At 42.5% G+C, this 127136-nt stretch overlaps 1 protein-coding gene across 3 annotated transcripts; it reads right to left on the reverse strand.

Moving 5' to 3' along the window:
- Positions 1-243: 243 nt before the first annotated feature.
- NUP93 (nucleoporin 93) lies at positions 244-104945 on the reverse strand. 3 transcript variants are annotated; one of them, XM_020903789.2, is made up of 22 exons: positions 104858-104945; positions 89089-89281; positions 76033-76150; positions 38365-38427; positions 31982-32110; positions 21008-21082; positions 18806-18895; positions 17133-17272; positions 13238-13370; positions 11784-11941; positions 10584-10749; positions 10224-10317; positions 9260-9451; positions 8499-8625; positions 8307-8379; positions 8031-8075; positions 6320-6436; positions 5218-5336; positions 4384-4501; positions 3858-3941; positions 2117-2245; positions 244-514 (listed from the first exon to the last, which is right to left on the reverse strand). In XM_020903789.2, exons 2-22 carry the CDS (start codon positions 89265-89267, stop codon positions 404-406), a joined length of 2460 nt encoding a protein of 819 aa, XP_020759448.1. In that variant the 5' UTR covers positions 89268-89281; positions 104858-104945; the 3' UTR covers positions 244-403. The 3 variants fall into 3 exon arrangements, with proteins under 3 accessions (XP_020759448.1, XP_070307371.1, XP_020759450.1); XM_070451270.1 differs by lacking the exon at positions 104858-104945 and adding an exon at positions 90779-90799; XM_020903791.2 differs by lacking the exons at positions 76033-76150; positions 89089-89281; positions 104858-104945 and adding an exon at positions 52351-52727.
- Between the last annotated feature and the right edge of the window lie 22191 nt (positions 104946-127136).

Raw genomic sequence — 127136 nt, forward strand, 5'->3', positions numbered from 1 at the left:
CCTGTTACAGGGAACATTATATCTAAATAAAAGCAACTCCCAAAGGCTTCATTTCCTCGCTCATTTTGGGTGAATTTTTAATCATATCAGGTCAACTTTAACCAACTCCTGGATGCCTATACACAAGTCTGTCATTTTCTGGCCCAAGGACTAGTGAAGACAATTCCTCCCACACAAATAAAAATTTCAACAAAATTCCAAAGGTGGGGGGGAACAGTGAAAATAAAAGAATGTGAAAAAAAATACAAATCAAAGAAATTTATTGATGTTGACAAAAAATACATAATACAGAAAAATGAAACAAAACAAACACAACAGAAACAAAACCAGAAACCAGCCCCCACCCTGGAGGGCCCCGAGGTACTGACAGCAAGCAGCCCCGAGAGCCCCTCAGAACATCAACTTAATTCATGAGGACCTCCATCTGCACCAGCCTCGCGTTGGTATCCCCAGATGTCCTGTAGGGTATCATCCCAGCAAAGGTGATCAGGGCTCGGGCTTGGCTGCGGAGTTGCTGAGAGAAAGGGGAAGAAGAGAAGGAACCCAGTTAAGTTTTGGGTCAGGGCTCTGTCCTGGGAACCAGCACTCCATCCTTCCGTCTTCTCCCCTCGGTGGTGTCATGACAGACTCCCAATGGGTAGAGGACCGTCTTGCTCTCCACTTTCACATTCCTCCAGGGTGGTGCAGAGATGGGCTGCTGGGCCCCCAGTTGCAAAGCCCGTTTACTTAGCAGAAGATGGATGGGTCTGCCAGGCAAGCCGCCCCATCTGAGCAGCCACTGACCTGGCTCTGTGCTTCAGACTGTCTGCTCCACTTTTCGGAACCTCTCCCTCCCCTGACTGGTGAGGACCTGAATTTCTAGGACCCCCAGGAAGCACCTACACTGCCTAAGTGCAGCCCATTCCAGATCTTTCCTCTCCTGTGTCTTCCCCTTTCCTTCCTTTCACTCCTTTCATTTCTCTCTTCCTAATTGAAGTGAGTAGCCCTCTTTTCTCAGGCAACAGTATTTATGAAATTCCTGGATTGCTCCAGGAGGGAAAAAGATTTTAACTCAGGTGTTTCCAATATTAGAAACAATAACCTTCACTCTGATTTCCAAGTGATAAATCACTGAATAAAGAAAAATGAAATCTCAGAGAATAGCTTCAGGTTGCCCATACTGAGGTGTGCTGGATGCTTACAGAAGGAAGGAAACCAAAGCTGGGATAGAAAGGGTGGTGGGGGTGGGTGAGTGGTCTACACATTTTCTGGACTAGTAACGAGACTTTATAGGAAAAGTCAAGGGTCACTTACTAGGTCTCTTAAGGACCATTCAAAAAGAAAGCTGAGAGGCAGGTGCCTTTCCCCTGATATGTGAGGTAACCTGGCAAGTCTAAGGCAGAGGTTCTGACAATGGTGGACCTGTGGGAGTCATAGCTGAGAGAGCCCACAGACAACCTTGGAGGCAGAAGACAGACTTTCAAGGCCCTAGTTTCTTGATTGCCGAAAGCAGGTATGGCTATTACACACCATACTGAGAGCCTCATCAAACATTAAGTGGAAATGTTAAAGGAAAGGTAATTCTAAAATACCACCAGTTTTAATGTTTCAAAGGGTCAAACACGTTTCCCTTTTTGTCAAATCAACTGTACAGCACATGCTGTTTGGGTCCAAGGGTTCTATCTGCCTGGACTCTGTGTGACCCAGGTAATGCTGGAGGCCCCACCGGCAGTGGAAGGGGTACTGGCCCCAGTGTCAGACAGACCTGGCTTCCAGACACAGCAACTGTTAACCAAAAGTACAGTTTTCATGGAAGTGCTGAACTGAGACTCATAAGATGACTGCATATTTTAAAGTGGGCAAGAATTCTTATGGAATCAATATAAATTAGTATTTTGATTGATTTTTTTAAGACTGGATATTCACTGACTTGGCACATCATTATTTTTTAGCTTGAGAAGAGGAGCAACCCCATTAATGTTCAGTTTCTTCTGGAAGCCCTCAACATAAACTTTACCCAGATGCCAGGTAGTAAAAAACAAGCACTTTAGGTCATGAGCGGGGGTCTCATGAGGAGCAAAAGGCAAACCAGAAAGGTGGTTCTCAGCGATGGCTGTGGCCAACGCTGGGATCTTACAGAGTCACGGTCCTCGATGACTCGCTGAGGCCTGGATGCCGAGGATGGACTTGTCCCCTTGAGCCTCTTAAACTGTGTGAACAAGATGTTCATGGTGGCGAGAAGCACTTCTGAGAGGTTGTGCCTGATCTGCAGAAAGAGACACAATGAAGTAAGAAGAAAGCGCCCGGCCCTGGGATCAAAGACCAGCTGGGGGAGCGGGGACCCGTGCTCCGGGAAGACCGGGCCACGCCATATCCCCACAGTTGCCAGCTGGTGTACTACACAGCCACCAAGAAGGAGCGGATGGCACTGGATTGTCAAACGTCAAAGCAAAGCCCAGGCAACGCTGTTCAGAAGGTCAGATTGGTCATTCCTCTGCTTTTTTAAAAAATATTTATTTGGCTGCACTGGATCTTGGTTGCAGCACTTGAGGTCTTTTAGTTGCAGCATGAGCACTCTTAATTGCAGCATGTGGGATCTAGTTCCCCAGCCAGGGATAGAACTCTGGATCCCCTGCATTGGGAGCATGGAGTCTCAGCAACTGGACCACCAAAGAAGCCTCCTCTGCTCCCTTCTTTATGCAGGGAAGTGAGCAGAGAGCACGCCAACTACGTTTGGCTAGCAAAGGAATTAGCAAAAGTCCGCATCTGAACATCAGGAGGTAGGGATGCACACGCTGGCCCTTCAGTCCCCATCACTGCCCACCGTCTCAGACCCACCAGACTGTCTCCCTGGGACCTGCACAGCCTGAGCAGTCCGTGGGAGTGTCTATGAGGACAGGCCCTGGTACCCCATTTCAGTCTACAAAACAACGGATGATGTAACCAGGGGTCGGCAAGAAACAACAAAAGGAGGAATAGCTAGGGGCAGAATTTTAGTAGGTGTGAAGGGAAAGTTGGCAAGAGGCAAGACCTCTTAGCTATCTATACCATAGGAGGCAGCCACCCCACGTGTAGAAGCTGGCCTTCTTTCTTCCTCTAGAACAGACACATGCTTCCATAAAAGGAATGTGCTCACTGAGTAATGCTTTTAAGTCGAAACACTATTAGGAACATCCGGGGACCAGGCAGCTGGTTCTAGAGAAGAGTCTTACTCTAGCCACACACAGGAATAACCAGGGGAGTTCTGGGCTGCAGGCTTAGATCAGAGAAACCAGAATTTCTGGGCCTTGGCATGAGGATTTTTTTTAAAGGTCTCCTAGCAATTCCAGCGTGCAGCCGAGTTGAGCAGCCTTGGGCTAGGCAGTGGCAACATGCTAGAAACCCTGCAGAGAGAGGAGCTCTTGAGTTCTAAGGCTGATAACTGAGACCATGGTCACTGCACCTGCTTCTTGAGACAAAACTTCTCTGCTTCTTCAGAGAAGGGAAAGAAGGAAGTGAATCACAATGCATGTTTCATGCACCCGAAGGAATTACTTAATATGAGAGTTAAGCACTGATACCCCCTCTAGAACAAGTAGATAATAAACAATTAAGCCAGATTTCACAGAATCAGTAATAAACCCGTTTCTCCCAAGAATATGTCTGATTACTAGAGTGAGTGTATTTTCCGAGTCAGGAATTCAGACAATAATCTGATGGGTATACGTGTACTCACAGGAAAACCAGCCCAGGATTCCTGAAACTGGACTCGTCTTAGAAAATTCAGTCTGGATGGTGACTGTACTAGACTCTTAAGAATTACTGGTTACATTAAAACAAAAGCTTTCAGTAGAAGTGGGGAAAAAAGAATTTTGTAATTCAGGAATAGAAGGACTCACCTCATCACTGAAATTTCTGAAGGCAGCCACTCTCTCTTCCACACTTTCCTGATTCAGGGGCACGAGCTTCAAGCGATCAATTATCTGTTTAAAACAAAGGCCATCAGCCCCATATGATACAATCATCACAGTGATTCCATCTCTTCAAACACATGTCAGCATCTAACATGTTCATAGGTGGCTTCTTAGTAGGAAATTCTACTCCCCTTGTTCAAAGGCTTTGATTCCAACTTGCTGACTGACTCAATTCCTATCCTTGTTTTCCAAGGCAGTTTTTACAATTCAAAGACTTCAAATTATTTTGAGAAATCCCTGTTTTTAGATTAAAGAAGAAAGGAAAGGAAAAAAGGGGAAAAAAAGAACAACACAGAAATCCCTTTTAAAATTGCCAGGATCTTACTTGTCCTTCTTCACTTAACAGGCATACTGGTGACATTTCCTTTGTTTTAAATGAATTCCGCAAAATGTTTTGATTTTTCAAGGGCATAAATTAACCAGTACTTCAAACACCCCTCCTGAAACTTACATCAAAGGCTCTGTCAATATGCCCACTGTGATACTCGTCAAAAAAGGTGATCAAGTCCAACAGAAGATAGAATGTGGAGTCCACAAATTTATTTGCACTGATTCCCTGGGCCCTATACCTGAAGGACAAAAAAAGAGGGAAGGGAGGCAGGGGTGTATTAGGAATTTCTGTGCAATCTGGAACTCGAGGACAACATCTAAAAAATGTTAAAACCTCCTAGGGTCTCTAGAGGAGGTGAACTAAGGAGTGGAAAACAGTGTCTCTTTTGTAATGGCCAAGCATTTGATGGTGGATTTGACAGAGATCCACCTATAAATGTTCTGTATGAAGCCCAGTTCTCCAGCTTTGGATGCCATCTCAGCAAGCACCCTGACCCAGTTCTCAGGTGGATCTGGAGAGGGCACAAAAAGTAATGACTGCTCCCCAGCCAGGGCGTCACAATGGTTGGAGTACAACTCCACTCACTCATGGGGAGGAGGGGAGATTCTGAAACACTGGCCACCACACCTTGAAGAACCCCCCATCTACCCATCCATCCTCACTAGCTCTGTTACCAAATCCCTTTGAGATGGCTGCTAATGGCGCAGAGATGAGTATAATGCCTAGAATTAAACTGCAGGATTAGAATGCTGAGATATTCTTACATCCCCTTCTTTTTGAAAAAAATGTTTACCAAGTGACAGCTGGTTATGATGGGAATAAAACTCTCAAAACTGTCAGCGCTGGTGGGATGGTGGAGCCCCTCTTGGGGACTGTGTGAAGTTACAGTGAAGCTAAAGACACACCTGGGTGGGTGCTGAGAGCCTGGGGCCCCGGGAGCTGCTTCGGCCTTACCGTTCTGCGATGGAGAGGGCCATGTTCTTCAGCCGCTCCTTGTTGGACTGCGGTGCGCTGATCTGGGGCACAACGGGGCTAAGCAGTTTGTTCATCAGCTCCAGCACCTTGTCAGCGTTCTGTCCAGTTTTTTAAAATTAAAGAAGGAATTCATTAAAAATAATCAATAAGAAGAAAAAAGCTAAATCACCAACACAAAAGAGTGAACTTTTTGTTCTGGATCTTGACCTGGGTGGTGATGACACAGACATATACCTGTGGAAAATCCATCAAGCTATTATGTATGCTGAGTATCTACACCTTTTTCTATTTTCTCATAAGACCTCAGTCTCAAAGAGGGCTGTCCTGATGGCTCAGTGGTAAAGAATCTGCCTGCAATGCAAGAGACCTGGGTTCGATCTCTGGGTGGGAAAGATCCCCTGGAGAAGGAAATGGCAAGCCAGTCCAGTATTCTGGCCTAGAGAACTTCATGGACAGAGGAGCCTGGTGGGCTACAGTCCATGGGGTCACAAAGAGTCAGAATGATTGAGCAACTAACACTTTACTTTCAGTCTCAAAATATTTTTAAATTAAAAAAATGGAATTATAATCCTTTTTTTGCCCACTTCTCTCAGGTGATAAAAGGAGAGAATGCAGTCTTCTCCAGGCTATGCAGTTACTAGTATCCCCCAAATGTTCTAATGCAGAACTAACTTCAGGGCTCTCAGCACGCCTTGGCTGTGGTTTTGTTCCCAAACATCCATCCATCCCCAGTGGGTCTGCGGCTGCTTGGAGGGTGAGCACCAGACAATTTCACAAGCAGCTTCACCGTCCAAGCATGATGGAGGTTTACTCTGCTGCCAAGTGAGACTACAGCTCAATGCCCGCAGGACAGCCTCTCAATACATCATGCTCTCGTCTGGCCAGAAGCACCTTATGGGCAGAAATAATTCTGTAAAATGGGAATTTCACCCTGACCGGATCATTAACTGCCTAAGCATTAGGAGACAAAGCCTCAGCAGACAGAGGGGTACAATAACAGCACCGCTGAAATGGTTGTACTTTTAACGCAGCAAGGCTGACAGATCTATTAGGTGCAGAGGCAAGAAAAGGACACATTTACCTTGGCAAGGTCGTAAAGCTTTGCTGCTTCTTCAAATAGTCCTTTATTTTCTGCCACGGAAGCAACTTTGTTGATAATAGGCTTTGTGTCACTGGTAAACTTATCTATGACTCCAGGCTGACAAGACAAATTATGGAAGGGAGGAAGAGAGAAACAGGGGGACAAAGCTGTCATTTTAAACACAGAGAAGCAATCAGGGATCTGAAAACTAACTGAAAATGCTTGCTCTGGGCAATGCATATATTTTCATCAGGCAGACTCTGGCTTTCCTGAAGATATAAGGGCCTATTAAACATATGAAAAGGACCAAGATGAGTACCCATGAAGAGGCAGATTCACAGGCAGCCCAGAGGAGTCAGCAGCAAGACTCCATGCTTTCTCATTTTCCAAAATGATCTAGCGAGTATGTGAAATCATCAATGATTTTAATTTTGCAGATGACCTTAGTGGGGGCAAAAAAATCAGGAGGCTCAGAGAAAATATCTGAAAGATTTTGGATCTGCTTTATAAGACAGACAGCAAAAGAAACCCAGTCCTGAAAAAAATACACAGCAAGTGGTGCCAGGATACTAAAAACAACAACAAAAAAATCTGCATCATCACTCAACAGCAACCAAATGGTCAAGAGAGTATGAGACAGGCCTTAGGTAACACACAGAAAGAGGACAGACTCTGCGACATCTGACTGGCTGCCTGATTCTTCACCAGCCTTGGACCAAGTCAGGCAACCAACCTTCTCTGCCACTCTGGCAGCACAGGAGGTGAGTGAAGAGCATGGGCTCTGTGATCAAGAAGGACTGGGTTCCAATTCCAGCTCACTTTCTTACTAGTTGTGTGACCTTGAAGACAAAAATTAACCTCTCTTGTCTCCACTTCCTCCCTTGAAAAACAGGTAACCGTTCTGACTCTGTTGGGTTCTTGTGACCATTAGGTGAGAACACATGCATCGAGCATTCAGCACAGGACCTGGCAGTTGTCACTGCTCCATAAGCATGGCCATCATCACATCGTCACCAGCACTGCCACTGGTCTTCCTGAGCTAGATGGTGTAAGCAAGTGTGAGCTCATTTCAAGATTTCCGGGTCTAAACCACCCATTTTTGTAAGCAGGGAAAGTGAGTCCCTGAGAGAGGCACAAGGAGCCCTGAGTGGGGTCAGGAGGAGCTTCCACGCCAGGGCCTCTGCCCCATCCACACGGCCCCGAATGGGGTCAGGAGGGACACGGCCCAGTAGCCATGATGGGTCTCAGGCAATCACTGAGGCTCATGGGAGCAGCTGCATCTCTGGGGTCAGTGCAGAGTTCTGAGCCCTTGAAAACTATCTTTGGAGAGAGGTCAAGTGCATCTCTAATTTCCCATCTGGGGAGAGTAGGCGTAGTAATGAATTTCTTTCTTGCATATTTTCTGAGCCAAGAATGGCAGAAATGTAGCCTTCTCAGATGAAAAAATGGCAGGTGTAAACAGATGAGTATTCTGAACATAATTTAAAAAGTTATCTCACCACAGATTTACATATTTCAAGGAGAAATGTAAATGTGTCTAACATCAAGGTCATCACTTGGGACCTGTAATTTTCATTTTTTGTTTTTTAAGCAACTTCATTCAGATCTGCATCTTTAGTACCTTGCATCCTAAAACCTAACTGTATTTTTTTTGACAATTGTAAATCCCCACCTGCAAACTAACACATCTCCAGGGGTGTCTTTAACCCACCTTTCTGCTTCCATCATTCTCCAGTTTCCCAAGAATCATATCGAACTGCAGAGACAAAAAATGTTTACCCAGTTTACTGGAAGAGGATATACACATAATCCACAATTCCTTGCAGATCAGAGAGGGCTAGGGGAAGTGGAGGAAGTCTCGAGGACACTGAGATTGAACCAACATTTTTAGAAACCAAAGAATACTCTAAAGCTCCCCGCCTCCCCACAACCCACACTGAGGTGATCAGCATGAGAACCTGTATACTGGAAAGGTTAGGAGATATACCTCTCGACTTTCTATCACCAGCTCGCTCACACAGCGCAGAAACATGTTTTCTCCTTGACTATCCTTCTCATCCCTAGGAGGAGACAAAAACACACTGGTTTCTGAAGGTGCGACTTTAAGGCCCCTAATCATCATTCTCATAATGGCAGAAACCAAAATCAGCTGAAGTAAACGGTCAAAAGCCAGTCTCACCTGAGGAAGTAAAAGTACTGGAGGGCCTCTCTCGGGTCCGTGGACTCAAACTTTCGGGTGTAGAGCATGAGCAGCCGCACAAAGTTCAGCCTCCGCATGCAGGGAGGGTCACCAGGCTCATGGCTAACTGCATGGGGAAGCGGGAACAGAACTGGTCACAACCACACAACCAGGAACTACGGGAACCAAGCCCAAAGATCCAGTGGCACCTACTCCTGCAGCCCAGCCAACATCTGGCAGTGTGAGCTCAGCCTAGGCCCTTCACCACCGCCCTCAAGTTCGGCCCAAGCACAGAGCGGAAAAAATGGCATTCTGTAGTGAATCACTAGTATGTTGGTCTCTGAATGGAAAGGGGGCAACAACCGACCATTACAGCATGTGCTCCGGGAGGGGCGGGGGATCGGCTGTGCTACTCAGGAAACTGCAGCCACTCGGGCACATGTCTTCTCTCCCTCCTGACTGCCACCCCATGCCGGCAGGCATACCTGATGGCTGGTTGGGCCTTCCAGTGTCTCCAATTAGAGCCCCAATGGGAACCAGTCTCACTAGGTTTGTATATTGAACTCCCCAGGGAATCTGAATGGAGGATAGAGAGGCAAGACCCCCTCACACTGATCATCCCAGAAGCCCAACTGTCTACAACACTCCAAAAACGATTGGCTCTGTCTGCCTGGATCCTTGTTGGTCCCAGTTCTGCGTCCACTGCCACCCAATGGGGAATGTGTTATGTTGTGGAGGTGTGAGGGCCAACAAATACTCACGGAGCTGAGCACTCTGTCCTGAGGATTTTAAAAGCAGCTTCAGCTCAAAGAGCACCAGCGCCACGTGGACGGCATGGCAGCGCAGCCGCTCCATGCGGAAGAGAAAGGCAATGGCGGCTTCAAACTGCGCCGTCAGGAACAGCACTTGGAAGTAGAGGAAGGGCTGCTGGTTCACCGTGAAGTGGGACTCGCCTGAGGGAGAGGAGGGATAGCTGACTCAGAAGAAGTGAGTCCAAAGGAGCAGCCGACCGGCAGCTCCGAGTGCTTAAAGGGCGGGATGAAAGCACCAGCCTGAGCAGGAATGGACTTGGGGGCTCTGGACACAGTGGACGCCAGCCACTCCAGCTTCGCCCTGCTTCCACAGCCTCCTGACCTCCCAACACAACTGGAGCCTGGGGGGCCCATGTTGTAAAACCTGGACTTCTTGCATTAGGTGGGAGAGAAACAGAGAGTAGGACCTTAGAACAGAATGCAAAAGGGTCTGTTTATCTCCTGTGTCCTGATGAATCACTCAGTAAGGAGAGGAATGATTCCCAAGCTGCAGTTCCCTCAGATTCACGGCATTTAACATTGCTGACCACCAGTGGGAACTTCTTTTCTTCCCAGAGTTTTTAAACAGTGAGAGAAAGAAAAAAAGAAAAACTATTTCTCTCTGTATCCAGATGTAGTCATTTTGAGATCTCTGAGGGAGCAGCAGCCAAGTCCTCTTATGTCCCTCTCTGAGCCAGTGTCTACCAGAGCTGTTCAAAGAACTGTCAGTGACTATGTAAGCCACATCCACTACTCAAGGCCATGGGTGCGGCCGCTACTCGAATCTGAAATAATTGCTTTGTTGTGCTGTGTTCTGAAGGTTCACGGGGTTTTGAAGGAGAGACAGAGTTGAAGGATTTTCCCAGAAAGAAGCTAACCAGTGACCTTAGGTGGAAGAGAGAGAGAGAAGGCATTTATGCTCAGGGGATCTTACCATAGTCTTCCAACAGCTGTTTCTGGAACTGAGAGAGAGTGAGCCTGTCCTGTGGGGAGCTGGTGCCATCATCATCGAAACACACCTGGTTCAACTAAACCCCCAAGAGAAACACAGGCATTGGTACCAATTACCTTCTGGGCCAGGAGTGAACTTAGAGCTGTTTGAGCTCAAGGCTCAAGGCTGTGCTAATGGCCGTGTTACTGGCTGGGAATGCCGCACAGTGCAAGCTGGGCCAGGAGGCAGAAATACCACCGGTGCAGCCACCTTCCTGGCATCCTACACTAAGCAGTGCAACCTGCGCGCAGCGTGAGCAGGGAGAGGGGCAGATGCCCTGCTGGGCAAGGGGCGCACGCCTGCCTTCAGCCACAGGTAGTCCTCGGTTTTGTCGGCCACCTCGCTCTGGTTGTCCGTGACGTCGCATCTGCCAATGATACAGTACACGGCCCGTTTGTAGGGGTCCGTGTTGTTTCTGAGGGCCCTGCGGTAATGCAGTCGGAGCTTGTTTTCCGTAGCTGGGGACAATCTGAAGAGACAAGGGAACAGACACAGGCTGAAGATCCTCAAGGGCACCTGAAAGCACCCAGGGTCCAACCACACGACAAAGTTATGAAGCTTCCCTCCATGGAGGGGAACAGACACTGTCCCACCCACATCCCCGGGGACCATCACTTTAACCTGATTTGCAGCTCCCAGGACCTGTGTCTCTGCCTGCTGGCTTCCTCCAGTAGTGGCCTTCAGGGTAGAAAGTCTGGGGAACTGACCCCCCAGCCCCCCACCCCTAGTAGCCTCCAAACAGTGATGAACGAGACTGAGTCAGTCCTTTAACTGCCTCAGCCCCCTCTGGCCTCTCCACTCCCTTAACCCTGTGATATCACCTCCCAAATAAACTCCCTGCACTCAAATCCTTGCCTCAGGGTCCCCTTCTGGGGAACCTAGGACACGGTCCCTACTTTACAGTCTGATATGAGCAAGACAGGACTTATGGTTTAACACACTCTCTGGACATGGACACTGCCAAAAAAGTAACCCTGGTTTTCCACATGCATAACTGGGGTAACTACCACTATTTCTTCTACATACATTTAAACTAGGTTTGAATATGAATTTAAGTCCAACTACATTAACAAAAACCAAAGAAAAACTAATGCTTTGCAGTTCCTTAATGTAAGAGGAAAAGAACCAAAAAACAAAAAACAACTTAGTGAAGTAATTCAATGGTTATTCCTCAAGTTTGCTAATGTCTAATTCTGGCCTTTGAGCTATGAAGTGCATGACAACATATTTTCATCTGGATCAACGAGAAAAGCACTAAGAGTGAACAAGTGAAGCGCAATACAACAGTTTCATTTTATAAAGCATTTCTTATGTGCCTAGGACTTTGTAAGTCTAGACATTAGTGTCAGAGTGGGGCTCTTGTGTTCTTCGTGCTTTCCAAAGTTCATTTTCTTCCCAAGCAGAAACTTATTTCTTACAAGCCATGCACAAGGAAAAGAGAGCAACGCCACGCTGTTGATCCCCACGTGGCTTCTTCTGGACTCGGCACCTCATTCACCGTACCTCCTGTCCTTGCTGTTCATGTACTCCTGGAACCAAGTTTTGAACTCTCCCAGCTGGTGCTGGGCTCGGTTCACCACCTGTGAAGCAGCAAGCAGGTCTCCACAGCGCATGCAGTAATAAATTAACGCCCACACAGGATGGCCTTCCACCTCTCCATCCTAAAAAAGGAAAGGTGCTCAAGTAGACAGGCAAACAAAAGCTAACTGATGGCTTTCAATGTGCTGGTCCCCAGCTAAGCCTCTTCTTGTATTAAGTCACTTGATCTCGCAACTCCACTAGACAGGGACCCCGAATGGCTTCCTCCTCTGTTTTACAAACCAGGAAACTGAGGCATGGGGTTGTTAAACATTTTTCCATGGCAAGCTGGTAAGCGCCAGTCTAGCCCAGAGCCTTTCCTCTACAGCACCATGTGTCCCACATGACTCAAAGCCAGCTGGTGTGTTCTCCATGGACCCCAGCATTCACAGCGAAGGGGTGACATGTTCTTCTGTGATGATTTACAGATATGCACTCTTGCCACCCCAACAAGTAAGGGCTAAAAACATTCACTTACCAATAAGAGACTATCATCATATTAAGAGTGTCACTGTGCTCGGCACTGGGGATCTAGGAAAGCAGATCTGATCCTACCCTCTGGGCAACAGAGCATGTCTCCTAAAAGTGGCTGTGTCCTCAGACTGTGCAGCAGCCCTGTGGTTACTCCTCCCTCTGCTCCTCCCAGACTCCTCCAGAAATGTGGACTGCAGACTTTCCTTCTTGGCCCCTCCACCCTCCCCTCAGCAGGACTCTTTCTAAAACTCGGACCTGATTGTGTCACTTCCCCACTTAAAGCCCTATGAGCTGTTTGCATCTTAAGTGCGTAGCCTGGTGCTCCCCAAGCTGGCCCCACCCTGACACACACCCAATAGGCCAAGTGCTCTATCCTGCCTGGCCGTGTTTGTTCTCACTGTTCCCTCCTCCTGAACGCTGGCTGGCGAGCTCCTACTCTTCAAGCACTTGTGTGGGACTCACTTCCTGCAGGAAGCCAGCCTCCTGTGTATTCCACCACCCTCGGTACAAAGATCTGGTTCAACACTCTGCACACAGCATGTCTCTGACTGTTAACTGGACTGTGAGCTGAGAAGAAAGACACTTTCTAGGAACCACATCTAACTCTGTTCTGCCAGCTATTTGAGCCAACAATCTCAGAAGTCATCCCTGACTCTGTGGCTCACACCATAGCCAAATTCTTCCAGTCCTAATGGGTCTACCTTCATGACATGTCCAGAAATCAATGACATCATCCCCCTGCACCCTCCTCCTCCACCACCATCAGCCCCTGGACTCCTGAGCCACCAGCCTTCCCAGGTCTCTTCTTCATAAAGCAGTTTCCACACATAACCTCATTTCAGCTGAAAATGCCTACCTGAGAGACTGATCTGGAGGAGTTACTTATCACATAAAGGTGCTACTACCTGAAGTCCAGGCAAGGGAGCTGGAAGTTTAATGTTCAGGAAACTTCGAACCAACTGGTAAGTCCCTGGCACTCCGCCCAGCTGGGCCTGATGCAAGTTTCCAAAGACAGTCACAAGGGTGTAATTCTTATAACTGGAAAAAATTTGAAGGCACAAAAAAGAGAGAGGGGTTTGAAAACACATATTACACGTATCTGTGTCCATACCCACAACATTAGACCGTGAACTCCACACGGCAGGGCCTGGACTTCAACTGAACACAGAAGAGGAAACAGAAGTGCATACTTAATGAAGCAAGCTACATTATTGATTCGGTGGGTGGTGGATCTCCGTGAAGATTTCTTATTACTGTGGATACTCAAAAGAACCCCTGGAACCACGTAATTGTGTATTTCAAATGCAGAAAGGGCTGCTGTGCAGAAAAATAAGTGCTCTGCCTCACAGCCTAATGCTCTAGTGGGATCTTCTGAAACTTTTTATTTTGAAAAATTTTAAACCTACAAAAAATTAAAGAATAGTCTGACGAGTGCTCATACGCCCTTTACTTATATTCATCAATTGTTAATATTTACATGCATGCTCTTCTCTCTCTCTCATACATACATTTTATCTGAACCATTTGAAAGTGTTATACAGAAATCAGGGGCCACCTCATCTGTAAATATTTTACCATGTACCTCCTAATTAGGACATTCTCCTACCTAACCTCAATATTATCATGATATCAAGAAATTTAACATTAATGTACTGTTATTGTCTAAAATATAACACATATTCACATTTCTTAATAATGTCATTTATAGTTTTTCTCTTTTTTTAATCCAGGAGCCAATCCAGGGAATGAATGAAATTTAGTTGTCATGCCACTTCTATTTCCCTTAATCTAGGATAATTCTACTACTTTTTTTTCATGACACTGACCTTTTGAGAAGAATCTAGGCTAGCTACCTGGTATAATGTCCCACAAGCTGAATAGTTTCAGATGACTTGGTCCAGGTTCAGTTTTTTTGCTGATGCTGCTACTGCCACAATGAGGCAGATAATACCATTTTGCCCCATTCTTGGTAACATTTAATTTGATCACTTGGTTAAAGATGTGGTCTACCAGATTTCACTGCTGAAGCACCTCCTTTCCCCCTCTGAAATTAGTAAGTACTCTGTGGGGTACCACTTGGAGGTCATGTGAATATTCTGTTCACCAATAATCTTTCATCCCATAGTTTCCACTGATGGTCTTTGCTGAATGCACTGTCACACTGGTGGCTGCAAATGATATTCTATCATTCCCTGTTTATTTTCTAGCATGCTTCTTTAAATCCTTTACAGCATTTTTAATTGTTTCGTATTAAGTGGTTTGAGTTACAGATACTCAAAAATGGGGTCAGTATAGTGAAAAGCGTTCAGGTTCTTTCATACGCACTAAAATGTTCAACATCGGATTAAGTAAAAGAGCAGATGAGAGACAGACACACACATACACACCTCTCAGAGGAAAACACCTAAACGTCAGTTACAGAAGACAGACTCATCAGAAAATGACGTAGTTTCAAAAAAATGATACTGACAAAAAATTTTACAAGAAAACTATATATACAACCATATATTGTACACACTGGGATCATGAGCTGTGTAAAAGATAAATATCAAACAAAATATTCACATATCCCAAAAAGGCGGTGGGGGGTGGGTGTAGAGGTGGCAGTAAGGAAATACAACAAGGCACCAGGAGCCCCTGCATGCTCCTTTTTTCAGGTCCTCTTTCTGGCACATTTCAAAATTTCTATAATAATCATGTAGTATTTTTATGATGAAAAATAAACACAATTTAACAAATACGAGTTCTCTATCACTAGAAGTATTTAAAAGCAGATGTTGGAAGCGATTAGAGAAGAGCCCCTGAGCAACCGGGACAAACAACTCTTCCAACCTGAATGAAGACAACCTATGTGCTGGAAAGGGCCTCAGTTGAGGAAACAGCCTCAATTCCTTGAGAGCTAAGAAATGCTATCTTGCTTCAAATTTGAAATACTCAAACAATAATTTGGGACCAGACCTGCTTTGCCATCTGGTGTATTACATCACTTGAAATACTGTATGTTGGGACTTCCCTGGTGGTCCAGTGGTTAAGACTTTGCCTTCTAATGCAGTGGGTGCAGGATCAATCCCTGCTTGGGAAGCTAAGACCCCACATGCTTCAAGGCCAAAAAACCAAAACATAAAATAGAGGCAATGCTGTAACAAATTCAATAAAGACATTTAAAATGGTCCACATCAAAAAAACTTAAAAAAAAGAAAAAAGAAATACTGTATGTTATACTCTCAGTGGATTAGGACCAGAAAAAATATTTTTTAAAGTGAGTATAGTTATCTGAAATATTCCCTTTATCAAAAGGGACAGCAAATACTTAAAAAGATGCCGAGAGAGATGCTGTTAGATTAAACAAGAAAATAAGCATACAATAGTTGAGCACAGGAAACTCCCAAATAGCTCCAAGTGCTGCTAAAGGAATTAATGGAACAAGACCATTCTAAAAAACCTAAATGAAAAGAATAATAAAAGAAATAGGACGGCTTACATATAAAAAACCCCAAACTGCAACCTGGTACCTCTGATGAAGTCAAGCACCAACACTCAGGATTAGCTTTACTGAAGAAAAAGCAGTCATATACTTATATCCATTAAAAAAAAAACCACCCTAATATTTTTTATACACTGTGAGAAATTTTTTGACTCATATTTTGCTAACTTGTAGCAAATAAACACCACAATATATATTAGGTTTTTCATGGCTGAAGACTTACAAAACTTACATTATAAAAATTGAGTGAAAGCCTGACACAATACTTTATGAACTCTTTGCACCTGTGCCAGAAGAAATGAAAGACCATTTGGAGTTTCAGATTTTTCTTAACAAAAGAATGGAGGCTAGTGAGTTTAATACATCTGATGGCGTTATCTTGTGTAGCTATTCATAATTAATTTAGTGTTTGGTATAAAACTTGTTCTCTCTCCGTCGTACCAAGTCTTGAATTACCTTGACTTCCTAATGATAAGGGTTACTTTGTTGACAGAGGGTGACCATACAACAAGGCCACTGGCAGCTGCATGGGTGCAGAGGCAAAGAGCTGCAATTGAGCAAGTGTATTTAGCTTGGCTTTCTCTTCTCCAGCCAACAGAGAGAGGCCCAGCACCCTGTCTCTGAGATAAAGAGGGTCTGCTGCACACTCATGACAACACCTGCTGGTCACTTCAGAGCTAGGAGTGTCCACAGGGCGTGGATGAGTGGCACGGGCCCTACCGACTAGGGGACAACAGTCAAGGCACAAGGGCACAGTCGCAAACCCCTCCGTGACCAACTCCAATTAGCGAGGAGGTGGCAAAAACCCAGGCACAAATCAGAGGCACTAGCAACTGGGAAGGATCGGAACTCACAGGATCAACCAAGCAAAGCCAGAAGGAAAACAAAGGCTCAAGGGGCCTCCCTAGGGTTTGGAGGTGGTAAAGTGCTCGGTGGGAAAATTAAAATGTTGAGAGAAAACCAAGAGCCTGAGGAGTAATGGCTGAACCCTGCTGAGGGCCCAGAAGGGCCCAGGATCCTGACCTAAGGCATTGTGCCCTAATAACCGTGTCTCTGTACTAAGGGACGCAGGGTGGAGAAAGACAGAGAGAAAAGCCTAACAGGGCTCAGGGCTCCCACTCACGTGGTTTTACATCTGTGCAGAGACAGTTCCGGTAGAGAAGTGCTCCTAAAAACAGCACAACACCTCTCAGACTTGCTCAACCTTGTTTAAATCACACCAGTTCCAGAGCACTTAGCTTGAGGACCACTTCAAACAGGGGAATGGCTGCCTTCAGGGGATTTTAAAGGCCGCCTCTGTGCTGCCGCCGCCTCACCTCTGCTCCAGGTACCCCAAGGCCTGCCTGACAAACTCCATGCGCACTTCCACGCTGTTGCGGCTCTTCAGGGCGTCAGTCGCTGGCACCAACAACACATCCGTCATTTGTTTCACCATGGCCCACATGTCGGAGGTGTTCTGCACAGAAACAACACTGCATGTTGCAATGCTGTGGGGCTGGGCAAGCAGCCTGGTTCTTCATGGTGCTTTGACGTGGAGGGGGCTGAGGGTAACGTCCTGTCTGCAGCCCTCAGGCTCAAGCCCAGCACAGAAGATGCGCCTCAGCCTGGCCAGTGGCCAGGCTCTCATCTTCCTGTGAGCAGCCCCCGTCCCGAGTTGGTTTTCAGATCAATTACTATTCCAGGTCTGACATAACCACCTACATAATTGAGACCACATAAAAGTAACAAGAACACTGAATCTCAGTGGGTTATCCCTTAAGAGAGAGTGAACACATTTATAATCGTGCAGAGCTCTAGGAGTTTAAACTCAAATAGTTACATGTCAGCCCTTATAAGGTCATTTGAGTTTTTTAAGACTTAAAATAAGAGTTTAACCTAAATAATACAGGTTTTGTCCTCCCGGAGCCTCTCCAGGGGTCCCTGCTCTTACCCAATTTTGTCAGCGGCATGGCCTCTCATTTTCCTGCCTACTCATTCCCCTCAAAAGGCACCCCCAGTGCAGCCTCCTAGAAGAGGCACAGTTGTGCTTGCCTGTGTGTAACCACCACACAGCTGACTCTCACGTCCCAGAACCCTCCTGGTTGTAAACTTCACCTTAAAAGTGTGTTCCCTGAACCCTTTGCAATGTTATAAAGTTAAGAATCTCTGGAAGACAGTAGTAATTGGAGAAAAAGCAGGTATACACTTTTTCCAAAGGAAAAGAGAAAATCCCGTTTTCACTGTCTCTTGCAAAAGTTAAAAAACTGTAGAAAATCCATCTAAATGGGACTCTTTCTAGGTGGTGAGACAGTGGATAAGTTCTTTCTTCTTTATATTGGTTTTATAATCTTACACTTTATTATTGGGGGAAAAAAAAAGTTGGCTGCCCTGTGAAGGAAAAATGTGTTCAAGTGCTTGCTTCCATTACAGACTTCCTTCTCCTTTCCTGTTCTTCCTGGCCACCTACCAATCTATCCATTCCCCACCTCCCCCCCCCCCCCCTTTTTTTTAAATTTTTCCCTGCTGTGGGAGAAACTGGGCCAAGGATAAGAACTGAGGGGCAGGAATGAAGAGGGGGAGTCAGAGAGAAACAAAACCAGAGGCATATGAAAAATGCTTGTAAAGACCCCACCTGAGTCGAGTTCAAGGGGCTCATGGTATGAAAACCACATCCCCTTTACAATTCACATCTCATGAAAGAGCCCTGTCTGTCTTAGCAGGGAAACTGACAGGGTGGAGCTGGAACCTGACAGGACTTCAAAGCAAACACAGCTTGGCTGGGCCTTTTGAAGATGCATTAAAGATACATATATTTTTATATACATATAGCATCACCATAAAAAAAAAAAAAAAACCTCAAAGTTACTTAAAATAAAACTCTGAAGAACAGTTAACTTCATCTTCCAAGGCACAGAATTTCTCTTTAGCACACTTCTGCCAAATCAGCAAGCTGCTAATCCCATCACACACCCGACCCCGCATGTCTCCCCGGGCCGGCTCTGGGCACTACCTTATCATCCAGCTCTGCGACGGATGCACAGAGGTCCAAGAGGTTAGGCTGCAGGTGTCCGTTTACGATCTTCTCGTTATAGATATAAATCTGAAAGGAAGAGCAGAGTAAATGGCACAAATGCCATTTTCACCTCTCCTTTTCAGAACCCCTTGAAGCAGTTTTGAAACCAACTTCTGCCCAGTGGTCAGAAGCTTCGGCCAACCTTTCCTTCCTCACAGTGGCTGAACTGTCCACACTGCCTGGAAGGCAAGGCCTCTGGCTAGCTGCTCAGTCCTGTGTCCGAGCTTCGGGCAGCGGCATGAACACACACCAGGGCTAACTGCTGCCCCAGCCTTCCTAACCTGGGGAGTGGGAGCAGGGTGGCCCTGGGGGAGCAGCGCCACGTGTGGTTCTGCGCCGCTCTGCCCAGCAGACCCTCGGCCCCGGAGAGCAAGGACCAAAGTGGGAGACGGGACAGTGGAAGGTCTCTAGCTGCTGTTTCCTAGGAGTCTGAGTGGAGTCTGGTCACACTTCTGACTAAAGGACTGAATGGCCCCAGCCCAGGACTGTGCGTCAGGCTGCAGCCCTCCACACGTGTCAGAAGAGCACTTCTGCCCACTTGCAGTACCCATTTCTCTTATCAAGAATCCCGGCTCCTTAGTAAAATTTCTCAAGGAAAAGGAACTATGTGATGTTCAAAGAATGGAAAGGCCAATATTACTCTGAACTTTGTTTTTAAAGAACCAACACAGTGATGGTGAAAATGAGTAAGTTCTACTCGTTGCATTCTGAAATCCTTGCTCTGCTGAGGACTGAACTAGGTAGTGATTTTAGACAAAACAGGAGCCTGTCAAACATTACTGCCCTCTGCTCTCAATGGGGGAGAGCAGCATGTGGCCTCCAGGAGCATTATAAAGACAAGGTGGTGTTTATTCACTCAACGAGCATTTCTGAGGGGCCTTCCCTTGGGGACTGTGTTCAGCATGGGATATAAAGGTTCTCTCTCCACTGGAGGGGACTGCCACATAAACAGACATGACATTACGGTGTCCTGAGTGCTGGAAAACTGTAGTCTTATAAAGCTTTAGTCTTCACAGACACAGAAGATCCATGGTTTCTCTCCTCAGAAGCTTGTAATTTCATTAGGCCTGAATTCTGGAGATGTCTGTGACAATGGTAGTCAGTCATATAATCAAAGTGAAATTTAAAAAAATGTAGATGGAGTGTGGGAGATCTAATAAATATCAGTAAAACATGAGGGAGTTGAAAGAAGGTGGACTTGTGTCCCAACCTGACACAACTGGCACCGTGCTTTGAGGGGAAAATATGCTGGTGCCACTGTGGCCCTCAGCATTGCCCACTTCCTTCCTTCCACTGAGTCTGGCGTGGGGTGGGTGGAGGGCCACACTGGCACCAACATATTCTCCCCCCATAGCACTGTGGAAGTTGGTCACATTCGAACACATGTTCCTTGGTGACTTCTGGTGCAGGACGATTTAGAGAGTGGAAGCCCACCACCCGCAATTCAAGAAATAAGACTGTCTTCCTTCTTGATACTTTGTGCAGGAAAGCAGCAAATTAGAATAAAGTACACAAGGCTGGCACAGCTTTACTCAAAAAGTCAATTCCAGGTATGTACTGTCCTAAGGGCAGCTTCGTGTAGTTTTCACACCCTATGCTTTAACACAGAGTGTCTCAATCTATCTTTACACTATCACATGGTCACGATACACAACCAGAGCCACAACACCTCAAATACTGTGAGCTTCTCCAGGACAGAAATATCCAGTAATGGTGAGTACACTATGCTTACCCAGGCAGAAAAACATTTAGAAAATTTTTTTCTATAACAAGGCAGGGAGCAGGGTTTCTGATAATATCATTTGCCAACCAGGTGATCAGTTAATATAGAACTCCATTTGCTCAGCAGTGCAATTACTCAGAGCTTTACTGTACATGAACTGTTGCCAAATGCAAAATGAAATGCCTTGGTCAGTGTGTGAGGCAGATTTCAATTTCCCTAAATCAAACCTGAGTCATTCTATTACCCAATTTGATAGACTTCTCCAGGGACCTAGATGGTAAAATATTAACAAGTCCTCTGAATGAAAACCCAACTTGCTTTTAGGGTCTTTCACATGAAGTCTGTGTTCCTTTTAACTCTCTAGAGGGCTCACAGAAGATTTTCCTGGATTTGATCTTCCTTGAGAACATGCTTACCTGCCGGGCATAGGCCATTTCAATGCTGTCTAGAGAGCTTCGACCAGGGGGTCCTGCATCACTGATGTAACTTGGCTGTAGATAAATATATGTTCAGAACAGCATTCAGTCATGTAAAGGAAAAAAAAAAATCATAAACATTTGTCTTTAACAGAGCTGTGAGAAGTCTGTTTCCTAGTCAGACTTCGTGAAAACAATGATTTTGGGGGTTTCAATAGAAGGTGACTCCCTTATCATGAACACATAAGGGAGTAGGCATGGGACCCAGTGAACTCAACAACAGGAAGCTGACGAATATCTCAATTCATCAGGGACATCTGATGAATATATCGTGCAGGGATATCTCAATAACTGTTTCTATCTTTGTAACATTTGGTTTCAATCCCAAGCTCCCACTCCACCTCATCTTCCTCGTCCATGTCTTTACACCAGTGAGGCTGTGGTGTGTGTGGGTCTCCTCTTTCCATCAATCATGTTAAACAGCTGAAGAAATGGAGATTATAGGGTCACAATATGAGGTTCAGACATTTCCTATCTAGAGACCACACTAAGGCAACAGCTACTGATGAACTTTCTGCATCCGAAGAAACAAAGTCAGTCTAAGTTGAGTCCTTTATTTATCTATTCATTCGTTCAGTAAACATCTGTTAAGTGTCCGCCTGTCACATGCACACCATGAATGCACCCATCCCCACAGGGATGACAGGAAGACAGCCCACAGAGGCTGCCCACAAAGAGCTTACCATCTGATGGGGAGAGTTAGACACCAATATATGGAAAGATTTACTAGTCTTTTTAGAGAAAGATTAAAGTTAATCTTTAGTGAAGTTTATTCCCTACTGTAAACAAAAATGGATCAAAAATAGGTATGTTCCAATTAGGGACATCAGGCATATTCTTAAACTTCCAAACTAGTTCGTACTGTACTGTAGCAGAGATCAAATTCTTAAGCTTCTCTCATTAAAAAAAAAAAAAAAATCAATGCTCTATTCTCTAAAATCTAAAACAAAGCAGTTTTAAAGTAGGCTTTGGGGGAGCAGATGGAAGATAGCAGCAAAACCTCCCAGCACCACCAAGGCTGGCAGAAGGCTGGCAGAAGGTTACCTGCATGAGCATGCGCTGGGGCAGGACAGGGAGGAAGGAGGGCCAGGAGGCAGAAAGGCGAGCTATAAACCCTCAGCTTCTGGAGTGAACGCTGGATTGTCTGGATACCTGGGTTCCAGGACGACCACTCCACTCCCTGGTTTTGGGGTCTGGGGCCAAGCACATTCCTTTCTCATCTGAGAAACTGAAGAAGGGGCTGTCCTAGACAACCTCAAGAAGTCCTCCCAGCTCTGATTTTCTGCAGTCACTGATATTAAAGGAGCTGTAAATAGTTTACTGTTCAAAATATTGAATTTGATCTCACTACAGTACAGTACAGTGTGTTGGAAATTTTAAGAATATAAATAATACCTAGTAGAACACACCTAATTTTGATCCATATTTATTTACAACAAGGATGAAACTTAGCTAAAGGTTAACTTTGCTCTTTCTAAAAAAAGACTAAGAAACTTTTCCATATGTTGGCCTCAAACTCTCCCTATCAGATGGTAAGCTTAGTAAATGCTGCCGCTTGGCTGACTCAATGAACATTTCACATCCCTACCTCTTACCTCTAGTCACTGCCACTTCCCCCTCTGGCATATGGAGTTAAACATATCTAATAGTGTGTTGATAAATGTTTAACAACTGGCTTGGGGAAGGGGACTTGATTTGTAGCATTTGCTGGTTTCTTTAGTGTAGATACTCCCATGCTGGCAGAATTCAAGCTATTCCAAGTGATATCAACTAGATAGCAAATTTTCTGAAAATCTGACAATAGGTCCTCATGAGCTAACCCCTACACACTACCCTTTCCACTGTCCACTGCAGCTGGGAATGGCCATGCACCACCCTGGATCTAGCCAGTGAGACGGAAGCACAAGCCTGGCAGTACATTCAGGCAAAGTGTAGCTTCTGCTTTTCCTGATAGAGGGGGAAAAAAGAGCCTGGCATGGCCTTTCAGCATTCCAAGCAGAATGCAAACAGCATGCCTAAAGCTGCGGCAATCATCTTGTGAGCCTGAAGGGGCTGGGCTAAAAAATGTTGGTGTACAGAGACAAAGACGTGTCTCTGATGGCACCACAGAGCAAGTGAATTAAGGCCCCACTCTTTCCACACCTGCAGACTTGTTAGCTGAGAATAATAAATTCCTCTTCAAGCTATAGAAACTCAAGTTTTCAGTTATTCACAGCAGAAGGCATTCCTATCTGAAATGACTGAAAACCATCAGGTTACAGTGACAATAGTCACACTTTCTGAGCAACTACTATACACCAAGCAGTCTTAATTTTTGTGTATTAACTCCACAACCCTATGAGACACACACTTTTATTATATCAGTTTTACAGAAAAAGATACCAAAGGGCACAGAAAGCAACTGCCCGAGGACACTCCAGTAAGAAGTAGCAGAGCCATGGTCTGCATCCACAGTCTGGGGCCATGCTGCCTGCCAGGGTAGCCCGGGGCAACTGTCCAAGGATGGCCACTGGAGAACAAGTGAGCAGTGGCTTAGAAAGCCTGGCTCCACTGCTCACGAGCTACGTGATCTTGACTGAGTACACTGCTTCTTTGGGGCCTGGGCTTCTTTAGCTGTTGCAATGATACAGGGGCAGCAATGATAGTTACCTTATAGATGAAAAGATTAAATGGGAAGAAAATACTACCCACTTCACAAGGAGTAAGTAGGAACAAGTAGAAAGAGCTCACTGTCCAGCATCTGACCAGTGAACGCTAATGCTGCCACATTAAATAAAAAATAGACCACAAGGAACATGGGAATAAACCCAGCGCTGAACAACGGATAGATATGGACACTACAGAAGCATAACCTACAATACTTTACTTTCTGCTGGCTGGAAATTCTCATCTCATTTTTCTACAATGAGCATGCGTTCCTTGTATGAACAGAACTCCCACCAGCTCATTTTCTACTTCTGAGTGTTCTCAGTAACACTGTGACAGTCAAGACTGTTCTATAACACAGCCATCTTTCTGGAACAGAGCTAACTCTCTGAAAGCTGATGATCCCCAAGTCTTTGAAAAAACAGAGCACTAAGGTTGTTAATTACAGTAACCTAACTGGGGGGAATAAACAGGGATGAAAGGGAGAAATGGCACAAAATACTTCTGCAAGGACACAATTGTTTCAGCTAAATATACATAAACAGCCTTGAGAAATATTTTCTGGTACTACTAGAAACCTAATTCTAAGAATTATCCACTTAAAAAGTAGTTGGTTTTCAGCCTGCAAATTTCCATTTAAATGAATTTTGCTTAATACGCTTGTTTTCAAACATAGCTTTTCTTCATTTGCCCTTGGCGGAGCCTCTATTTCACCACACACAAAGTCAATTACCACCAACAGGATGTGGATACACACATGCCTGAGGAGAGGAATCAGCAAACATTCATAGGACTCTCGAAGCCAGGGGCTGCTGGAGGGCTGGGAAAGTGGACGCCGGTGTACTGTGGGGATAACATTTCCAACTTTTCAGGTCTGCCTGACTGGATCACAGTGGGGATACCAGGAGCACGGAGTCAAGAGACCAGGAAGGCGGGGAAGATGGGAGGGCAGGGCCAGGAGGACAGCAAAGGGTTCACCAGGAGTCCGTAGATACTGTGGAGAAACTGCGGTCTCTCGGAGCACAGGCACGAGAAGGGTTTTCTCAGTGTACATGGTGTTCCCAAGAGAGTCATTTTCTTTTCTTTTTAAATCAGACCTTAAACTTTGGGGTATAGCTGATTAACAATGCTGTGGTAGTTTCATGTGAAGGGACTCAACTATACATATACACGTATCCATTCTCCCCCAAACCCCCCTCCCATCCATGTTGCCACATAACATGGAGGAGAGTTCCATACAGTAGGTCCTTGTTGGTTATCCATTCTAAATAAAGCAGTGTGTACATGTTGATCCCAAACTCCCTATCTCTTCCCTTCACTCTCCCTCCTCTGGCAACCATAAGTTTGTTTTCTAAGACTCTGAGTCTGATTTGTAAATGAGTTCATTTGTATCATTTCTTTTTAGATTTCACATATAAGGGATGTCATATGGTAAAAGAGCCCCTTTCTAAGAGAGCATTCCAGAACTGGGAGGATATGGTTGGAGTGGCAGGGGGTAACTGTAAGTTTTTATCAAGCAGCTATTTTTGTACATAACATATCCAGGGATAAATCTTTTTCCAAGGAGGGAACATTCTAGACAGGAAAAAAGGAATGTAACTAGCACTCACTTTTAGCAAAATAAGTACAGAGTAAAAAGAAAATGTGATGATACTATTGAAGGAAGAAAGTTTTTAACTTTCAAGTGGAAGGTTTTGGCTTTACGTAAACAAAACAGAACCAAAGTAACTAACGTACAGTAGTTGGCTATAAACTCTGTACACAGAAGCTCAGTACTACCAGGGAAAAAACACCAACTGGGGACCAGAAGACCCAGGTTCTAAATGCAACCCAACTGTGTGACTTTGGGTAATGATATCTAACTTCTCTGGGGCATAGCTCTTCATGGATAAAATGGGAGGAACACTTGGGTCATTTATACAATGGAATTTATTACAGCCACTAAAAAATGACAGGCACCTACACTAACCAAGAAAAAGCTCCAAAATAAGTTAAAAAAAACAAAACATAATGCTAAGCTGTAGCATCTATTATATAAAATGCTGCCACCTATGGAAAAGATAATAAGTTGACTGGATGGACATATATGTATAACTGTGCACATAAAGACATAAGAGGGAATTGAAAGGACAGGATGTCAGAGGTTATGTTGGGTTTGGGGTGGAGGATAGCGGCTGAATTTTTACAAGTACGTTCAACCATCAGAATGCTGTGCAAGAAGGTGTTCATGTGTGATATGGCTTGATATTAAAATGAGTTGGTTCTTTAAACTTCTTTTTGAAAGAGCAGTGGAGCATTTTCCATACTTGAAATTCTATTTAAATTCCAGTATGTGAAACAAAACCAGCCCTTTCAGAAACTACCAGGGAGCCATAACATACAGTTTGGAATCATCTAGTTTGGGGTTTTTAAATTCAAACTTTGTAAGTCAATATTTTTCCTGTATTCCACCGAATCTAACCATCTATTATAAGACATCATGCTTATGTACCATGAGAAAGAAAAATGCTGACAATTAAACTATACCATTGATTTAAGACGTATCTTGATTTCAGAGATGCTAAAATATAAAAAAGATGCGTAGCTGGGAGCTGATGAAATACGGTAGTAAGTCAGTTATCAAAATTAGAGAGTACATTCAACATATACCGTTCACTATCTGTAATGATTAAGCTACAACAGCTTCTTTATCAAGGCTCCTGCTTGAGAAGCTGAGTCATTTCCCACATAATACAATAAAGCACTAACCACTGACTATGTCCAACACCAATACAGCCATGGCACACGGAGGCTAGGTAAAAACTTACTTCTTTAGATACTGTTTTTTAAATGTTGGCTGAGATACACCACGGATTCTCAGCGCCGCTCCCAGCCTGCATGCTGTCACGCAAGCAGCACAGACTGGGCGTGTTCTTCCGCACAGGCCAGACGGAGGGTCTGGGGCATGGGGGTTCTTAGCCAGGAGGCTCTTTCTTGCTTTAAAGCCTATCATTTTTACTGAGACCAAAACTTGGAACATTATTAACAATCTTTCAATTCCTACTTCCTTTAAAAATTATATCTTTTTCTTCAATGATATCCTAAGGAAATTAATTTCCCAAATTGAATTTTGCTATTGAAGCATCATTTTCCTTATTAAAACTTGCCAGGAACAGATATTACTAATGTGTTGCTGCTCTTCTGTTATCAGAAGGCTTGAGGGTAAAATGTTTCAGGAATCACCAACTTCTAATTCTTTTTTGTTTAAAAAAATAAAAAAAGCCTCAAGCCTCTCTTCATATTAAATTAGCCAAATTTGGACGTTTTCCTTCAATGTAAGGTCAGCTCCAAATGACTGGAAGCCTCTTTCCTAGCTAATGACTCTCCGGATTCCAACAGTCTTATTCTTCACAATAAAGTACCCGGAAAAGAATGGTTTAGATGGCAAGTCATACTTTAATTATTTCCTCTACTTATGAGATATTTTTCATTCCCAGAAATACTTCATAAATCAAGGGACAGTTAAAAAGGAACAGATCCATCTTAAAATAATAAAAATAAACAATGTGTGCATGGATGTGTGCTAAGTTGCTTCAGTCATGTTCGACTCTTTGTAACCCCATGGACTATGGCCCACCAGGCTCCTCTGTCCATGGGATTCTCCAGGCAAGAATACTGGAGTGGGTTGCCATGCCCTTCTCCAGGGGATCTTCCCAACCCAGGGACTGAACCCACATCTCTTAGTCTCCTGCACTGGCAGGTGGGTTCTTTACCACTAGTCCCACCTGGGTAGCTTACCAAATACCAACTACCACCATAAACACTGCTGGGATGTGCTAAGTGTGTGCTCTATGCCAGCTCTGAGCCAGGTGCCTTACACACGTTCTACGTTCCTTTCAACCATTCTTCAAGAGAGGCCTTTTACAAGGAGGACGAGAACAATGTGGTTCCCAGGAGAGGCCCGGGAACTCGGGCCTGCTGAATTCCAAAGCCTATCTCTGTGGTTTCCTACAGACAGGAGAGAGAGAGTGTCTGCCCAAGCGGAGCTAATACTACCTTTCCATCTTTTGGAAGAAAATTATATGGGAGAAACACATGGTTCTTCCACACATCCACCAGAATGGTTGAACTGAAAAAGACAAAAAATACTAAGTGTGGCAAAGATAAGGAACCAAGAATTCTCACAGTGCTGGTGGGAGGGGACCGTGAGACACCATTTTGGAAAACTGCTGGGCGGCATCTGCTAAGGCTGAACACATGTGTACCCTCTTGTGCCCACAACTGCACTCTCACGTGTGCCCAACGGATGTGCAAATGTGCGTTCACCAAAAGACAGGTACAAGAATGCTCTCACTAGCACTCGTTATAAAAGCTAAGAATTGTAAACTATTCAAATGTGCATCCACATCAGAATGGAAAAATACTGCAGTCATACTATCTGGCCATGAGAATGAACAGCCTGCAACTACACATAATGATACAGAGAATGTTAAGCAAAAGAAGTCAGACACACGAGCACATACAGCATGACTCCATTTACACAGAGTTTAAAAACAGGCAAAATTAATCCATGGCATTAGAAGTCAAGACAGTGTTCTTCCTGGTGGTCATGGTGAGGGGCTGTGAATGAAAGAGCACGGGGGCAGGGATGCTAGGGGGAGGGCAGTGTGGTTTCTTCATCTGGGTGTGTTTCGTTTTTGGTAACTCACTGAGCTACATACTTATAATGTGTGCATTTTTTTCTCTATGTATGTCATACTTTAGGGGGAAAGTTCAAAACAGCAACAAACAATAAAACCTATGAGGGTTCCAGAAATGGCAATTCCCTGGATAACCTGAAGAGAGAACCACCTGCATTATTTGCCAGCTTTTTCAGCAAAGCTATCCATTCTGATAGGTGTCACCACAGAGAACAGCAGAAATATCAATAGGAAGGAGTCCTCCCTTTCAAGAGGGAGGACTCGAGGTCAAGGAAGAAATGTCTACTAAATAGACTAGTCTATTTTTAAGACAAGAGCAATCAAGAAAGAATATCTCATTAGCAGCTTATAATTACTTCCGAATCCCAATACAGACCACAACCTATTAACACAGTTTTAAAAAATGAAGTTTATAAAACCATGAGCTGTTCTACTTCTCTGCCTAGACTCATAAGCAGTTGAGAAACATCAGGCTGCCCAAGGATCTTCTACATTAGCTCTTTTTTTTTTTTCCCCAAGACTCGGCTCTTCTCTGAAGTCTTTGAGTCTAAGAAATGTGGAACAAGGTCCTTAATGAGTAATTTCCTGAGATAAATGACTTTAGCATCTATTTATTTGGGGGTTAATTTAATAGAAAAATTTGGTTTTAAACCAGGAGCAAATCTGTAGACACAGGATGTGTAACGTTATCATGCAGGCATGACACTGCCAAGCTACCCACCTTTGACCCAGACTTCAACAGAACGATGGTCCAAATGTCAACAGTCCCCAGTCTCACCTAGCATAGTACAAGTCTCACTGAGCCTTAGGTGCCCAATCTTTTATGAGAAAAGAACATCAGCTAGTCAAAACAACTTTGGAGGAAGCACTGGTAATATTACTTGAAATGTCTAATGCTATAATTTTTATAAATTTTAATAATTTTTTGACATAATTTTTTACTTGCACATCCAAATTGCCTGAAACTACTTTTTGAGATTGTTTTTTTTTTTTAATGTAGACCATTTTTAAAGTCTTTTAGTGAATTTCCTACAATATTGTTTGTTTTATATTATGACTTTTTTGGCCTTGAAACACATGGAATCTCAGCTCTGGGACCAGGGATTGAATCAGCACCCCTTGCATTGAAACGCGAAATCTTAGCTACTGGACCAACACAGAAGTGCCCTGAAATTACTTACTTTTAAACAATAATAAAGGACAATCATTACGGGAGAGGGGCTTTACATTATCACTAATCTTCCCAGTAATCCCATTTTACTAATGAAGACACTAAACGTCTGCAGGGCTAAATAACTTGAATATTTAATATATAAATAATAACGTGGATGTCGTATCAGAACTAGTCAGTGGTGAAGCTAGGATTAGAACCCTAAAGTCATTGTCTCCCCAACACTGGTGTGGTGAATGTATGGTCACAGTTCCCACTGGCCAAGGGCAGACATCACTAATCAAGGAAGACATACTTTCCTGCTGATCTCAAGTTGAAGCCTCAAAATCCCTCTCAGGAAAGATCTCCAGGATAAGTAAGAGATAAACCCTAACATACTCACTCTAAAATCACACATCCCTAATACTCTGGTTGGCACAAAGTTAGCTAAGGCCAAATGATTTATTCACCAAATATTTTTGGAGCATCGAATATGTTCCAGGCACTCATCTAGGCACTGGTGATATGAGTAAATACAGCAAACAAAAATCCTTACCTTCCTGGACCTTAAATTCTTCTGGGAGAAACAGACAATAAGCAATATAAAGACATAAAAACACACACAGTGATTTTAAGTGGTTTAAAGTGAAGAAGTGCTAAAAAGAAAAATATAGCAAGAAAAGGGGATATAGGGAGGGTTGAATGGGGAGAGTTTGGTTTGAATTTCAGATGTAAAGGTCCTGGAAGGCCTCATCAAGATGGCACTGGGTAATATCTGAAGGAAGTGAGGAGGACAGGCATGCAGTGATTTAGGTAAAGAGCCTTTTAGGCACAAGCAACAGGAAGCCCAGATGATCTAAGGCGGGAGCAGCAAGAGCAATGGGGAGAGCAGAATAATGTGAGCTGGGAGAAGCAACAAGACCAGGTCAGAGAAAGATTGGGAAGTCAGTGCGAAGACTCTGGCTTTCCCTCCAAACGAGACGGGTGTCACTGGAGGATCCTGAGAAGAGGTGTGACATGATCTAGTCTGTGTTTAATAGCATCACTCTGGCTATTGAGAAGACTGTACAAGGGCAGAAGCAGGGAGACCAGTGTGGTTGACAACCTCTAAGATGGCTCCCAATAATCCCCACGTCCTGGGATCCAAGCTCTCGTTTAACCCTCTCTCCTTGAGTATAGGCTGAATTTAGTAATTTACTTTGATCAGAGAGGTGACAGAATATAACTTTCAAGATTAAGTCATGGAAAGACTGTAGTTTCTGTCTCAGGGGCCTTTGAACTCTTCCTTGGATCCTTCACTCTTGCCGCAGGAGAGGCACACTACCATGCTGTGAGCAGTACGAAAGAGACCCACACAACAAGGAACTCACACCCCTAGCCAAGAGCCAGAGAGGGCCTGAGGCTTGTCAGGAAGCACATGAGCGAGCCTGGGACTAGATCCCCTTCGAGTTGAGCTCTGCAAGGAGTGTAGCCTCAGCCACCATCCTGACCACCAGGGCCAGGACATCCCAAACCAGAAACACTCAGCTAAGCTAAACGCTTGTTTTCAGCTACTATGGTTTGCAGTGATTGATTACACAGCAACAGATAATGGAAAAACCAGTTAGGAGATAGGTCCAATAATCTGAACAAGAGATGCTGGTTGACTTGACCCCAAGGCTAACAGCAGAGGTGGTGAGAAGTGGTTGGGGAGGGGGATTCAGGATGGGGGGGAGGGACACATATGTATACCCATGGCTGATTCATCTTAATGCATGGCAAAAACCTCCACAACATTGTAAAGTAATTAGCCTCCAATTAAAAAAAAAAGTGGTGGGACTCTGGGTATATTCTGAGAGAAGGGTTAAGTGGATTTGTCAGCATGTTTGAGAGTCTAGGTAAGAGAAGGGTAGGATAAAAATGAATCTGAGGTGTTGGATCTCAGCAAGTGAAAAACTGGAACTGCCCTTTATAAAGATGATAAACACTGTGAGAAAAGCTGGGAGGGAGTTGGAGGCAGTTGCTACCACAACTCAATTCTAAACATGTTAAGCTTGATGGCTCTGAGACACCTGAGTAGCCAAGAAGGCCACTAGAACAAATGAATCTGAGAGGATTTGGGGCAGTGATGTGAATTTGAGTCTTCAAGTACATAGAAGGTATTTAATACCATAAGCCCAGAAGAGATCAACAGGGCAGTGATTAATGAAGAATCAGGAACAGGTCAAGGACGGAGCCCTGGGACCGGAGTTTGAGGAAAATTCACAACAAGAGGTTGAGCAGAAGCAGCCAGCCATGCTGGAGGAAATCCAGGCAAATGTGGGCGTCTAGAAGGCAATGAAGAAAGGGCTTCAAGAGGAAAACAGGGATCAGCTGTGCCAGGTTGGCCAGCAGTCAAGCAGATAAGTATTTTCTGACCTGACATTTTTAATAATGGTTGATTTTCTGGACTCAACTCACCTCGCTTTCTTGAGTAAAGTCAAGGGCATCTTCTCCTGATGCCAGCAGGGTGTGGAGAATCCGCTGCTTCACTTGTTCCCACTCGACCAGCATTGACTCTCGATGGTACTCCTCAGCCATGCCAAAGGTCTGGAGGAGAGAAGAGAGACAGGACCCGAGTGAGAAAACAAAGAACACGGTTTCCCTTAATGTGCAACAGAAATTCAAAACCCTCTTGATCTGCCATCTTTCCATTATCAGAGCAAAGGCAAGCTATTTCAAATTATCCTTAAAGAACTTACTGAGAGTTGTTTGCAAACATGCCCTATTTCATCAAGTCTAACATATGAAAAGCAAATTTTTAATTGTGGTAAAATGTATTTAACCATAAAGCTTACCATTTTAACAACTTAACTGTGCAGTTCAGTGGCATTAAGTTCATTCATATGGCTGTGCAAACATCACCACCATGAATCTCCAGAATGCTCTTCATTGTGCAAAAATGAAACTCTGCACCCATTAAACAATACCTCCATTGCCACCATCCCCCAGACAAAGGCAACCACCATTCTACTTCTGTCTCTAGGATTCTGACATGTCTAGGTACCTCACAGAAGTGCAATCATACAGTATTTGTCTTTTTGTGTCTGGCTTATTCCACTTAGCATAATGTCCCCAGGTTCATCTGTGTTGCAGCATATGCAGTCTCCTTCCGTGTTAAGGCTGAATAATACTCCACTATACATATACACCACATTTTGTTTATCCATGCCTCTATCCATGGACATGTGAGTTGCTTCCAACTTTTGGTTAATATGAATCATGTTTCTGTGAACCTGTGTGTACACATATCTCTTCAAGTTCCTGCTTTCAATTCTTTGGGATACATATCCAGAAATGAAATTGCTGGATCACACGGTCATCCTATGTTTAATTTCTTGAGTGACTGCATAATGTTTTCAATGAGGCTACACTTTTTCATTCCCACCAACAGTGCACAATAGTTCCAATTTGTCTACATCCTCTCCAATATCACTTTCTGGGTTTTTTGACTGTAGCCATGCTAATGGGTGTGAGGTGATAACTCTGGTTTTGATGTGCATTTCTCTAATGAGTAGTAATGCTAAATTTTTTTCTTATGTGCTTATTAAGATAAATACCTTCTTAAAACTGTAACCCTCTGAACTGAGGCTACATATTATGATTGATAGCATGTCAAAGGTTTAAATTGAAGTACTATTCTTTAAAGTACTTTTTCTGTGCTGTACACAAAATAATGATGGATTTTAAGTCAATGGTATCTTAAGATTTAATGAGCATCTGAGACAGAATTTTCCCAGTGTCTTTTTTTAAGAAACAGTAATATTTTTATCAGTTCAGTTCAGTTCAGTCGCTCAGTCGTGTCCGACTCTTTGCAACCCCATGAATTGCAGCACTCCAGGCCTCCCTGTCCATCACCAACTCCTGGAGTTTACTCAAACTCACGTCCATCGAGTCGGTGATACCATCCAGCCATCTCACCCTCTGTCGTCCGCTTCTCCTCTTGCCCCCAATCCCTCCCAGCATCAGGGTCTTTTCCAATGAGTCAACTCTTCGCATGAGGTGGCCAAAGTATTGGAGTTTCAGCTTCAGCATCAGTCCTTCCAATGAACACCCAGGACAGATCTCCTTTAGGATGGACTGGTTGGATCTCCTTGCTGTCCAAGGGACTCTCAAGAGTCTGCTCCAACACCACAGTTCAAAAGCATCAATTTTTCGGTGCTCAGCTTTCTTCACAGTCCAACTCTCACATCCATACATGACCACTGGAAAAACCATAGCCTTGACCAGATGGACCTTTGTTGGCAAAGTAATGTCTCTGCTTTTTAATATGCTATCTAGGTTGGTCATCACTTTCCTTCCAAGGAGTAAGCGTCTTTTAATTTCATGGCTGCAATCACCATCTGCAGTGATTTTGGAGCCCCTAAAAATAAAGTCTGACATTGTTTCCACTGTCTCCCCATCTATTTCCCATGAGGTGATGGGACCAGATGCCATGATCTTAGTTTTCTGAATGTTAAGCTTTAAGCCAACTTTTTCATTCTCCTTTTTCACTTTCATCAAGAGGCTTTTTAGTTCCTCTTTACTCTCTGCCATAAGGGTGGTGTCATCTGCATATCTGAGGTTATTGATATTTCTCCTGGCAATCTTGATTCCAGCTTGTGCTTCATCCAGCCCAGCGTTTCTCATGATGTACTCTGCATATAAGTTAAATAAGCAGGGTGACAATATACAGGCTTGACGTACTCCTTTTCCTATTTGGAACCAGTCTGTTGTTCCATGTCCAGTTCTAACTGTTGCTTCCTGACCTGCATACAGATTTCTCAAGAGGCAGGTCAGGTGGTCAGGTATTCCCATCTCCTTCAGAATTTTCCACAGTTTATTGTGATCCATACAGTCTAAGGCTTTGGCATAGTCAATAAAGCAGAAATAGATGTTTTTCTTGAACTCTCTTGCTTTTTCGATGATCCAGCGGATATTGGCAATTTGATTTCTAGTTCCTCTGCCTTTTTTTTTATTTTCATAGGAGGAAGTAAATCAGTTTAAAAAAAAAAAAAGACAAAAAAACCTAGAGCCTTCTACAAGTTTCCTATCTCAGTCTACTCAAAGTCACTCTTGAAATCTCTGACAAACCTCACTCTTATTTGCTAGTGACACTGCAGGTTGCCAAAGCAAATGCACTCAGGAAAAAAAAAGGAAGGAAAACAGAAAAGAAGGGAGGGAGAAAGGAAGGGAAAAACAAACAGCAACAATAACCCCTCCTCCCAAAAAAAGACAAAAAAACACCCTTCAAAACTAAAACAAAACCCTCTGAGGGGGAGATTAAAGCAACTTATAGAGACATACTGAATCATAACCATTCTTAGCCTATGATTCTTTAATTGGCAAACCAGGTTTCCCATAAGCTTGAGCCCACTTTTCAAAATGCCATTTCATTTACAATCAGATTGGCATCCAGTTAAGCAGCACCAAGAGAATGAGTATTAGTAATGCCTGCTTTATTTCTGGCAACAAAGATAACTTATATACTGATAATATCCATATATGTGAGCTCTGGGAAACTCTAAGAAAAATCGTATACTCTTTTTACAAATGTGATGTTTGCATATGGACCAATATTTATTAAAATATGAAAAAGAAAGCAGACTGCCACAAAAATGATTAGGAAGAGGGTTGGCACATCCTGCAAATTTGATTTGGTCCATCTATCCGTGTATTCCTAACGTGTACTCTAAAGACAGAAGAAGAAATGATAATCAAAAACTTTAAAAATAGACTTTCACTTGGTTCTCTTCTGAGAGTCAGGCAGAAAAGACCATTCCAGTTATCCTGGATTGAAAAAAAAAAATACCTAGAGAAAAATCATTTTTTCTTGCTACATTAGGGACCTTAAACATGAAAGCTATGCTTCTTGAACAGAGAGAAGGATGTTGGACAGAAAGATGGGGGGGAAAGGAGAGGGGAAGGTTCTAGGGTACCTAGAAGCTACCCAGAAATGCTGCACGTGTTGAACCACATTTCTTCTAAACCTCTTCTTGTTTAGTGGTCAACCACCTCCTCAACATTGAACCTGTCTGAGTAAGGGAAAACAGAGAGCTATGTGGCAGGTGGACCAGGGTGGGCTGAAATAAAGAGGTGGAGAGCTGGCATCCCATACAGCTTTCCAAACTTGCAACAGGAAGTGAAGCAGTGACTAAGCTGTGGCACTGACCCAAGACACCAGGGCATCACATGAGTTTTTTTAAGGGTAAGTCCTCCGGCTGTTGAAGAATGGCAAACAGTAAAGGCAACTGAAGAGAACACAATCTGTCTCAGAGACACTGTTGATGAGGATGGCAGGGGCAGACTTCCAGCATCATGTAAGGGTCAGAACCACAACAGTGGGAATCAATCATCCCTTGTTAATCAAGCTGCCCACCTGTGTGCCAAGAACTGCTTCAGGAACACAGGAAGTACTCTGAAAACTGGCAGCTTTCTGGGCTCCAGTCCTCAGAATCTATCTGAGAAGTACGCCAGGCTACTCATTTAGAAACAGCCCCACAACCTGAACAAACAGCACTGTCATTCCATTCATCATTAGTGTGATAAGGAGCTTCAAATAAAAATAAATGGCCCAACATTAAAATTCTCTTCTCTTGACCATGCCACCCCTAGCTTATCTTAATTACATTAGAGATAATGGAACATCCAATTTGTGGGCTAATCAGGGATGATCAGCCGCCCATCTGCCCTCTTCCAGCCTATTCCCTTTAGACCCACATCTGAACCACCGGATTAGGTGCAAAGAAGAATGTCAACTAGAAGAGCTAATCAGAGAGAATCAACAGAGCTAAGAACTAAGAGGAGAGGAGGACAGGGAGGGTCTTAAGTGAGGTGAGAGAAAAGAAGGAAAGAAACCCAAGGGAAGAGAAGAGGGATAACCTGGAAGGGTGTGCAGAGGTCTACAAATTAAAAGGAAAGACAAACCACAGAAAATGACAAAGCAGGGAGAAACTGTTATAAACTAGATCTGAATCTTTCAAGTTATGTGGGGAAATAGATCTCTTAAAGACAATTAAGAAAGGCAGGCAGGGAAAGAACTGGGCAACTGAATTAAAAACAGGTGGGGAGCACTCGAACCCCATTTTCATAAAGGGAAGAGGGCAATATGCTTTGACTTCACACCCGCTTATTACTGAGCTGTTGCTGGCTTTTAGAAACTCTACATATGTTCTGATAATGTTGTTCTGTTTTTGCTGGGATGCACCAAATGGGAAAAGATAGGACACATTTGTGGTTCTGTAGCTTGTTTTCTTGGCATTTCAGCAGGACATTGGCAAGTTATTCAAACGTGAAATTACCACCAAAATGCCAGGAAGCTGCTCACCTTTTGTTTGAAAATGATTCTTGCTCAGTGGCAGCTTCCCGGTGTCCAGACAGGTGAAAGGTCCCACCTCAGGGCTAGCTCCCAACACCGGAACACCTCCCTCACAAACACATATGCACACATTTTGCACTGTGGTATGTCACTTAAATGTTTTGGCTGGCTGCACATTTAGTCTCAGTATGGCACAACGTTCAGAGACTGCCAATTTCAGAAGCACATTCCGCAGGGTAAATGGATTAATAAGGCTCGGTGGCATTCGACAATCCTAATTTAATTTCATTGGTCCTGTGCAGCAGGAGAATCAATGTTGGTGAGTAACTCATTCCAAGTGTGAACAAAAAGGAAAAAAAAACCTTAAAAATTTTTTTTTTCAATTCTGGATCAAGTGACTTTCTCTATTTCTAGGAATAAGTACTATTGCCAACAATATAATTAATTAAATTTTAGGGAATTTTACTCTGATAATTAAACATACCAGTCACTCAAATAATGTCTCTGAAACAGATTCTTATCAATTAGAGCTGGAAAGCCCCCCTGCTGCCCTGTCTCACTCACATCAGCCCTAATGAGACACTTTCACCTGTAGGGAGTATTTAATAAAGCACACCAAGAAGCAGTTACTTTTTTTCTCTCTCTTATTTTTTGAACCATATAAATAATATACAAGTGTATTTCACGTGATCTATGGGCTACATAAGTAAACAGCAGAAGAGAGGTCCCTTCACCCCTACTCGTCCTTGCAGATACAGGGACTGCTTTCAGACTAACATGAAGTCCCCAGCCTCCTTCCTGGGAAAAGTAGCATCTTTAGAACCAACTCCACATAATCACTAAGCTGCTTCTTCCTCCTTTCCCAAAAGACCCAGGGACCTGAAAATTTCTTACTCCATAATGGAAGGTTTTGGAAAGGTTTTGATCTTTTCATCCTTGTCAAACAACTGAAGATAACTCACATGATAGTAAAGTCAATGATCTTTGAGTATCCTGTGGGAATGCTTGCTGCAAAATATTGCTGCCCGTATCATGGCTGTTCTGGCTGACTTACGTACTATCCTCTTGAACATCAAGATGTTTTTGTTTGTTCGAAAGAGCTTGGAGAAATTGCTAATTTAAAAGGTGGTGTAGAAAGTCAAATCTTATGACAAAAGGAAAATAAATTAGGGAAAACTATCAAGGATCATAACTGCTCTTCTGAATTGCTGGTTCAGTAGAAACCAAAATGCCATTTATACTATAACAATGAAATCAAAGAATTGCCTTGCTCTCCCATTTCAAGATTAACTTAATGGTTAACTGCCCAGCCCAGGATTTCAGATGCAGTCACTGGATACACACAGAGTTACAAGCATAGTATTTTCCTCAAAAATGGTTACTGTAAAACTCCCCCTGGTGAACTACCAGAAGAGCTGGGCCTGGGACAGAGAATCCAGCTTCTAGAACCTGTACACTCCAGCATCTATGCTGCCCTCACAACAGCACACATCTATGCCTTTCTTACCCTCTTCCGGGACTCTTCGATGGCAGACAGCAGGGCATTGTCCTTTTCATTCTTTAGGAAGCCCTGGGAAGAAGGAGAGAAATGATAAAACTTAGGTCAAAATTAACAAAATTAACCTTTAAAGAATCAAAAGCACACTGTAGGAAGAAGAAGAAGAAGAAGAAGAAGAAGAAAAACCAACCATAAGGACATCTGTTACCCTGCTTACCTTCACCCTCAACAAATGCTCTCAACTTGAAAATATTACATACTACAGTTTTGGATATGCAGCCAGTCACAGTGCCTGTAACTGTTCTGGTCTACGATTTCTTCCTAATATTGAGGAAGCCATCAGCCATCCTTCTGTTTGGGTGTTTTTCACTTATTTCTCAATGGCTGGGATACCTGCAAAACCATTTATTTACATACTTCTTCTGGGGTTATGCCACATGTGCCCCCCTATTTCAGGCCAGATGACATATACTGTTTATTTAATACAGGTGGGGGGAAGAAGAACCGGCCCACAAGGCTGATTTAACATGCAAAGGGTGAAATGTGTGTAAATACAACTTCATGGTAACACAACAGACCTAGTTTTACACTGTGCTCCCCCTATTTACTACTCGCATAGGCGACTTGATTTTAGACCAGTCACCCAGATTCTCTAAGCTGTAGTTTACTCAGATGTAAAATGAAAATTAAAGGAGATAATGTAATCAAATGCTCGGCCCAAGGCTCAATACATGTAGTTCTAGCATTAGGACTGATTAGATCTAGATCTGCTGGTGACATTAAAGCAAGATGCCCAGGGTGACTTCCTTGCTGTTATTCATTGTCTTCATTGCTCAACCTGAGATCCTGGGGAAAAGGAGAAGGTATAGCTGCAGACAGAGTGGGCTTCCATGCCTGTCTCTAGGTTAGTACCTGGCCCTTCACAGAGGAGTGAAGCTAGGATGTGGGGGCCAAGTAGGAACAAGGAACACAATCCATTAACTAATAGTTGGAGATCAAAGCCTTAGTTGTAAATGAAAGAACTGGCATCATTCTATACATTAGATCCACCTGTACTATGGAATTCAAGGTACTTGCGCATCAAGAACACTGTGGGTATATTTATATGTGTTCAAAATCATGTTTCTTTTTTTTTCAGAATCATGTTTTTACTGTTCTTGTTTTAGGAACTCTTTGGGGAACTATAACACAAAGTAGAATTAAGCTAAAAGTTTCATGCTAAATTGTAAAACATTATCTGACAGTTTTCTTGAAAACTTATTGTCATGATTGATTTATCAATCACTTATTTATATCTCAACAACTGTAATGTTTTAGTATATTTTATTCAAACAGTCCCAGTTATAAGGCTATGATTCTTAAGACAAAACAAAACAAAACAGTGGTAGGGGGCTAGATAAGACTGGAGACATATATTTTAAAAAAATATGACTGATCTTTGCACAATTCTCCACATCTGTCATCACACCCCAACCTGGGCTGAGCATCAGAATGCACAATGGCCAGTAGTTCTGGGAGCAGTTATCTTGTTGGCTTTTCCAGGGCAGGCAGCCCCGAGGCAGCACTCAGGCTGCTCCAAACACCTACACTGACATTTGGGGGAGGTGGAGGGGTGGAGAGAAGGACTCATCGGCCACTTGCCAACTAATATAATAGCCTCAATAAACCAGAGTATGTAAACCTAACACTCCATGGAATCCACTCAGGAGAGGGCAGCTTGTTACCACATGCCTGTTTCTGATCATTGCAAGGGAGCCAGACATGACATGATGGGGAGGATTTTAATGGACCTTGTTCATACCCTTCACAGCAAATGATTCTATCAAATAAACAAACCTTTACTATGATTCCCTGTTCCTGAGCCGGTCTTCAATGGCTACAGCCAAAGGCTTTAGTGTCACAGTTTGTAAACAGAGCGACAGAACTATTATCTTCCACTGCCGCTCCTGAACAAAGAGCAGGCATAGTCTGTGCTTTGTTGCACTGCTTCACACCGCTGATGGTCAGGGTGGTGGTGATAACCACTGCCTGACAGGCCTGGTTTCAATTTTTTCTTTTTGGTTGGGGTGGGAGGGGCTGTGCCAACTGCCCCACCTCCTCTCTGAGCTTCTCTGCTCTTCCCAGTGACCAGCCGTCTCATTCTTTCAGCTGCATCCATGTCTGTCTATAACCCACATACACACAATTCAAACACAAATGCAAAGCAACAGACAGTTGTTTAAAAGCAACATAATATTCTGTAAGAAACACAATTTCAAAATTTCTAAGAAATGAAATTTCAAGTAGTGGTTAAGAAACAAAAATGAAGAAAAAAAAGGCATTGTTGGAGGGGGTATAGCTTACTCTCTTCTTATAACCCCACCTTCCCAAAATCTCACTAAATAAATTAAATGAAGCATTTGTGCATGAGAATCAAATTACAGATATCACCCACATATGAACAAAGACCATGAGCCATGATGAACCTCAACAATAGGGCTTTCTCTACAGCACAAGCCAAGTCTACAAAATACATGGATTGTGAATTTTAATTTTTCATCCTTTATTCACTCCTAAAATGAAATGTTAAAATATTTTAATATATTTTATTTTTAAAAACAACGTATCAGTGACCTATCTTTTGAAAAGAATCTTAAACATATTACCCAGTCAGAATAGTGCTGGGATCTGTGTGCCATCTAGTGGCAGTTAGATTCTTGTAAAGAACGTATGTCTTAAGGAAAAATAAAAATCAAAGAACTAATAAGTTGGGCAAGAAAACATCTGCCTCAGTCCAAGTTTCCCCTGGGTCTCTCCTTCCACCTCCCTTTTCCATGTGCGTGTTTTCTTCTCCCGTGAGGCACCTTTCAGGCCCTTCACCTCAAAGACATATTTTTAAAGCTTATCAGAATATGGCTTTTCTACAGAGGTGAGCTGGGGCATGAACAGTGTACTAGGAGATGCCTTCTCCCCGTGGGCGGGGCTCCCTGCTCCACTGAAGATTCCTGGTTAAAGAGAAGGCCCAACAGCTCACTTCCTACTTGAAGATGCCAGCTGTGTAACTGGGACCCTCTGATATCCTCATCATTAATTTCTCCTCTTTTTGTCAACAAGTGCTTTTTTAATCGCTCATAGTCCCCAACCCTTCTACTGCTGGCCCCCTCAATAAAGAACATTCCATAAACATCTGCAGGCCTTCTAAGTAAGATAACTACTCCTGACTTCCCATCTGTATATGCTCTTCTCTGCCAGAGTTCTGGAAACAGACCCTTTTCTAACTGGCTCCTTGAATGGGTTTTGGTTTCAAGCTTTCTGTAACATATAATAGCTTCTATTCAGGAAGCAATTAAGGGCCAGACACTGCTCCAAGCAATTCAAAGACATTATTGCTAATCTTTTAACAATATGAAAGAATAGACATCCATTCTCCTCCCTCCCCTCCCAATCACATTTTACAGGTAACAGATTTCAGCATTCAACTAACACTGACAAGGGTTCCCAACCAAGAAGTGGCAGGGGAAGAATTCAAGCACAGCTCAAACTCTCAAAAGACCAACTGCTTCTGAAATACTGAGGGAATAGTAAACTTAGTAATATTCGGAAAATAAAAATAAAATTTCCTTTTATCCCTAAAAGGATGGAGTCCATGATGGGAGCAAAATATCCTTAGATTTGTTTCCTTCATCAATTATCAATTCCCCTTCATAGATGATGAAATTAAAGGCTCAAAGAATACCAATTCTTATACCAGTACTAGTAAGAGTGAACACTTACATGGATATGATTATTACTTTGTCCTAAGTGTGTGCTGCACATATTTGGTTCTAGTCTTCACTTTTAACCCAATGCTCAACTGACTCTCAATAGTACTTAACTGGATAATCCCATAAAGTATCAATATGTTCTTAATATAGGTTTAAAAGTTGAAAGGACTTTCAAGATAGTTTTCAGAGCTTCCATCAACTCTAAAACATTACGGTTCCATATTAAGATGACCTGGTTCGTACTGAGTCAAGTTCAGACTTGGAATCCAAATTTTCTGACCCCTTTTCTACCTTTTTCCACTCTACCATGCAAATCAGGATGAGATAAACAGCTGTTTTATGCTTGCATATTTACCCCTCCTCCCCTACCTCACACAGGTGAGGAATGAAACAATAAATGTCAAGTTTGGGGCATTTATTTAGAATAGTGTTTTTCAAAATGTGCATCAAAACTCATAATTGGGTCATGAAATTAGCATATTTAAAATGAAATAAAATATAACAGAGATATATGGTATGGATAGATACTGTATTGTGAAACTTTCAATTACATATACACATTTGTATGTAGAAGTGGGTCATGGTGTTACATGTCTTTCTTACTATGGATCACAGACAAATAAAAGTGGAGAAATCACTGTTCTAGACTGTCCACTGTATACTGTCCCAAAATATCGCTATTACTTATTGCTGTGGAACAATAAACACTGTACATCTGCACAAGTAATATCTCCAGCCACGTGTTCCATCTTTAGAAGTGGGATGCCTTGCAACATATACTGGCTGAGAACAATCTAGAATGCAGCCGCAAGGTAAGCCACGTCTTAAGTGGTCCCTTAAGTGTAGGGACCCGGTAGGCCAAACTGGCTTTTAAATGGCTCAGGTTGAAAAAGACAAGCATGAAAAACTGTCTTAATCACCACGCACACTCTGGGTTTCAGACTATAAATGACCGCAGAAAAAGCGAGTGGGCAAGGATGTTTGTTTTTGTCAAATGGCCAAATTCTCTTCCTTTATTTGCTTTCCAAAAGTAAAAGTGTAAGAAATAAGGGTCTCTGTGAGAAAAATTTTAGTGTCCCCTTTAGCTAGGGAAGTGTGACAGCAAAAGAGAGCTTGCATTGATTCTTTCACAGTCCTTTGCTTCCCACCAACAAGTAAGTGGTTTGTCGAAGAGTTATGTAAATGGTTTGAAGTAAATAACACATAGATTTCCTGATCGTTAAAAAATAAAAAAATAAAATAAAATAATTAGTCTAAGTTGGCTCCATAAAACAAAAGCCAAAAGTTTACATGGAGCTCAAAACACGAAAGACCACTCTAAGTCTCTTTCCTTTCAACAGAACAACTGGCAATCTACCCTGTCAAAATTTAAAGTGAGGCAGACACAGCAGGCTTGACTTTTTATCAGAAGGTGTCTGACACGAGACAAAAACACATGGTGAGTGCTATAAAAAAATCTCTTCTCTCATGGAAAACATACAAATTTAAAGGAAGTCAATAACCAACATTCCAAATCCAAATAATATTAACACAATTAAGCAGTGACCATACTTAATGGTTACTGCGGTTGGAAAAAAAACATTGCCAAGATACAAGCAAGAGCTAGGAAGGCAATGAAGAAGGAGAGAAAAATAAGCAGGGCAACAAATAAACTTAAGAAACAGAATAATCAAGAGGGTCTATTCCAAGATGAAACAAGGATTTCAATAAGCACTGTAAGTATTCCTTAGAACTTTGGGTAGTGAAAACGGAAACATGTCCACTTTCTGTCAAGACAGGAATATGAGCTGCACCCATTATTTTGCTTCAGCTCATTCTGAATAAAATATCACTCCCTTAACCTCTCCCAAACCTTCTTGGCAATTTCTGAATGAATGACCTCTTCTGAAGTTTTCTCTTGGGTAAAATTTTTCACAAAGGCAAAACTGCTACTTAAGGAGAAAGTGAGGAAGGACAAAGCAAGATACTGTTTTCAGACAAGCAGCAGAAATCCTGCCAGCACTCTGCCGCTGGGCTTATCAGATGGTGTGGACACGCTTTTCATTAGCTCCCTTTGTGGTGCCTACAGAGAACGCCTGAAGGAATTTTTCAGGTGCAAAGAGATATTTACTACTGATAAAGTCCAAAGGACGAACAGAGAAATCTGAAATGGGGGGGCATTTCCCAAAATTTGGGGAACTTTCATTTGGTTTTATAGCATGGTTGGTTATTTTAGTAGATCAATACTTAATGCATTAAAACAAGAAGATATAAAAGCCTATGAGAGACCAAACTCCTTTTGTAAGAAATACAGACTAAACAGCAAATCCAAGCTTTATTCACCAACTCAGATATTTACAGTAGGTTTCACTGCTTGTTTTCTACAAAAAATTTAACATTTTAAATTGTTCACAGATTGTGTTAAATATATATTTTTCAGATCGCATTAAATTTAAAAGAAATATATGTATGTAATTATATTTGCTTTTCCAAGAAATACCCCTGCAGAAAGCAGCGCTAAGATCTGACACTGTCAACGGTAATACATTTTTAATGCTGCTGGATGACTGCTCTCTGTGCATTTATGCAACCCTAGCCGCCCCCATTCAGCAGGTGGCAGCAGATGCCGCAGGAGCGGCTCCGGTGTCTGTCCCCCATTCGCCAGACCAGCAGACCCACTGGCCCACAGGCAGCGCTGCAGCCACAGGTGGCAGACCCTGGTGCTGTGTGAGCGCCGGGCCATCTGTCACGCTTTAGGCTGCAGGGTCCCACTTTGTACACGGTTTCTGCTGCTGGGCTAAACAAAGGGTCACACAACTATGTGATGGATTTGGGTCCAAGAAGGCGAAGCAAATCACTTGCTCCCATATAATTGAAATTGGTTTACAAGATGGTCTACAAGTTCTCACAGGTTGAAGAGAACTCAACATGTGCAAAGAGACTGTAAACCCAAGCTGTATAAACAAAGCTCTGAGCATGCTTCCTCCCGGGCCCACTTAGGGCCTTGTGGCAGCACTCTGATGCAAGTGTACTGGCTGGCCTGGTCTCTTTCAGGCATGTCAGTATCGCCGTGACACAACGCCTCTTCCAGGCCTCTAGAAGAGTCACAGGCCTCTGAGAGAACCACTCATATAAGTGTCTAATAGCCTTTTGTGGCTCCTTCCCTATGACCCTCTCCACCCCACAAGAGAACAGAAAGAAGAGGGAGGAGGCAGAAAAGGAGAGAGAGAGGGAACAGGAAGGGAGTTGAGGGAGGAAAAGGAATGAGGACCTCAGGCCTACCGCTTCAAGAATTAGCCTTCCTGTCTCAGGAGAGGGAGGAGGGAAGATGGGCCAGGGGGAAAATGGAGGAGGAAGGGGAGGAAGGAGAGGTGGGGGTGGAAAGAAAACAGAAGGGGGAGGGGAGGAGGGGGAAGAAGGGGGAGTAGGGAAGGGCAGAGGAGGATGAGGAAAAAACTATCATAAAACAAACACCCAACTTCCGAGAGTCTCAGCACTGGGTGAGGAAAGCATGTGAGAGGCAGGACTCACTCTGATCCAGAAGGGAAGTCACCTCTGAGAAGGGGACACGTCACTCCTGCGGGGCATGGTTAGGGGTGCAAGGATGCACTGCACACTTCCCGTGCCAACACAATGTAGGCAGGTAACAACCATAGACGCCTCTTCTGGTTCTACACCAAGGCTTCAAGCTAGGGCTGCTTATTAGCACATCTGGTTGCTGCACTTGGAGGATAAGGCCAAGGTTAAGGTCTGCATTCCAGTGAGGGCCATGTAAGTCTCTTGCGCTCCTGCTTCAAAACCAGTTCTGTCCCTTTCAGGGGGCCCAAGCCATCCCCATTATCTACCTCTGGTCATCCAGGAAAGGGAAGTGTCCAGGTCAGGTACTGAGAGACTCTATGGGGTGGGGGCGAGCAGTGAGGGCATAATATGAATGAGTAAAATAAAACACGATGGCCATTTAGTCAGCTAGGGGGGAAACGGTTCTCAGCAGAAATCCCCCCTCCTCCCAAATGCAGCAGAGCCCTGCAATAACCTTTCAGGGCTGTGTAAGCAGCTCTCCCCTGCTGGTCACAGGAGGCCTGGAGAGAGGATGTGACTTGCTTGGCGCTGACACCCACACCTCACCGCTTCCAGAAAACAAGCCAGAGCCTGCACCTCAGCGATGCCGCAGGATGCGCCCTGCGGCAGTCCTGGGCCTCCGCTGGCCGCCCTCCCTCTCCCCACTCCTGGGAAGGGGGGCTGAAAAGTAGGAACACTAAAAACCGAGGGAGGGAGGGAGCGGGCAGGCCAGCCTGCCAAGTGCTCTCAGACGTGGAGGTGGCCCCATGGGAGAGAGTAAGGACAGTAACTCTGAGCAGGTACTGCCCTCCGCCTGCCCCTCAAACCTGGACCCTGGCCCCAAACCAGCATACCTGTTAGAGCTACCCTTTGAAGTCACAAAAACAGGGAGGATTCTAAAGAGAAAACTTTTCAATCTAGCTTTATGAGAGGAATAAACTGTGTGCCAAAGTATGCCCGGCTTCACAAATCAGCTGATGAACCCTCTCCTCACCCAAAGGTAAGACTAGATGTAAAAAATATAGCCTAATATAGCCTAAAAAGTATAGCCTAATATAGCCTAATATAGATATAAAAAAAAATAGCCACTCTTAGGTGATGAAAAGATAAGATAAGGAGGATACATTAAAGGATGATAAAAATGTTTTAATGCGTCTTTGCGGAACAGATTTCCATCTTGGAGATGGATTAGTCCACGTTCAAAGAACTTTGGGTACTAAAACCGCACTGCAGCATGAAATGGGAACCTATCAATCATGGCCTTTACCACGGCCAAAGTCCCCTCCCGCTGTCCCCCGCCAACCCAAACTTAAAAAAACTTATTAAAAGAACCCTGTATTATATATATAAAAAAATACAGGTTGCCTGCTTTGTCAGATCTAGTGTCTTTTGCCCTTGGCAACAGACAAAACCAAGACTGGGGGCTATGAGAAGGACAGACAGCAGAGGGTGTGTCTCTGAGGCAGTCAGGTGAGAACTGAGTAGTTTTTGCCAGATTGGTTTCCACTGCGCTCAGGATTAAGTTGCTGAGTTCTTAGCAAGCGCAAGGAGCGCCCTTAGCGAAGACAGTGTTTGGGAACCATGTGTCATATTAATTCCCTGCTGGTACACGGTGTCAGTCATTCACACTGCAGTCGAAAATCCCAGCTCCTCCTGCTATGCAGCACTGCTTATGCTGATGGGATTGGAGCACTGATCATCATGGCTGTCACAGAAAAGGGAGGTTCTGCTGCAGTTTCTTCTCATTCAGAAATTCTTTTTCAAAAATGTATTTGTTGGGAGACCACTAACAGACTCTCTCTTTTATAACTTCCCGTTGCCTTAGATGGAATCTGTCATGGTACCCCCTTTGCTACCAGTACTTGGGGTTTCACACTCTCTCTAAAACCTTAATTAAGTTTGGAAGTGTTTTGACTTTACCCTGTCAGAGCTGAGGGAATACTGCAGGATGCACTCACCATTGTCACTGTGGGTACAGAAAACACCAAAGACTGCTTCGCTAAAACGGCAAATGTGAGCAACAGGAGGGGAGAGGGCAAGACCATTCTTCAAACACAAATTGCCTGAAACAGACAGGGAGGTAAAACTTTTCACCTAGCCTATGCATACTAGGAGGAGAGGGGCAACCTTGCCCCATGGGACCCCTCACACCTGGAGAAGAAGGAGTGATCTGCTGGGAGGATGCATCAGAATGCCCATGTCCATGCCAGGAGACAAGTACTTCACCCTGCATGCCAAATCAACAGAGTGGACCTAAAAGCTCAACCTGTAGGATTTACCTTGTTTTAATTGTTTGTTTATAAATGCGTATCGTCTACATCAAAGGATCAGGAGGACTCCAAGCAGACTCCATAAAGCTATTTCCGACGAGACTGAGAAGGAACATCTCTGGGAGAAGGTTGCTAAAGCACAGACAGACTTTGTTGCAAGCTCAATCCATTAGATCCATCACCAATCAGTAAGCCCACTAGAGAAACAGTCAAATGCAGGCAGATGCATAGCACAGATTCCGAGTCTGATGGCCTGAATTCAGGCAAAATTGACTGCTTTCCAGACGTATGACCTTGAGAAAGTTGTTTAATGGCAGTCAACCTTGCTTTATTAAACTGTAAGATGAGCTGATTACAGTACATAAACTCTAAAGCCAGTTCCAGAAATTCTAACTCCGTGAAAGGTAGGAACAGGTAAGAAATTAGCATTGTCATGACTATAGCTCACTTCCAAAATAATCCATACCTTAAACCACAAAAGAAATACAGCAAACTTCATTTTTGAAGGCAGCTGACATATATTTCATACTTAAACTAATCAAAGCCCACAGAGAGCTAGAAAGAAAATCAGAATCAAAGACAAATAATGTTTCCCCCCCCCCCCACAGGAATGCCAGTTTCATCTTGCCATAAAGGAGAAGTATACCGTCTTGTTTTCTGAAAAACCATCATATATTGAAAGGAGTACGTTCTCACAATTAAAAAAAGAAGAAAATACAAAGCAAGGAAATTCAGAAGTCTTAACAAAATACTTATTTAAATTTTTGTTTTATCCATATTTGCTACCAATTTCTTAAAAGCAGCAATCGGAAGCTATCTAGATACAAGTGCTAATTCAGTCTTTACTTCAGGAAAATCTCAAATCTCTACTGTTTAACAGAATAAAAAGTAACTGTAAACTGGCAAGGTAGTGCTGCTAGAGTATCTTCAGACTTGACTGAAGGAAGATGACCCGTGCGGCCCACCTCTTCTCACAGGGCTCCTGGGGACGCCATTTTCCTCCTTCCTCACTGCCATCTTAGTGCCACGAACGTCTCCTAGCAGGCTGGCCGACAAGTTAGCTTATCTACATTATGGCACTGCCAGAGTATTCAAAGGTTTGATAGGAACCTATTTTTTGCAGCAGAAAGACCCAGTCTCTGACTCTCTACTACCAGACAGGCTAAAATTTCTACATTAAAGAGGTTTAGGAATCCCCTACAAGCGCCAGAAATGCGAGCCTCTCCCCAGTAGCCACTCTTGAGTAGACCATGGAGTAGACCATGGTGAAGGTAAAGAAAATGGAAAGCAGCTGGGTCTCTGCTATGTCCTCAGAGTACCTGGTACACAGCTTACATAAAGCCAGAGAAAGAAAATAAGACCAGCATCTTTAACCAAGTTTTACTTTCAAATGTCAAGGGAAGGCTTTGTGATAACCCTTTATGTCATCCAACCAAACATTTATGCAGGCAAAGATGCAGTTAAGAGGAGTTCTAATTTGCTGTCCTCCAAGTCTTTTATTTCAAAGTGCAAGCCTTGTAAAAACCAAAGGAAAAGAATCCCTTTGCATTCTACTATATACAGTAAACAATTAATATATTAAATGTCTCTTTCAGGATTAGTAAAACTATATTGAGATCTAGGCTCTTATGCGACAAGCATAAGATTAATGCAAGATTTACGGAATCTTTATGGGATTCTAAAGAGGGCTTAGGAAAACTGAGCCTTCCAATTTCAATGAAAAGACTGATGTGAAAACCCTCCTCTCTCCTAGTTTCAAAAACATCTCCTAATTAGAGAAAACAGCATTCAGTGAAGAAGATGAACAACAGCTACTGCAACAAGACTTGGAAGAGCAGTTGGCTTTATAAATTTGGTATCAAGTTAAAAGATAGCTAGTTCTGTGAAGATTCAACTCCTGAAACAGCTACTAAAGTATTCTGAGCAAATTCTTCATGGTACAGTTTACTGTAAAACACAACTTACTATAAATTCTTCAGGGTTAAGTGCCTTTGAAAACATAAACACACAAATCAAAGTTAAAATCCACTTGTTTCCTCTTAGTAACACCATAAAGGAACAAAGGAATAAGCCAAGTCAAATCCAATTAATTTTAAGAATCAAGATATCTAAGCTGACAATCACAAACAAGAGTTTTCTACAAGTAGCTTTGAAGTCAACTATTAATTAAACAGAGGCACTGAAAATTATCCCCTTTAATGAGAGTGAAAGCCCTCCATCTACTGATCTCTTAAGGACAAAATCTTCTTTTGTTAAAACATTTTCCCTATATACTTTAATCAGCCATTATAGATCATTAACATTGGAAGCGTTTTCTTAAAAAAAAAAAAAAAAAAAAAACACACACACACACAAAACCCAACAATAAAACCCCTAAAATACAGCAATTTCTTCATAAATGGAAAACAAATTGTAAAAGACAGTGAAAAGAAGCTGGAACTCTCTTAAATATACCATATTTAGATTTCTTTTCTCTCTCAAGTATCACTTTCATCTTTGACGACTGATAAATTCATACCTCTCATTAACTTAAATTACCAATGAATACTTAATTAAAAGCATGCATTAAAACAACTCACAAAACCCATACTTCAAGTACACATATATATCAATATATATCACACTTGGTTTCTAACACATACATAAAAAATATATCTCACAATCTCTGTTTTATACCTTTAATATTTGCAGTGTTCATTCTAAAGTCTATTTTGTCCATTCAACCAAAGACAGATTTTCAACTTCTCACCGCTATATGAGTATGAGAAATACTGTAGACAAAAGGATTCCATTTTCTTTCTGGGAATGCTCTCCACCCTCCTACAGAACTCTTCTATGTAGCGTGCAATTTCATTTTCTGACTTTTACAGTAACAAAGCTCTCGTGCCACAGAACCTAATGTAAATGAAATGGCCCTGCAGCTGCCTTCAGAACCCAGCTCACCTCAACCATGATACAGCTAATTGTTAAAAATGGTGGCTGAGACATTTTCCATACATTAAATTAAGGAGCTCTGATGAAGGCACTGGCATCCTCCCACTTCAGACAAAGGAAAATAATTTGCAACTGTACCAAGGCACGGATAATTGAGTCATCTCCTGTACTGGGTCAGTGTTAGAGGTTTCCTCCATCTTTACAAAATGCAAACCACAGCTCATTGTCTCATCCCAGAAATCAATTCATTGCAATGCTGCACTGGGTCAGAGTTTTAAAGCAATCTTAGTCCTGGGTAAATCTAGACCTCCAATACTGAGACAAGTGAAATTCTCACACTTCCTGTCTTCCCTGAGCTGTTCTCTTCTATTCCTCACTTGACAGCACCTCAAGTCTTCCTATTGTTAAGAGTACAGAAAGTCCCACACCTCTGAAGGGAGCTAAATCTCTTAACTAGGTGAGCAATTTCCAAGTCCAAGCTTCAGAAAGAAGTCCAGACCCTACAGGTCCCATGATACAAATACAATCCTTGGGATAAAAAGCTATGTATCACTGGCTTTTTTTTTTGGGGGGGGGGGGCGTTGTTTTTAAGGGAAGACAAGACAATCAAGCTGCTTTTTAATGCTGAATCAAAAGCATTTTATCTCTGATATTAGTCAAGGAATTAACAGTGGTACAGGCAACAAACATTTATCATTTTACCACCCTCCAGATAAGGCTTAGAGGACTCAGAAAGTTTTTCATTTCACTTATACAAATCATGATTTTGCACCAAAAATTGAAAATATACTTAAAGTGTTCATATCACACTCTTCTGAGGACAAATTTGGGATAGGAAAAGTCACTATCTCAATTCAAATCACCTACATTTGATAACACTTGAGAATCCACATCTTTGATGCTGTATTTAATTTTCATTTAAAGTCTTATGCCAAAGCACTACTTGTGAGATGATTCCAGATACCTTAAACAGTACTTCTTCCCATAACAAAATATAAATGACTGAATTACTTGGTAAAGCATCCCCCCCCCCCCACACTCTCTCTCATCTACAATTCCAAAGGATCTGATTTTAGCATAGAAAAATTCTATTTTAATATTTTACCTCATGTAAGAATTCTACACTTCACATGCATCTTTTAAAAAAAAAATCCTAAAGAAAGTCCACACTACTTACTACTTAAAGATGAAGTCTGCAAAAAGCCTAAATAATCGCACTATATAAATCTTTAAGAGAATGCTTATCTGCCCCACCCAAAAGATTTTTTTTTTTTTAAAGAAAAATGTTAGAATGACAAGGCACAAATCTGAATAATTCTCAGGAGAATCAAGTACTTTTTCTATCAAATGAGTTAAATGCTTCTGAATTCATCTCAAAATTTTAAACAAACCGAGATCTTATCTTTCAGAGGTATTGCAACAACATGCCATCAATGGGTTTACTAGAGTACATTAATCTTTTTTTAAGGTGCATTCATCTTAATTTCTCTATGAAACACAGGCAATCCTACCTGCAGCTCTCCAATTTAAGGAGTTTCTCCAATTTAAGGAGACCGGTCGACGTTGTTGGTCACTGCTGCTCTTCCATACCTTCTATGTGGGATGAGCTCTGTTGGAACCAGTGCTCAAGTTTTCCCCACTCCGAACAGCCAGAAATGAAAGGGGGGAGGAGAGGAGAGCGAGAGACAGGGAAGAGAGAAAGAAGAGAGAGTACGAAGAAAAAGGAAAAGATAGCACCCTGCAAATGCTGATACGACTGAAGCACTAGAGTCTAATTAGACAATGAGATTGCAGGGTCCCCTTAAAAAGGGTGCTCACAGCCCCCAGGACAGAGCATCGTCACCCGTGTTGCTCCACACAAATTCAGAGAAGTCAGCCATCAGTTTGAAAGCACAAACTGATGGGAGTAACAGTTTATAGGTTACAGAAGGGTATTTTATTGTTAACGGACTGTACCAAGTTAAGATTTAAGAGGGGGAGAGACAACATGTAGGCAAGGAATGCTATGATACTTTTTTTTTTTTTTTGACCCAAGCCACTGCAATTACTCTGATGTGAATTTTTGATGACTTCCGACATCTTGCACGGTTAATACTCGCTTCAGCTGTCATGTTTGGTTAATGTGGAAAATGCATTTGCTGCATTGTGATGCAGTGCTGTGGCCACAGATTGTAACACCAGTTGTGAAGCTGGTCCCTTAACTGAGCAGCAGGAATTTGCACATGCCATGATGCTAAAATAAATGGTAGTTAAAAGATTTTATACAGCAGCAGGCAGATTCTGCCATTTTAGCCTACAGAATGTGTAGATTCAACCTCCACAAGCATCTCAGCTCACTGTGCCCTCATCAATTGCACTGTCCTTCAAACAGAATGGTAAATTTACCATCTTATACGTTTGGCCTCTCAGTAGTTAAAAGATTTCAATACTGTTTAAATAACTATTCAGATTAATTATAGCTTTGAACAGAACCAAGGTTATTTGCATTTCAGGAATATAGAGCCAAAGAAACTGTCAGTGACACAGGAAAATGCAGACCTTTTATTAACATATGCTCAGCTCAACTGTCACTTCTCTGTACATTTAGGGGAAAATATATGATGTGTAAATAATGAATATTTCCATACTACCGTAATGGTTTTTTTAAAATGTTTCTCAGAAAGGGATTTTTTCCTCTTTAGGTTTTAATGTATTACCTGAGAATTAAAGATGACCTCAAAATACTAACATGTGTTTTTTATTGTCACTAAAAGAAATTTAATGCAGCAAACAACTGTGCAATCACAAGAAAGCCTGTGCAAAAGCAGAGACGAAACCGCACTGAGAATCAGGCACGAGATGATTAAAGTCAGGCCAGTAAGGTAGTGGACCGTCATTACAGTGCAGACTGGAAAAGAAAAATCCTTCTTTTCTGCAAAAGAGAAAGATCCTTCCACCTTCAAAAACAAAAACCACAAACCCTATAACTGCAACTGTGTTGGCTGCAAAACTAATACCTATACTGCAGAACCTGAAGGACACATGATTTGCCAATTTTACAACATTTTTATACAAATATTAACTTGGCTACTTAGTATCTAGAATTTGGCTACTTAAGGTTCTTATTCATCTGCAACAATCATTTCGGTATTTTAAAAAAGCAGAACCAAGTTACAGACTTTGCTGCTTTAAAAGAAAAACAACTAATATAATCAACTCATATTTCTTACATCAGAACTTTTGCCAATTAAATGCTCAGAGTTAAGATGTTTCAGACGTTTCTGCCTTGAAAAAAAAAAAACTAAACGGAAAAAGAATGAACATAAGAACACACTGGTGTCTACACAGTGAATAACAATGAAAGAACTTATGTTACTAACATAAAAATCAACCCATGATTTCCTTTGTTTTATTCATTGTGATAGCACCAAATGCATAATTTGGAGGTGCATGTGTTAACAAGAGCTGTAAAGCTGAAGAGCTTTCTAGTTTTGTTTCTTCTCCTAACTTAAAATTAACTGTACCAACAGTGCTATTTGGTGCCATAGCAGATGTCACAGTAGTTGTAGCTAACATTCAACAATTCAAGCTTGTTTCAGACCCAATACAAGGTATCACTCGCGGCTCAGAAACCGCACAAGCAAGGAGGGAGGAAGAGAGGGAAACTGTGTTGGGGGTAGCTTTGAAATTAACCAGGCTCAGCTTATGCTCCAATTACTGAACAAAAGACAATCCTGGGGGACCTCTCTCTGAACCAGTGCAAGAAGCAAACTCTTTTGTTTCTGATCAAATAAATACAGCATTGGAGCATAGTGGATATACAGCAAGAGGAGTCTCTGCCTGGGGATGGAAGGGGCAAGAGAAAAAAATAACTGAGACCCCAGTGTGGTTACAGTCAAACCATTTCACTGATGGTTAAAACCTATTCCTGAGGGAGACATCTAAAGTTCACTACAGGAGACACAGAAAACCCACTTCGTTACGTAAAAAACCCATGTCATTAGAGCTACGTTCTTCCATGCCACTATGGCCAAAGAGATAAATTAAGAGGATACGCCTTTATGCTGGAATAAACTGTAAGCCAGCTCAGCTTCCATCTATAAGCATCCCAAGGAGACCTGATGAGTTGCATGGTATCTTGAATGCAAAGGACCTCAGAGCAGAGACACTGAGGAATGTTAAGTGACCTGCCTCAGCCCTCAAGCCCAAGTAAGTCTGGGGAGGTTGCTAAAACACTGGAAAGAAGACACCTGACAAAGGAAGTACTTTTCCAACTGCTGTATCACTAGAAGAAGTAATCCATTCCTAAATGCCTATTTGGTAGTCCATTGTTTAATTCTGTGTTTTGGCTTTATACAGTCTTAAGCATAAAAAACTAAAAGAGCAAATGGTAGACAACTAGTGGACTCAGTATTTATTAATATAACAGACATAAATGTGCTTGCTTATTTCACAAATGCAGAGATTATGTCGGATTCCTTCTACCAAAGGGGATCGACATGATCTTTTCAAAATCCTCTGTACACTGCACCATTCTGAAATACAATGGCACCTAACTTGTACATCAGACACACATACACTCTGTGTGAAAAATGCAGACAACCCAAAGTGTAAAGACAGATGGATCTTACTACCACAATGACCAAAGTGCATTAAGGTCTTTGTGTATTTGAAAGATCTCCAAATTTCTGGTGAGGGCTCAAATTTTTAAACACTATTCCATACAAATTTCCAATGAAGTATGCCTTTAGATAGTTCCTTAGAATTCACTGTAATGAGAATCTTTAATAGAAAAGTTTCAAGTTCATTGTTTTTATTTCCATCTCTCTACAGATTCTCCCAGTTAGTCCATTAAGTAACTTCTTAGCAAAGTACAGGTACAGGACCAAAAAAGAGAAAAAAAATTTCCAGAAATAGTAGCAACGCTTCCTCCAACCTCAGATAGCCATATTCCAAAGTCTCTGACTTTCTCCCTCATGTAGTTACTGGTTTTAAAGATCTGAGTAGGAAAAAATAAAAAATAAAAAGGAGGGAAAAAGCAGCTTTAATTTCCTTAGGCCTGTGTTTGAAACACAACAAGGATGAGGAGACATTTTTTTAAGAGGTGGCATTAGTACGCCTTTTTTTTTTAAAAAACCTGTTACCATTAATAAAGTAGATCATAGAATAGAAAAAGGAAACCACTGAAATATTGTGGTTCAATTAGAATTATGATAATCACTCAGTGAAGTTACCATGTTCAAGCATACAACTCTGATGCTTTAAAGTACATTAACAACATGTAGGGTTTCACCCAGAAATCAAACTATTACAGAATCCTGATGAGCTCTGTTCTCCCTTCTACTGGGCTGCTGGGAAGATCAAGTAACATCATTGGAGGGCAAGTGCTGTTAAGAGTTAAAAATGAGAGAGCTCGTGAGGTCAGGCAAGCACTGTCCCCTATTCTAGGCTCCCAGTCCCCTTCCTGGCCGCCCCCACCAACCTCCTCCCGGCTCCCCTCTCCCTGCGGAGACCCTGGTTCCTGGCCCCCTGCTTTATGCTTCCCCTTCTGTACAGTCACTTGTACTGCCACAACTCCTACCTCTAGACCGATGACTCTAGAAAATTCTGGCTGGAGCAAGTTTCTGAGCAGTGTTTCTTATCCTATCTTCAAATGTTTCAGGGGCATTTCCATGAAGATGTCTTGCCAGAACATCAAAAACTGAAATAAAATCTCAACTCCCAATCTAGTTAGCCTTCCTAATTTCTCAGCCTTGACCAACAGCGCCCATCCTTCTCAAGCCCACCAGGCGCCAACTGACACAGATGTTTTATTCCAAATGTTTCTCACGCACCTTTTCCTCTCTGTTTTTTCGGCCACCAACCTGGTCCTGGCCACCATCACTGTGCCTGGATTGCTGCAACCACCTCTGAACAACACTGCAGCAGCTATCCTTCTCCTGGCCCAGCCAACTTCCATAAGTGTTTCCACACCCTCCCTCCTTTCTTGTTGACACTTACCTGCTCCAAAACTTTTAACAGCATGTACTGCCTACACTCTACTGCTGAGTAGTCACTCCTTTCACATCTGCTCCTCCTACACTGACAGATTTTATTTCTTAGCACATAGCTTTTACTCTCACCTCCCTGACCTTGTTCAGGTTATTACTCTCATTTCCTCTTTCACTTCCCACAAGCTAAGCCCATTTAATCTTTCAAGGCCTACTGAGATCGTGACTGTTCCAGGGGATCTTCTCCAATCACCCTAGAATTCATTCATCATTACCCCCTTTCTCTCCTCTGAACTCCCTATGGCATTTAGAATCTCATGTGATTCCTATTTAGTTTTGCCAGTCATTTCACACGGTCTTGGACAGTTTGATCCTGTAATAGGAATGTTAGTCTTGGCTCTCTAGGTAGAGAACAAGAGTTTCCAGAGGGAAGCATCCAGAATTTAGGTTTATTCTAATTGTCATCAGTGCCTAATATACTGCAGTTCTTAATGGGCACTCAACAAAACCACTTCATTGATTTTTATTAGTGTTCACTAGTCCCCACCCAGGGAGACGGAGGTATCTACTTAAAGGGAGCTAAATATTACTTTCACTTATTGTTTGTTCTTTTAAATCTCTTCAGCTCCCTAAGATAATTGCAGCCTTCAGTACTAAGACAGATGCTGAGGTGGTTCTTGGCCAATGGGCAGAGGCACCAAACTCATCTTTGTGACTAAGCAATATTATCAACGGTATTCAATTCCCAGAGTCGGCTTCCTTCTCAGTTGCTTCCAGAGCCAAGGAGGTTCCGGGAAAATGAGATGGACCTGGCCCAAAGTCAGTGGTGTGGCATTCACAGCTGATCTGTCCTGACAAATCAGCTGAGAATGAAAAAGCAATCTTCTAATTTTATCAATGACATTTCACCTTGGGTATTAAGTGAAGACTACTAGATTTAGGCAGTCATTAAAGAATCAGAGGATCTCTGCTCAACTTATTTAGCAGGAAAATAAATTAAGGTTCATTATCTGTTGTTCAAATGCAAACTTGTCTGCTTAGGGCTCAAGAAGCAACAGGAAAAAGAAAGCTCTCCTCTCTACTGCCCCACAGCAGGGTTCTGCCTCCATAAGCTTACCTACGGGACAGGGTCAGGAGTCGGCCAGAAACTCAAAGCAGGTGGGCGAAGGTAATTTCAGAAGCCAGGCTTCCACTTTAAGCACGTCTTAAGGAAGTAGTTTCTCAGTAAGTGTGGTTATTAATGGGAAGGGGTTGAAGCAGGAGGAGGCAGCATCTCTCCTCAAATATTCCTCCGGGAAAATTCACTGCAGTCCCAAGTTCCAGAAATTCAGAATGGGAGTTCTCTTGTCAGTTTGGGTCTGGGTCTCTGTCTCTCTCATTAACACACACACACACACACACACAAATACATTCCCAGCATCTAATCAAGTCTTAGTACTCAGACAAAGGGAACGATTCTGGCAAGAACTTGGAGATTATATGAAGAAGTTCTACCTCGGTTAACAACAAATGAAATAATAAAGTAATTAAAAACTCATCTTCATCATAGTCATATGAAATTTCAGGGGCAGTTCATTTCCCTTTGTGGCATAGATTAAGAAAACAAAGAAACCTAGAGTTTCACAGGTCCAGACCCCGGGTTCAGACCCGAGTTCCTCGCTCTCAGAGTTCTCCGCACAGCACTATGCACTGTATCAACACAACCTGGTGAGGGGTGTGCTTGATGAAATCTGACTTCAGGGAATCTGAAGTTCTTCCATGGAGGATGACGGTGGATACAAAAGAACAGCTTCTGGCTTGCTAGTTCTTGTTACCAATGTACTTTACACAACAGATGTATTTCTTACCAGGTTGATTGTAAATAGAAATCTTTTAAACAACTTCTATTTTAAATTCAGTAGGGAAGCTGTTATTTGAAGGAATATTAAAGCTAAATATCACCCCAAGAGTTCTTTAATAAATGCAGATATTCAGATTTTGAATTTGCTTACAAATCCAAAAAAGCAGGGCCCATCATATTATTACTATTATTTTAGAGAAAAGACATTAAAACCTCGATTTTTATGCAGTTTTTTTGCTGTATATATTTACTGTTTCTGTTATTAACTGGAAAGCACTGATGAGGCCAGAAATTGATTTAAAAAAAAAATTCCTCAATAGAAAGAAAAGGATTACTAAAATTACTTTGTCCTCAAGGATTCCAACAAGGAAACATTTAAGTATTTCATTATTCAGTCTGAGTTTCAAAATCTACTGACATATAAAATATTAGTCCTGAAATCTTTCTTAGAAAAATTTTATAAGAAAATAACCAGAGTTAAAAATTACATGCAAAATAACAACAAAATGAAGTGCTCCTGTGAAGCTACCTGTATATTATTAGAACTTAATCTAGTTAAGGTCTATTTAAGCCTTATGGGTTAAATGCCCTGTAGAGCTACCTACAGAGATTTCCAAAGGCAAGGGGGTAATTAAATCTAGTGGAAAGCATACTGAAGTTGGGAGTCAGAAGAACTGTGTTCTAGGTAACCCTACACAACTTATTCACATCATGCCTCAGTTTCCTCATCTGTAAAATGGGAAAACGCCACCACACCTATATGAAGAACACTATGTTTATCTTCACCAGCTAATACAAGAGGATTATTTTTAAAAGCAAAGAGAAGATGTTTCAAATGATTTCTAAGACACACAGGCTGCAAATTTTAATACATTTTTGAAATATGCAGACTGATTTAGACATTTCCAAGGAAATACTTATTCTGCCTCTCCGCTTTCTTTCATGGCATCTGTTGTTACTAGCAGTTAAGGAAAAGTAAAATCTAATGTCACTAACAGTGGACCGAAGATCTTCAGCACTCACTTAATGCAGGAGGGGCTTACAGAGAGAAACAATGAAAAGGTAAATAAAATGAGGATGCGAGAAACTGAGGAGAAAGGCAGAGAAAATCAGGTTAATGAGTAAAAACAAGTCCATCTTTCATCTCTCCTGGCTCCTACTGATGGCAGACAGTATATTTAATCTGCTGAGAGACCAGATTTAAGGCCTCCCTTTGGTATAGTCCATCCATGAATTATTAACGTTAGCAGAAGCAATAGCATATCCGCTCACAGGGATCACAGAGGAAAGTGATGATTAACCAAAACAGGATTATCGAATCCCTCCACTTCCTGTTCCTCCATCCCCCTCTCTTCTTCATCTCCCACTGCGCTCTCACTGCTTTTTAGGCAGTGTATATTAAGCTACAGCTTCAGAATCAGTCAATTCCTTCATGGTGAAAAAATAATCAGTGACTGATTACAAGTAACAGACTTTTAATATACATAAGTTTTAAAATATATTTTATTGACCACTGTGCCCTTCATAGAACAAGAATAAAAACAAGGGTGGTGGGGCTTCCAAGGGTGGAGGGCCAGTGGTTAAGAATCCACCTTGCAATGCAAGGAACATGGGTGTAACCCCTGGTCCAGGAAGACCCCACCCACAAGCCGAGAAGCAGCTCTGCCAGGCTCCACAACTCCTGAGCCTGTGCTCCACAGCCCGGGAGCCACAGCCGGAGCGCCCACATGCTGCCACCACTGAAGCCCGTGCACCGCACCGAAGGGCATTCCCTGCTCATCGCAACCAGAGAAAGCCCGCCACACAGCGAGAGACCCACCACAGTCATAAAGAAATAATAATTTTAAAAAAGCAAACAAAAACAAAGAAGCAAAAAACCCAACAGTGCTTTCTAATCCTTCATGGTCTCAAACACTTAGATGATAAATATACTGCTTTGCAGGCTGCAAGTTCAGGGTTGGTCCACAGGTGGACTAAGTGTAACAGTTGGCAGAGATGGCTAGAAAAGAAGAGGTCACTTACCCTAGGCTTCTGTAACAGCTTAACCCAGTGGATCTCAAACTGGAGGGCTTGTTAGAACAGATTCTGGGGCCCACTTCCAGAGATCTGGATTCCTTAGGTCTGCAGTGGGACCTAAGAGTGAACATTTCTAACAAGTTCCTAGGTGATGTTGAAGCTGTTGGTCTGGACACCACACTTTAGCATGACTGACCAAGAGCTTCTTTCCTGTTGCCAAATGCGTTAAGGGCATGAGAGGAATAGAGCAGGAGCTTAGAACCTGAGGGAGAAGATGAATACAAATACAAAGATGAGATATGCAGCTCCTTTCCCTTCCTGACCCCCAGTGAAAAACCTGAAGGTCTAAAGGGCTCTTCAATGTCTGCTGCTCCAAAATAAACCCCATTTCCACAAACTTCCCTCTCCCCAAAATATGAGATAGTACGATGAATAAGTTAACACATGGTGAGGAACATATATGAAGCTGAGAACTAGATTAATTTATAACTCCATTTCTAAAACATGCGAAACAAAATCAAATATGCCTTTTCCTTGGTCATTTTCTTCCCCATCCTTCCCTCTACTTAGGATTTGGCTTTAATGCATGATGAATCCTCAAAAAACAAGGAAGTTGTAACAGCCTTACCCAAAACAAATAATTACTGTAACAGAAAACTTGTATACACCTTCAATATCAAGCTGAGTTAGGCACCAAAAGGAAAAAAAAAAAAGAATGAAAGAAAAAGTAGAATATTAGTAGAGGCTTTAGCCAAGGGCCCAAAATAAGGAAATGCGTTTTAGAGCATCCATTAAGAGAGCAAAATAAGAACAGGTTAGACAGACAGATAAACTAAATTCCACCTCTTTGGGGTTTGCAAATGCAGAAAACCCAAGTAATGATAGCACCTGAGGAAGAGCAAGGCCTGGCTCCCACAGAACCAGCTTCTCCACACCAGCTCAACCCCACACCCAGACTCACTCTACAGAGCACACGGCGCGGGTGGGTGCACGCTGCCAGGCTGCAGGAACCATTCTAACAGCCATGATTTCACAGCTGCTACGTGACTGGAAAAAAGGAGGTACACTTCCATTAGCAATGGCTGCTCCGGATGCCAGCCAGTCTAAAAGGCCGGGGGTGGGGTGTAGACAGAGAAAGAGAGATGCAAAGTACAGAAGGCAAAAAGCAAGAATGAAAAGAAGAAAGGAGAAAAGACAAGAATGGAAGAAGAGACAATAGTCCAAGGAAGGAAAGAAACAGGGAGGGTGAACCAGAAAGCAAAAAACTGGCAAAAACTAAAAATCTCTCCCCCGACTTGCTTTGAACCCTGACAGTGTAGTCCAACTAAAGTTTCAAATACGACTTTTGCTCTGGTTTGCCACTTAGCATTTGCTTGGCACCAGTGACCTACTCAGACAGCACAAACCAGGCTGATAGGCTCGAGTGCAACAAATCTTAAGAAACTCTGGGCCACTTCACACAAAGGGCATCTGTAAACTATGTCAGCAGCAGTTACACTTTTGTTCAGTATCACTTTTTATTCCAAAGTATATCTCAACAGCAAGGTTTGTCACCAGTCTATAGCATTGCTCTTCTAAGTAGCATTTTCATCTCTACAACTGATTTAATTAACCAGCAAATCTTTCATGTGGAAAGGAATACATGGAAATGTCACTTCAAAGAAAACAAGTAAGAAAAGGTCCAGGGGGAACCAAAACATCAAGAAATCTGACCAGTGGCAAAAGAACTAGGTTACCATCTTTGTGGAAAAATAAATAAAATAATAATAATGATAATGTGGAATTTACCCAATTATCCATCCCTTGAGGCTTTCCTCACCAAGGCATGATATGAAGCATCTGGATTCAAGTTCCACCTTTGATAGTAACTAATCAATCTTGATCTCGCCCATTCACCTCACCTGAAACACTGCAGAAAGGAACAAGACAGTGATGGACAAAGCCCACTGCAAAGTATTATATAAATGAAAGGATTATCACAGTGTGTCCCTCAAAGCTCACATAAAATCACTAGTCTGCTACTTCCCCCTTGATCTTCCAAATTAGGACAAAGTCATAAGACTTCTCAATAATTATTTTTCCCAATGGTTTGAGGGGGACAGTGAAATGACATAATGATCATTCATGAAATCTATATCAGATCTCTATTCACACATTAGAAAACCTTTTCTGTTACAGAATAAAGGAAAAAGACTGTATATTACTTTAGAGGAACTGACCAATGGCCTTATGAGGGCTATTCTTATAGTCTGCCTCTAACACGTTTCATGAAACAATTCCTCACTGCCCTGTTAAAATAAGTTAATTTTCCTTGTCATTTTCAAAGATGTTTCACAGCTTCAAGTACCTGGTCCAAACAATTCAAAACTCCCAAAATGGTGGCAGTCAAGAAAGTGCACTATGGAGCCATTTCCCTAGTACTCTGAAGTACTCACATCTTGCTTTTGTAATTCGACAGAAAAGTGCATTTCCCCTTCTAATGCCACTGAATTCTCATTCACACCCTTAAAATCCCAAATTTAATAGTTTCTTGTCATCTAATTCCCTCAGCCCTCATTTACTCTCAATTGCAGTCAAGAGGTGTTCAGGTTATGAAAAGGAGGGTAAAAGTCTTTCACAGACCTTGACTACTTCTCTTCCAACCACTGTGAGCCCAGCTTCCTCCAGAAGCAAGACACTGTAACCGCCTCTCAGCCAGACTCTATTGTCAACTTCCCACAGGGAGCTCGGCACTGGGCTCATGCTGAGGACCAGTCACAAGGAAGGGCCTGCTTAGCTGGGACCCACTCTGGCACACCACCACGCCCGCCCAGTTCCCTGCTGGTCTTTTCGTCAAGATTCTGTCATGTCAGTCTGCGTTTATTTCTAAGAACCAGTTAGTCCGGAGGTATCAATTTGCATGACTTCAGGTGAATGTCAACTTCTCACTTTTGTGCTGGCTCCTAGAAAAACCTGATTTTGCTATGCAGAAATTCTTTCCTGTGTTCTGGAGCACATACACCAAGTCGAGGGCTTTGCCTGTGTCTTTAAAGACCAAACACACATAATACCCTTAGACAGCCAAATCATATTACGAGATGTAAGATTTCAACATTCCGGCACACTGCCAGAACTTAATGGCCAGTCAGACGCTAAGTAAGGAAATGGGTCTGCATTAAACCTACAAAGAAGTCAACAATCAATAGTTCAGGACTACAGTAAAAATCTGATGTGCCATTTAAATTGCTTCTAGCATCATCCTTCTAACTCGAGTTCAGCTTCAGAAGCAAAACAAAACAAAGATGATCAAGCAAGAAGCTGAACACAATCTATTTTCACAAGCACAAAGCCTTGGCATTTCAAAACTAAAAGCTGCTCCAGGATTTCACAGAAATCCTTTACAGTGTACCTGTAGGGCAGCAAACCTGAGAAATAACAGGCTGGGCTTTAGACAGTAAATTAAACTGACAGCTCAGCAAGCAGAAAACTACGGCAAAAAAGCCAGCACCTGCAGATAAATGGAGGAAGCAGGTTTGGCCTTCCTGCAAAACTCATCTCCCCCCAAAACCAGCAAGGGTTTGTATTACAGTTTAGAAAGCACAATCCAGTTTCTCCCTCAATCAACATTATTTTACTACTAAGCTTACTAAATAAGAGCGATGCCCACCATATCCATTCTCTATGAGCTTTATACTCTATTTTGCTCTAAATGAGCAATCAGTTATACTTCTATTTCCTATTTCTACCACCATAGTCTTCAAATATACCCTGAAAATTCACTCCTATGCTAAAAGAGCCTTAGTCTACAAATGAAATTTAAAACCTCATGGAATAAGGGCAAGGACTGAACTCAAATTGACAGAAGGGAGTTCAGGTCTGGCACACACAGCCTCTTAGGCCTCAGGCTCCTCCTTGGTGAAATGGGGTTAACGTAACCACCTCAGAGGGTTACTGGAAGGACTGAATGAGGAAACCTAGAAACTGCTTAGTACAGTATCTGGACACAATACATGTTTAGTTAATCTTCAGCTCTGCCTCCTTGATTTTAGCTGGGATAAAACAAGACAGAAGTTCAAACTTGTCTTTGGTGCCATGTTTCACCGTACAGCAAGGAACGCTTAAAACAAAAGAAAGGAAGGGAGGCAGGAAAGGAGAAAAGAAGAAAACACAGCTACTGAAACCAGAACCAGCAAGTACAGCTGAAGGAGCACCTGTCCACAGTTCCCGGTCTGTAGCAAATAACTACAAAAACTGAGAATTAGCATTTAGAAATTGTTATAGTAACCTGACAAGAGTAGTTTTATGTCTACTGACTTTAATTTAAAAAAAAACAAAAAACAAGGCTTCCAGGAATTCCCCGGTCTAGCAGTCCAGTAGTTAGGAAGCTGCGCTTTCACTGCCAAGAGCCTGGGTTCCATCCTCGGTCGGGGAACTAAGATTCCAGAAGCTGCATGGAGCGGCCAAAAACACAAAACAAACATAAAACCAAAACCTAAGGCTCATATTCTGTATGTCTTTTACTTCGTTTTTTCTAGTAATTCATTTAAGTTATTTTATCTCAGTCTGGGATAAGCTGGGGAAAAAGAAAAAAGAAAGTTGAGAAGCATGGATTCTATTAGCACCGTTTGAGTATAACACCCATCACTCGATTCCTTCAAAACAAACACATATGGGACCTCATCACAGAACCAAGTGCTAGTAGTGAAGGCCTTAAACCTTTAAGAACCCACTCAGCCCTGCTCATTTAGAGACTGGTTCTGCTGAGAAAGACTGATACGTACTGTGGATAACAGAGAATCTAATAAGAAACGAGAAAGTGCTCCCAGATAACATCATACAAGTATATTTTGGTACCTTGAGCAAATCAAGCATAACGTTCCACGGTTGTTTCCTCCTGTCCCTAAGAGAGCAACAGCTTTTTTAAATAGACAATTTTTTTTTTCATTAGAAAGAGGAGGAATGGAGAAAACTGTGCCCCATATCCTTGCACTTGTGCCATTCAAAGAAATAAATCAAATCAGGTAGCAATAATAAAAATCAGCCAGTGGATCCATACTCCCACTTACATTCTGCTGACCTAATCCTCCCCTTTGTGTTATAAACTAAATGAATGGTTGGGGCTAGCTGTAAATGTGTTTTATAAGACAAGAGGTTTTTTTGTACAGTTTCTTGGAAGCTGTGTCACACCCAGCCCTGCTCAGCCGATTCTGCCGCAGTGCTTCAAGTGCTGCGGCTTTCTGAAAAGCACAGGCAGGATTCTGCTGATGGCATCTCAGTCTCACAGCCACTCCATGGTGAGAAGCAGGGACTCGCCTTTCTGTCCTCCAAGATAATTAAAGCAGCACGTGCACTGCTGCCGATCGTTAGTGTCGCAGACCAGGAGAGTGGGGGACTCACCCAACCTCTCCACATCTGAAGTGCAAGATGGAAGCCAACCATTTGTGAGACCGGAAAATGCTCAAAAAAAAAAAAAAAAAAAAAAGGCAATACACACTGGTTCTGAGAGCTCTGCAGCAAAAGAAATTCTAAGTACAGGTCTCGTCAGCAGAGGATGATGCCCACCCTACCTCCCCGCTTCTTTTCCTGGTCCCCGCCAACAAACAGACAGAAGCAAAACCATGGGACTCTCCTTTCTGAACCCCTCTCTCAGTTCCTTCACAGGATGTGGAATTTTAGTGGAGACAGGGAGAACGTGGGCCAGCAGTTTGATGACCAGGGAGCCACATTTTGCAACCACCACCAATGGAAGGTGCCAGATCACGTTGCCGGCCTGGAAAGCCTTGGATTGAACACTCCGAAACGGAAATAAGAGATCACAGGGCGCTGTGGAAAGCAGATCCGAGTGGCACCCAGGGTCAAGATCCGCCATTTGAGAATGACAGACTGGTCTACAGTAAGTGTGTTCAATATCTGACTAGATTTTAACCCCCATTTAAATCAAACAGTTCAGCCCATTTCTAGTTCCTGAAACCAAGCAATTTAAAGATACCAGACTGAAGATGACAATATATGTTTCCTATCTCCAGAGTTCAGGCATCAATAGGTATCGGCAGGTTAAGAGAAGCTGGTAAAGAGGGAGGGATGACTCAATTCCAGTTCAAAGGCACCAGTGCCTGGCCAACATTTGAAGTGCTCTATTAAATTGGTAGATAAATATTTTAGCCATGGGCTTCTTCCAAAATACTCTTACAGAACCATTTCAACTTCTTTCTTTTTTAAGTTGGTAATTGATATTCCTCTGCTCACTACAGGATATAAGAAACCTCTGAGAAGACAAAAAAGCCTGTCATTTCCTGCCTGCTCAGAATGCATTCAGCATCCATTTACTTGTTTGTTCTGAAAGCCCTGCATTCAGGAGTAAGTGTGAATGGATAAGTAAAAAGGCTGAAATCTTATATCCCTGGCTAACATAAAAGCAGTTTTTCACATTTTCCACAGATGATGCCTCTAACACCCATTTTTATTACCATTTTTAATTGCATTTACAGGACACTTTAATATAATTGCATACTTTGCCACCAGACCACAATGTCTACCTTTCCCCTTATCACAAACAGGCAGGAAAATTAAGTCATTTCAGTACTTACCACAGCAATCTGCATTAGCCCACCTAATTATAAACACAAAACAGGATGGCATATTAACCTGCCTCTGCAAAGACACTATTTTTTCCTTTTTACATGTTTAGTGGCTTTTACCAGCTCTGAGATTTATTCCGGGTCAGGGTTTAATGACAAGGAACAGCAAATATGCTCATTAAGTGGGGGTGACGTGGGCGCTGCAGTGTTTACACGAGAGACGAAGCCTAGCAGGGCTACTGCCTTGAACAAGAACACAGGGAGAGATGCACCTAATCCGCATGCACCTCTGCCCCTACAACTGAATTTTAGCCTAAAATATACCTGGTATTATTTCTAGGAAAGAGTTTCACTCTCTACTAACAGGCTTTGGATCCAGTGGGAATTGGATTCATTTGCTAGTGAACCCAAGAGTATTACCTATAGGTTGTTTCAAGTCCAGGACAGAGAATTGTTATAAGGTGGAAAGGGCAAGATTCAAATATCCATTAAAGTCCTCTAAAAATTCAAAAGAAAGGTTAGCTTGAACTTCCCACTGATTCTCTTAGGAGCAAGAGGAATATAACAGAGGTTAATAAACACAAATGCTTAACTAAATAAATATCTTCACACTGTCAGATTCCATGCAATGGTCTCTTACATTTTTATATTAATATTATGTGAAAACATTTAAGAGCAAAGTCTTATTCCCTCAGAGTTCATCAATTCAAAATTCCGAGTCATCCAACTTGGGCAAGATCACCATTATGTGCAGAAAAGACTGCTCAAGTATATTTAAGAGCAGAAACAATAAGGCAGGTAGGTATGTTTTGCCTACTTTAAACCATTTCTCAGAATTGTTATACAAATTTCAGTATGCAAACAGATGCAACTCTTATGAAAGAACCGCATCTCTTCCTTAATTTACTAAAGCAGTTTTGGTAAGACCTCTCCTTGGTACACACACTTAGCAGTTTCAATTTCTAGAAATGATGCAAATGACAACGATTTACATTTCTTTAAAAATAATTCCAGACCTAAAGGAAGTCAAGAAAATTCCTGGAGTAACAGACAAATTTGGCCTTGGAGTAAACAATCAAGCAGCCCAAAGGCTAACAGAGTTTTGCCAAGAGAAAGCACCGGCATAGCAAACACCCTCTTCCAACAACACAAAAGACAACTAGACACAAGGACATCACCAGATGGTCAATATCGAAATCACCCTGATTATATTCTTTGCAGCCAAAGACGGAGAAGCTCTATACAGTCAACAAAAACAAGACTGGGAGCTGACTGTGGCTCAGATCATGAACTCCTTATTGCAAAATTCAAACTTAAATTGAAGAAAGTAGGGAAAATCACTAGACCATTCAAGTATGACCTAAATCAAATCCCTTACAATTATACAGTGAAAGTGACAAACAGATTCAAGAGATTAGATCTGATAGAGTTCCTGAGGAACTATGGAAGGAGGTTCATGATATTGTGACATTGTACAGGAGGCAGTGATCAAGACCATCCCCAAGAAAAAGAAATGCAAAAAGGCAAAATGGTTGTCTGCTGCTAAGTCACTTCAGTTGTGTCCGACTCTGTGCGACCCCACAGACAGCAGCCCACCAGGCTCCCCCATCCCTGGGATTCTCCAGGCAAGAATACTGGAGTGGGTTGCCATTTGCTTCTCCAATGCATGAAAGTGAAAAATGAGAGTGAAGTCGCTCAGTCGTGTCTGACTCTTAGCGACCTCATGGACTGCGGCCTACCAGGCTCCTCCGTCCATGGGATTTTCCAGGCAAGAGTACTGGAGTGGGGTGCCACTGTCTTCTCCGATGGTTGTCTGAGGAGGCCTTAAATATAGCTGAGGAAAGAAAAGAAGCAAAGGGCAAAGGAGAAAAGGAAAGGTATACCCATTTGAACGCAGAGTTCCAAAGAATAGCAAGGAGAGATAAGAAAGCCTTTCTTAGTGATCATTGCAAAGAAAGAGAGGAAAACAATAGAATGGGAAAGACTAGAGATCTCTTCAAGAAAATCAGTGATACCAAGGAAACATTTCATGCAAAGATGGGCATGGACCTAACAGAAGGTTATGGTATGGACTTAACAGAAGCCGAAGATATTAAGAAGAAGTGGCAAGAATACACAGAACTATAATACAAAAAAGATCTTCATGACCCAGATAACCACAATGGTATGATCACTCACCTAAAGCCAGACATCCTGGAATGTGAAGTCAAGTAGGCCTTAGAAAGCATCACTACGAACAAAGCTAGTGGAGGTGATGAAATTCCAGTTGAGCTATTTCAAATCCTGAAAGATGATGCTGTGAAGGTGCTACACTCAATATGCTAGCAAATTTGGAAAACTCAGCAGTGGCCACAGGACTGGAAAAGGTCAGTTTTCATTCCAATCCCAAAGAAAGGCAATGCCAAAGAATGCTCCAACTACCATACAAATGCACTCATCTCACAAGCTAGCAAAATAATGCTCAAAATTCTTCAAGCCAGGCTTCAACAGTACATGAACCATAAAATTCCAGATGTTTAAGGTGGATTCAGAAAGGGCAGAGGAACGAGGGATCAAATCGCCAACATCTGCTGGATCATTGAAAAAGCAAGAGAGTTCCAGAAAAACATCTACTTCTGCTTTATTGACTATGCCAAAGCCTTTGACTGTGTGGATCACAACCAACTGTGGAAAATTCTTAGAGATGGGAATATAAGACCACCTTACCTGCCTCCTGAGAAATCTGTATGAAGGTCAAGAAGCAACAGTTAGAACTGAACATGGAACAACAGACTGGTTCCAAATTGGGAAAGGAGTATGTCAAGGTTGTATATTGTCACCCTGCTTATTTACCTTATATGCAGAGTACATCATGTGAAATGCCGGGCTGGATGAAGCACAAGCTGGAATCAAGATACCAGGAGAAATAGCAATAACCTTAAATAAGCAGATGACACCACCCTTATGGCAGAAAGCGAAGAACAAAAGAGCCTCTTGATGAAAGTGAAAGAGGAGAGTGAAAAAGTTGCTTAAAACTCAACATTCAGAAAACTAAAATCATGGAATCCAGCACCATCACTTCATGGCAAATAGATGGAGAAACAATGGAAACAGTGGCAGACTTTATTTTTGGGGGCTCCAAAATCATTGCAGATGGTGAATGCAGCCATAAAATTAAAAGATGATTGCTCCTTGGAAGAAAAGCTATGACCAACCTAGACAGCATATTAAAAAGCAGAGACATCACTTTGCCGACAAATGTCCATCTAGTTAAAGCTATGGTTTTTCCAGTAGTCATGTATGGATGTGAGAGTTGGACTATAAAGAAAGCTGAGTGCCAAAGAATTGATACTTTTAAACTGTGGAGTTGGAGAAGACCCGTGAGAGTCCCTCAGACAGCAAGGAGATCAAACCAGTCAATCCTAAAGGAAATCAGTTCTGAATATTCACTGGAAGGACTGAAGCTGAAGCTGAAACTCCAATACTTTGGCCACCTCATGTGAAGAACTGACTCACTGGAAAAGACCCTGATGCTGAGAAAGATTGAAGGCAGGAGGAGAAGGGGACAACAGAGGATGAGATGGTTAGATGGCATCACCGACTCAATGGACATGAGTTTGAGCAGGCTTTGGGAGCTGGTGATGGACAGGGAAGGCTGGTGTGCTGCAGTCCATGGGGTCGGAAAGAGTCGGACATGACTGAGAGCCTGAACTGACTGACTGAAGATACTGTTCATCCATTCAGAATGCACCTTCCCTCAACTAATTCAAGCTAGGGAAAGCTTACTGCATTCTCCCCTCAGTATTAATATTTTGCCAGTACTAATCCTGAAGCACTGCTATTAGCATACTAATCATTCTAGGCAAGTCTGACCCTCTTGTCAACAAACTGCCATACGATTTCTGGAACCAATTCCCTACCAACAACTTGCCAGTACTACAAACACACAATTATTAATAGCACTCAAACCACTTTTCCTCTTAGCTGTTATATATAGCTGCATTTAATCAGCAGTACCTTAATTCTGTAGGTATAAAATTAAAAGATAAACCTCGAAAATAACAATTTAGGTGATATGGGATTATACCACCAGTGATTTGTTTTATACTTAACCAAAGCCATTTAGTTTCTTCTGGTTATTTACAAGATAAGCTAACAGTGGTGTGAGCATAACTCTACATTTTCAAGGACAGAAAAAGGAAGGACATAATGAATATTTTACTATAGATACAGTGTGGTAAGCAGAACAAGTTTTTAACAAATCAATTATTGCACCATTAGTTTTATGTGTGATACATCAGTTTCCCTGACTCATTTTCTTACAGCTATTTTACTCTCTTTTTAAGACTTTTCTTTCTCTTTACTTACACAGGACAGATTCCCATCTGGAAATTTAGCAGATTATGAAGATCTTTAGTTCTGTATAGGGTTTTTTGTGTAATGAAGGGGCTATATTTTCATTTATCAAGATTTAAACTGGCTGCTAAGTCCATTCCAATAACATAATCTAAGTTGCTGTTTACTTTGTGGGAGACCATTCAGAAAGTTTTTTTTCTTCCTAAGCAGTAAAGCCAACATGCTATATTTGAAGGCCATGGGAAGAAAGATCTGAGACTATGAAAGAGGTGGCATCTAAGGAAGGCCTTAAGTGTCAGACCGAAAGAGGGCTCAGACATTTTCAGAGGTGCTTCTCCACACTAAAGCAAGGTGGTGAGCAAAGGCCTAAAGTATAAAAGGAAAACAAAATGGTTTGGTAACCTGGTTAGCTGAAGTAGAAACCTCTTTCTCATCCTCAATACTCCCTCCCCTCCTAAATTTAATGCTATCTGTCTTTACCCTGAAAACTGAAGTACTTAAAACTATTTTAAAAAATCAGGCTGTTTCTAGTAGTCAGCCTCACCTTTCAAAGACCTGAAAGAGAGCTGAAGATGAGATCAGATACTTGATTGAGGTTTGCAGTCCCTGGAACAACTAGCAATAGATGCCTCATCCTGACACTCCATCCAGTTGTGAAATATAGAATGTTTCATTTCAGTTAATTTACACTTTTACATTTTCTGGCACTGTTAGTACAGGGGGTTAAAGTAGCTATGTCTAAGTCCAAACTCCTGGTACCAGTGAATGTGATCCTATTTGGAAATGGGGGTCTCTGCAAATGTAATTACGTTAAGGATCTCTAGCTGAGATCATCTTGGATTTAGGGTGGGCCCTAAATCCAATGGCTGGTGTTCTTAGAAGACAGAAGTGGACCTGACACACATGAGGAAAAAAAGAAAACCTATGAAGATGGAGGCAGACTGCACCTGTGCTGCCACAGATCAAGGAATGTCAGGAGCCGCTAGAAGAGGAAGGAGTTTCCCTTAGTGCCTTCTGACGGCTCTGCCAATACCCTGATTTCAAAGTTCTGAGCTCCAGAACAGCGAGAGAGTGAATTTCTAATGTTTTAGGCCACTAAGTTTGTGGTAATTTGTTATGGCAGCCATAGGAATCTAAGTAAGTTTAGCAATAATATTATTATATTTTGGTCTAATGCCATTTGGAAATATTGCAGCCTAATGCCAAGAAACTGCAGCTCCCATTTTTATGGCTGGCCCAGGTTATTTCTACACAGCTTTCTTGAAAAATACATGTAATCTAGTGAAAAAGCCCAGAATACAACTGAACTGTGTAACTGTGCACTTTATTACTAAATAATACATATCATCCATGGTACATTAGGTCTGTTCAGACCACAGTAAAAATGTGCAGTCTACCCTCAATATTTTTTTTCCAAAGACAGAAGTGAGCAAGAGGATCTCTTCGAGAGGAAGCGTACTTGCAAGCACAACAAAGTCATTCAGAATAGAGCAGTAGTTGCTTTAGTACCACGTCCTGTTAACAATTATTGCTCTTCATCTCTATTACAGCAAAACTGTAGGCCTTCTTTATGAACATTTCCAAAAATTAAATCAATAAACATTAAAAAAATTTCACTAGTATCATTCAAACACATATTTAAGTGGGCTTATTTAAATATGCTACCTGTGCTGGCCACAACAATTTAAAAATGCATTCTCAATGCATGCCAAGATCACTGATTATGATAAACAACAAAAAACTTGTATTAATTTCAAGCTCCATTAGAAAGAGAAGGAAATACAATCAATGCTTACCAAACAGAAAAGGACAATCTATTCATGGGAAAATGCCTTTTCAAGCTTATAAGTAAAGAAACATTGGACAATACAAAGTCTTGAGCAGAATCTACCAAAGGCTCCTTCAGCATTTCCTTTTATGAATTTATAAACTGACATAATAAATTCACTGACTGATGCTCAGTATGTGAGATTAGGGTGTGTTCTTATCTCAGAACTGCATAGTTGGAAAACATGACATTCATATACAAAAACTGATCAGATTTATACTATGTGAATCATTATTTCAATAAAGCTGGTAAGAAAAATAAGTGAGAAGAAAGTGTCCATCAAAAAGTATATCTGGTTTTTCAAACAAAAATGTCCAAATTAACTCTTCCTGGATAATCAATACATGAAGAGAAGGATTAAAAGGAGGCTCACTCCTGTGAAGGGGGAAAGCTGGCTTGGCTCCTATATCTGATTACTACACAGGAAACCAGGCAAGGACATGATCCCACATCGTGTACAGCAAGTTAAGGCATAGATCAACTGAGCCACACAATACGACGAAAGACTTCAAATCTCTATCACACTAGAGCCATCTCACATTAGGCCAAAGACTCAGTCCTTCGAAAGTTCTATTTCCTTCTTTAAGGCTTTGCTGGCAAGAAGATGAAGTCAACAGAAGATTTTATTTTCAAACTGCTGTTGCTGCTGAAAAGTCTTTCAGTCGTGTCCGACTCTGTGCTACCCCACAGACGGCAGCCCACCAGGCTCCTCGTCCCTGGGAGTCTCCAGGCAAGAACACTGGAGTGGGTTGCCATTTCCTTCTCCAATACATGAAAGTGAAAAGTGAAAGTGAAGTTGCTCAGTCGTTAAGTCTTAAATCTTTACTTCAGGTCTAGATGATCAATTCCCAAATAATCAAAACTTATCTTGGAACAGCCAACTCACATTTTTTAAAATATTTCAGAACAGCTCAACTTAGAGGTTAAACTCTGAAATGGAAGCATCCTTCCTCTCAAAGTTCAAAGGTTTCACAGCAGCGGCAGGACCAAAACTCTTAGCCATGCAATTCCAAATTAAGAAACTTTCTGTTGTGACCAAGCATGCACTGCTATGAAGCCACCTAAAGGGGCTGTTGAAGGACAATGTTCATGCATAAAGTAGAAAGTTATTCTAACTTTTTTTATTCTAACTTTTGACATTTGTAAACCTGTCATTAATCCCTCAAAGTAAAAAATGTAACACATCAAAGGGAATTCATGAAGTGTCTCACTAAACGTTGCTGGGTATTCCAAATATGTATTACAAATACGCCAAAGAAAATTTTAAAAAGCAGGTTTTAAAATAAACAACTTATTTGGCATCTTAAACATTAAAAACAACTCAAATAACAATCTTTCAGTAAGTGCCATCTCGTTCAACACTATTAGGGATACTCCCCTAAACACATGGTGATTATTCAAATTATTTGAACTCTATCCCGTTCACCCACCTTGATCCTGTCGTAAGTTTTGGGTTGGCCAAAAAGCTCATTTGTGCTTTTCCATAAGATGGTATGGGAAAACCCAAATGATCTTTTAGGCCACCCCCAATATTTGTTTACAGGGCATCAAGCAAAATAGAACGTGGGGAGAGGAACAGTTAAAACTTAAAAAAAAAAGAGGCAATTATACATGCCATTTTAAGATTACATGGAAATAAGAAAGCATCTGTTAGGTGAGAGGCAAATATAATTTAGCATATAAAACTGGGAAAAACTGAATTTCATAGTCTGGGAACATATCAATAACACAGAAAATAATGAACATCTGTAGTTATTTAACTCTCAACTCAAAGTCTAGGGTTTTAGGTTTCTGAAGTGGAATAAATGCAGTAGCATTGCGGCCATTAGATAGATTAAAACAGTTCTTAAGAAGGATGGTGGGGTGAAGTGTTTCAAATTGAGCCCAAATAATAACAGATCCATTTGTACTAGGATTTGCCTCTGTAGGACCTGCATCCTTTTATCTCAAAAGTAAATCAATGACAAAAATGGTATCCCACTACCCCTTCACTCTAACACAAATCAGTGTTCCAATTCCTCAAAACTAAATGGATCACAAGATTTTTCCTTAACAATTTTGGACACACACTCACACAGCCACTAGTTTCTGATTAGATTAAAATAGCAATCAATTGTGCCAGTGGCATGCTAGGGTAAATGAGCCTGGAGTGCTCTATTAGGCCATTTCCTGGTGCCACTAATGGAGCCAAATACTTCCTAGAAATCGATAAGTGGGTTTCAGTAAATAGTACTTAAGTTTTTCCCAGCTCTTTGCCAATGCATACAAGCAAGATGCAGAAAAGAAATGTGGAAGATGAATAGTAAAATTATTTGAGATCTAGCAAAGAAAGCAAGAGAAACTTACAACTAATGTCTCTGTGCCTTGGATTAAGCCCAAAGAAGGAAGACAAATCTGTGCTCGTAATTACAATAATTTAGAAAGTGCAGGTCGGAACTGCTTCCTTAAATTCAGTCTTGCAGAGCACTCTGAAAATAATCCAATGTTCCTCCAAAGTTGAGCCTCTCATTCTCTAATATTTGAAGAAGAAAATTAACACAGAAATATGGAATTACTAAACAAGCTGGTGAACAAAGGGTCAGGGCCTTCAGCCTGGGTTGCACGTTCAGGGTTTCACTGAACCAGTCCTGGTGCCTGGCATCCCTTACCTGAATGTCTGTATCCTTCACGGGCTCAAGAGGCTCGAAAGTGGTGGCTGCACTCAGACTCTCCAATCGCTGCGAGATGTGGGATATGTCAAGTCCCCGAGACCCAAGGAGAACTGATCTATATGAGGATACAGGGCAGGGAGAAAAAAAGAATTAGGACATCTAATGTACTTCCTAAAATATTAAAAAGTATTTTTGGTATAAAACATCTTATACGCTGCCCAAATACTTTTGTATGGTTGCTTTATACCTTTCCAAAAACATCTACCACCTGGTATAATAGACACAACACTGCATTTTTCAGTAAGAGTTCTGATCATGCCTAAATTAGAGTGAGGGACCTATATAGGATAAACTGATAGCATATCAATAAAATCATAGGCTAGACTGCTCCAAATATTTTACAGTAAAGAAAACTGTGAGGTGGGTATTATTCTCAATCACCATTTTCCAGATGGGGGAACCAAAGTGCAAAGACATTAACCAACTTATTCAAAATCACAAAGCCAGGAAACAGCGGAGCCAGGTCACCAAGCTCCAGAGCACAAACTCAACCAGCAGACCATATTTACAGCCTCTGTACAGAGAGATGTAGTGAACCACAAAATTTTAGAAGCTTCAGGAGTAACCTAGTTCAAACTTCATTCATTAAGGAAACTAAAAGTCCAGGGCAATCAATAACCTGCAAAGGGCAGTAAAACCAGAATTCAAGGCCAGTTCTCCAAAGATTCTCTTCAAAAGCCAAACATCATGTAAACTGCATCTTCAAATTCCCTCTCTGCTGCCCAATCTAACACATGACTAATAAATATTTTGAAGGGAAATGAGAATAATACAGCTGGCTTTACATCTACTCACTTGAGTAATGTGACAATGGAGACCAAAAAATAATTATAGAGTCTCACTAATATCCAGAACATTTTCTGGAGGAAAGAAATCTAGGGGGATTAAGTTGTTTAGATTGTTGCTTTTGGATTAGGGTTTAATACCTCAAAATCCCGCTGACAAAGTCTGTGCTCACAGAGACACCACCTGGTGGCACGAGTAACCCGATCGCCGACGGGTGTTATACTGAGGAAGACCAATTCTGAACACACTTACTGGAGAAACGAAAGGGCTTCTCACGCTTATTCCCATTGTACTAAGTACCCCTAATGGTACCAAGTACTACTAATAGGTGATGTGCACCCAGAGGACTCCCCACTGTAGATTTTGGTCTCTTTCATCAGAATGGTCAGCTACTATGCCATCCCTGGCCTCCCCTCCAGGCTATCATTTCAAACAGATAATCTTGCCTCTCTCTTAGATGGATGACACTGGAGCCCATTATACAGAGTGAAGTAAGCCAGAAAGATAAAGACCATTACAGTATACTAACACATATATATGGAATTTAGAAAGATGGTAACGACAATCTTCTAACAATCCTTGACAGAAAACTTCTTACTACAGTGGTTCCCAGTCTTGGCTGCACATTAGAATCACCTAGACAACTTCCCTCCCAATGATTCTGATAATGCTGGGTAAAGATTGGAGACTGGGTATCAATATAATGCTCTCCTTCCTTTTTCAGTAACAGCTTTACTGAGATATTATTCACATATCACACAATTCACCCATTTAGAAGTGTAGAATTTCATGGGTTTCAGTGTATTCACAGGGGTGTACAACCATCACCACAATCTATTTTAGAACATTTTCATCACCCTCTCCCCTCCTAATTTCCTAACAACCCATCAGCAGTCATGGGAATGTAAGATGCTCATGTCTCCACAAATCTCTCCCCAACCTCTGGCAACCACTAATTTATTTTCCACCCGTCTAACTTTTCTTATTCTGGACATTTTCTATAAATGGAATTATAAAATATGGAGTTGTTTGTGACTGGCTTCTTTCACTTAGCATGTTTTCAAGGTTCATCCATGTTGTAGCATGTATCAGTACTTTATTTCGTTTTATTATTGTACAGTACTCCATTATATGAATATGCTATATCTTATATTTATGAACATATCCATTCATCAGTTGAAGGACAGCTGGGTTGTTTCTACTTTTTGGCTATTAAAATGCTATTAAAATGCTGCCATGAACATTCATGTACAAGTTTTTCTTTTTTTTTGGTAATATTTATTTATTTGGCTGCACTGGGTCTTGGTTATCTTAGTTGTAGCATGTGGGATCTAGTTCCCTGACCAGGGATTGAATCCAGGCCCCTTGCACTGGGAGCAGAGAGTCTTAGTCCCTGGACCATCACGGAAATCCTTGTACAAGTTTTTACATGAATATATGTTTTCATTTCTCGTGAGTATATACCTAGGAGCGGAACTGCTAGATTATTATTTTTTAATTAATTTATTTATTTTACTTTACAACACTGTATTGGTTTTGCCATACACTGACTTGAATCCGCCATGGGTGTACATGTGTTCCCCATCCTGAAACCCCCTCCCCATCCCATCCCTCTGGGTCATCCCAGTGCACCAGCCCTGAGCATCCTGTATCGTGCATCAAACCTGGACTGGTGATTCATTTCACATATGATAATTTACATGCTTCAATGCCATTCTCCCATATCATCCCACCCTCACCCTCTCCCACAGAGTCCAAAAGACTGTTCAACACATCTGTGTCTCTCCTGCTGTCTTGCATACAGGGTTATCGTTACCATCTTTCTAAATTCCATATATATGCGTTAGTATACTATATTGGTGTTTTTCTTTCTGGCTTACTTCACTCTGTATAATAGGCTCCAGTTTCATCCACCTCATTAGAACTGATTCAAATGTATTCTTAATGGCTGAGTAATATTCCATTGTGTATATGTACCACAGCTTCCTTATCCACTTGTCTGCTGATGGGCATCTAGGCTGCTTCCATGTCCTGGCTATTATAAACAGTGCTGCGATGAACATTGGGGTGCACGTGTTTCACATCTGGTTTTCTTGGTGTGTGTGCCCAGGAGTGGGATTGCTGGGTCATGTGGCAGTTCTACTTCCAGTTTTTTAAGGAATTTCCACACTGTTCTCCATAGCGGCTCTACTAGTTTGCATTCCCACCAACAGTGTAAGAGGGTTCCCTTTTCTCCACACCCTCTCCAGCATTTATTGCTTGTAGACTTTTGGACAGCAGCCATTCTGACTGGCGTATAATGGTACCTCATTGTGGTTTTGATTTGCATTTCTTTGATGAGTGATGTTGAGCATCTTTTCCTGTGTTTGTTAGCCATCTGTATGTCTTCTTTGGAGAAATGTCTGTTTAGTTCTTTGGCCCACTTTTTGATTGGGGTCTTTATTTTTCTGGAATTGAGGTGCAGGAGTTGCTTGTATATTTTTGAGATTAATTCTTTGTCCGTTGCATCATTGTTATTATTTTCTCCCATTCTGAAGGCTGTCTTTTCACCTTGCTTATAGTTTCTTTTGTTGTGCAGAAGCTTTTAATTTTAATTAGGTCCCATTTGTTTATTTTTGCTTTTATTTCCAATATTCTGGGAGGTGGGTCATAGAGGGTCCTCCTCTGGTTTATGTTGCAGAGTGTTTTGCCTATGTTTTCCTCTAGGAGTTTTATAGTTTCTGGTCTTACATTTAGGTCTTTAATCCATTTTGAGTTTATTTTTGTGTATGGTGTTAGAAAGTGTTCTAGTTTCATTCTTTTACAAGTGGTTGACCAGTTTTCCCAGCACCACTTGTTAAAGAGATCGTCTTTTCTCCATTGTATATTCTTGCTTCCTTTGTCAAAGATAAGGTGTCCATAGGTGCGTGGATTTATCTCTGGGCTTTCTATTTTGGAACTGCTAGATTATATATTAACTCCTTGTTTAACCTTCTGAAGAACTGTCAGACTATTTTCCAAAGCAGTTATACTATTTTATATTCTCATAAGCAATGTACGAGGGTTCCAACTTTTTCCATATCTTTGCCAATACCTGTTATTACCTTTTTGATTGCAGCCATTTTAGTGAACTCCCCCTTTTAAACTATTATAGGAAAAATCTTAATATTTTATTATAAAATAATAAACCCTATACATACTGTTGTTCAATCGCCAAGCCATATTCAACTCTTTTCCACCCCATGGACTGTAACATGCCAGGCCTCCCTGTCCCTCACCATCTCCCGGAGTCTGCCCAAGTTCATGTCCGTTTTATCGGGTGGTGCCATCCAGCTATCTCATCCTTTGACGTCCTCTTCTCCTTCTGCCCTCAATCTTTTTCAGCATCAGGGACTTTTTGAATGAGTTGGGTGTTTGCATCAGGTGACTAAAATACTCGTACCTATTACAGCTTCAAAAATCAGCATGTTGTAGCAAGTTTATTTCATCTACATCCCTACCTACTTTCCTCTCTCTACCACCCAGATTATTTCAAAAGAAATCCAAGATATTCCTCCAATTATTTAATAATTATAAGATTTCTTTGTTTGAATAAAACACAAATTAGTTCTCTACTTGCAAATAACTGATATGCCTCCAAATGTCTTTTCATCTATATAGGCTGCCCCTCTCATTTTTTTTCCTTACTATTTGTCTGGAGACTCTAGTTCATTTGTCCCGTGGAGCAATGCTACTCAAACTTGAAATGTGCATGTGAATCACCTGGGAAGCTTGCTAATATGCAGATTCTGTTCCAGCAGGTCTGGGATAGAGCATGAGCGTTTCCATTTCTGAAAAGCTCACAGCTGATGCTTATGCTGTTGATCTATGGGCCACACTCAAAGTAGCAAGGATGTAGTTTCCCACATAACAGGTTTTACTGACTGCATCCCCATGATGTAATTTAGCAGGGTCCTTTGGCCTCTCCTATCCAATTTCCTGTAAATTGAAAGTAAGTGCTGACAGTCGGATCAGATTCATGTGGCATTATTTTATTTTTTTGGTTCGATTACTTCAGACTTTTATCAAGAGGTATGTAACGTCTGATTACCTCTTTTTGGAATGTTACCAGACGCTGATGATCACTGCTGAGATTCATTAATTCCTTAGAGGTTGCAAAATGGTGGTATTCTATCTTTATTAGCTGGAATATTTCCCCTCAGAGACGCTCTTCATCAACTATGTGGTTACTCTGAATAATGAGTTGCATCTCTAGCATCCTCCAAAGGTGACTGATGAGTCTTGCTTCAGTATCATTATGAACTCATGAATTTAAACATATTTGATGTGTTTCACCCCACTGCAGTTACTGTCTTTATCATGCTCAAAATTGTCTCATTTTTGGCTAACAGAAGCCTTTTCAAGTTGGTTTCTGAGATCTTTTGACATGACTCAAGTGGACCTTCATAACTTCCTTGCCATCTGGTGTAAGTTCATCTTACACAGACCTGGAATTGGTCAACTCTCCAAAAAGCCCCAGTTACTTTTTTAAGAAATGGATTTTCAGAGAGCACTATCTTGGCACTAGGGCTGCTTACTGATATACTGTTCCTAAGCCCTCAACAGGCAGAGCTAGAAACAGAGTTTTTACTTTTGTTTCAGCTTCCTTGAGATAAATTACATCATGAGTTCATACTGACACTTTAAATTCAAAATTAAAAACACATAGTTTTGGGTTAACCTCATAGATTTTCTATCTGCATCTCCCTTCTCTTATACCAAAGTCCTAGTTCTCAACATCACCACCCTAACTACCTACTTGCTTTATCCTACACTATATACACAACAATCTCAAAACAGCAGTATCAATCCCTCCACCAACAATATCAACAACTGATTAAGATATTACTTGGAAATGTTCCTCTCTGAATGGTTGTGCCATCAACTGAATGAGCATTTTTCTTCTGTAAGAATTTCTTTTTTGAAATTTGTTTTACAATTATGCAAAATATTTAAACAATTCCAAAGTCCAAAAAAAAGTCCCTGTCTTCTCCATCTTATTTTTTCCCTTTTCCTATAGGTAACCATTTGTATTAATCACATCTTTTTATTTTCTGTATTTGCTGCTTTGACATCTGGGGCCTTGCACTGGAGGGAATGCCTCTCCTAGGTTCCCTAATTCCTAGAGGCCTGCAAGCACATATAACATATGCATACTGATCAATCCAGAGCCCATACCTCAACCACCTCCTTCACTGGGACACTATCCTCTGCCCTAATCATCTCAGGGCTAGGTACCAAACAACCAGAGACAGCACCTTTACCCTAGAGCCCACTGAGGTGATTCAAACTAGCCAACCCTAAGCCTGCTCACCATGCCTTCTTACAGAAACCACAGTAAAGGCTTTTGCCCACGTGTTCCCCTTAACTCATTTGCCCCGACTGACCTCAGTGCTTCCTCAGTGGCCCTGCATGGCATGCTCGGCCTCCTGTTTTTGGAGAAATTTGAGTAGAAACTTCTTCCCTTGTGACAGCCATATCCATGTCTGCATGTCTTACCATACCTTATTATAGCAAACCTTAGGTACTTTCAAATACCTTTCTTTTTTAATTAGCAGATAGATATATACATTTGTGTTTTCTACTTCTTGAAAACAGTTTTACTGAGACATAATCCACATACTATTCAATCACCCATTGAAAACGTGTAATTCACAGATACATATATATGTATGACTGAATCACTTTTGCTGCACACCTGAAACTAGAAACATTGTTAATCAACTATAATATAAAGTAAAAATTAAAAAGAAATTAAAAAAAATGGCAGAATGTTGATATGATGGGTGATGGGTACCTGGGAGTTTATTATCTGTTTTCTCTACTCTTACGAACGTTTTAACATTTCCATAATAAAAGGGTTAAAAAGAAGTGTGACAGGGGGAGGAAATCTCAAAAAAAAAAAAAAGAGTATAATTTAGTGGGTTTTAATATATTCACAGATTTGTGCAACCAACACTACAATTAATTTTAGAATCTTTTCATTACCCAGAAAAGAAACTCCTTACCCAGAGCAGTCACTCCCCAGACCCCCTAGTCTATAACTCCCTTGACAACCTCTAATCCACTCTCTGTTTCTATAGATTTGCCTACTCTGGACATCGCGTGTAAATGGTACTATACAGTATATAGTCTTTTATGACTGACTTCTTTCACTTAGCATGTTTTTTCAAGGTTCATCCATGTTGGAGTATGTATTAGTAATTTATTCGTTTTTATTGCCAAATAGTATTCCATTATATGGATACACCACTTTCATTTATCAATTTATCAGTCGTTAGACATTTGGATTGTTTCCCCTTTTTGGCGATTACAAGTAATTCTGCTATGAACACTCATGTACAGGTTGCTGCGTGGACAACTGCTTTCAATCCTGCTGGGTATACGCCTGGGAGTAGAACTGCTCATTTATATGGAAACTCTATATTTAACCTTTTGAGGAACTACTAGACGATTTTGTGAACTGTGCACCACTTTACATTCCTACCGACGGTACATGAGGGTTTTGGTATTTTCCACATTCTTTCCATTTGTTATGACCTCTCTTTTGACCACAGCCACCCTAGCAGGGCTGAAGTGGCATCTTTCTGTGGTTTCGATCTGCACCACTCTGATGGTTAGTGAACTGACCATCCTTTCATTTGTTTACTGGACATGAGCAGATCTCCTCTGGAGAAATGCCTATTCAGATCTGCTAATCTTAAAACTGGGTTGTCTTTTGGTGCAGCCACTATGTTAAAGAATAAGGAGGTTTTGCAAAAGAAAAAATGCTAAAAATAGAACTACCATATGATCCAGCAACTTCCCTGGGGATATATACTTGGCAAAAATGAAAACACTAATTCAAAAAGATACATGTATCCAATGTTCATAGCAGCACAGTAGCCAAGATATGGAAATAACTCAAGTTCCATTTCACAGATGATAAAGAAGATGTGGGGTGTGTGTGTGTGTATGTATGTATGTAATGGACTATTACTCACTCATAAAAAAGAATGAAAATTTGTCATTTGCAGCAACATGGACTGAGAAAGCATCATACTTAGTGAAATTAGACAGAAATACTGTACGACATCACTTATATATGGTATCTAAAAAATAATACAAATGTAATCTAAAAAATAATACAAATAATTGTACCTGCAAAACAGAAATAGACAGACAGATACAAACTAATGGTTACCAGAAAGGAGAGGGAAAGGGGGAGGAGCAAATTAGAGATATGGAATTAAGAGACACAAACTCCTATATATAAAATAGATAAGGAATAAGGATATATTGTAGAGCACAGGGAATTATAGCCATTATCTTGTAACAACTTTCAAAGGATAACCTGTAAAAATGCTGAGTCACAATGCTGTACATCTGAAACTAATATTGTAAATCAATACTGCTTCAAACAGTGGTCTTTTTATTACTGAGTTGTAAGAGTTTTTAATATATTCTGGATATAAAGTCCCTGATCCAATACATAATATACAAAATCACAAAAGCTTTTTAATTTTGATGAAGTTCAGTTTATTTTTGATTCTGTCACTTGTGCTTTTGGTTTCATATCCAAAAAGGCTCTACCTAACTTAAGGTCAGGAAGATTTACAACTATGTTTTCTTCTAAGAGTTTTAAAATTTTAAAGACAAATACCGTATGATTTCACTTATACGCAGAATCTCAAAACCCAATCAAGTGAACAAACATAACAAAACAGAAATAGACTCATAGATTCAAAGAAAAGGTGGTTGCCAGAGGGGACGGAGGTAGGGGGAACAAGGGAAATGCAGGGAGGGAGATAAAGAGGTACAAACTTCCAATTATAAAATAAATGCGTCACTGGAATGAAATGCACAGAATAGAAAATACAGTCAATAATATTGTAGTAATTTTGTATGGTGAGATGGTAACTAGACTTATTGTGATCATTCTGTAATGTAAAGAAATATTGAATCACTATGTTGTATCTGGAACTAACAAAGCGCTGTAGGTCAATTATACTTTAATTTAAAAAAAAGACTGCTGTGGCCATTCCAGGTTCCTTGAATTTCTATACAAATTTTAGGATGAATTTACACACTGCTGCAAAAAAACCACCTGGGATTTTGACAGGAACTGCATTATCCATAGATCAATTTTGTAAGTGTTAACATCTTAATGAGATGAAGTTTTCCAATCCATGCACATAAACTCTCCTGCTTTCTAAATAAATGATAGAGTAGTATACACGTTCCTCCACCTTTCATGTTTATTTCACTTAGCAATATGGCCTGGAGACACTCCATCCATGGTAGTGTATATTCTCATTCCTTTGTGCTACTGAAAAGCACTCTGCTATGCACATGCACCACATTTACTCAACCAGTCCCATACTGATGGATACTGGAATTTTTTCTAACTTTTGCTATTACAACCAATGCTGCAAAGAACATCCTCGTGCACACATCTTTTTGTACTTCTGCCAGTGTATCTTTGGGAGAGATCTCCAGAAGGGTGACAGCTGGGTCAACAGTAAATTCACTAGCTACTGACAAATTCTGATGCACTGGCACTCTATCCCCACCAGCGATATGCAAGAAGGTATTCAGAGCCCAGTGATTTTAAGGCATACCAGGGTTGGGAACCTTGAAATTTAAAAATTAGCTATGAAAATTATGAGGAAAGTCATCATTTGCAGAAGCCCTGATGGGGCGGTGGGGGCGAGGTAGAGAGAGGGACCATGAAGAAGGCAGGAAATCTAGGGTAGGGATGATGTTACTAACACAAAGGCTGTTTCACCTTCTCAGGGTGGAAAAATCCAAAGGTTCCCTGCCCCAAATTTTACAAGCCAGGGAGCCTCTACTGAGCAGAAAGCCAGAGAGGCTGGAGTCAAACAGTTCAGTCCCAGGAGAATAGGAAGACAAAAGCTGTTCTCAGAAGGAAGTCCAGAGGCCTGGGTGAGTCCCACCTGTCGGATACTGACTGAAAATCCTGGACAGCTCACTTGTCCAAGCTTCCTTTTTCTCCTGCTAAAATGTGGAGGAAAGCCCCGCCTCTCTCACCTCTCAGGCCTGTGAAGACCAGGCGGGAGAATGTCCATGATAAGCCTTTGGAAACTGAAAATGCCTCACAAACATGAGGGATTCTCACTGCCCAAGCTGGGTTTGAGTTCTGGTGTGACCACCTGCTATCTGACTTCTCAATGTAAAAAGGAGACAGTCACACTTATTTCAAAGGGTTATTTTATTTCACAGGAAAGTACATAATGCATGTAAAGTACTTGGCACAGCGTCTGACAAACAATAAATGCTTTAAAAGGTAGGTTAGTAGTATGAGCACAGAAAATGTTATAATCTGCTGTTTAACTCTGGGCAAATAAAAGTGTATACATGTTTTGCCTGATCATGAGAAAAACTTTGAAAGACCAAGCAAGTTAATGACACTGATCACCTTGGAGGGTAAAGTTAGGCAGAGACAGTGATTGCTGACTTTTTCTTTGTATCCGAGGTTGTTTGGCTTCTGAGCTGAATGGAAAAATTCAATGAGGCATCGCCCGTGGGAAAAGAGGGAGATGTAATTGATGATGTGTACCCAGATTGGGGTTTGCCGCTACTGATAACATTCTATATCTTAACTGTGCAATGTGCACAGCGGTATTCATTCACTTTACTACTATTTACACCATGAGTCGGCAAACTTAACTCCGTAAAAGGCAGACAGTAAGTACTTCAGGCTTTGTCGGCCATACAGTCTGTCATTACTACTCAACTCGGCTACTGTAGCACAAAGGCAGCATAGACAATACATAAATAAGTATGTGTGGCTGTGTTCCAATAAAACTTTTAACAGGCAGCGGGTTGCATTTGGCTCCTGGGTCTTAGTCTGCCAACCCCTGATTTATACCTTCATATACGTTATGCATATTCTTTTTTATGTGTGAAGAAATTTAACAATTTTAAAATATCACACACATGCAAAAAAGCAATCAAATCTGTTCCCTAAAATGAAAAATCCAAGTCTATTTAAACAAATGCATTTCAACACAGAACAATTCAATCTTAAATCTACAATCCAATCTTAACTAAAATCTTGAAGACAGAAATTTTTCAAAATTTATTTCATGTAAGAAAATTTTCCCTATTCATTTCTTTCCTCTGCCCTCATCCTGTACTGAAATATTCACATCACACTTTATGTCTCTGCCTATCACAGAGATGGAAAAATACAGTCATCAGCCCTTTGGTTTCTTTTTAAGCACCTGCCCCACCCTATACCCATTCTTTCAATGTTCCAACTTCCTCCCCCCTAAAATGATGAATTTAAGGTAGAAAGAGATGAGGAAGAATGGAAATTTACAAGAAAGAGAGCATGACTGATAATTGTTACCAAGAAAACATTTTCCCTTTTTGCTCTTAATAGGCTGTAAAGCTGATGCAATTAAATTATAACTATAGCAACTCAGCTGGCATCACAGTCCTTTCGCTCCAGCAGCATCCTTTCACATAAGCAAAGCCTGCGTGCTCGAGCCCCGGGGTAACCGCAGGCAGCCAGGAGCTGCAGCAGGAGCCTGCAGGGAGGGCAAGTCAGTGGAAGTGTCTGAAGGCTGGCTGGGGTGCTGGGCAACAGTGTAGGGGAGCAAGGATGGATGACAAAAAAATCCCTGCCAGGGTTCCCTTGACGTGCCTTTACTAATATCAACAGAACCAAGAAAACTTAGTATTTTATTTTTTAAAATTTTATTATTTTTTTTTAAACTTAGTATTTAAAAAAAATAAAATTCTGGGGAGGCCTACATAAGGATTTCTACAACATCCTTACCTACCGACTCAGCACGGCAGCCAAAACATTCAGATCTCAAGATGAGTTGAAAAAAGAAAATGTAGCCGTTATACTCATCTTGGTGACATTATTCACTATGTATCCAAACAATGTCCCCACCTTAATACCGGCATTTAGGTCTTTTTCAAGTTTAAGGAATGAGGATGATGACTGACGATTCCCATAATGTATTTTCCACAGAGAATCTCAGCCACCTTCCAGACCCAGCAAGGTCACCAGTAACACCACCTCTCCATTCTTCCATAACCCTTCCATCAGGGCTAAAGGAGCACACACTCTGGAGCCAACCTCTCTGGGTTTGAATCCTGACTCACTACTCGCCAGGTGTGTGATCTGAGAATTACTTGCCCTCTCTGAGCCTCAGCTGCTCAACTGTAATACAGGGGTCACAGTCCTACTATTTATTGTGAAAGTATTAGTCACTCAGTCGTGTCCAACTCTTTGTGACCCCACAGACTGTAGCCCGCCAAGCTTCTTGTCCATGGAATTCTCCAGGCAAGAATACTGGAGTGGGTTGCCATTTTATTGTGAGGACTAAGCAAAATCTTACTGATGTACAATAAGTAATCAATAAACACATTTGTTATGGAAAGTGGCAAGACTTTTTTTCTGCCTCACTGAAGAATAAGTTCCTTGAGGGCAAGGACCACATTTAATTCATGGTTGCAGCCGAGAGACTGTCCAGGCCTGGCACAGTGGGGACCCCAAACATATGTCTATAGAATCAACAACCCAATGCATGCTGTGTGGCAGCAACAGCCACCGGTCAGACAGTCAATCTGCACTTTTCTCCCGCCGCACTTTCTCAGGGCTCACCCACTTTCCTCTTCTACAATCAACTGGCAGGCACTGCATTTCCAAGGTCTTTTAGAAGCAGCCTACAGGGTCACTGACAATAAGCAGACAGAATCACTACTCATGCGGATGGCTTCTCATCACTAACTGCTCATCAATTTCTTCCAAGTGCTCTTAAGAATGGTGCCCATCACTTCGTGCTCTCTGGCTTTAAAGGGTACACTTATCTGTGTGACCCACATTTACCAATATACTATGTGAACCATTTATGACCCAACAGTCAGTGAACCCAAGCAGGAAAACGACTGGGACAATTCTGCATGGCAAAGCTCTACACCCTTTCTCATCCTGATCATCTCTGCCTGCGATAGGGGCTCACAGCTTGGCCAGGCAGACAGGCTGGAAAAGCCAGAAAGGTGGGAGACAAAGCAGCACTGCTGACCTGTTTATAAAACCTCTTTCGAATGCCTGAGGATCTGGCTTGTATCTGAATTTTACAGACTGCAGCCAAATTCAAGGCAGGAAAGAAGAACAGCTCCTGCCCCCGAGCCCCCCAGTGCCAGAGCTCCCTCCCCAGCAGCACTCACGCCTTGACATCTGCTGTCTCCTGGGACGTGCGTGTGAGCGTACGGGAACGCAGACGCTCGCCCGCCTGCTGGATCTCCTGCAGGTTCCGTTCCACATGGGGAAGCTCTGAGATGCCCTCAGTCTCTGCGGCAAGCTGTTCAGCTTGCTGAAGGAGCTCACCGAACCCCTCAGTATCCATCGGGGATGCAGATCCTAGGTGGGGGAGAAGAAAGAAGAGACCCAAGTCAAGGGAAGGATAGGCTTCACACACTGCCTGAACCTGTCACAAGCTCAACGAAACACTGGGACTTTTTGAAACAGACAAGGAGGCAGGTCTTCAACAAGCAGGGTTTGTTCCTGAATGTAGCCCAAGAACGACAGGTCTGACAGAGAAAATGAGTCAGACTGAGAAGAAATAGATCATTTCTGTCCATACTGACAGCCCCAAGATTGATTTCTGCCACCAGAACAAAAGCAAAGATATTAAGGCACAAACTAGAATTCCCGTCTCCCTTCACAGGCTCAGAGCTGACGGGGGACGGAAGCCACGGTTGGCAACCTCTGAGAGGCCCGAAGAACCCTCACCTGCGCCTCCCTCCTTCCGCCCGTCTGAGACAGGAAAATGCCCCACCTGCAGAGGGCCGGGCAATTTATAAAATAAGACCCTTATCTTATGTGATTCCCTACAACTCTGAGGATCCTGAGAAGTGAGTAGCAATATCAGTCCACAGAGCTCAGTCCTGTGCCCAGAACAGTCTCTGCGGCAATGAGGCAGAACTGAGGCCAGAAGACAGGCTTCTGACTGATCCCTGTTAGTCTCACACACCTGCTCCTTTGCTAACATAAAAGACAATCTTTTAAAATTCATGTCCAAGTCTCCACTCATTGTTCTTTAGCTTCATCTCTGAGAGCAGAGATCCATCTTTGCTTGTTATATATGACACTCAGAATATTAGACTTGTTAATACATCTACTACTTTCAGAAATACCACTGCAACTAATAATTATACAACAGTAGCTGGTTTCTAGATGATGAATATTATTATTATTAGTAAGATCACCTCTTTCTCCAACAACTGAGAAAAACGCTTTGAACAGTGTTGATATTTATTGCACATTACACATTTATGAATCTTCTACATACTGTACCATCCTAGTATAAGGTTCATGACCAAGGAGTTTTTAACTACTACCACTATCGAAATCAACAGAAGGTAAATAGTATCAACATCATTTAAAAAAATTTCACCGCTAAAAGGTTAACAAAATTATTATTTATTAAAAAAGAACAAGTCTTTCAAAAGTAGCTTTTGTTGATTATAATTTTCCTCTTTGTTCTTAAGGCATGACTTCGATTGTACTTTTGAAATCCCTTGGTCTAGAAGTGTAGTTACAATGTTAATGTAATATACAATTACATCTCAGCTATGAAGCTCAGGTTAATGTTAAAAGGGCATGGTTTCCACCATAAATCCACAGCTAGAGAATAAGGAGTTTTAAAAATGAACATTAAAGGACATTAACCTTAAAGGCAAGGGCACAAGGTTAAAGCAAAAACAGCTCAGCTGGAATAAACATGGAAACATTTCTATATTCTTTATGAAGTGCCAACTGACTTTAATATTTAGATAAAAAGTCATGTATGCTATAACTCTTTATCTAAAGTTTCTAGATATTCGTGGTCATTTTGTTTGTTTGTTTGTTTTTTACCTAATGGAATCAGGCTGTAACTGGCCATCTCCACCTGTGGGAAAATGCAGATTACAGAGTAAGAGGTACTTTCTGGGACAGAAGAATAAAGAAACAGAATATTATTACACAATGGCTCCTGCCTGATGGAGAAATGTTTTTCTTCAGAAACCTACAAGGCCAATGACATTCTATGAACTGTCAGAAACATGGCCTCTCTCACAAAGAGGAAAGAAAAGAAACATGCTGCCTCTTCCCCCACATTTTTTTTTACTCTAAGATAAAAATAATTTGTCAAACAGAGCCAAGGAGAAGGAAACGCCTTTTTTCCTTCATAAGGAAAATTTTGGAACTCCTCGAATAAAACACTGAATGAAACAAAACTTTATTTTTAAAAAAGGCAGAGAGAAGAAAATACGTCCAATATTTCACGTAACATTCCCATGTCAGAGAAATTCAGCAAAGGAAACGCTCAACCTCTCAAGTGACTGCTCCATACAAAGACTTAAAGTGATGCATTTGAGGGTAAGTAATAAATGTAAAGTAAAAGTCATGCTTTTTTTACTTCAATATGGTCCAATAAATATGATTTGTCAAAGTTAATGAAGTAGGATTGTTCTGAGCATAGTAAAATAAAGGCTGAATCTCTAAACAACATCCTAAACTTCAGTCAATTCAGTTCAGCCACTCATTCGTGTCCGACTCTTTGTGACCCCATGGACTGCAGCATGCCAAGCCTCCCTGTCCATCACCAACTCCCGGAGTTTACTCAAACTCCTGTCCATCAAGTCAATGATGCCATCCAACTATCTCATCCTCTGTCACTCCCTCCTCCTCCTGCCTTCAATCTTTCCCAGCATCAGGGCCTTTTTCAATGAGTCAGTTCTTTGCATCAGGTGGCCAAAGTACTAGAGTTTCACCTTCAGCATCAATCCTGCCAATGAACACTCAGGACTGATTTCCTTTAGGATTGACTGGTCTGATCTCCTTGCGTCCAAGGGACTCTCAAGAGTCTTCTCCAACACCACAGTTCAAAAGCATCAATTCTTCAGCACTCAGCCTTCTTTATAATCCAACTCTCACATCCATACATGACTATTGGAAAAACCATAGCTTTGACTGCTGCTGCTAAGTCACTTCAGTCGTGTCCAACTCTATGTGACCCCACAGACGGCAGCCCACCAGGCTCCCGTCCCTGGGATTCTCCAGGCAAGAACACTGGAGTGGGTTGCCATTTCCTTCTCCAATGCATGAAAATGAAAAGTGAAAGTGAAGTTGCTCAGTCGTGTCCGACTGAGCGACCCCATGGACTGCAGCTCACCAGGCTCCTCCATCCATGGGCTATTCCAGGCAAGAGTACTGGAGTGGGGTGCCATTGCCTTCTCCCATAGCTTTGACTAGACAGACCTTTGTTGGCAAAGTAACGTCTCTGCTTTTTAATATGCTATCTAGGTTGGTCATAGCTTTTCTTCCAAGGGGCAAGCATGTTTTAATTTCATGGCTGCAGTCAACATCTGCAGTGATTTTGGAGCCCCCCAAAATAAAGTCTGCCACTGTTTCCCCATCTATTTGCCATAAGTGATGGGACTGGATGCCATGATCTTAGTTTTCTGAATGCTGAGTTTTAACCCAGCTTTTAAACTCTCCTCTTTCACTTTCATGAAGATGCTCTTTAGTAGTTCTTCACTTTCTGCCATCCTAAACTTAACATGCCCCAAACTGAGCTTTAACCTCTTGTCTGTAAAACCTGCTCCCTGGCCTTCTCAGTGTGGAGACCCCATCAGTCACTTGGGTCAAAATCCTTAAAGCTCTCCCCAATTCACATCCCACATCAGACACATCAGCCTTTCAATCTACCTTCAAAGTGTACCCAGGATCTACTTCTTCCCACCACCTCGCCCATCCAACTCACCATCACCGCTTCCTGGCTCCCCGGCTTAAACCTTTGTCTCCTACACTCAACCTGACAACCAGTGGTCCTTTAAAGGTCTGATTACATCCGTCCTCTGTTTAAACCTCTTGTGTTAACACAGAGTGAAGCTCTGTGAAGCAACCCACCTCTTCTTTCCTTCAAGCGCATCTCCAGCCCTGTCTCTCCTCCACTCCAGTCATTCCGGGCCTCTGTGCTGCTCCCCTATGGGTCAAACATCTTCCTGTCCTTTTTCTGTACCCTAGCTCTCTCAACTATCACCGTGCCTTTGATGCCAACCTGGGCTTCCCTGGTGGCTCAGATGGTAAAGAATCGCCTGCAATGTGGGAGATCTTGGTTTGATCCCTTGGTTGGGAAGATCTCCTGGAGAAGGGAATGGCTATTCACTGCAGCATTCTTGCCTGGAGAATTCCATGGACAGAGGAGCCTGGCAGGATACAGTTCATGGGGTCACAAAGAGTCAGACACAACTGAGCGACTTTCACTTCACTTCATTTCACAGAACAAAATATTTAAGAGTGCAGCCCGCAACCAGCCCCAGCACTCCCCATCTCCCTACGGTCTGTCACCCCAGCCAGAATGTAAACTGCACAAGGATGGCGATTTTTGCCTGTTTTGTTCACTGAGGTTCACTCAGGTTCCTAGAACAGTGCCTGGCACATAGTAGGTGCTCATCTGTTGAATGAATAGTAGGAGTTTTGTTCTTCCATTTATGGAGACTGTTTTTCTTGAAGGCTTCCTACACATTCTTGCCAAATCCACTGGCAAGCAGAGACAGAGCAAAAACATTCCCTTCCGACTACCAACTGATACTTAACATTTCCGAGGCTGCACAGCATAAGGGAGTGACAGTATAAATGGCATGAATTCAGATCACACTTGGTCCAGACAAGTGCTTTCCCTCTAAATACCCAGACAAAAACCCAGTGGTATTTTAGAAGAAATAGCCCAGTTTTCAGGTGAACAAATTCCAAACTAAAAGAACAAATAATACATAGAATTGTGCTATACAACTTCAGAGTAGAAAATAAGCTTGTTCCATGTCTGTCTGAAAGAAGACAGTAATGTATCTAATACTATATTTCAGAAAAACTGGATTTGTCCCACATTATAACTCAACCAATGGAAACTGATTTATCAAAAACTGCTATTAAAGTTTCCAAGTCTACACTTCGATGCAGTCATCATCCCGTTTCACTAAAATTTTTAAGTGCATGGTTAATTTAACAAATTTAAAGACAACTTTTAACCTTTCTGCAAAAATATATATCAAATTAGCCACAAAATATAGGGGATTAAACCAACCAAGTATCAGTATCACTTGATCCAAGATATTGAAAACTGATCAGGAAAATAACCTCACAAGCTTGGTCCAACAGAGAACTAAAATGGGATGGGGAAGGGGGAGTCGTCAGGGTGAAGTCCAAGCTCTGCGTCAGGACACACGCACAGACTGGATGTCAGCTGCACCCTGGGAAGCTATGGAGGAGGGAGCCAGTCCACGGGAAGAAGCCCCTGAGAACCCACACAAGTGGGCTGTGGCACAGCCAAGGCGGCAAAACGGGGGCTGGATGGGAGAAGACCAGCAAGGACAGCTCACGGCACTGGGGCCCCTCTCTGTCCGCGGGACCCTTGCCTGACTGCGAGGGGCCCCTGGAAACACTGAAAGGTGCTTCAGAGAGCACAGCAGGGTACGAGGGCTCTGAGCAACCACCTGCGCTCTCTGCCTCTGGGAAGAAGTCCTCCAACGACCTCCTCAAACACCCGGTGAAGCTTAAAACGGAGGGCAAACTTATCACTGCTGTCAGAAGGCAAGACTGGTTACCCTTTGGCGGGGGGAGGGGTGGGGAGAAAGGAGGCTTCTGGGGATCGGTAATTTTCTTACACTTGGTGCTGCTTAATAGTGTGTTCAATTTGAGCAAGACTCATCGCTTACGCACATTTCTGATTGTGCATCACACTTGAGTAAAAAGTTCCCCTCCAAAATGAAAGGCAATGACCCACTGGTGAATGCTTCTTAAGTGGAAGTTCCCCAGTTCAGACCTCTTCACCACACCTAGAGGATGCTGAGAAAATTAACTAGAGGAAAAAATTAAAGCCTGCAGCTTTAGAGAGACAGCACCTATTTAGAGTGAAAGCCAAGGACTGGGCAGATTTCCATTTCCTCAAATTAGTTAGCATTCACCTGTCCTTCAGTGTCCAAAACAATGCCCCTTTTACGAACATAAACATTGTCAACAAAGAGGAAAAAAATATCTCCGATTGCATATAGGATGAAGTGAACTTAAAAAAAAAACGGTAAAGCAAAAATGCATCAAATAATTTTGGTCTACTTGCTATTAACATGTATCTTAATTATGAAAAATATGGTCATTTCCACTTTAATCAAGTCAGAAAAGAGTAGTGTAGTATAATAAATACACTTGGTCTTTGTCCCCAAGTTCCTGGCACAAAGCTTCTATAACCCCTGGAATGTGCTGAAGTTCTGAGTCTTCAGTAACTCACAATGAACCCTCTGAAGCACACCTGAATTTATGCAAATGAGGTAACTTGGAGGTGCTATGCTAGGTGGCCTCAGGATGGGGCCGGTCACCAAGAAGACCAAGTGATTAGAAGGTTGGAAATTTCAGCCCTACCCACCAACCTCTGGCAAGGGGAAGCGAGGGCTGCAGATTAAGCATAGAAACTCCTGAACAATGAGATTTGCTGAGTTTCTGGGTTGGTGAATCACCTACATGCTGGGACAATGGTTCCAGGGGAACAGGAATGGTACCCAGGTTCCACAGAGACAAAAGCTCCTGGGCTGAAGACTCATTTGGACCCCATCTTGTGTACCTCCGCACCTGGCCATTCATCCTTCATAACAAACCGGTGAACGTTAAGTAAATGTTTCTCTGATTTCTGTGAACTGCTCTAGTGAACTAATTAAACCTGGAGTGGGGGTGGTGGATACAAGAGCTTCTGATCTGTAGCCAGTTGGTCGTAAGTACAGGTAACAATCTAGGCAAGATTAAGGGTATGAGGAGAAGGGGGTGATGGAGGATGAGATGGTTGGATGGCATCACCAACTCAATGGACATAAGTGTGAGCAAACTCGGGGGAGACTGGGAAGCCTGGTGTGCTGTAGTGCACAGGGTCGCTAAGAGTCGGACATGACTTAGCGACTAAACAACAACTACCCTTGCAATTACTCAACTCCACTTTAACGTAGTTAACAGGTAAACAACTGTGGAGGTGATCCAATACAACTTTAATCACGGCCACCTGAATATGAATTTTATAACATTTTCACATGTCATGAAATAGTCTTTAGATTTTTTCCCCCAAAATGACTTAAAGACATAAAAAATAAAAACTCTTCTCAACTTTTCTTTGGCCCATAGCTAGCAGTTTGCCAACCCCTAGTTTGCTGAGGATATCTGAGCTAGGATATCTGCTTACTAGCCTGCTTCAATGTCCTGCCAAACCTACCCTCACTAGGCCTTAGCAGTGAAATTAGTTCTATAAAGACTGAGTGACACAATCGGCCTGTTGTCATTTCCCTTCCCTCTTTAAGCTGTTCATTTGGAGCGTACATCTGGGAGAAGAAATCTGTTTTGTAAATGATGAAACGTGTCTAGTAAAGACACACAGAATGTGTTCTGACCTACAGCATAGAATGCTAGTGGGTCAGCCCTGTTCAGATACTGCAACATACTGAACAACCCAAGTGAACTTTTCCTTTTCCTTATCACCCACAATCCAAACAGCCTAGCTATCCAAGAAACACCAAGGGCTGAGAAAGAGATGAAAGGATCAAGACGAGGCCAGCCATTTTTTCTTCAGCATTAAGGACTCTCAATTCACTGAGGTGCACGGGGAGATGATACCAGCTACTTTCCCTGCAGAATGTCAAAATACTCAAACAATACTTTATTACCACTCACTGTGGAATTCTAATTTTACCATATACCCAAATATTATCTCTTTCAACTACAAAGATCCTGCAATCTAATAAACGCACATCTAGCACTGCTATACATTTTCTGGATGTTGTCAGAGGAGGATTTCATATACATGAGGGGAAATAACTGATGCTGCAGTTTATACCTTTTTTCTTTAAAATATACAACTAACAATGTTATTACTTCTTTTGATTATTTTTAGAAGTTTTGACAGTAATAAAAAAATATTTTAAAAGGAATTGGAGAAAACAGGAGAGAAAACATGTGAACAGGAGAAGACTGAACTTTGAGCCCACACACCTGGTTCAAATCTAGAAGGTTCACTTACTAGCTGAAGGTGGGCTGACCTACCCTGGGATAGAATCCCAATCTCCCCCACAATTTCCTCATCTCTAAAGGGGAGAGGACAATGCCTACCTATTTCAAGGAGCTGATGACACACACGAAGTATTTTTACTAACTCTTGTGATTTACGTCATCATAAAATGGTATTTTAGCTTCTTTCCAAAGTTGCCAGTTTGGCAATATTTTGTCAATTGTAAACATCTCTGCTTCAAAACAATCTAGTAAATATATTATACTGAATTATGACTTATTTAACCACATCTTCATATCATTCAGGAAGAACTTCTGGGAGACAGCCGCAATTTTTACGTGTACAATTTTTAAATTCCCCACTATCAAATATGGTTTTAATTATAAATCCAAATTTCCACAATGAAAGTGTGACTCGAAAGAAATTTAGCATTGAATTTGAAGTGGAAATCTTGCCCTCAAACCTTCTTATTAATTAGACTGTAGCAGGATTAAAACACAAGAAAAATGTTCAATGTTTAACACCAAGATTAATGAGGAAAGCCTCACAGGAAGTGTCAAAAGTTGAAGACTGGCTCTGTTCTCCACTCTTCTTCTGAATATATAAATTATGGTTAAATGACAATAGCATTCCACTTTATGCTGTATCTGTCAGCTGTCAATTACAACAATAACCAAAAGAAAATTACACCCTAACAGATACTGTTGTTTCAGACACCTCTAGAAGACTAGGAAAAAAAATGATTTTAAAAAAGTGTTTTCAGATACTTTTTTATAGTCTTGTGAAACTAAGAAAAGAGTTAGACCTAATCATTATTCAGAAGGTAGACATTGGAGAAAATAAAGAATTAAAACAAATTACCCTAGACAGAAGAGAAATGAAAGACCTGGTGATTCAGTCCAAGTATGGGCCTGGATGACTGGGTCAGGGCTGTGTAGTGTCAGCTTTCCTGATACATAAAATTACACTTGTATTATTTCATTTCAAGGTGCAAAGAGAAGCAGAAACCAAGTATCCACACAGCCCACTTTCTGACAAACTCTCACAGTGGATGGCCTGGGATAGAATGTGGACCCCATCCTGGCTTTGCCCCACATCAGCCCTCTGACCCTGGGATCTGCCCTTCCTCAACTCCGGATCCCAGCTTCACCACCAGTGAGATAAAGGGGTTGGCTCAGCTGATTTCTAAGGTCCTGCCCACTAAGAAGAATCTACAGATGTGGGATATTTTAATTGTCTCTAAACTCAATAGAGGATGAGATGGTTGGATGGCGTCCCTGACTTGATGGACATGAATTTGAGCAAGGTCCAGGAGTCGGTGATGGACAGGGAAGCCTGGTGTGCTGCAGTCCATGGGGCTGCAAAGAGTAGGACATGCCTGAGCAACCAAACTGACTGAAACCCAATGAACGTGTCCTTGGAAGGAGCAGCCCCAACTCAGTGGTGATGAAAAGTATCTACATAGAATCTTGGGAACATAAACCAGGGCAGATCACCAAGTCTACCCCAAAAAGGCTTTAGCTCTCTTCTCTAAACTAAGGGTTCCCAGCTGGGGGCGGCTTTGCCCTCTGGGGAGCTCTGGCACTATCGAGAGGCATTTCCAGTTGTCACAATTGAGAGAAAGAGAGACCACGTGCCACTGACATCTAGATGGCCGAGGCCAGGGGTGCTGCTAAACATCCTACAATGCACAGCACAGCTTCCACAACAAAGAATTATTCATCCTAAAATATCAACAGTGTCAAAGTTGAGAAATCTTGCAGGAAACTAAGGAAGGCTCTTGTCCTGAGGGCCATGACACTAGCATCAAAGGCACCAGGAACCTCTGGAAATATATGCATGCATCTTAAAAAAAAAATACATGAAAAGCACTACAGATGTTACCAGATTCTAACAAAAGTCTGAGTCCCCTTCCCACCCTGCCCCAAATAATCTTAAAACACTGTATAGTACAGAATTATACCATTTGAGTTTTTCATGATGGTATATTCATACCCCGGTGTATCACACAGCACTGGAAAAGATCAAACCACAGCTACATGGAACAACAGGGATAAAAGGAACTACAGCAGCCATATACCAAAAGGACATATTTCATGATTCTATTTCCATGGATTTTAAGAACAGAAAAAACTAATCTATGGTGCTAGAAATCAGAACACTGGTTATTGGTGTGTGTGTGGAGGGGGTGTTTAAGGGGAACAGGGAACGATTGGGAAAAAGGACAACAGAACTTTCCCGTCACCGCAGACTGAAACGTGTCCCTTCAAAAGTCACTGTGAAAGTCGCTCAGTCGTGCCCAACTCTTTGCGACAACCATGGACTATAAAGACCATGGAATTCTCCAGGCCAGAACACTGGAGTGGGTAGCCTTTCCCTTCTCCAAGGGATCTTCCCAACCCAGGGATTGAATTTAGGTACCCCGCATTGCAGGTGGCTTCTTTACCAACTGACCTATCAGAGAAGCCCATAGAAGTCATTATGCTGAAGTCCTAACGTTATGAAAATATCTTGAGAAGTGGTCTCTGGGAGGTAATTAGGTTTAGAGTAGGTCATGAAGAGGGGGTCCTCAGGATGGGACTAGTACACCACTAAAAAGAGACACCAGAAAGCTGCTTCCTCCATCTCCTACCCTCACTCCACACACATTCACCCAGGAAAGTACACGTGAGCACACTTGAGATGGTGGCCACCTACAAGCCAGGAAGAGAGAGGGCCCTCACCAGAACCCACCATGTGGCACCGAGTCTCAGATTTCCAGCCTCCAGAGCTGGAACTCTGTTGTTTACACCACTCAGGCCATGGTAGTTTATACAGCAGCCCAGGAGAAGACATCAGGGTATTGGAAACATTCTATATTTCAAAATGGGTGATGGCCACAAGATTGAATAAATATGTAAAAGTTCATAAGCTATACTAAATATATATTAAGTGTATATATAATATATATATATTAAGGCTTGTTCACAGAGAGTATTTAGAAGACCTAGCAAGAAACTTAGCATTACCTTGAGAAAGAGAGCAAAGCTAAGATTTGGGAGATTTCTACTTTTCATTTTATACCCTCTGTCAATCTGAATTCTTTCCCATAACTGAATGTGACCCTTTCTAATTTTTAATAATTTGTTCATCTTAAAACTGCTCTGAACTCCGTCTCAGTGTTCGCCTCATCACTGCCCCTGCATCCTCGATGGCGATGAATGTCAAACCCACACCCCCACCTGCTTCTTGCACGCACTCACACTCCAACCCAGGAGCTCCGAGGCACCGCCTGCGCACTTCCACTCAGGCCGGTGACCGCCACACCCCGCAGTCTCCAAATGCAGTTCTGCACCACCACGGCCGCCAGCCGCCTTCCCAACCCCTCCACCACACCCTGGCTGCTCTCTCAGGTTCTAACTCACCCTTCTCCTTGCATCTGGGCATGGACTGTTTATTTATAGGTATTCTCCACTCTCCAGACTCAGAAAACAAAACAGATGCAGATACACTTTTGAGAGACAGCAGGGAGGTATTCCTCATCATCCAAACTACTGCGACTCCCTGACAAAATCTCAGGAAACCAGTACTACAGATTTAGATGACACGACGTCCCTCCAAACCCCTCATTACCTAAACAGATTAGACAGCAAGGGATACTGTATTTTTCCAGCGTCTTCTGTTGCTTTCTTTTTCCAGCTTTACTGATATGTAACTGACACATCATATTGTATCATTTTAAGGCACACAATGTGATGATGTGACAGACATACATACTGTGAGATCATTACCACAAGAAGGCTAGTCTAACTGTTGCTTCCATCTTCATCACCATCGCTCTCGGCCAGACTTCCCGCCCTTTAAGCCCAAGTTCTTGCTGGATGCCAGTTCCAGCCCCTCCCAATGCCTATCACTTGCTCACCGAGACCGTGTCCATCTTTCCACCATCACTTTCCCTCTGTTGCTCCTGCTCAATATATCCCATTCATGGGCTCCAGATGAGGCACTGTTTTTGCAGAAACCCTGTGTACGAGCAATGTGATCCACTCTGCCTCTGACCATCTTCACCCACTCCCTGCTCTGTGCTAGTGCCCCATTTTTCACAGCCAGGAACATCTACTCACCTTTCACCATCCCCAGATCCAGCTAGGAACTGTGCCCTCTAACTGGGTGACTCTGGGTAGTTAACCACTCCTCCTGGGCCTCACCTATGAAGTGGAAACACAGTTGTACCTTCCTCACCTGCCACACAATAACCACTCAAACATTAGCTACCGTTACCACCAATTCAAGTCCCACCGCCAAATGGTGCTCCTCCACGCCAGTCTCCCCACATCTAAATCCCTCTCGACCCCACTTATCTACTTGTCGTGCACGTTTCCATGTGGCCAACAGTCTGTTTCTAGGTTCCACAGGGTTTCTGTAGCCTCCTTATTTCACTCTGGAGCTTTCACAGAGCTATTTTTCATCAACATCTAGTTGTTTATTTGTTTCTATGGGAGGACAGGCATTAGGACCTGTTAGTCCACCACCCTGCTAACTTCATTCTCATTTGCCTTGTTATTGTCTGTTAATATCTAGATTCCTTCTCTCCCAAAGAGCTTAAAATTTAAAGTATTCTGGAGCTTTGCCTATTAAAAAAAAAAAGCCTTCAACTACAATTCCCACCAGTGGCCACTAGTCTTCCAGATGGCTACAGACCTCTCTGAATCCGCTCACATACATGTGTGCATCCAAGAGAAACACACACACACTCTTGAACAGGAAGTATCAGGAAATTCAATGTTGCCTTTCCCCAGGAAGTCAATCCAAGGACCTCGGCGGTCTATCCCGGCCCAGGCAAGGAGCCTCATCTGTCAACACAAAGGTGACTTCCATATCTCTATGTCTAGCTGAGCTCTCTCCCTGGGCCAATATTTCCAACTGTCCACCTGACATCTATACCTGGCTGACCAGTGGGTGCCTCAAGCTACACATTATCCCAAATGCTTCACTTCTCCGCACTTCCCAGCTGCCACTGCAACTGCCACCATCACCACCTCCTCCTCCTCCATTTCCAGTCTCTCTAACCTCATTCTTTTCTCCTGATCACCTCAACAATCTAAGCCTTCTCGTTCCTCTAACCCACCCTCCCCTCGGCCAGAGAGGTTAATTCCTTCTGAAATGCTCCCCAACCTTTATACTTGAACCACTCAAGGCCACCTTCCATACCCTGCAGGAAGAAATGCTCAGGCTCTGACATGGCCAACTGAGGTGTCCTCCAAAGAATGGGTACAGCCACCCTTACCGTCCTCATCTCTTACTGCCCGCCCCCCATAGATACCCCAGCAGTTCGCTACTCCTTGGGGTGCCTCATGCTGTTCCCTCCCTTCATACCCCAGGACACATAGGTGCACACTCTGCTAGAACACAAACCTACCCTGTCACACTCTTAGGTATCTTGCAAAGTGAGCTGGGACAGTTCTAACTACCTCAAACTGCTCCCACATGATTCTGAACCTTCGATTACTATTCTTCCCTGGACAGCTGGAAAAACGGTGATGATCTCTTCCCAAGTCTGTCTCCTTCTCCACATGGAGAATTCTGGTAGGGTAAGGTCCACAGACCACTCAGCTCTGAATCTTCAGTTGCTAGGTTTGGCACAAAAAAGGTACCAAATCAATGTTTGCCGAATCAAAGTGGCCAGTTCCCTGAGGACCTGTACCTCAGGTCCTCACCTCCCGATCTTAGCTCTGACCCCTCCCTCTCAGTGGCATATCTTTCTTTCTACCTTATTTTCTCCTTCAGCCCGTCAGGAAGCAGGTGCAGACACTCAAGTTCACTATCTTGAATCTCCAATATTCCCACCTCAGGGTATTTGCACTGGCTGTTTCCCTCCAGGAATGCACTTGCCCTAGATATTACCCTCTCAGATTTCAATCAGGTCTCTGTTCAGATATCCTTGTCCTCTTTTTAAAAGGGCCCTGCCACCACATGCTATCCCTGTGGGCTCACCACCGGTGTTGTGCCCCACAGAAACAGCACCTCAGTGAGTGCAGGCCTATCTTAGTCACCACTGGATTCCCAAATCTTTATCGGTGTCAGGAACATGGCCTTATTTCCTATGTGCTGAGCACATACTGTGTGGCAGGTCTAGGTGCTGGAGATACAGTAAGGAACAAAACAGATAAAAATTCCCCCTTCATGTTCCCAAGGGGAAAAATAAACAATACATACATAAGATAAACAAGAAAAATATAACAACAACAACAAAATCAATAAAGGAAGACAGGAAGTGGGAAAAGTCTCGCTAGGTGACTCGCAAATAAAAATCTGAGAGAAATGAGGGAGCAAACCATGTGAATACTGAATCGCAAGCCCAAAGGTTCTGAGGCTGAAGAAAGTCTGCCATGTGCAAAGAGCGGCGAGCAGAAACTAAAGCAAGTAACAGTGGGTCAGATTATAGCTCCCTGTAAGTACTTCATCATTTGTTTGTTTTTTCTTTTTGTTTTTTGGTCATGCAGCACAGCCAGTGGGATCCTAGTTCCCAGACCAAGGATGGAACCTGGGCCTGAGACTCGAGTCCCAACCACTGGACCATTAGAAGATTCCCAAGAGTTTATCTGAAAATGAGATGGGGACCGACTGGATGGCTTTATGATCTGACTTACAGGGATCCTTTTATCTGCTGTGCTGAAAACAGGGGTTAGGGCAGAAGCCAGGAGAAGAGATGGGAGACTATTTCAATAATCCAGGAGAGCGGTGATGGTGACTGGGCCAAAGGCACTGGATGTGAAAAAGCAGTCAAGGATAACTCAGAGGTTGTTGTCAGAGTCTTTTACGTTACTGAGAAGAGAAAAAAATAGCAAGAAGAGCAGTCTGGGAAGAGAGGTGGAACGGAGCTTGCTAGCCCTGTCCTGACATGTTCAGTCTGAGTTCCCTACTAACCATCCCAGTGGAGACAGTAAGTAGGCAGCTGCACATAGGTGAAGGGAGAGGCCCAGGCTGGAGATATTCAGGTGGGATCTGTTAGCCTAATAAACAGGTATTTACAATGATAGCTCGAGTGACATCACCAGGAATGAAAAATAAAAATGTCCCAAACACAAATTCACAAAGAATAACGACTGAAAAGAACAGATATGATGCCTAAGGACACCCTCTCACCCCCCAAACAGAACAGAAAGGTGACCCTTGCTGAAAGACATTTTGGTCAAAACAAAACCTCCTTCTCACAACCGGCAGAGGGGCAAACCACGACCAACGCTGCCAATGGGTCGTCCAAACTTTGAACAAAGACCCTTGCAGTCCCTGTAATTTTTCAAAAATGAGACCCAGTAAATGTAGGTATTGCCTTTGTAAAAGATGGGTGCTGTGGGCCCAGAGAAAGTGAGGGCCACGTCCAGGTTCTAATCACTAGCATCTGCCTGCACGGGAAGGCGCATTCTGCTGGAGGCAAACGGAGGAGATAGGCCACGGCTCACAGGGTTGTCCCTCTCCTGGGAGGGCAACGCCTCCCAACAGGGTCAATCCATCTCTGAGGGGCGAGCGAACTGGCAGGGCGCGGTCAGGAAGGTAATCTGGCAGAGTGAGGTGTGGGGGGAGGGGCATCGATACAGACGAGGGTGGACTCGCAGGGCAGCGGTGGACGTGGGGGCGTGGCGCGCCTGCAGAGCGCTGGGGTGGGACATGAGGTGCGCCAGGAGCCCGCGGCTCGGTGTTCGGAAGGAGGGCCGATAGAAAGCACTCCGCCGGCGCACCCCGACGCTATAATAAGGGGCGGTTCGACAGGGCGCTGTGTAGCCAGAGTGAGGCGTGCCGGCTGCCATGAGGCGAACGGGAAGCGTGGGCAGCACGGTTCTGAGCTTGTGGACCGGGCTCCGCCCAGCCTCCGGGGCCTGGGTTCAAGGATACGCCGCGTGTCAGAAGGACGGGGCCAGAAACACCCTTACCTGGCGCAGCAGCAGCCGTCTCCCTCTCGCAGGTCCCGGTTGGAGAACGCGGCCGCCGCTTCTCGCGCCGCTCGTCCGCGCTCCCTGATTGGCCGAGGCCGGCCCTCCCAGAAGCCCCCGCGCGGCGCACCGCCAAATGAACTTTATGGAGACCCGTGGAGGCGGACACGGACACGGGCGGGGCTAGGGGCGGGGCCTTCGACTGAGCGGTCACTCCCCACACTCCCTCGAGCTCTGCCCTCACCCTTCCCACGTGGTTAGAGTCAACTCGGGCGCAAGAAAGCGGTTGCACAATGGCCTGCGCGGATTTCTTACCCTTTATTGAGCACCATCCAAGTGCCAGGCACTATTCTAGGCACTGGGAGTACAGTGGTGACCACGACAGACAAGGTCCCTGCTCTAATGGAGTTCTCAAGGTGGTGGGGGAAATGAAAGTGAAAGTCGCTCAGTCGTGTCTGACTCTTTGCGACCCCATGGACGCTACAGTCCATGGAATTCTCCAGGCCAGAATACTGGAGTGGGTAGCCTTTCTCTTCTCCAGGGGATCTTTCCCAACCCAGGGATCGAACCCAGGTCACCCGCATTGCAGGCGGATTCTTTACCAGCTTAGCCACCAGGGAAGCCCGTGGTGGGGGAAATAAAATATAATAAATGACTGCCAGTTTGTAAGGAAGGCAATGGCCAAACAAGCAGGGTAACGGAAGAGACAACGCCTGTGTGATCAGAGAGGGCCTTTCTGAGAAGGTGATCGCTGAGCTGAAACTTCAATCATGAGAAAGGGTCAGCCTTGCATAGCCTTGGCTGCAGAACGTTCCTAGTAGAGGGAACAAATCTGAAGGTTCCACGGGGAAACACCTGGTGTTTGAAGAATAGAAAGAAGCAGGGGGAAGGGTATGACTGGTAGAAGATGATGGAGCACAGGTGGAGTAAGACTCACAGTTGGCTGGGGCCAGACTTTGTAGACCCTTCAGGCTGCAGCGAGAGAGTGCCAGTTATTCCTCATGCAGGTGGAAGCCACTGGAGGGTTTGATGCTGAGTTCTGACATGAGCTGGTTTACTTTTGTAGACAATCCCTCTAGTCCTTTTGGGGGAGAATGGACAGTAGGCATCAGAGAGGAGCTGGGAGGCTGCTTCTGTGTTTAAGACATAAGCAGAGGACTTCCCTGGTCCTCAGGTGGTTATAAATCCACCTGCCAGCACTGTTTATAATAGCCAGGACATGGAAGCAACCCAGATGCCCATCAGCAGACGAATGGATGAGGAAGCTGTGGTACATATACACCATGGAATATTACTCAGCCATTAAAAAGAATTCATTTGAATCAGTTCTAATGAGATGGATGAAACTGGAGCCCATTATACAGAGCGAAGTAAGCCAAAAAGATAAAGACCATTACAGTATACTAACACATATATATGGACTTTAGAAAGATGGTAACGAGAACCCTATATGCAAAACAGAAAAAGAGACTCAGATGTATAGAACAGACTTGTGGACTCTGGGAGAAGGCGAGGGTGGGATGTTTCAAGAGAACAGCATTGAAACATGTATATTATCTAGGGTGAAACAGATCACCAGCCCAGGTTGGGTACATGAGACAAGTGCTCGGGCCTGGTGCACTGGGAAGACCCAGAGGGATCGGGTGGAGAGGGAGGTGGGAGGGGGGACCGGGATGGGGAATACATGTAAATCCATGGCTAATTCATTTCAATGTATAACAAAAACTACTGTAATGATGTAAAGTAATTAGCCTCCAACTAATAAAAATTTTAAAAAAATTAAAAAAAAAAAATCCACCTGCCAAAGCAGGGGACATGAGTTTGATCCCTGCTTCAGGAAGATTCCACATGCCCCAGGGCAACTAAACACCACAACTACCAAGCCCAAGCACCGCAGCTAGAGAGTAGCCCCCTCTTGCTGCAACTAGAGAAAGTCTGCACATGGCAGTGAAGACCCAGTGCCGCCAAAATAAATAAGTAAATAAAATGAAAAAAAGACAGGCATGAGGAGAGTGGAGCTAGGATTGTTGCAGTGCCCAGTCATACAATACAGTTAGTGCTCATAATATGCCAAAAATGTGTAAGACCTAGTCCTTATGATCAGATGAGAAGTGGGTGCAGAAAGAGTGTATTTCAATGTAGTATGTAAGGATGCTAAGGGAGTTTAACCCAGTCTGGTGGGTTGAAAGGAGCCTTCCCCTGGGGGGTGGGTGGGGTGACGCCTTCACTGAGCTGTAAAGATGAACAGGGCTCAGACTGGCAGAGAGAAGGGAGCTTTTTCCTCGCCAAGGGAATAGAATAAGCAAAGGTGGGGAGGAAAGAAAGTGTCTGCCCACCCTCTTGATACATTACCTCTCAATTCTGAGAAAGGAAGCCTCTACCCAGACTCCTCTGAGATCTGTTCTCTTCTAGCTTTCAACCTGCACCTGTAAAGACTTGAGCAAAACACTAACATACTTTCTATGAAAGTATGAAAGCTATGAAAATCAGACATGAAAGTGGGGACATTACTGGACTAATAAGAAATAAGGATAAGAGTACTGTGAACAATTGTACCCCAACAAATGATGGATGGTATGGACCAATTCCCAGAAACATAAAACTTACCAAGACTAAATCAAGAAAAAGTAGATAACCAGAGTAGACCTGTAATTAATGAGATTGAATCAGTCAAAAATCTCTCAACAAATCTTTGGATCCAATGGCTTCACTGGTAAATTCCACCAAATATTTAAAGAGCTACTACCAATCCTTCTCAAATTCTTCCAAACAACTGAAAGGGAAAGAATACTTTTTATGAGTGTTCTGTGAGGCCAGTATCACCCCGATTCCAAAGCCAGCCAAAGATACCACAAGTAAAAATTCTTAGCAAAATACTAGCAAACCAATTTCAGCAACATATTTTTAAAAAGATTTTTTGGATGTGGACCATTTTTTTTAAAGACTTTATTGAATTTGTTACAATACCGCTTCTGCTTTATGTTTTGTTTCTCTGGCCATGAGGCATGTGGAATCTTAGCTCCCCGTATGTGCATGCTCAAACATATCTGACTCTTTGCTATCCTATGGACTGTAGCCCACCAGGCTTCTCTGTCCATGGGATTTTCCAGGCAAGAATACTGGAGTGGATTGCAAAGTCCTCCTCCAGGGGATATCCTCGACCCAGGGATCAGACCCACATCTCCTTTGTCTCCTGCATTGCAGGCAGATTCTTTACCACTTGAGCCATCAGGGGAGCCCTCAGCAGCATATTAAAATGAGTATAACACCATGACCAAGAAGCATTTATTTCTGGAATCAAGACTGGTTCAACATATGAAAATCAATCAATGTAATACACCACTTTAACACAATGAAGGAGAAAAATCATGATAATCTCAATTGATGCATAAATACATTTGACAAAATTCAACACCCTGTCATTATAAAAACAATTTGCAAACTAGAAACAGAAGGAAAGTACTTCAACAGAGTAAAAGCCATATATGAAAACCCCCACAGCAAACATCATACTCAATGGCAAAGAGCTGAAATCTTTTCCTTTAAGATCAGAAACAAGGCAGGGATGCCTGCTTTTGTCACCTCTATTCAACATAGTACTGGAAGTTCTAGCCAGAGTAGTTAGGCAAGAAAGAGAAATAAAAGGCATTCAAATAAAGAAGGAAGAAGTTAAATTATCTCTGTTCCCAGATAAGATTTATATGTAGACAGTCTTAAAGATCACACACACACACACACACACACACACACACACAAACACTGTTAGAGTGAACAAATTAATTTAGCAAAGTAACAGGATACAAAGTCAACACATAGAAAACCAGTCACATTTCTATACTCTAACAATGAAAAATCTGAAAAGAAAATTACAAAAACAATTCAGTTTTTAATAGCCTAAAAGTAATTTAGAAATTAACTAAGGAGGGAAAAACTTGCATAATGAAAGCTACAAAATAGCTGAAACAAGTTAAAGAAGACATAAAGAGAAAACACACTCCATGTCCATGGATTGGAAGACTCAGTATTGTTAAGATGTCAATATTACTCAAAGAGATCTGCAGAGTCAATGCAATCCCTAAAAAAGATCCTTATGACTCTTTTTTTTGCAGTAGAAAAATTCATTCTTTATGGAGAAGCCTCAAGAACTAAAAATACAATTTCCATATGATACAGAAATTACACTTCTGGATATATATTCCAAAGAATTGAAAGCAGGGTCTCAAAGTGACATTTCTACACCCATGTACATAGCATTATTTACAATATTCAAACTACAGAAGCAATCCAAGAGTCCATGATGGATGAATGGATATGCAAATATTGTATATACAGAGAATAGAATATTATTCAGCCTTTAAAAGGAGGGAAATCATGACATATACTATAACTGGATGAACCTTGAGGACATTATACTAAATGAAATATACCAGTAACAAAAAAAAAAAGACTATATTATTTCACTTAGAGTAGGTAAAGTAATGGGGACATAAAATAGAATGGCAGTTGCCAGGAGATAGGGAGTGGGTGGAGATGGGGTTATCATTTAATGGGTACAGAATTTTAGTTTTACAAGTTGAAAAGGGTTAAGAAGATGGATGGTAGTGATAGCATTATAATAATCATAAACACATTATTGCAGTATTTAATACTACAGAACTGTACACTTGAAAATTAAGATGGTTAATTTTATGTTGCATATTTTACCAGAATAAACAAAAATGTTTTTAAGGTTGTGGAGCAACTAAGACCATCATACACTACAGAGGAGTTGTAAATAGGAACATCCATTTTGGAAAACTAGCAAAACATATTAAAGTTAAATGCACCCATACTCGTGATTCAACAATTTTATGTATGTATGTATATATTTGTATGTTTTAATCCATCTCTTGCATAAATGTGTACATATTTTCACTAAAGCCATGTACAAGAACATTTATAACACCATATTTTGTACTAGCCCCAAAGTGGGAACTACCCAAATGCCATTAAAAGAAGAATGTGATAAATAAATTATGATGTGATACTGCAAAATACTGTAGTAAATAAAAGAATATGTGAACTACATCCACATATAATAACGTGAATGAATTTCATAAATAATGGAAAGCAAAACCCAGATCCAAATGTATGACTCCATTTATATAAAGATCAAATCAGACAAAACTAATCTGTGGTGACAGATCGTCAGATCAGTAGCAGTACTTTGAAGGCACACCAGTAGTTATTTTGAAGGGAGGAAGGGTTGTTGATTAGGGAGGGAAATGAGACAATCTTCTGAGGTTTGTTAATGGTCTGTTTCTTAATCTGGATGCTGGGCACATGGATGTATTCACTTTTTAAAAATTCATTGAGCTGCACATTTAAGATTTATATACTTTACCACACATATATTATTCATTATACAATAAAAGTTAAAAAAGGGAAAATATCCTCTTCATTATGGAATATTTGATATTTTTGCTACCCAGAATTCCTATCACTTCTTTTCCTCAAGTATTTGCAGTTTAGAACCTTGTTTCACTTCCTCGGTATCCCCCACAACCCTTAGCACGTGGTACATGGGAAGAAAGCTAGAATTCTCTCTTAAATGACAGAATTCAGCTCCACAGTTGCCCCGTATCTTGAGCTGCTACTGCTGGAGATGGACTCTTAGTGGGTGGCAGCAAATTGCATAATGCTTTGTGATCTGTGACTGAGTGATCAGCAGTATTCTTTAATAGTCATTAAAAGCTTAAAAGGGAAGCTTCTTACTTTGCACTTTAGATGAATTTAATTTCAGCTGCATAGAAGGTGACTTGGCATTATCAGGGATGGCAAATAGGCTTTGACTAGAATACTAACTCCTGTGTCGGCACAATTGGTTGGGTCTACCAGAAGTCATGTGTTAAAGATGCTGAGGGTAGTTCCAAGCTCAATAGAGCCCTGAGATCATTTAGTGTATCAGTCAGGATGCTTGAGCTCCGAATAGCCGATTGAATTTGGCCTGAACCATTAGGAAATGTGTTATTAACCTAATTGGAAGTTTGGCAGTAGATGGCAGGTTGGTTGATTCAGGGACCTTCCAGCTTTCTGCTGGGTCATCCTCGGTGTGAACTCCATCTTGAGGCAGTAAAGATGTTGCTGATCTAAGAGGATAGCCAGTTCTTAGCCTATAAAGTGGGCTTCCTTGATGACTCAGTGGGTAAAGAATCTCCCTGCAATGCAGGAGACATGGGTTCGACCCCTGGGCCTGAAAGATCCCCTGGAAGAGGGCATAGCAACCCACTTCAGCATTCTTGCCTGGAAAATCCCATGGACAAAGAAGCCTGGTGGGCTACATCCCACCCACAGGGTTGCAAAGAGTTGGACATGACTGAAGTGACCTAGCACACATGCACAGGTGTATACATATGTAAAAATTTATTGAGCTGTAGGCTTCTGACTTGTGTACTTCACCAGATGTAATTATCTCTCAATGAGAAGATTAATAAGCTTGAAATTAAAGAAAATGTGATTCACATCTCGTATCACACTTGAACCTTGCAACAACCCGGGGGTAGGCAGGGCAGGGCTGGTGATCATCGTGCATCCCGTGGGAACCCCAACTCCAGGAGGATTAAGTGATATACCCCAAGGTTACAGAGGGAGGTAGTGGCAGACTAGAGCCTACACTCAAGTCTTCCGATATCAAGGCCAGTGTTTTCTAGTCCAATAAAAGCCTCAGAGGTGAACTTAGAAGCCTTCATGAGCTGTAATAAGAGCTATGCAGCGAAGTTCTCAGATGGACTTTCTTGCCAAGTTTCTGAATTGGGATGGGAATGAACCGCACATTCTCATTAATCAGCAGTTAGCTCTCAGATGACATTGTGGAGGTGGCAGGATTTTTTTAAACATCTGGTTGTTTTATTTGTTATTAAACAAACTGTTGAGTGAAAGGAAAAAAAATCCTACACATTTCTTCACTGCTGCTGTTTCAAGACAGCTTTGCCGACATCTATCAACTTTGTTTATGTCAAATTGCACAATTTGTCACTGATGCTGAATTTGCCAAAAGTAAAATGAATTTGATTGACAAGTCCCCAGGGCTTCTCTCTTCCTTTTCAACATTCCAGATGTTTAAAAAAGAAAAGTTGGATCCACCCCCAAGAAAGGCTCATCTGCGGGTGGAGCTTGGGGAATATGGTTATAGTTTGTTACAGTTTCTGTAGAAACTTTGCCTCCTAGAGACCCTATCTTCTTGATTGGTTCAAATTACCCTCCATTTTCAATTGTTGCTTTTCAATGGAGCCATCTGTCTTGAGGCTCATCTGTCAGGGGCTCTGTTGTGGTTGATTATTAAATGTATTTGCAGCTGGAGGTTCAGAGAAAAAAAAAAACAAACCTTAAATGACAAAAGAAAATTGTCCCCAAGAATGAAAGTAGAAAACAGAAACAGACTTCTAGCATTACCACACTTAGAAATCAGAGGACTTAATCCTTCTCTGAAAACCCAGGAGAAAATTAATATCAGCAAACAAGTGTGGTGGACAGTAATGGACATTGGGTGGCATTGGTGCTTTCCACCACACAGTCTCCCTTCTTTAAAAACTACACCCAAGGCCATGCAGGCTAACTCTGGGGGGATTACGTCTTTCACATTGTAACTATTCTCATAGGGATAATAGTAATCCACCATGAGGGGTTGTCTCTAAGGATTAAATTAGTTATGCAGGTTAAGGGCTTAGAGCAGTCTTAACATATGTTAGGTGCTCAGTAAACATTGTTTTTATTTCTGGCAGAGCCTGTTGTCACAATATTCTAGAATTGAGTAGAGGTTTCTCTGACCCACCAGGACCAAGCCACCTTCTGCCCTCACCCACCCCATCCCATCCCGCCTCACCCCATGCTAGGCATCATCAGTTCAGTCAGTCAGCCACTTCAGTTGCTCAGTCGTGTCCGACTCTTTGCAACCCCATGAATTGCAGCACGCCAGGCCTCCCTGTCCATCACCAACTCCCAGAGTTTACTCAAACTCATGCCCATCAAGTCGGTGATGTCATCCAGCCATCTCATCCTCTGTCGTCCCCTTCTCCTCCTGCCCCCAATCCCTCCCAGCATCAGGGTCTTTTCCAATGAGTCAGCTCTTCGCATGAGGTGGCCAAAGTACTGGAGTTTCAGCTTCAGCGTCAGTCCTTTCAATGAACACCCAGGACAGATCTCCTTTAGGATGGATTGGTTGGATCTCCTTGCTGTCCAAGGGACTCTCAAGAGTCTTCTCCAACACCACAGTTCAAAAGCATCAATTTTTCGGTGCTCAGCTTTCTTCACAGTCCAACTCTCGCATCCATACATGACCACTGGAAAAACCACAGTCTTGACCAGACGGACCTTTGTTGGCAAAGTAATGTCTCTGCTTTTTAATATGCTATCTAGGTTGGTCATCACTTTCCTTCCAAGGAGTAAGCATCTTTTAATTTCATGGCTGCAGTCACCATCCGCAGTGATTTTGGAGCCCAAGAAAATAAAGTCTGACACTGCTTCCACTGTCTCCCCATCTATTTCCCATGAGGTGATGGGACCAGATGCCATGATCTTAGTTTTCTGAATGTTAAGCTTTAATCCAACTGTTTTACTCTCCTCTTTCACTTTCCTCAAGAGGCTTTTTAGTTCCTCTTCACTTTCTGCCACAAGGGTGGTGTCATCTGCATATCTGAGGTTATTGATATTTCTCCCAGCAATCTTGATTCCAGCTTGTGCTTCTTCCAGCCCAGCGTTTCTCATGATGTACTCTGCACATAAGTTAAATAAGCAGGGTGACAATATACAGCCTTGACATACTCCTTTTCCTATTTGGAACCAGTCTGTTGTTCCATGTGCATCATAGGACATGGCAACTCTATATAACTTTCACCTTGACAGCCGGGTCACGGCACGTTCTGCTTTATGGCCACCAGGGGGCGATCAGTGAATGCTAGTTGAAAAAGGACCAGTCTGACCCTCTGGCTGGGATCCTCCGAACAAAGGCTCCAGCGTCCCCAACGCATCAAATCCCCTGGAACACAGAACCTGAGATTCTCAAAACCCTCAGCATTTGGTTCAGACTAGGGTTAACAGTGGTATGTGTGATATAGTGAGATCGTACATGTAGCCCCATCTTGGTGGTCAGGGGTTCTGTAATATTCCCGGGCACTGGAAACATTTCCTGAAACATGATGCGGCCAGACCTTGTGTTGCCTTGAGATAGAAGACTGCTGAATACTCAGACATCAGTGAAGCAACGCCAGAGTTTACCCTTATGAAAACCATTTCACACACACTTGCCAGGCTACAGCCCCTGGCTGAAATCTGTCTTAGATGTCTCATCCTGTTTTAGAGTAGAAAAAGAAAAAACAGTCCTCTGAAAGTCAGAGAAGAGGGGCATTTAGGTAAGAATAAAACTTTATCCATCTGGTTGATAATATAATTTTAATGGAAAATATGTTTATGTTTTTAATCCATGTGTCTTCACAGCATTTACTTTTTTGTAATGCATTTACTTTTATATTATGAAAAGTATGACCATCAGTTTCATGGTTCAGTTTAAACTGGAAGATTTGAAGGGAGAGTTTTTATCCAGTATGGTCTCAATTTTTGAAATCATCTATCAATTTCTATGAAGTTTTTGTGAAGTATCTATCCTGGCAAGAATCAGTGTTTCTGTTTGGTTTTTTTTAATGAAATTCATTCCCGCAAGTAAAATTAAAATACATTCATTTCAACTCAAGGTCTTGTATAGAATAAATATTTAATAAATGTGTCAAGTGAATGAGAGAAATATTAATATGAAAGCCTGAGAAGAAGTGGGGTAACTTCTGTGGTGTGGAGTTGACTGTGCTGGACTCAGCCCATCGTTTCATTTCACCCACCAGCAACATTTAGGGAGGATCTGTCAGGATCTATTTTGGCAGAGAGGGCTCTTTGCTCTCTGCCTTCCATTCAGCCAGCCAGGAATGGTTGTTTGACAATCAGAACACGCCTCACTGATAGCTGGATCAGGGTTGTTATATCTCTACCTGGTGAATAATCTTAGCATCATACTTTATACCCAGAAGGTGTGTAATTACTGTAATGAATTAACAATTTCTTGCTTCTCTGGGAGAATGAATACCAGGAACCCTATTAGCATAAAGGGCAATTGAGGGGAAAGGAACTCACATGGCAGATACTTGATTTATACTGTTTAATTTAATCCCTCCAACAGTGCTTTCAAAGTATTCGTGTGTTTTAGAGCAGAAAGGAAGCTGAGCAGAGGAAAATGGTCAAGGTCATGTAGTGAAGTAACTAGAAAAGGATTTTTGAACCAAAAGTTGGTCTTATGCTGTGGCCCATGGTCTTGCCAGCATATCATTCTTTTTGTAGAAGAATCAGGGGCTGCTGTTTAGAGACAAAGAATTGAGCTGAACATTCCCCGGCAGGGACTCAGATGAGGCAAGACCCTCATGGAGGATCATCCCGTGGCACCTGACAGTGGGTGGCCCCCTGCCTGACCTGAGCCCCAGCTCTGGCAGATCCCACTGTCATCGGGGGGAAAAGGATTTCACCCTTGCCCTCTGAGATGCTGCATGCCCAGACATCTCTGTACCACTGTGGTTCTCAGGCATTTCCATAGTGCCCTGGGCAAAAAGTCAGGGTATCTCAACACTGCCTGTGGTCTGTGGGCCATGGAGGGGAGGATTGGGCAAGTCACTAGCTTTCTGAATCTCAGACCTTGCCTGTGTCAGGGGAAGTCGATACTGTGTGTCCAAAAATAACTCACCTGGAAGGATGCAATGAGACTCTATGAAAAGATATGCATGAAAAAAAGAAAACTATGCATGGAAGTGCTTTGAAAACATTAGAGGCTGTAGGAATGTTCCATATTCCTTGACTTCTTTCCAAATAAGATGTGACTGAGTTCCTGAGAAATTAATTGGTATCAGTTTTTCATTTTGTTTGTTTTGCCTTTTTTCCCCCTTCTGGTCAGCATCTTCTACAAAGAATAGAGAGTTCATTTTCTCCATCTCCCTCAAAGGAAAACAGCCAGGTGCAGAAGTTAGTATTTAATTCAACTGCAGAAAACAAACAAAACCCAAATACAGTAACAGCACCAATACCTGAACAAGGTAAGATTATTTTTCTGTCACGTAAGAGAAGTCTGAAGAGAGCCCATCCAGACAATCTAGTGGCTCCCAAGTCATCAAGGACCCAGGCTCCTTCTACACTGTTGCTCCACCATCCTTAATATCCCGCCTCACTGGCCAATGTGGTTGCTTAAGATCCAGCTATTGCATTCAGGTACCAGCTAGCATAAAGAAGGGCAGGACTCTGAAGAAGCTCCTCATTCTTTCAAGGATATATTCCTACAGTTTTATACCACTTCCACTTACCAGTCATTGGACAAAACTTGGTTACATGGCCACCACTGGCTGCAAAATAAGCTGGGAAATGTAGTCTTAGCAGGACATTCACATCCCAGACAATTGTTGGGTTCTTATTACAAAGAGGAACGGGGTACATAGCAATGGAAAACCCAATGTCTACCCATCATATCTTGGATTCTTAAGTTCTGGATTCCTTGTCCAGGTATGTGAGTGTGTGTGCACGTGCATACATGCTCACATGTGTTAGCAGGAAGGGAGCCGGCAGGCGAAAATACCTAACACCGCACCATTGAGACCTCAAATTTTAGTGCAAAGCAGAACCACCTGAGAAGCTTGCTAAACACACAGTCAGTAGGCAGATTCTTAGGCAGAAAACTAGCTCTCATCAAAATAGGACAAAATAACAAACTGGTTTTCAACAAAAATTAAGATTTCTGATCATCAAAAGATACCACTAAGAAAATGAAAAGGCAAGCCCTCGACTGAAACGAAAATTTCCTAATATTTATCTATGACAAAGGACATATGACCAAAACTGTGTGCTGGTCTCAGCCTATCAATGACCAATATTTCGGTTGGACCAGTCCATGTGGTTCTTATGATTGAAGACACCCTTCAGCTACAACCATCAGGAAATTTTGAAAAAAAAAAATTGACTTATAAAATTTGGAAATGATACATCACATCTGGGGGCCACTCAGCAAGGTCAAGAGGAAAGAGAGAGACTGCATGGGCCTGGGGTTCCTCTTTTATTGAGGTTGAGGGTAGTGTGGGGGGGTGTAGGTTTTCCTGAATTCACTCCTTATTGATGAATTTAAAACATAAAAGTGGGAATTTTAAAACATGGGAAGAGAAAAAAAAAAAGGTAGCCCCAAATGTCAGTTGTTATCAACCAAGACCTCTAAAAAGAAAGGAACCTTGGTGGGGGAGGCAGCCTGGCTCTTTATCTTGCTGTGACTTGCAATGTGTTTACTCTAAATAGTTGGTTTTGAAGTGGATGCTTCTTTGAAATAGATGCCTCAGTGATCAAAGTGTGTCAGGCACTTGCACTAGAAAAAAGAAAATACTGTCGGAGCTTACACTATAAGAATATATAAAAGAATATCAGAAAATTAATAATTATTAATAATAATTTAAAAGATAACCAATTTTTCTAAATGGTCAAAAGACTTGAATAGGCACTTCATGAAAAGAGCATATAAAATGCCAATAAACATGAAAAAATAGTTTTATTCTTAGTCATCAGGGAAAAGCAAATTCAGGTCACAATGATCTGCCACTTCATACCCACTAGAATGACTACAATTTAAAAGCCTGATAATACCAAGTGTTGGCAGAAATGTGAAGCATCTGAAACTCTCACATTCTGCTGGATGGAGTCTTAAAGGTTACAGCCTTTCTAGAAAAGTTTGGCAGCTTCTAATAAAGGCCCAGAAAATCCACTGCTAGGTGTCTACCCAACAGAAATGAAAGCATGCTGCCCACAAAAAGACTTACCTACAAATGCTCATAGCTGCTTTCTTCACAATGGCCCCAAACTGGGAAAAACCTGAATGTCCAGCAAAGAAGGGATAAGCTAACTGTGGGGCATGCATACAATGGAATGCTACACAGATATAAAAGAATAGACTATTGATATATGCAATAATATGGTTGAATTTCAAAAGCACTGGGCTGAGTAAAAGAAGCCAGAACAAGTACTAGACTGTAGGATTCTGTTTACATGAAGTTCATGAATAGATGAAACTAATATGGGGCAGAAATAAAACAGCGGTTGTGGGTGGGTGAGACGTATTGACTGGAAGGGGGGCTGGGGAATTCTTAGGGTGATGGACATGTTCTATGTCATGTCTGGTGTGTGAGTTACATGGGAATGTTCATTTGTCAAAACCCATCAGACTATGAATTTAACGTTTGCACATTTCACTGAGTGTAAATGTAATTTAATCTCAAAAACTGTGTGTGTGAATTGCCAGCCCTCATCTCAGAGATTTGGATTCATGGGATCTAGGAAACTGACGTTTTTCAGCTGAGGACCTGGCATTTTAATCACCCCCCTCCTCAGGGTGTCCTGATGCAGGTGGACAGACCTGATGTGGTTTCTGGAATTGGAGAGGGAGCCATGAAGGCCGTGTGGCTCGGATGGGAGTGGCTCCCTGAGTTCTGGAGGACCCCAAGGTGGAGGGTGGAGGAGGGGAGGGGGGCCTGGGTCCACAGCACACTGTGCCCTGCAGGGGGCCCGGCCCCTCGGGTGGGGAGGTGCAAGAATGCTCATGACCCTGGGGCCTAGTGCCTGGGCCCTGGGGGAGCAGGCAGGGCCCCAACACGAAGGCCTGTGGTCAGTGGGAGGGCAGCTGGGAGAATGTCTTTGCGGCCTGCTTGGAGCGGCTAGAGATGATGGCCAGCGGAAGAACAACCCAGGGCTAGCGTTACCGAACCAAACTTGGATCTGTTTCAGTTCAGTTCAGTCGCTCAGTCGTGTCTGACTCTTTGCAACCCCATGAATCGCAGCACGCCAGGCCTCCCTGTCTGTCACCAACTCCCGGAGTTTACTCAAACTCATGCCCATCGAGTCGGTGATGCCATCCAGCCATCTCATCCTCTGTCGTCCCTTCTCCTCCTGCCCCCAATCCCTCTTTTCCAGTGGGTCAGCTCTTCGCATGAGGTGGCCAAAATATTGGAGTTTCAGCTTCAGCGTCAGTCCTTCCAGTGAACACCCAGGACTGATCTCCTTTAGGATGGACTGGTTGGATCTGCTTACCTGCATGCAATTAAGCCCATCTACTGACACCGAGTTGTGGTGAAAGAACGTGCAGTGTTTATTGCAGGGCACCAAGCAGACGGTTCAGGGCAGCTAATGCTCGAAAGGCCCAAACTCCCCATGGCGGCCAGGGAAAGGCTTATAAAGACAGGGAGGGGGGCGGGTTGCAGGTGTGTGGACAGCCTTCTGATTGGCTGGTGGTGAGGTAATCGGGAGTCAACATCATCAACCTTCTGGTTCCAGCTGGTCTGGAACCTATGTGCTTGTGGGCAACACGCAGTTAACTTCTCCCACCTGGTGGGGGGTTCAGTCGCTGCCAAGCATTTGAAAGGATTTGGCTCAGAATCGACTGCCCTTGAGCAGGAACTGAAGATCCTCGACTTTAGTGGCTAAACTATCACTTTTGTCTTGCTTGACTGTTTTCCTCTGTTCCTGCATTTTCTCACTTCTCTGATTAAATTTATTCTTTGGAACTTGGGGGAGGCCGAGGAGGCTAAAGTTTTTCTACAACCAAGAGGCAGGTAGAGGAATAGGGAAGGGAGGTCTGCCCCAGAAAGGCCCATTAGGGTCCTCCTTGGTGACAATTTCCTCTTTTTTTGTTCCTCAATCCTGAGGAAGAACAGGTGTGGAACAAGAAAGGAAATAAAGTTTTGGATACAGAGGTTAATCATAAACTCAGTGGAGGAGCTCAGTTTTAGCGGGGGGGACTCTGTTTCACTAGGAATCAAACTAACAGTTATCATTCATTGAGTGCGAAGAGGTTTACATGTGTTGATATCTATTCGTTTCTCCCATATGATAAGTGAAAAAACTGAGATGCCAGGGGAGCCAGGATGTGAACCCAGACAGCCTGGTTCCAGGGCTTACATCCTCACCTTCCATGCTGATCTTCCCCTTCCACTGACCCCCAGCCCTTGTATCCCTGCTTTCCTGGGCATCAGACAAATTGCTGTAGCCAGAGGTAGAATATGCAGCCTCAAAAGGAGATTGAAGGAAAATAAAAATAAAAAAAGAAACTGAGGTTGGACTCCTCAAAGCCTTGGTGAGTGGGACGCCACAGCCCCTTGCAGGGCCAGGAACTCTTGCTCATGAGTAACAAAGCAGGTGGGGAGTGGTGGGGGCTTGGCAAGACCCCTTTGCAGGGGGCAGCCGTTACTGAGATGGTCCCCACACAGCAACACTGGTCCAGCGCTCTGGAGACCCAGATTTTTAAAGATTCTGATTCTTCTGGTTCACATTCCAGTCAAGTGAAACGTGGGTGGGTGGGATGCAACCCTGGGGGTACCGATTGCAATGCTGGCTCTTCTCTGCTTCCTGGGTGTCCTGTGGCAGGATGGATGGCAGGCCAGTGACCTTCAGAAGGTCTGGCCTCAGCCTTCCAAGGGTGAGGATATTTAACTCCATTAGAGCCCACCCTCTCCTGTGTACTGAACCTGAACTTTCTGAGTTGGCCAGGGGAGCCCTGCCCTGCCCTTGAGTCGGCGTGCACCCTTCCTTCCTGACAGTCAATAACTTTGTCCCAGAATCCAACCACCCCTTCCTCAGCGGCTCCTCTGCCCCATGCCAGTTTTTCCAAAGGCCCTCACGTCTGCCAGAGCTGCCTCCCGCCTTGTTCCCGCACGTCCCACTGCCTCCCGCTCCATTTACTGGCTGGTACACATTTTTTGTTTCTTAAATTCCATTTGAGCCATCATGCTGCCCAATCTCTTATCTCACTCCCCATCAAGCTTCAGCCTGAGCTTGGGCGTCTGTGGCCTTTGCAGCCAGATATGAAAGGAGGAGAGATTCATTTCCTGCCTCCTGGCTCTCCAACCCCACATCCTCCAGTTTAATCCACAAGCTCGTTTTTGGTGTAAACAACAGACATTCATTTTCTCACGATTCTGGAGGCCACGAGGCCCAAGTCAAGGTGTCAGCAGGGTTGATTTCTTCCCCCTGCGGCTTCTCTCCTTGGTTTGTTGATGGTTGAATTCTACCTGGGTCCTCACACAGTCTTCCTTCTCTGCGTGTCTGTGTCCTGATCTTGTCTTATAAGTTCAGCAATCATACTGGACGAGGGCCCACCTTCATGACCTCATGGTAACTTCATTCTCTCTCTAAAGACAGTCTCCAAATACAATCACGTTCTGAGGTGCTGGGAGTTAGATTTGCTTTAATGTCACACATGCTTCGTGGTTTTTTTAAATTAAAAATGTTTTAATGCAAATTTTAAAGTTCACACTCCATGTACAGTTATTTTAAAATATTGGCTATAATCCCCGTATTGTACAATGTATTTTTAAAATATAATAATGTCTTATTTAATGCAATATATCCTATTATTTAAACATGTAACAAATGTTAAAAAATTTTTTTAATGAGGTCTTATTTTTGCATACCAAACTCTTAACCCTATGTGTTTTTTATTTATTTACTTTTAAATTTTACTTTAGTTGGAGGATAATGGCTTTACAATGTTGTGTTGGTTTCTGCTGTACAATAATGTGCGTCAGCCGTAAGCAAACACATACTCCGTCCCTCTTAAACCTCCCTCCCCTCGCCCCCACATGCTTCTTATGAAACCTCTCTCACCAGCTGGGCCTCACGATGCAGTGTGGGCATGTTGCCTTCCAGACCCCCTTACAGGCTGTCACCATCCTTCGCCTGACACTGGGGCCTCTGCCTCTCCCTAAGATGCTTGGCAGGTTGCATCTCACTCCTGGGCAGACCTGAGGGAATCAAAACCCTTGCTCATGGCACGACAGCTCAGCGGTATGAGCTCTGCCCCACGCCCTAGTGGGAGAGGTGCAGGATAGAGGGTCCCTGACAATTTTCTGTGCTCGGGCCCCTCCTTCACTCCTTCTCACCCTCCTTCACTCCTTCTCACCTTCAAAAAGTCCCCTGCACGGAATTCTTGTCTCCAGCTCGGAATCAGAGAAACCTGTGGGCAGAAGAGGGCTGGGCTGAGAAGAGAGCAGGGCGATGCCTAAGACTGGATGGCAAGAAACCCCATCGCTAAGTTCAAGATGCTAAAAATCCCATTATCACAGTGAAAAAATAAAGTCTCAGTTTTCCAACAACAGAGGCCAGCTTGATAAATCACGGCTCACTCTTACAATGCATATTCCACCATTATTAGCAGTGCCGTACAGAATATGGCAAAATGTTGACATTTGTTGAAGCTAAGGGATAGATACATTTCATTTTACTATCCTCATTACTTTTATATGTTTGAAATTTTCCATAATAAAATGCATATAAAAAGATGGATAAAGAAAATGCTGTTGTACTTGGAAGTTATTCACTATGTTGTTAAGTGAAAAAAAAATGGCTGCAATGACTAATCCAACTATTTAAAATAATACATCTATACGTGCATTTTAAAAATATTAAGAAATTAACCATTAAGAAAATAATATTTTAAAAAGAAATGGAAATGTACACACCCAATGACCCAGCAATTCCAATTCTGGGTAGAAAAATACATATGAGAAAGGAGATGGGTAAACAGCTGAAGTATCTATTAATAGGAAAATGGCTTTTACAATTGTACTATAATTATTCTTTGAAAATTTGGCAGCAGACAAAAAGAAAATTACTAGAACACTTAAGTGAGGTATCCTTCTAAATACTTAGGCATGCTAACATAATTCTCACCCTATAAAGTAAGTATTATTGTCAAGCCATTTTATAGATAAAGAACAGAAGAATTAAGAAACTTGCCCAAAGTTCACTGGGCCAATGGTGGTGCTGGGATTTGAACCCAGGAAGCTGTCGGCCTGACTGCACAGCCCATGCTCTCAGCCATTATGCTATTTCACCATTTGATGATGAAATGGTCCTAGAAATATCAACACATTTGTCAGACCTAACATTCATTTGAAGTCGTCCATGTGGCAACCCCTGTTTTTAACAGTTGACATGTATTATCTCATTTTGTCCTCATGATAAGTCTTCTAGGAAGGGAGATGAGATACTAACTACTAAAAGCTCATTTTTCTAAAGGAGACAATCAAAGAGCAGAGAGGCTAAGTAATGTTCCCAAGGTTACACAGCTAAGAAGTAGTAGAGACAGGACTCAAACCTATGGAACCGAGTTCCAGAGCCTAAGCTCTCAACCCCTTTGTCCTAAGTCAATGAATCACAACAGGATAAATACAGTTCAAACAAATGAAAAAAAAAAAAACCCCAACAAAATAATGTATTTTCTAGAGGTACATATGCGAGCATGTAGAATAAGTACTCAAATGTGAAGTAGAAAGATGCACCCACAGAACTGAATTTACAATGTAAAATATATAGATAAGGAATAGAAAAAAAAACAAACAAAGCCAGGTCTCCACACCTCCACATACATAGAGAACAGTCTGGAATGATACTTACTGTTCCGATGAGTCGTCATCTGGGCGGCAAGGGCTGGAGCTAGCTCCAGCTGGCTGTCTAAAGGGACTCGAGACCTATCTATAATGTTTTAATTTTTTACAAGAAGACTATATTCATGTATTATTCATAATTAAAAATTTAATAATGCCCCCAGTAGTCTACATGAATATACATTAAAGTGGCAGCACCATCTCTGTGTGGTGAGGTTTTTTTTTTAGTTCTTTCCTATAATTTATAAATTTTCTACAAAGAGAAAATACGTGACTTTAGCAATCAAGGTAGGGAAGGAAGGGAGGAAGCAAAAAGAAACAAATGTAACATTATTGCCCCAAAATGATGCCCCCACTTCTCCTCCTGGATCATCTCTGGTTCATTCTCCTGGACCTACCATGGTGTCCTGGTCCCCAGCGCCTTCCCGCAGAACAGCTCACTCCCCAGTCAGTGGCCTCTGGGCCCCACGGGGGCGCAGGCTACCTCGTTCTGTGTTGGTTGGCCCTGTGGACTTGGCAGTGAACTTCTTCAGGATGGGCCCTCCGTGCTGGCCTCTGACTTCCCTGCCGGCTCCTCCACTCCAAGCACTGGCCTGTGGGCATCAATAAGTGTTGGTGGAATTGACAGTGTTCAGAATCCATCAAAAAAGGAGAGGAGAGGATCCTTCAGGTCCACCTTTCTCTCCCACCTGGGACCCCCTGTGAATACCAAGGGTCTTCTGACCATCCACTCACATACCCCCAAAGATGCATTGCCAAGTCCAGCTTCCTTTTCACTGAGCACCTACTATGTGCCAGACACTTCGGGCACTGGGGTTGACCCACAGTGACATGCCCTGTAAAGAGCAAAGACAAGGATGGACCCCAGCCTTTGACACCATATCTGAACCTCAGACCCCAGACCATCAACGATGAAATTCTTGATTTTGTTAGGGCCGCCAGAGCACTCACAGTTAATTTCTCCAATGTTGGTTATTCACAGACCTACGGCCATTTACTTCACAGCTGCCCTCCCCTGTTCTTGTTTCATCCTTGACTAAATAAACCCTTAAGGTAACAAATAGGAGAAATGAAGAAACATAGCTCAGATCTCATCTGAATCTATGGAACCAAGATGGGGGTTGTTATGTTGCTTCATGGGATAAGTAAAAAGTTAAGCCTTTTAAACCATAAATAGAAGACATCTTTTTATAATAACTATATAATGCCTTATGAATCAGTCAGTTGCTCAGTTGTGTCCGACTCTTTGGGACCCCATGGGACCCCGCCAGGCTCCTCTGTCTATGGAACTTTCCAGGCAAGAATACTAGAGTGGGTTACTATTCCCCACTCCAGGGGATCTTCCCAACCCAGGGATCGAACCCACATATCTTATGTCTCCTGCATTGGCAGGCAGATTCTTTACCACTAGCTCCACCTGGGAAGTCTTAAGAACGGTTTCCTTCATATAACGTCTCTGTTTCAAATTCACAAGTTTGCTTGTCTGACTTATTTCTTATGTGCACACCCTGACCATTAATGTCTGGAGAAAGCAAGGATTTTTCCATAATAAAGTCCCTGCCCTCATGGAGTGTGCCTTCTGCTAGGCGAGGATAGATAATGACAGATGCTCAGGAAAAAAAAAAGTTGGACAGGAGAAGGGTTAGGTTTCTGGGGGGAGGGGCTGAGATTTGAAAGAAAAGAGGGAGGGAGTCCACTGACAGAGCATCGCAGGCACGGAGGACCAGAGATGACAAGGTCCCAAGGCAGAACATTTCTGATAGTCCCGAGGTACGGGGCTCGGCAAATGGAGCTAGTGGGAGGGAGTCACGTGGGGCCTTGTGAGCCAACATAAGGACTTTGGTTTCTACTCCCAGAGAAGTGCTGAGCCATTGGAGGTTTGGAACAGAGGATGACACGTTCTACCAGGATGAGTCTATGTTAAGAACAGACTAAAATCCTAGCTGAATTCTCTTGAAGCCTCTTGAAACACCATTGTTATTGCTATTAAGTATTATTCATATTAATAACAGTTGTGGAACTTGGCTTCTGGCCAAGACTGAGCTCTGAACAACCATTTTATCTGGACCCAGAGGGACAGGGAAGTGGCAGAAGCTTGGAAACTGAGTCTTGGGACTACTCACCATCCTCAAGGTCAGCCAGCATCCTGTGTCACCATAGTGACAGTGTCGACACTTTCTGACGTTGAGGTCCCTGGGCCTCCATGCTACTAACAGTCACTGGAAGGTCCTGTCTTGGGCCTGCTGTATTGCTATGCTTCTAATGTCAGACAATTTGGAAAACAGTGCTTTAATACAAGATGTTCCCAGTTTTGGGCATCCTAAATATGTAAAATTATGTCCAATTGTACTACGAAATTCTCAAAAACATCTTCACATGATGAATTAAACCATGCTTGACTATAGATTTATAAATGCATTCCAAATAGGGCTTTTAGTTGCATGGAAGGGGGACAAAATCAAGGTCCTAAAAATTCAAGCTAAGACCCTAGAACAAAAAGGGGGGGAGGTCACTACATATACCAGTTCATGCTAACTCCAAACTGTTTACTCAAGGGCCTGTCAGCTGTAAACTTAGAACTATGTTCTAGGATCTGAGCAAAGCAAGTCTGATTGTCTCAACATTTTTATGCGCTGGTTGGTTGACTAAAATGGGATATCCCACAGCTTGCAATAAACGAAATTACCACCAGGTGGCAGCAGACACCGAGTAAAAGACCATTCCTTTTTGACCTATAAAGTCCTCACTTGCAAACTCAAAAGTTGAGATCTATGACATTGGAAAGGGAAATACTTAAAATTCTGGATAACTATAGCTAAATTATGTTGCTGATTAAAAAAAATGTATCCAGCTTTCAACCTAAGATTTTCCTATCCTTCCGCTTCAGTAGGTCTTCCCCAGGACCCAAAGGTGGGGATGGGTGTGCTGCCTTTTCCCAGTGGTTAAGAGATTTCATTTCTTAGGGGGAGAAGTGTCTGAGCAGGGCTTCTAGCCTGCCCCCCTAGGGCAGGTTTTCTCTGATCTTACTACCTGTTACCAGCATTTCTCAAAGCTCCCTGATAGAGGTCCAGGGAGAAGGGCCTGCAATGAGTAAACACCCCTGTGGGTCCTTGGTTTCTGAGGACTGTATACTCCCATACTCACCCACAGTTGGTCTTTAACACTTGATTCTCTTTTTAAGTCACTCTACTCACACACACGGTGACTCCATTTTCCACCTGTCAGCAGACAGTCAGCCAGTGTTCATGTCTCATCTCTCTTCCACGGTGCTCATCTTCCTTCAGGCTTCATTGCCCTGCAACCTCTTTGAATGAATCAGAAGATATCATGAAACTGGGAATAATCCAGATTTTTCTTGCAGAAAGGGTGTCCGTAACTTTCTTAGAGATTTCTACATCCCAGGAGAAGCCAGAAGTCACCCCAGGGATCTGAAAGAGACAATTTTCAGGTGATACTCCTGGGATTCACTCCAAGGTGGTCACTGTTTGGACCTGGTGTGGTCCAGGCCGCAGAAAGTCTTCAGAGGATTTGTTGGAAGAGATGGCCGCAGGGAGGGGCCTGGACGGACGATCCGTAAGTTGAAGGAAGAAGTGTAGATCTGCGGGAGGGCCAGGAAGGGCCAGGCAGCCATTCCTCAGTCTCACCATGCGCAATCCCCTCTTTCCCACTCCAGGGACATCCCCAGTCTGTGTCACCTCCATCACTACAAGCAGCTCCACATGGACGAGGGGGACACGGCACTCTGGTCCCCCACATCTTCTCACTGGAGTTGTGCGTGGAGCAGATGCAGCGTCCCCCTCAGCACC

Source organism: Odocoileus virginianus, chromosome 20 (assembly GCF_023699985.2).
Source record: "Odocoileus virginianus isolate 20LAN1187 ecotype Illinois chromosome 20, Ovbor_1.2, whole genome shotgun sequence".
NCBI lineage: Eukaryota > Metazoa > Chordata > Mammalia > Artiodactyla > Cervidae > Odocoileus > Odocoileus virginianus.

Bases quoted from the DNA above. Each gene is read 5' to 3' on its own strand.
- NUP93 (XM_020903789.2), bottom strand. From the start codon at position 89,267: ATGGATACTGAGGGGTTCGGTGAGCTCCTTCAGCAAGCTGAACAGCTT. The intron at 76,151-89,088 runs GTGAGTGCTGCT...ATCCTCATATAG, and splicing joins GAGACAGCAGATGTCAAGGC to ATCAGTTCTCCTTGGGTCTC. The intron at 4,502-5,217 runs GTAAGGCCGAAG...TTTGTCCTTCAG, and splicing joins GCCCTCTCCATCGCAGAACG to GTATAGGGCCCAGGGAATCA.